The 114,862-nt window shown below is 44.8% G+C and overlaps 1 protein-coding gene and 1 pseudogene across 1 annotated transcript; one reads left to right on the top strand and one right to left on the bottom strand.

Annotated features, from left to right (window-relative positions):
* Positions 1-53,674: 53,674 nt before the first annotated feature.
* LOC124038158 lies at positions 53,675-86,439 on the bottom strand (annotated as a pseudogene).
* Positions 86,440-98,370: 11,931 nt separating this feature from the next.
* LOC124037190 (GTP cyclohydrolase 1-like) lies at positions 98,371-101,256 on the top strand. Its single transcript, XM_046351861.1, has 6 exons — positions 98,371-98,729; positions 99,284-99,393; positions 99,641-99,696; positions 99,845-99,876; positions 100,000-100,084; positions 100,365-101,256. Exons 1-6 carry the CDS (start codon positions 98,429-98,431, stop codon positions 100,492-100,494), a joined length of 714 nt encoding a protein of 237 aa, XP_046207817.1. The 5' UTR covers positions 98,371-98,428; the 3' UTR covers positions 100,495-101,256.
* The last annotated feature ends 13,606 nt before the right edge of the window (positions 101,257-114,862 follow it).

Genomic DNA, 114,862 nt, shown 5'->3' with positions numbered 1-114,862 from the left:
GACTGACCTGTGCTAGAGCTGACAGCGGTAATATCAGAACTACACTCCTGCTTACTCCCGACAACATCCGCGGGTGACTTTCCCAGGGCCATCTTCACCGGTGTGGTCTGTGATGCTACAGTCAGGACCGTGTCGCGGTAGGTGATTTTGCTATGGGACCGTTAAGGTACCCCCGTCGAGAGTGATAGGACAGGGCTGGTTATGTATCCTGCCCTTTTACTCTGAGATTAGTTTTATGTGATGCCGTTAGGCGTGTTTCGGGATCTTAGATAATATCAATCAGACTTAGAGTACCTCCTGCTTTAATTTCTCTTTCCCTTTGTATGCTCATATCTAGACTCACGCAAGCTATACCTTAGTTACAATTTACAGTCTATGTCCATCGACTAATACTACTTGAGTATTAATATAGAGGATACCTGTTACAATAAAATGATTATTCTGTCCAAACCATCATATTGTCTTTAGTGCAGAAACTAGACTTGTTCCCCTAGATTGGGAGTGTCAGAGGTGTTCTCTCCCCTAGAGTTTTGGGTCTAGCTTCTACTTTTTATTCAATGTTTGCAATTCACACAGTTGTATACGTTATTACATTTTCTTTTTGGTCCTTAATCAATCACATCAACAATCATCAAAACACTTACTACGATTAATGACTTATTAATCGTATTAATGAATTAAATTCATGACGTATTACAACAAGCAGTTAATCACCTTAGCGCAGGTTGACCTGGCTGGTCCCCAAGAGTATGTTCTTCCACTCACAATTTCTCCAGAGGCTTATCCAATCCCTCAGTATCTGTTTCTCCTACGAGAAGTTTGTACTATGATTCGCTGAATCTTGTTAAAAGGCTGTGTCGAGATCAAGACCCTTCGTATCTCCACTGATGCTGTGTATCTACTCCAGTTACGGGGTGGATTATGTAGGCAATCGGAGTGTACCGGGTTTTGGACTCTGTTCGTCTCTTTACAAGATCCAGAAATCAAAAGTTACAATTGTTCTAGAGTATGAAATTCAGATATGACCTTTTAGGTTGATGATAGTTGGAAGTATCTTCCTTATAAACACTCTCTCTTCAGGACCAAGTCAACCCATGCTCTGAGGCACATTCTGATCATGCAGGATAGCTATTCCTGTGAAGGGTCAGTGTGACATCACACTGGCACATCACACCTACACATTTTTAGATGCTGTCACTGTGAAAATGTCACTGTGAAATGCCACTGTGAAACTATCACCAGTGACAGTGTCTATGCATCCGAAATCTGGCATCAGGTGAACCCATTCACATTCTACTGTTGGTTTTCGTTTTTTCTTGTTTTGTCGATGACTCGCCTTCTTCCTCATTTGGGTGCGGTACTTGAACGTAAGGTATCTCATCGAACCAGTTATTTTTGCTCCCACTTAAGAGGCGGAGCCGGTGGTGACGGTGTGTGCGGGCCCAGCAAAGGAGGAGTCAGAGTCCTTTTTTTTGTGCTACCGCATCAAGCGCTTGGCATACATTGAGCTAGCTACCTTTTGCTTTTCCCACCGTGTCTAACTGTCATCACATGCCATTCCCACCCACCTCTACATTTACCTGGCTTTACTTAAGTATCTTTCCGGTCACGTAAGGTCACAGAAGGGCGACAGAATTTACTCAACATAGATGGAAAGGGGCTAAATGCTCACCGAATCACAAGAATTCGAGCAATAAGCTCGTCTATGGAATTGAAGCAAACCTTTCATGGAAAATGTCTATCCTGTATCTTCATTTATCATATTTATTCTCGATGTGAAATCCAACCACAGATAATAGAGGACTAATACCATAAGCATTAAGCTCGTCTATGGAATTGAAGCCATTGAAAACTGTTCATGGAAAATGTCTATCCTGTATCTTCATTTATCATTGCAGTTGTGCCTATGTCCACTAAGAGGTGACAACCTACAGCGTCTGTCCATGAGAGTGTGCTGGGGAGACTGCTCCTTAAAGAGTAGTCCCTCCCCAGCACACTCATGTCCTCTTTTGTCTTGATTTACAGTTTGTTTTAATCGCTTTGGAACTATTTTCACAAGTATGTGGTGAATTCTCGTACAAAGCTACAAACTGGTAACACTTGTAACACTCTTACATTCAAAACCATTCATTGTGCATTCATTTTGTTTGTAGACATCTTTCGTCACACCACCGTTGATCCAAAATATACGTTTACTGTGAAATTTAATGAGTACATTGATTTAATCACCAAAACTCAACATAATGATATCTTCTCAATTTAGTTATTTTAACAACCAGTTAATTTATTCGTTGCTGGTCTCTGGGGAGATAAATCGAGCTTGCTAAATCGGCCATTGGCTAGGCCATCAGAAGCTAGATCAGAAGCTAGATAAAGGCATCTGCCATTCAACTGAATTAAGGCAACAATTTGGAGTGACAGTGGAATCAACCAATCACATTTTTACTTCATGGGTGGGATAAAAAAAACATGAGCTGGCATACACTCAGAGAAAATTATTGTATGTAGAGATGCTGACTTAGGTGATTAAACTATAAACTATAAAAAATAAAAACTCACACACTCATATATATATATACAGTATATCACAAAAGTGAATACACCCCTCAAATTTTTGTAAATATTTGAGTATATTTTTTTTGTCCAGATGGGTTAGGGCAGTGTGCAGTGTGATTGAGATTGCATCGTCTGTGGACCTATTTGGGTGGTAAGCAAATTGGAGTGGGTCTAGTAGGGTGGAGGTGATATGGTCCTTGACTAGTCTCTCAAAGCACTTCATGATGATGGAAGTGAGTGCTACGGGGCGGTAGTCGTTTAACTCAGTTACCTTAGCTTTCTTGGGAACAGGAACAATGGTGGCCCTCATGAAGCATGTGGGAACAGCAGACTGGGATAGGGATTGATTGAATATGTCCGTAAACACACCAGCCAGCTGGTCTGCGCATGTTCTGAGGGCGCGGCTGGGGATGCCGACTGGGCCTGCAGCCTTCCGAGGGTTAACACGTTTAAATGTTTTACTCACCTCGGCTGCAGTGAAGGAGAGGCCGCATGTTTTGGTTGCATGCAGTGTCAGTGGCACTGTACTGTCCTCAAAGCGGGTAAAAAAGTTATTTAGTCTGCCTGGGAACAAGACATCCTGGTCCATGACGGGGCTGGTTTTCTTTTTGTAATCTGTGATTGACTGTAGACCCTGCCACATACCTCTTGTGTCTGAGCCGTTGAATTGAGATTCTACTTTGTCTCTATACTGACGCTTAGCTTGTTTGATTGCCTTGCAGAGGGAATAGTTACACTGTTTGTATTCGGTCATGTTTCCGGTCACCTTGCCCTGATTGAAAGCAGTGGTTCGCGCTTTCAGTTTCACGCGAATGCTGCCATCAATCCACGGTTTCTGGTTTGGGAATGTTTTACTCGTGGCTATGGGAACGACATCTTCAACGCACGTTCTAATGAACTCGCACACCGAATCAGCGTATTCGTCAATGTTGTTGTCTGACGCAATACGAAACATATCCCAGTTCACGTGATGGAAGCAGTCTTGGAGTGTGGAATCAGATTGGTCGGAACAGCGTGGCACCTCATGGCAAAGAACTCTCTGAGGATCTGAAAAAAAGAATTGTTGCTCTACATAAAGATGGCCTGGGCTATAAGAAGATTGCCAAGACCCTGAAACTGAGCTGCAGCACGGTGGCCAAGACCATACAGCGGTTTAACTGGACAGGTTCCACTCAGAACAGGCCTCGCCATGGTCAACCAAAGAAGTTGAGCGCACGTGCTCAGCGTCATATCCAGAGGTTGTCTTTGGGAAATAGACGTATGAGTGCTGCCAGCATTGCTGCAGAGGTTGAAGGGGTGAAGGATCAGCCTGCCAGTGTTCAGACCATACGGTGTACACTGCTTGAAATTGGTCTGCATAGCTGTCGTCCCAGAAGGAAGCCTCTTCTAAAGATGATGCACAAGAAAGCCTGCATACATTTTGCTGAAGACAAGCAGACTAAGGACATGGATTACTGGAACCATGTCCTGTGGTCTGATGAGACCAAGATAAACTTATTTGGTTCAGATGGTGTCAAGCATGTGTGGCGGCAAACAGGCGAGGAGTACAAAGACAAGTATGTCTTGCCGACAGTCAAGCATGGTGGTGGAGTGTCATGGTCTGGGGCTGCATGAGTGCTGCCGGCACTGGGGAGCTACAGTTCATTGAGGGAACCATGAATGCCAACATGTACTGTGACATACTGAAGCAGAGCATGATCCCCTCCCTTCGGAGACTGGGCTGCAGGGCAGTATTCCAACATGATAACCCCCAAACCCCAAACACACCCCCAAACCCCAAACACACCTCCAAGACGACCGCTGCCTTGCTAAATAAGCTGAGGATAAAGGTGATGGACTGGCCAAGCATGTCTCCAGACCTAAACCCTATTGAGCATCTGTGGGGCATCCTCAAACGGAAGGTGGAGGAGTGCAAGGTCTCTCACATCCACCAGCTCTGTGATGTCGTCATGGAGGAGTGGAAGATGACTCCAGTGGCAACCTGTGAAGCTCTGGTGAACTCCATGCCTAAGAGGGTTAAGGCAGTGCTGGAAAATGATGGTGGCCACACACAATATTGACACTTGGGCCTAATTTGGACAATTTGTACTCACTTTTGTTGCCAGCGGTTTGGACATTAATGGCTGTGTGTTGAGGGGACAGCAAATTTACACTGTTATACAAGCTGTACACTCACTACTTTACATTGTAGCAAAGTGTAATTTCTTCAGTGTTGTCACATGAAAAGATATACTCAAATATTTACAAAAATGTGAGGGGTGTACACACTTTTGTGATATACTGTATATATATATAGTGTGGCAAAAAAGTATTTAGTCAGCCACCAATTGTGATAGTTCTCCCACTTAAAAAGATGAGAGAGGCCTGTGATTTTCATCATATGGACACTTCAAGTATGATTGACAAAATGAGAAAATAAATCCAGAAAATCACATTGTAGGATTTTTAATGAATTTATTTGCAAATTATGGTGGAAAATAAGTATTTGGTCACCTACAAACAAGCAAGATTTCTGGCTCTCACAGACCCGTAACTTCTTCTTTAAGAGGCTCCTCTGTCCTCCACTCGTTACCTGTATTAATGGAACCTGTTGTTTGAACTTGTTATCAGTATAAAAGACACCTGTCCACAACCTCAAACAGTCACACTCCAAACTCCACTATGGCCAAGACCAAAGAGCTGTCAAAGGACACCAAAAACAAAATTGTAGACCTGCACCAGGCTGGGAAGACTGAATCTGCAATAGGTAAGCAGCTTGGTTTGAAGAAATCAACTGTGGGAGCAATTATTAGGAAATGGAAGACATACAAGACCACTGATAATCTCCCTCGATCTGGGGCTCCACGCAAGATCTCACCCCGTGGGTTCAAAATTATCACAAGAACGGTGAGTAAAAATCCCAGAACCACACGGGGGGACCTAGTGAATGACCTGCAGAGAGCTGGGACCAAAGTAACAAAGCCTACCATCAGTAACACACTACGCCGCCAGGGACTCAAATCCTGCAGTGCCAGACGTGTCCCCCTGCTTAAGCCAGTACATGTCCAGGCCCATCTGAAGTTTGCTAGAGAGCATTTGGATGATCCAGAAGAAGATTGGGAGAATGTCATATGGTCAGATGAAACCAAAATATAACTTTTTGGTAAAAACTCAACTCGTCGTGTTTGGGGGACAAAGAATGCTGAGTTGTATCCAAAGAACACAATACCTACTGTGAAGCATGGGGGTGGAAACATCATGCTTTGGGGCTGTTTTTCTGCAAAGGGGCCAGGACGACTGATCCGTGTAAAGGAAAGAATGAATGGGGCTATGTATCGTGAGATTTTGAGTGAAAACCTCCTTCCATCAGCAAGGACATTGAAGATGAAACGTGGCTGGGTCTTTCAGCATGACAATGATCCCAAACACACCGCCCGGGCAACGAAGGAGTGGGTTCGTAAGAAGCATTTCAAGATCCTGGAGTGGCCTAGCCAGTCTCCAGATCTCAACCCCATAGAAAATCTTTGGAGGGAGTTGGAAGTCCGTGTTGCCCGGCAACAGCCCCAAAACATCACTGCTCTAGAGGAGATCTGCATGGAGGAATGGGCCAAAATACCAGCAACAGTGTGTGAAAACCTTGTGAAGACTTACAGAAAACGTTTGACCTCTGTCATTGCCAAGAAAGGGTATATAACAAAGTATTGAGATTAACTTTTGTTATTGATCAAATACTTATTTTCCACCATCATTTGCAAATAAATTCATAAAAAATCCTACAATGTGATTTTCTGGATTTTCTTTCTTCTCATTTTGTCTGTCATAGTTGAAGTGTGCCTATGATGACAATTACAGGCCTCTCTCATCTTTTTAAGTGGGAGAACTTGCACAATTGGTGGCTGACTAAGTACTTATTTGCCCCACTGTATCTCCCATTCTGCCTTCTTCGGGGTAATTTCATGAATGCTTGAACCAGGTTATGTAGACAAACAGTACAATTAGTGCAACCAATGACAATAGCGAAGGGTGTTGTAACGGAGTTCTTCGTTTGTGGAACCGAAATGCAGCGTAGTGGTTACTCATGACTTTAATAGAAAAAAGTGACACATGAAATAACGATACAAAATACAAAACAACAAACGGAACGTGAAACCTAATTACAGCCTATCTGGTGAAACTACACGGAGACAGGAACAATCAACCACAAAATCCAAAGCGAAACCCAGGCTACCTAAATACGGTTCCCAATCAGAGACAACGAGAATCACCTGACTCTGATTGAGAACCGCCTCAGGCAGCCAAGCCTATACAACACCCCTACTCAGCCGTAATCCCAATAATACAAAAAACCCAATACGAAATACAACAACATAAACCCATGTCACACCCTGGCCTGATCAAATAATTAAAGAAAACACAAAATACTAAGACCAAGGCGTGACCGAAACCTCCCCCCTAAGGTGCGGACTCCCGGACGCACCTCAAAACCATAGGGAGGGTCCGGGTGGGCGTCTGTCCATGGTGGCGGTTCCGGCTCGGGACGTGGACCCCACTCCATTAATGTCCTAGTTCCTCCCCTTCGCGTCTTGGGATAATCCACCCTCGCCGCCGACCATGGCCTAATAGTCCTCACCCAGAACCCCACAGAACTGAGGAGCAGCTCGTGACTGAGGGGCATCTCGGGACTGAGGGACAGCTCGGGACTGAGGGGCAGCTCGGGATTGAGGGGCAGCTCGGGACTGAGGGGCAGCTCAGGACAGGGGCAGCTCGGGGCTGAGGGGCAGTTCGGGGCTGAGGGGCAGCTCGGGGCTGAGGGGCAGCTCGGGACTGAGGGGCAGCTCGGGACTGAGGGGCAGCCTGGAACTGAGGGGCAGCCCGAAACTGAGGGGTAGCCCGGAACTGAGGGGAAGCCCAGTACTGAGAGAAAGCCCAGTACTGAGAGGAAGCCCAGTACTGAGAGGAAGCCCATGTCACACCCTGGCCTGACCAAATACATGAAGAAAAACACAAAATCCTGGCTGACCAGGGCGTGACACTGGAAGATTCAAAGAGAGACAGCAGATCTGGAAGATCCTGGTTATTCCCATCAACTGTAAAACAGACTGGCAGATCAATGGGAAGAGCTATAAACAATAATGTTGATGCTAATAGTATGTACAATATTCAATAATGTTTCCATATGATAACAATAGCCTAATGTAATATATTCAATATGTCATAAACTTGTCACAGATCTGTTGTCTGGATGATCTAGAAGATCAATGCTGACTGGCGGATCTAGCTGCTCTATGCAGACTGAGCCTGGGTTTCGCTTTGGATTTTGTGGTTGATTGTTCCCTGTCTCTGTGTAGTTTCACCAGATAGGCAGCTCTGGCTGCTTCTTACAGACTGACAGCTCTGGCTGCTTCATGCAGATTGACAGCTCTGGCTGTTCATGCAGACTGACAGCTCTGACTTTTCCATGCCATGACAGCTTTGACTGCTCCATCCACAAAAAGGCTGACAGATTTTCTGGAATTTGCTCCATGCAGGCTGGCAGCATTTTGCAGACTAGCAGCTCCTTGCAGACTGGCAGCTCTGGCTGTTTTCATGCATTACTGACAGCCAGGCTGTGACAGGCAGGAGGCTTTTGCATTATTGGTAGAGAAGGAAGGCTCTGATAGGCTGAACAGGCGGGAGTGCGCAAACTCCTCCAACAGCGCAGGAGGGAAGGAAGGCTCTGATAGCGGAACAGACAGGCTCGGGAGACTCCAGTAGCGCAGGATTTTGTGGTTGAAGGCTCTGGCTGTGCTGAACAGGCGAGAGTTTCACGACAGTGCAGGATTTTGGATCGGAAGGCTCTGGCTATTAAAGCTGAACAGGCTGAGAGACTCCACAGCGCAGGAGGGAAGGAAGGCTCTCCTGTGCTGAACAGGCAGGCTCACAGAAGGCCTACAGGTGCAGTGGTGCTGGAACTGGTGCTAGCACAGGCATTGAGGACACGCACAGGAAGCCTGGCCTGCATGGAGCAGGAGCTGCTAGCCGGAGGACTGGAACAGTGTGGAGGTGGCTCTGGAAAGCAGCCGGACCGTGCAGGCGCACTGGAGCAGGCAATGAGCAGCCGAGCAGCAAAGGACCTGGCTGAATGCCCAGACTCCAGAATGGATATGGGAAGACTGTTCCAGATGGTGTTGCACTTGGGATGCAGATAATAAGGCAGACTGGAAACACCGTGCCCTCCATGGGAACACGGTGCCTGCCCGAATCTTCCTCTAGCCCACCGGAAGCACAGGAGCAGACAATGCGTCAGAACACGGTCTGCCTATCTGGCATAGGATAGCCCTTTAAGCCAGACCCCAAAATTTTTTGGGGTCTGCTTTTCCCGAGCTTCCTTGCCAATAGTGTTCCTCGTGCTATGGGTGTCGGCTCCTATCTCCGGCTGCCTCTGCCTCCTTAGTGCCTCCACCTGTTCCCATGGGAGGCGATCTCTTCCGGCCAATTATTATCTCCTCCCAAGTGTAACAACCTTTACCATCCAACACAGTCTTCCCATGTCCATTCTGATTCCAGAGCCATCCACATTCATCCTCCTTTTGCTGCTCCAGCTGTCAGATGCTTGTTGCCTGTTTATACCAGCGCTCTCCGCTCAATTTATTGGCGTGTCTTTTTTCCGCACCATTCGCACTAAATAGCACGAATTTGAAGGAGTCTTCGCACTGTTCCAGCGAATCCCAGGCGGGCTCCTGCAGTGTTGCCCTGCGCTGGGTCGGAGTCCGCCCACCAGTCGATTTCTTCCCACTGTCGGAGTACTCCATGCCTCTGCTATCCATAACCTTCCTTCCCTTCGCTGTTCAAGCTGTCTCCTGCCTGTTAACAGCTGCTCGGTCAGAAAGAGCCTGTGGTGGGTGATTCTGTAACGGCGTTCTTCGCTGTTGTGGAAAGAGAGTCGGACAGGAAATGCAGCGTAGTGGTTACTCATGACTTTAATAGAAAAAGGTGACACATGAAATAACGATGATACAAATACAGAGCGAGAGAGTGAGAGAGGGATGGGGGGAGAGAGAGGGGATGGCGGCAACGAAACAACAAGCGGAACGTGAAACCTAATTATAGCCTATCTGGTGAAACTACACAGAGACAGGAACAATCAACCACAAAATCTGCATGAAACCCAGGCTGTCCTAAAGCGGTTCCCAATCAGAGACAACAGAATCACCTGACTCTGATTGAGAACAGCCAGAGCAGCCAATCTGCTATGACAACACCCCTACTGTCAGCCGTAATCCCAATAATAGCAAAAACCCAGTCTGAAATACAACAACATAGAACCCAGTCACACCCTGATCTGACCAGATAATAAAGAAAACACAAATACTCCAGACCAAGGCGTGCCAGGTGTGTCAAAATCAATCCAGAAATGAGTCAAAAATGGCTCTTCCAGAAAATCACATTGCAGAATTTTTTATGAATTTATTTGCAAATTATGGTGGAAAATAAGTATTTGGATAATTATTAAGTTAATTAGAAGAATTGAGTGAAACTGTTAAGCACAAAGACAGGAGAAACAGATCCGGGTGTGACAAGTTTATGACATATTGAATATATTACATTAGGCTATTGTTATCATATGGAAACATTATTGAATATTGTACATACTATTAGCATCAACATTATTGTTTATAGCCCCTGACCCATTGATCGCTCTGTTTGGTACAGTTGATGGGAATAACCAGGAGGGGAAGGCTGTCTCTCTTTGTACTCTATTAGTGTCACGCCCTGGTCGAAGTATTTTGTGTTTTTCTTCATGTATTTGGTCAGGCCAGGGTGTGACATGGGTTTTTGTATGTGGTGTGTAGCTTAGTGGGGTTGTAGTCAGCCGGGATCTGCCAGAGCTGCCAGTCAACCAGGCTCTTCCTGATCTGCCAGTCAGCCAGACTGAGGTGAAGGACGCAAGGAGAGGGGACTAAGACATTAACTGAGTGGGGTCCACGTCCCGCGCCGGAGCCGCCACCATGGACAGACGCCCACCCGGACCCTCCCTATTGGGGGGGGGGGGGGGGGGGGGTTCTGTCACGCCCTGGTCGAAGTATTTTGTGTTTTTCTTCATGTATTTGGTCAGGCCAGGGTGTGACATGGGTTTTTGTATGTGGTGTGTAGCTTAGTGGGGTTGTAGCTTAGTGGGATGTTCTAGGAAAGTCTATGGCTGTCTGAAGTGGTTCTCAATCAGAGGTAGGTGTTTATCATTGTCTCTGATTGGGAACCATATTTAGGCAGCCATATTCTTTGGTTGTATTGTGGGTGATTGTCCTGAGTGTCTTGATGTCCTTGTTCGATGTTAGTTGACACATGTATAGGCTGTTTTCGGTTTTCGTTTCATTTATTGTTTTGTAGTGTTCGTGTTTTGTCGTGTTTACGTTTGTTTAAATAAACCTTGTTTAAATAAACCTGCCAATGGCTACACCACGAATTTGAAGGAAAAAAGTCTGACTTAAAGATGAAGTAGTTATTGGATAATACCAGTTCAGTAAGTTGTAAGATGGAATCATTGGATGGAACAAGGGCAGAGTCTCTCTGCTGAAGGAAGTGTTGCAGCTCCTGCAAGCATCCAGTGTGTGGGACGTTTGTGTATAAGCTCTCCACATCAGAAGTGGCCAGCAGGGTGCACTCTGGTATCCTTTCTAAGCCCTCTATCAATGAGATCATGTGACTGGTGTCTTTGGCATAAGATGGGAGATTCTCAACCATCGGTTTAATGTGGTGATCCAATCACATTTTGACTTAATGGTTGGGACCAAAATGTATGGAAACATCTGCCTTCTTGAAGGCCAACAGGTCACTGCGCAATAGCGAGCAGTAGTTTTCCCATGGTCTAGCTAGCTTTTGTTTTCAGCTAGTTTGCAAGGCTGCAGCAGATGTTATCCAAGAGGATGTTGTTGCTAATTTGTTATTACGTTATTACATTTCAAATGATCGTCATCTGGTGAGTGGAACTGTGTTTTTTATTGCAGTGTGCTTGCTGTTAGCTACCTCTGAAAATAACTTGTGTGTGAAACATTGTGGCATTTAAAGTGCAACTGAAAGCATTTAAGTCACATGAAATCTTATTCAAATCTGTTCATTTACACCCCCAGGAAGAACTTGACACTTGAAAAAAAAGTGATCACTTTAGATATGGTCATTTTCACATTTTCATAAATTCTTAGTATACGTAATTCTCAAACATTTGGGAAGATTCTATAGCAATATTGAGTCGGAAAGTGGCCGTGCGTTTGGGAAATTAATAGACACTGCAGTAAATAAAACATCTGTCTTGTCCAGGACCGGAGTCTACACAGACCAGTGTGCTATACAAACAAGCCATTTGCCACACAGGCCTGCCATCATTCACTTTGAACTGGACTGTGTGTTTACAGGCAGTTGCAACAGCGCAACTTTAGATCATTAGAATGCATTCGCCAAAAGCTACAAAATACACCTGAATGGATCTCTGCAAATATGAAAACACCACGGGAGTGTTGAGAACTTGACAGTCCTATTGATCAAATATCCATGAAAATGTAGGCTCGCTCTACCTCAGTTATGCGCATCAACAACAACAAGATCAACTACTAATGCTTGCCAGAGCAAGATGAGCTAAGATCTAACAAAGGAACATTAGATAAATCCCCTCAAACCTTTTCAGCGAGTTGGCTGTCAAAATTGCAATGATAAACGATGGAGAATTGTATGTAGCTCCTCGTCCTTCTACAGTTTGCCTGCCAATGCATGCCTGTCCCAACCAAGCACCCAAGCTAGCTAGCTAGGTACTTCCAGACACAAATGTGAGAACACCTCACTCTGACCATTTTACTCGCCATAGCAGAGCTGGTTGGGCTGTTTACATGTTATCTACCACTTTCTAACTATTACTTTTTTGAGAGTGCTCTGAAATCACAGAAGATAGCCAGAGTGAATTTGGGAACGCAATAAATATGCTAACTGGCAAACAGTCGTTCAAGTTCTTGCTAGCGAACCAAATGACACCTGCATCTCTAGCTGAGTATAGCCACCGAAAAACAATATGAGGGGAAAAAGTCAGTCACTCAACCACTCCTCCAATGGCATGACATTCTCCTAGCAGCTAGCTAGCTATCTAGCTAACATTAGGCTCTGTGTTTTAGCTTGCTACATTAATAGATATTCTAGCCTATTAGCCACGTTATGACTGACTTGTGATTATTGCCTTTGCTAGTTTGATTGCATTGAAATTTCCAGCCTTAGTTACATTTGTCTGTTTTTGTCCAGAATATTGAGTCATTGAAATAGAAATAGCACACCCTGAATGGAGGCTGTAAACAGTGTACCAGGCTAGCCATGAATAAAACCTGATAGCAATATTTGTTGGTCTACTGTGATGAAATGTTTATCATGTGAAGAGACAGCCTTGAAAATGTTCATCTTGTCTTAGTGTTATAAATAATCATTGGTTCCTGCCTGTGTCATGTTTTGTCATTTATTATCTTGTCTTGTCCCTGTGCTTCCCATTCTATTCGTTTCCCTCTGCTGGTCTTATTAGGTTCTTTCCCTCTTTCTATCCCTCTCTCTCCCCCTCCCTCTCTCACTCTCTCGCTCTCTCTTCTCTCTATCGTTCCGTTCCTGCTCCCAGCTGTTCCTATTCCCCTAATCATCATTTAGTCTTCCCACACCTGTTCCCGATCCTTTCCCCTGATTAGAGTCCCTATTTCTTCCTTTGTGTTCCGTTCCTGTCCTGTCGGTTCCTTGTCTAGAATTCACCGTGCTGTGTTTGTGTATCGCCCTGTCGTGTCGTGTTTTCCTCAGATGCTGCGTGGTGAGCAGGTGTCTGAGTCTGTCTGGTTCAAGTGCCTTCCCGAGGCAACCTGCTGTTCACCTGCTGTTCAAGATCGAGTCTCCAGTTTGTCCTCGTCATTTCGAGTGAAAGTTGTGTTTTTTGTTTGTATTTACTTTACTGGATTAAAGACTCTGTTTTCGCCAAGTCGCTTTTGGGTCCTCTTTCACCTGCATGACAGAAGGAACCGACCAAGGAATGGACCCAGCGACTTCAGACGCTCGTTACACTGCCGTCGAGATCCAAGGAGCCATGCTCGGCAGACACGAGCAGGAATTGTCTGCTGCTCGCCATGCCGTGGAGAACCTGGCCGCTCAGGTTTCCGACCTCTCTGGACAGTTCCAGAGTCTACGTCTCGTGCCACCTGTTACTTCCTGGCCTGCCGAGCCTCCAGAACCTAGGGTTAATAACCCACCTTGCTACTCCGGGCAGCCCACTGAGTGCCGCTCCTTTCTCACGCAGTGTGAGATTGTGTTCTCTCTCCAACCCAACACATACTCTAGAGAGAGAGCTCGGGTTGCTTACGTCATTTCACTCCTTACTGGCCGGGCTCGAGAATGGGGCACAGCTATCTGGGAGGCAAGGGCTGATTGCTCTAACAAGTTCCAGAACTTTAAAGAGGAGATGATTCGGGTTTTTGACCGTTCAGTTTTTGGTAGGGAGGCTTCTAGGGCCCTGGCTTCCTTATGCCAAGGTGAACGGTCCATAACGGATTATTCTATTGAGTTTCGCACTCTTGCTGCCTCTAGTGAGTGGAACGAGCCGGCGCTGCTCGCTCGTTTTCTGGAGGGACTCCACGCAGTGGTTAAGGATGAGATTCTCTCCCGGGAGGTTCCTTCAGATGTGGACTCTTTGATTGCTCTCGCCATCCGCATAGAACGACGGGTAGATCTTCGTCACCGGGCTCGTGGAAGAGAGCTCGCATCAACGGTGTTTCCCTGCTCCGCATCGCAACCATCTCCCTCCTCTGGCTCAGAGTCTGAGCCCATGCAGCTGGGAGGGATTCGCATCTCGACTAAGGAGAGGGAACGGAGGATCACCAACCGCCTGTGCCTCTATTGCGGAGTTGCTGGACATTTTGTTAATTCATGTCCAGTAAAAGCCAGAGCTCATCTGTAAGCGGAGGGCTACAGGTGAGCGCAACTACTCAAGTCTCTCCATCAAAATCCTGTACTACTTTGTCGGTCCATCTACGCTGGACCGGTTCGGGTGCTACATGTAGTGCCTTGATAGACTCTGGGGCTGAGGGTTGTTTCATGGACGAAGCATGGGTTCGGAAACATGACATTCCTTTCAGAGAGTTAGAGAAGCCTACGCCCATGTTCGCCTTAGATGGTAGTCATCTTCCCAGTATCAGATTTGAGACACTACCTTTAACCCTCACAGTATCTGGTAACCACAGTGAGACTATTTCTTTTTTGATTTTCCGTTCACCGTTTACACCTGTTGTTTTGGGTCATCCCTGGCTAGTATGTCATAATCCTTCTATTAATTGGTCTAGTAATTCTATCCTATCCTGGAACGTTTCTTGTCATGTGAAGTGTTTAATGTCTGCCATCCCTCCCGTTTCTTCTGTCCCTACTTCTCAGGAGGAACCTGGCGATTTGACAGGAGTGCCGGAGGAATATCATGATCTGCGCACGGTCTTCAGTCGGTCCCGAGCCAACTCCCTTCCTCCTCACCGGTCGTATGATTGTAGTATTGATCTCCTTCCGGGGACCACTCCTCCTCGGGGTAGACTATACTCTCTGTCGGCTCCCGAACGTAAGGCTCTCGAGGATTATTTGTCTGTGTCTCTTGACGCCGGTACCATAGTGCCTTCTTCCTCTCCGGCCGGGGCGGGGTTCTTTTTGTTAAGAAGAAGGACGGTACTCTGCGCCCCTGCGTGGATTATCGAGGGCTGAATGACATAACGGTTAAGAATCGTTATCCGCTTCCCCTTATGTCATCAGCCTTCGAGATTCTGCAGGGAGCCAGGTGCTTTACTAAGTTGGACCTTCGTAACGCTTACCATCTCGTGCGCATCAGAGAGGGGGACGAGTGGAAAACGGCGTTTAACACTCCGTTAGGGCATTTTGAGTACCGGGTTCTGCCGTTTGGTCTCGCCAATGCGCCAGCTGTTTTTCAGGCATTAGTTAATGATGTTCTGAGAGACATGCTGAACATCTTTGTTTTTGTCTATCTTGACGATATCCTGATTTTTTCTCCGTCACTCGAGATTCATGTTCAGCACGTTCGACGTGTTCTACAGCGCCTTTTAGAGAATTGTCTCTACGTAAAGTCTGAGAAGTGCTCTTTTCATGTCTCCTCCGTTACTTTTCTCGGTTCCGTTATTTCCGCTGAAGGCATTCAGATGGATTCCGCTAAGGTCCAAGCTGTCAGTGATTGGCCCGTTCCAAGGTCACGTGTCGAGTTGCAGCGCTTTTTAGGTTTCGCTAATTTCTATCGGCGTTTCATTCGTAATTTCGGTCAAGTTGCTGCCCCTCTCACAGCTCTTACTTCTGTCAAGACGTGTTTTAAGTGGTCCGGTTCCGCCCAGGGAGCTTTTGATCTTCTAAAAGAACGTTTTACGTCCGCTCCTATCCTCGTTACTCCTGACGTCACTAGACAATTCATTGTCGAGGTTGACGCTTCAGAGGTAGGCGTGGGAGCCATTCTATCCCAGCGCTTCCAGTCTGACGATAAGGTTCATCCTTGCGCTTATTTTTCTCATCGCCTGTCGCCATCTGAGCGCAACTATGATGTGGGTAACCGTGAACTGCTCGCCATCCGCTTAGCCCTAGGCGAATGGCGACAGTGGTTGGAGGGGGCGACCGTTCCTTTTGTCGTTTGGACAGACCATAAGAACCTTGAGTACATCCGTTCTGCCAAACGACTTAATGCCCGTCAAGCTCGTTGGGCGTTGTTTTTCGCTCGTTTCGAGTTTGTGATTTCTTACCGTCCGGGTAGCAAGAACACCAAGCCTGATGCCTTATCCCGTCTGTTTAGTTCTTCTGTGGCTTCTACTGATCCCGAGGGGATTCTTCCTTATGGGCGTGTTGTCGGGTTAACAGTCTGGGGAATTGAAAGACAGGTTAAGCAAGCACTCACGCACACTGCGTCGCCGCGCGCTTGTCCTAGTAACCTCCTTTTCGTTCCTGTTTCCACTCGTCTGGCTGTTCTTCAGTGGGCTCACTCTGCCAAGTTAGCTGGTCATCCCGGTGTTCGAGGCACTCTTGCGTCTATTCGCCAGCGCTTTTGGTGGCCGACTCAGGAGCGTGACACGCGCCGTTTCGTGGCTGCTTGTTCGGACTGCGCGCAGACTAAGTCGGGTAACTCTCCTCCTGCCGGTCGTCTCAGACCGCTCCCCATTCCTTCTCGACCATGGTCTCACATCGCCCTAGACTTCATTACCGGTCTGCCTTTGTCTGCGGGGAAGACTGTGATTCTTACGGTTGTCGATAGGTTCTCTAAGGCGGCACATTTCATTCCCTCGCTAAACTTCCTTCCGCTAAGGAGACGGCACAAATCATTATCGAGAATGTATTCAGAATTCATGGCCTCCCGTTAGACGCCGTTTCAGACAGAGGCCCGCAATTCACGTCACAGTTTTGGAGGGAGTTCTGTCGTTTGATTGGTGCGTCCGTCAGTCTCTCTTCCGGGTTTCATCCCCAGTCTAACGGTCAAGCAGAGAGGGCCAATCAGACGATTGGTCGCATACTACGCAGCCTTTCTTTCAGAAACCCTGCGTCTTGGGCAGAACAGCTCCCCTGGGCAGAATACGCTCACAATTCGCTTCCTTCGTCTGCTACCGGGTTATCTCCGTTTCAGAGTAGTCTGGGTTACCAGCCTCCTCTGTTCTCATCCCAGCTTGCCGAGTCCAGCGTTCCCTCCGCTCAAGCGTTTGTCCAACGTTGTGAGCGCACCTGGAGGAGGGTGAGGTCTGCACTTTGCCGTTACAGGGCACAGACTGTGAGAGCCGCCAATAAACGCAGGATTAAGAGTCCAAGGTATTGTTGCGGCCAGAGAGTGTGGCTTTCCACTCGCAACCTTCCTCTTACGACAGCTTCTCGTAAGTTGACTCCGCGGTTCATTGGTCCGTTCCGTGTCTCCCAGGTCGTCAATCCTGTCGCTGTGCGACTGCTTCTTCCGCGACATCTTCGTCGCGTCCATCCTGTCTTCCATGTCTCCTGTGTCAAGCCCTTTCTTCGCACCCCCGTTCGTCTTCCCTCCCCCTCCCGTCCTTGTCGAGAGCGCACCTATTTACAAGGTACATAAGATCATGGACATGCGTTCTCGGGGACGGGGTCACCAATACTTAGTGGATTGGGAGGGTTACGGTCCTGAGGAGAGGAGTTGGGTTCCGTCTCGGGACGTGCTGGACCGTTCACTCATTGATGATTTCCTCCGTTGCCGCCAGGATTCCTCCTCGAGTGCGCCAGGAGGCGCTCGGTGAGTGGGGGGTACTGTCATGTTTTGTCATTTATTATCTTGTCTTGTCCCTGTGCTTCCCATTCTATTCGTTTCCCTCTGCTGGTCTTATTAGGTTCTTTCCCTCTTTCTATCCCTCTCTCTCCCCCTCCCTCTCTCACTCTCTCGCTCTCTCTTCTCTCTATCGTTCCGTTCCTGCTCCCAGCTGTTCCTATTCCCCTAATCATCATTTAGTCTTCCCACACCTGTTCCCGATCCTTTCCCCTGATTAGAGTCCCTATTTCTTCCTTTGTGTTCCGTTCCTGTCCTGTCGGTTCCTTGTCTAGAATTCACCGTGCTGTGTTTGTGTATCGCCCTGTCGTGTCGTGTTTTCCTCAGATGCTGCGTGGTGAGCAGGTGTCTGAGTCTGTCTGGTTCAAGTGCCTTCCCGAGGCAACCTGCTGTTCACCTGCTGTTCAAGATCGAGTCTCCAGTTTGTCCTCGTCATTTCGAGTGAAAGTTGTGTTTTTTGTTTGTATTTACTTTACTGGATTAAAGACTCTGTTTTCGCCAAGTCGCTTTTGGGTCCTCTTTCACCTGCATGACAGCCTGTGCTTGGTAAAGATATGAGGGGGGTAACATGACCTCCAATTTAGGACCATCTGGCAGAATGCCCAGAATATGTTCTATAAGTTAAGATAGGAGACGGTGCCAGACGCATTCCGGAACCAACCCTATGAACTATACCTATGAAACGTGTCTGTAACTGGTATATAAGGATCTAACAGGACTGCCCCAGAGGGAGCTTCTGATCGACGTGTACTTGGTGCATTGAGTTAGTTGGAACCTCTCCAGCGTGCTGATAATGAAGAATGATTCATTTAAGATTCACTTTGAATGTCCCAGTGTAGAATTTCAACGACAATTTGCCATCAATGAACAGGATGATTGATTCTGCCTGTGGAGCTTTCCAGTGGGGGTCTGCAAGGAAAACCCAGTGGCACATTTTATGAAGCATGAGGAAAATGCCCATCTGACCAAAAGAGGCCCACCCAGACTAGACCCATACTGTGAGTTGCCTAGGAGGATACTCATCTGCGATCAATTGAGGGAAATGGCAACTGATTTCAGTGAGTCAAATTAAATTCATTTATATACAAATAATAGTAATAATATAACCACCACTCGGGAGAGACGAAGGTTGAAAGTCATGCGTCCTCCGATACACAACCCAACCAAGCAACACTGCTTCTAAACACAGCGTGCATCCAACCCGGAAGCCAGCCTGGCAACCTTGGTTAGCGTGCCCTGCGCCCGGCCCGCCACAGGAGTCGCTGGTGCGCGATGAGACAAGGATATCCCTACCGGCCAAGCCCTCCCTAACCCGGACAACGCTAGGCCAATTGTGCGTCGCCCCACGGACCTCCCAGTCGCGGCCGGTTGCGACAGAGCCTGGGTGCAAACCTAGGCGCTGCAGAACAGCGCCCCGCGCTACCTCAAATTGTGTGCACTTCTTTTTTTTTTACATCCCTGTTAGTGAGCATTTCTCCTTTGCCAAGATAATCCATCCATCATGATTAAACAGCATGCTCATTACACAGGTGCACCTTGTGGGGGGGGACAATAAAATGCCACTCTAAAATGTGCAGTTTCATCACACAACAGTACCACAGATGTCTCAAATTGAGGCACTGTGCAATTGGCATGCTGACTGCAGGAATGCCTATCAGAGCTGTTGGCAGAATTTGGCAGTTCGTTCAACCAACCTCACAACCGCAGACCACGTGTAACCACACCAGCCCAGGACCTCCACATCTGGCTTTTTCACCTGCAGGAACATCTGAGACCAGCCACCTGGACAGCTGATGAAACTGTGGGTTTGCACAACCAAAGAATTTCTGCACGCTGTCAGAAACCGTCTCAGGAAAGATCCTCTGTGTTCTCGTCGTCCTTACCAGGGTCTTGATCTGGCTGTAGTTCATAACCAAAGCACTCACAGGCGGCCAAGTACTCGCGCAGCAATCCCTCCCAGCTGCAGCCAGAGCAGGAGATGCTCACCCCTCCTCGTCCAGACTGCAAATGAATCACGCATGCTGGAAGCCGCAGCTGGCTGATCCCGCCCTGATTTACATTATTTTTTTTCCTAATCCTGAATTAGGGCCAGACTAGGTACCATAATTTTCTCACATTGCTATTGACAGTTTTTTTCTATAGTCTCTTTTTGGTCCATTTAGATTGTTAATGTAGATTGTATACAAAAAAATGGACCATAAGGTTAAAAACCAAATTAAATCTAAAATAAATTCTAAAACTAAGTAACTCCGCCAGAGTGTATCTTTTGGGTCACTTTTCCCGGTCCCAAGCCCGGATAAAGGAGGAGGGTTGGAATTGTGACATAAAAAAAACAAGAATCGACAGAAGAAAGTTCATTTGTAATTCTAAACATATTTAGGGTGTTTTTTACTCACTTCTTTGTCTCTCCCACGACGTTATTCCTCTCTCCTACAGCGTCCATCACAATGACATGCACATGGCAAATTAGGCGATGATGTCATTTAGCAATTTTTAGGACAGCCAATAGCTACTTTCCTTACTGAGGAGTTGGCAACACTGATTCCACAGGCCACAATCCACAGCCTGATCTACAGTTTGCGAAGGTGATGTGTCACGCTGCACAAGACAAATGGTGGTCACACCAGATACTGACTGGTTTTCTGATCCTTTTTCTAAAAGGTATCTGTGACCAACAGATGCAAATCTGTATTCCCAGTCATGTGAAATCCATCCTAATTAATTTATTTCAAATGAACTAAAATCTTTAAATTGTTTGCATGTTGCGTGTATATTTCTGTTCAGTGCATGTTTCCAAATGCATACTGCCTCCAGCTCATTGCTGTAATGGCGTTCGTCTGTTGAAGGAAGAGAGTCGGACCGAAATGCAGCGTGTTTGTTACTCATGATCTTTAATGAACGAAAAACGTGACACATGAAATAACTATACAATACAAAACAACAAACGGAACGTGAAAATCTAATTACAGCCTATCTGGTGAACACTACACAGAGACAGGAACAATCACCCACGAAATCCAAAGCGAAACTATGGCTCCCTAAATACGGTTCCCAATCAGAGACAACGAGAATCACCTGACTCTGATTGAGAATCGCCTCAGGCAGCCAAGCCTATACAACACCCCTAATCAGCCGCGATCCCAAATAATACAAACCCCAATACGAAAACAACATATAAACCCATGTCACACCCTGGCCTACCCAAACATATAACAAAAACACAAAATACAATGACCAAGGCGTGACAATTGCAAAGTGTTGTGTGACGGGCTGCTGAAGCCTGCCTTCCGTTGCCTATGCATTTGAATAATAGCGAATGGGAAGTGTGCTTAAATTACCAGATAATAAATGAAACTAGTAGCTCTTTTTCATCTTTAATCAAAAACAGACGATTGTATTCAGAATTGTTACATAATGATTGGGCTTATAAAAACGCTGTCTGACAGATTTTCCGCTCAAAGGCTGTATATGTTGTGAGGGTCTGTGTTATACACTAGAGCCCTTACCATATCATATGTGATGGAATATTATTTGCTGTTGGCTTGTGTGGGTATATGTGTTATGCAACAAAGCTGACTTGAGACATTGTTAACAGTTTCAGGGCCATGGGCCTTTCTCGTGATGGAAAAATACAGAGTAACATGAAGACAGGTACTGTGCAATGAGTTGGGGGGCACATTCAGAACGTAGTGTTGCGAGAACAAACAGTCTTTTGTTAGATAACAGGAGCCAGGTGTGAGATAACTGTATTGAGTGTGTGAGTGCATAGATATTCTACACAACCGCAATGACTGACCGCTGAAGCGCTTAGGGGGTTGGGACCATCTCAGGCGCCAACAATCAACGATAGGCTGAGTGAGTTTAAACCACGCCCAGTCTCTACCCTGACAGGCCGGCTGGGAAGCAGGAACTACTTCTGTCAAGAGTATATTATAATATCTTTGTCAGGAACAAGTCAGTTCTCTGTTTTGCCCTGCGAGGTGTGACAGAGAGCCCGTATATACGAAATTGCATTTACCACTTATTGGTACATAGCATACAATCGTTGACTCGGTGTCATACTTATGCTGATACCAGATTCGATTGACGCAACACTAACAATGTATGATGTTCAGTTGTGATTAATAAGATACATAACGAAATGCAAATGAACCCATTGACCGATTAGCATGACCGGTCAAATGTATTTATATCAACTGGTATTTCCATTAATGAATAAGGTAAAAAGCATTTTTACGCAATGGGATTTTTCTTCTCCTGGACATTTGGCCAATGTCAATTTTATTTATGGCTTTTCAATTTTTGTAATGGCTAAAAGGCTATCTGAACGCTTTCCCGCCTGCTGTCAGTCCATCCATCCATCTGTCTGTCTATATAGCATTAAGAATAGTATAGCGGCAGTGGATGGAAAGTTTCTCAGAATTGGCATGATGACTGGGAGTCCTTCACCTAACCAGGCTGGGTGATGTAGAGTCCCCAGAGAGACAAACATGCCAAAGCGCTGCTGGATCTATCTGGACTCCTACAGCTAGAGAAGGACTCAGTGGATAAAGTAAACACGCTGTAGGTAACATAAAAGAGGGAGAATTCGAGAGGGGAGAGACTGGTGGAGATTGTTATTTTACATACAGTATGTTTTTCCCATGTTGGGCATGGATTTTAATCACGTTCCGGCACTTCCACTGTTGGGCAAAGGAGCAAAACCATTAGTGAATAGAAAAGTAGGTGTGTGGTGTCTTTCTGTCTGAAACAAATATCGTCAAAACAAATTTTATGGGTAAGTACTAGTATTATTGTAACTCTGTTTTCTGTCTTTGCGATGCCTATTTAACGTCTGAGAGGTAGTTGTGCTAAATAGTCACAACATTGACTATGGACCCAGATACCACTGGGACGATAGCTCTGGGCCAAACCCTACCTGCTGGAGTGAAACACACGTACAAAAAAATTGGCATACAAAATGGAGCTCGACATTAAATTACTTCACCAGTGGATAGAGCAGTGGGCCAGCAATGTACATGCATTGGACAGACAAGTGTAGTGTAGGGTGTGACATGTTACTGAAATGAGGAGAACGCTGCGCATGAGGCGCGAGGCATCGTATGACATGCTTTATCTGAATTAGTCCCACAGAATTCTACCTACGGAAGAACGGCTTCTATGCAGGAACTTTTGAATGTCTTTGAACTTCAGAGAGTTGGCTTAACTAATGTTGGACCGGAGCTATCCCTTTACCATGACTCTGTTCCATTACATTACACAAATTTGCCACCTACAGTTTGAGAGCTAGACTGGAGCTAGCTAACAAGCTTATGTGTGCAGAGCAGCACCAAATGTAAAAATAAATCACGTTTTACCTTTTTGTAGTTAATATATCCCGTGTGAAACGTGATAACTATAGTATCCTTAACTACCATTGAAAAAGTTAATCCACTGTTTTCTAATGAAAAATCTCTCCCTAATACTGTATTACGCCTGTAACATCAGTAGTTACAGTAAACTGCACGCTTTAGACGGAGGGAGAGGGGCAGGTAGCATAGCACATGCTGACAGTGTCACACCCTGACCTTAGTATTCTTTGTTTTCCTTATTATTTTGGTTAGGTCAGGGTGTGACATGGGTGATGTATGTGTTTACTTGTCTCTGGGTTTTGTATGTTTATGGGGCCGTCGCCTTTCTAGGTATATTGTATGTCTATGGTTGTCTAGATTGGTTCTCAATTAGAGGCAGCTGTCTATCGTTGTCTCTGATCGTGAACCATATTTAGGCAGCCATATTCTGTGGGTACATTGTGGGTGTTTGTTTCACCACACGGTACTGTTTCGTTTTTTCACGGTTCGGTTATTGTTTTGTACTGTTTTGGTTTTTCATTCAAATCTACTATGGACACTTACCACGCTGCATTTTGGTCCTATCCCTGCTACACCGTGAAATCAGCCATGACAGACAGACAGGCAGGCACTGGAATACATTTCTGAGTGACAGTGAGGGCTTTACTTTGCATAGGTGCTTTGTTGCATTTTTTTGTGGGACTGGAAGAAAATGCCCAGCACGTAAAATAACGTTATCCCATACTTTTAATTAAAATAATGGTTCTGTTCCTGATCAGTACAGATCACTTTCATTCTCAGTTCTAGTTCGGTTCCTCCAAAAAAAAAGAATCTTTCCAGTTTTTGGTTCTGTTCCCTGAACCTGTTCCAACCCTTGTTCAATCTAGAAGAAAAATAAATGCACAGCTAATAAGGCGAGGTGCTGGCTAGCAGAGTAGAAAACTTGAAAATAAAGGAGAGCCGCACACTCTAGGTCAGATGCAAAAATTGAATTACCAACGTTTCGACAGCCAAGCTGTCTTCATCAGGGTATAATCACAAACACTGTTGGATGACTCGTTTTTATAGTGTCAAAAGACACACAGGTGTCTGTAATCATGGCCAAGTATGGCCTGATATCATTGGTTAATTCTCAAATATTAAAATGGCATACAACAGCATACAAAAAACAAATGGATAGCATACGATCATAGATTCATTTTAGACTACACAAGCTTACAAACAATTACAATAGCAAAGTCACAATAATCACAAGAATGGCTTCAGATCAAAGTCTACGTTGAGACCGAAGGGAGCAAGGGCCTTTAAATTAAAGATCCAGGCAGCCTCTCGTCTCCTACGGAGAAGGGGTGGTAAATCAGAGTGTACCAATTGGTCTCCCAGATTTCTACCCCGCGAGAAAACGACCAAGGGAAGGTCCAAAAACATATCACTGAGATTTTAGAATGTGCCAATGTTTGTGAATGATTCCCTTAATTTGTTCAGAGCACTTTGAATATCGGGTAGTTAGAACGCAATAATGCGTCTTTTTGCGAGACTGACCTTGAAAAAGGTCATGTCTCGTTTTGTTTTGAATTTTCTCAATGGCAATATTAATCTGATCATTTTTGTACCCCCGCTCCTTGAATTTTCTTTGGGTCTCAGCCATATTTGTCGAAATCTGATTGTTTTTTGCAAATTCTTTTGATTCGACAGAATTGGCTGTGGGGCAAACTATTTTTCAAGGGAAGTGGGTCCAACCTCTGTTCAACCAGTTTGCGCCCAGTGGGTTGGTTCTGCTATTAGATGAAGCAGTGATACTAGCACAATGATACTGTTGTATAAATAAACAAAATATCTGACATTGTATTCCCATTTGAACTTTGCTATGTTTTTAAATAGTTGAAAGCGCAGTGATAGACATTTGGATGACAACTAAACCAAAAATCAGATATTGTTTTTCCATTGGAATTTGGTTGTGCTTTTAGATGGTTGAAAGCATAGTCATCATAAAACATTGGAAATTCAACATTAACTCTTTATTTGACACCTAGTGTCATAACACTGTAATGGGAATTTTAATGTTTGGGCTCCCGAGTGGTGCAGCGGTCTAAGGCACTGCATCTCAGTGCAAGAGGCACCACTACAGTCCCTGGTTTGAATCCAGGCTGAATCACATCTGGCCATGATTAGGAGTCCCATAGGGCAGTGCACAATTGGCCCAGCATTGTCCGGGTTTAAGAATTTGTTCTTAACCGACTTGCTTAGTTAAATAAAATAAATATGTTTGTGCTTTTCTTATAACTAATTTCTGTGTTCTATTCATGAGCTGTTCTAATAACCAATTTCTGTGTTCATGCAAGTGACTGATTTAATGAATCCTCACTTATCAGTTGCTGCAAATTGGCAGTACGCCCAGACCTTTTTTGAGAATGAAAGATATCTGTTTCAAGGTCTCAGCTTAGAGAGAAGAACTCTCTTGAGGTATTGGTATGTCACATGTTATGAACTAGTAGTGGTAGGTCACATGAATGAAACGAAACGGCAATGATTAATTAATTATGCTAAATCATGCAAATATAACTTGTCTGTGTATAGTCGTATATAAGACGACTGCTAGGTCTGCCCAAGGAGAGATGCTGATTGACATGTTTACTATGGTGCATTGAGTTGGTTGCAACCTCTCCAGCGCGCTGACAAACAAAGATTCATATTAAGATTGACTTCTAGTGTCTCGTGTGTAAGAATTTCCACAGGAACACGTTATGACATGGTCATAACCATATCATAATATGTCATAACAGCTGACATAACTTGCCTGGCGGGTAGGAGTGCTGGGCCAGTAGCTGGAAGGTTGCTGGATGGAATCCCTGAACCTACAAGGTACAAATCTGTCGTTCTGCCCTTGAGCAAGGCATTTAACACCCAATAAAAACAGTTCCGAGGGTGTCGATGACGTGGATGTCGATTAAGGCAGCCCCGCGCACATCTTTGATTCAGAGGAGTTGGGTTAAATCCATTCAGTTGTGGCAAGTGGTTAGGTATCCCCTTTCATAACTGGTCATAACACTGCCATGACACATATTTTAAGACCTATTGTGACATATATTGCATTATTTAATGGCTAGTTATGGCACCTGCATAAGAGTGTCAAAACCCACAAAACCTACCAGACTAGGATGACTGCAGGAGCAGATTTCAGAAGCAAGACAAGACACCCTCTTTGTAACTGATGAGTGATGACTGACATATGGGCATAATAAACAGAATAGGCCTATCTGGCTTATATGATTATGATGATCACAAGGCTTCTTAAGGTGGTCATAATGCTTCTTATGATGGTCATAATGTATTTTCTTAGTCCAAGTAAAGCAACATAATGGTCATGGTGCTACATGAATGTCAAAGTGTATTTTTTTCAACTGTATTCAAAATAGGATGTTAAGAATGAATCACAACCACAACAAAGTATTTCACTTGAAATAGTATTATTTATTCAAATGTATTTTTTTCCCCTGGCAATAACTTTCCTCTCGTTTGAAAGTTTGTTTCTGCAGTTCTCCCTCAATATCATCACCTCCACGCTTGGATGCAGCAGTCAGCAGCTGCTTTACTTTCTCGGTGTCACGACTTCCACCCAAGTCGGCTCCTCTCGTTGTTCGGGCGGCGTTCGGCGGTCGACGTCACCGGCTTTCTAGCCATCGCCGCTCCATTTTTCATATATTCATTTGTTTTGTCCCACACACACCTGGTTTTCATTCCATAATCATACTACATGTATTTAGCCCTCTGTTTCCCATCATGTCTTTGTGTGTAATTGTTTGTTTTGGTATTGTGGATTATTGTCGGGCATTTTACTTTTGTCATGTTCTGTGTTTTTGGCACGTAATTGTTTTTATGTGCTGTATATTTTGGAACGGAATTAAAGTGCGCCTGTTCACACCATTGACACTCGGAAAAATATAAGTAAACAACAGAAATCAGAATAGATTTGCTACATTTTTGCAGATAAATTCATAAAAAATCATACAATGTGATTTTCTGGATTTTTTTTCTCATTTTGTCTGTCATAGTTGAAGTGCACCTATGATGAACATTACAGGCCTCTCTCATCTTTTTAAGTGGGAGAACTTGCACAATTGGTGGCTGACTAAATACTTTTTTTGCCCCACTGTATATCTGGAGTATTTCTCATGTCTTATCTGGTGTCTGCGTGAATTTAAGTATACTCCCTCTAATTCTCTTTCTGCTGTCCCCAGTGCACCTGGCCATGCTGCTGCTCCAGTTTGAACTGTTCTGCCTGCGGCTATGGAACCCTGACATGTTCACTGGACGTGCTACCTTGTCCCGGACCTGCTGTTTTGGACTCTCTCTCTACCGCACCTGCTGTTTCTAACTCTGAATGATCGGATATGAAAATCCAACTGACATTTACTCCTGAGGTGCTGACCTGTTGCACCCTCTACAACCACTGTGATTATTATTATCTGGTTCCGGTTGGAGCGAGTGGTCGCATCTGCACGTCGCTCCAACGGGTAGTATAACTTTTTCATTATATTTCATTATATCACAACGGTTTGATTTGTCTTATCCTAGCAATTTCTTCTCAGCTAGCTACATAGCCGTCTTTGTATCAAAGATAATTGCGTAATTATCGTATTTCGCCGTCCTAACGTAGTCTTCACTAGCCAGCTAGCTAACGTCCACTGATTAGCTGCACTGGGAAAACTATTACACTCAACTGAACGACTTGATTAGTTTAGTGTTAGCTAGCTACATAGCTGTCTTTGCTGTCTTCGTATCATCGTATCCAAGATAATTGTGTTGTTTAGGTTTAGAGTGTGTAGTCTTAGAGTGATTATCTTAATTTACCGAGGTTAGCTAGCCAGCTATTTGTCGTCCTTAACGTAGGTGACTCTGCTAGCTAGCCAACAGCTAGCCAACGCTAGCCAACGTCTTCTGTATAGAACTCAACTACCCGGTCGCATTCACAGGTTGTATCACATTTTCACTTCATTTCATTACAGTACAACGGTTTGATTTGTTTGATCGTAGCTAGCTACTTAGCTAGCTACATAGCCGTCTTTGTATCAAAGATAATTGTGTAGTCTAGAGCGATTTTCTAGGTTCGCTAGCCATCTATTGTCGTTCTTTTAACGCAACGTAACGTAAACAACACTGCTAGCTAGCCTGCTAGCCCCCGAATAGCAACACTGCAGAAACTATTACACTCAACGGAACGACTTGATTAGTGTAGTGTCAACAACGCACCCACTGCCAGCTGGCCTACTTCAGCAGTACTGTATCATTTTAATCATTTTAGTCAATAAGATTCTTGCTACGTAGCTTAACTTTCTGAACATTCGAGACGTGTAGTCCACTTGTCATTCCAATCTCCTTTGCATTAGCGTAGCCTCTTCTGTAGCCTGTCAACTATGTGTCTGTTTATCCCTGTTCTCTCCTCTCTGCACAGACCATACAAACGCTCCTCACCGCGTGGCCGCGGCCACCCTACTCTGGTGGTCCCAGCGCGCACGACCCACGTGGAGTTCCAGGTCTCCGGTAGCCTCTGGAACTGCCAATCTGCGGTCAACAAGGCAGAGTTCATCTCAGCCTATGCCTCCCTCCAGTCCCTCGACTTCTTGGCACTGACGGAAACATGGATCACCACAGACAACACTGCTACTCCTACTGCTCTCTCTTCGTCCGCCCACGTGTTCTCGCACACCCCGAGAGCGTCTGGTCAGCGGGGTGGTGGCACCGGGATCCTCATCTCTCCCAAGTGGTCATTCTCTCTTTCTCCCCTTACCCATCTGTCTATCGCCTCCTTTGAATTCCATGCTGTCACAGTTACTAGCCCTTTCAAGCTTAACATCCTTATCATTTATCGCCCTCCAGGTTCCCTCGGAGAGTTCATCAATGAGCTTGATGCCTTGATAAGCTCCTTTCCTGAGGACGGCTCACCTCTCACAGTTCTGGGTGACTTTAACCTCCCCACGTCTACCTTTGACTCTTTCCTCTCTGCCTCCTTCTTTCCACTCCTCTCCTCTTTTGACCTCACCCTCTCACCTTCCCCCCCTACTCACAAGGCAGGCAATACGCTCGACCTCATCTTTACTAGATGCTGTTCTTCCACTAACCTCATTGCAACTCCCCTCCAAGTCTCCGACCACTGCCTTGTATCCTTTTCCCTCTCGCTCTCATCCAACACCTCCCACACTGCCCCTACTCGGATGGTATCGCGCCGTCCCAACCTTCGCTCTCTCTCCCCCGCTACTCTCTCCTCTTCCATCCTATCATCTCTTCCCTCCGCTCAAACCTTCTCCCACCTATCTCCTGATTCTGCCTCCTCAACCCTCCTCTCCTCCCTCTCTGCATCCCTTGACTCTCTATGTCCCCTATCCTCCAGGCCGGCTCGGTCCTCCCCCCGCTCCGTGGCTCGATGACTCATTGCGAGCTCACAGAACAGGGCTCCGGGCAGCCGAGCGGAAATGGAGGAAAACTCGCCTCCCTCCCTGCGGACCTGGCATCCTTTCACTCCCTCCTCTCTACATTTTCCTCCTCTGTCTCTGCTGCTAAAGCCACTTTCTACCACGCTAAATTCCAAGCATCTGCCTCTAACCCTAGGAAGCTCTTTGCCACCTTCTCCTCCCTCCTGAATCCTCCGCCCCCTCCCCCCTCCTCCCTCTCTGCAGATGACTTCGTCAACCATTTTGAAAAGAAGGTCGACGACATCCGATCCTCGTTTGCTAAGTCAAACGACACCGCTGGTTCTGCTCACACTGCCCTACCCTGTGCTCTGACCTCTTTCTCCCCTCTCTCTCCAGATGAAATCTCGCGTCTTGTGACGGCCGGCCGCCCAACAACCTGCCCGCTTGACCCTATCCCCTCCTCTCTTCTCCAGACCATTTCCGGAGACCTTCTCCCTTACCTCACCTCGCTCATCAACTCATCCCTGACCGTTGGCTACGTCCCTTCCGTCTTCAAGAGAGCGAGAGTTGCACCCCTTCTGAAAAAACCTACACTCGATCCCTCCGATGTCAACAATTACAGACCAGTATCCCTTCTTTCTTTTCTCTCCAAAACTCTTGAACGTGCCGTCCTTGGCCAGCTCTCCCGCTATCTCTCTCTGAATGACCTTCTTGATCCAAATCAGTCAGGTTTCAAGACTAGTCATTCAACTGAGACTGCTCTCCTCTGTATCACGGAGGCGCTCCGCACTGCTAAAGCTAACTCTCTCACCTCTGCTCTCATCCTTCTAGATCTATCGGCTGCCTTCGATACTGTGAACCATCAGATCCTCCTCTCCACCCTCTCCGAGTTGGGCATCTCCGGCGCGGCCCACGCTTGGATTGCGTCCTACCTGACAGGTCGCTCCTACCAGGTGGCGTGGCGAGAATCTGTCTCCTCACCACGCGCTCTCACCACTGGTGTCCCCCAGGGCTCTGTTCTTGGCCCTCTCCTATTCTCGCTATACACCAAGTCACTTGGCTCTGTCATAACCTCACATGGTCTCTCTTATCATTGCTATGCAGACGACACACAATTAATCTTCTCCTTTCCCCCTTCTGATGACCAGGTGGCGAATCGCATCTCTGCATGTCTGGCAGACATATCAGTGTGGATGACGGATCACCACCTCAAGCTGAATCTCGGCAAGACGGAGCTGCTCTTCCTCCCGGGGAAGGACTGCCCGTTCCATGATCTCGCCATCACGGTTGACAACTCCATTGTGTCCTCCTCCCAGAGCGCCAAGAACCTTGGCGTGATCCTGGACAACACCCTGTCGTTCTCAACTAACATCAAGGCGGTGGCCCGTTCCTGTAGGTTCATGCTCTACAACATCCGCAGAGTACGACCCTGCCTCACACAGGAAGCGGCGCAGGTCCTAATCCAGGCACTTGTCATCTCCCGTCTGGATTACTGCAACTCGCTGTTGGCTGGGCTCCCTGCCTGTGCCATTAAACCCCTTCAACTCATCCAGAACACCGCAGCCCGTCTGGTGTTCAACCTTCCCAAGTTCTCTCACGTCACCCCGCTCCTCCGTTCTCTCCACTGGCTTCCAGTTGAAGCTCGCATCCGCTACAAGACCATGGTGCTTGCCTACGGAGCTGTGAGGGGAACGGCACCTCAGTACCTCCAGGCTCTGATCAGGCCCTACACCCAAACAAGGGCACTGCGTTCATCCACCTCTGGCCTGCTCGCCTCCCTACCACTGAGGAAGTACAGCTCCCGCTCAGCCCAGTCAAAACTGTTCGCTGCCCTGGCCCCCCCAATGGTGGAACAAACTCCCTCACGACGCCAGGACAGCGGAGTCAATCACCACCTTCCGGAGACACCTGAAACCCCACCTCTTTAAGGAATACCTAGGATAGGTTAAGTAATCCCTCTCACCCCACCCCCCCCCTAAGTTTTAGATGCACTATTGTTAAGTGACTGTCCCACTGGATGTCATAAGGTGAATGCACCAATTTGTAAGTCGCTCTGGATAAGAGCGTCTGCTAAATGACTTAAATGTAAATGTAAATGATCTGACCCTGCTGGTGATCTATGAACATTTGAACATCTTTGCCATGTACTGTTATCTCCAACCGGTACAGCCACAAGAGGACTAGCCACCCTTCAGAGCCTGGTTCCTCTCTAGGTTTCTTCGTAGGTTCCTGCCTTTCTAGGGTGTTTTCCCTAGCCACTGTGCTTCTACATCTGCATTGCTTGCTTTTTGTGGTTTTAGGCTGGGTTTCTGTACAGCAATTTGTGACATCGGCTGATGTGAAAAGGGCTTTATAAATACATTTGATTGATTGATAATAAAATTACCAATTTTAGGAAATGTTATATAACATACTATTTACAAGTATAATGGAATGGTTTGCCTTGGTCGGATTTATGGGCTTTGACCCTCTTATGTAGGTGTCGTAACCAGCCATAAAATACTGCAATATGTCACAACACGTCTAAATATGTCATGACAATGTTATGACAGGTTATGCCAGCTGTAAAGACATTTATGACATGCAAATGACCGTGCCATATCATGTTATGACGCTAGGTGTCAGTGCTACCAATTCAACTAACAGGGCTGTCTGAGTGGGTGAATATAGGTTGTAATCTCATTGATCAACATCTCAACCAAATATTACTCAATTATCCATTTTGCAAATACGTAATGTGCCCAGTGGGATAGGCCTACACATGCTGGTGCACATGCTGAAACAAATATACACTGGTACAGTTGTTCAAACAACAGACACACACACATGCATATGTTTACACAACCAGGCTGTTCTGTGGTTGCAGTTCTGTTCAGTATGGACTCACATTGGAAATTCTTCCCTCCCAGTTTCCCTGGACTGAACTGGGAGTGACCTGGCAGGCAGAATTGCAGCCCCGATGGAAGGAATGTGACCCAACTCCCCCCTATCCTGCCTGTATGTGTATGTGTGTGTGTGTATGTGTCTCTGTGTGTGTGTTTATGAGGAAGAAGAGCTAGGAAGTAAGGAAGAGAGAGAACACTCCACTACAGTGTTATGCAAATGCATGTTAACAGTCACTCATGTGCTGTTTTGAACATTCATTCAATAGTTTATAAAGCCCTCTATCTTTTCTCTCCCATGGTGTCAATGGGGACTCAACGTCTACTGGGGCTCTCTGGTGGGTCACAGGTCACATAGTCACTTTGTTGAGGGGACATTCTTAACCCAGATCCCCAGGGGTGGTTTACTTTACACAAATTAGGCCTAACCAGCAGACACCATGGTTATGAACTCCAACAAATAGTGCTCTTTCTGCCAAGTTTGCATGAACATTTGATATACTGTGTGGCTGTGTGATACGCATTGCCCAGTGAAAATGACCCCCCCCCAGTGCAGAACATATTGCTATTAATGGGCTGTCTGGTGTACAAGTGTATTACTCCCACATAACTTTCATTTGGGGGCAGTCGGGGGCCATGTGGACAGACAGGTAGACATGCAGGCAGGCAGACATGCAGACCTACACTATGGCCTGGTCCAGAAAGATCCCATGTCCCCTACCGCCTAGGCACTTAAATGATTGGTATATGCAATATGGAAACAATTCCAACTAGCCTATCAAAAGCCAGGTAAGGTGAACCTACCACCACATTGCTTTTCATACCCAATCCTTCCAGATCTACGCAAGTGCGTAAGGGTGTAGGGGCTAAGGGTTGTTTCTGGCTGGGGCCGGTGTCTCCCTCAGTGAGGGGTATCAGAGTGCTTTCAGTGACTTGGAGGAACGCAGGTGGCCCTGGGAGCCAATAAACCGGGATGCAGGAAAGAGGACACCGCCAGGGGAGTCTGGACATGAGAGACATCCAGACAACAGCCCTGTAACCCTGTCCTGCTAACAGCTGAGCCTCAAAACCCCAGCACCGCCACACGCCACTCTCGCCTTTCATTTTCGTCCCTTTTTAAAATTTGCCCCTTTTTTCTCATTTCACCCCATGTTTCACTATTATTATCCATCTTGTTCTCATTGTGTGAAGAGAGGACATTTCGGGGAAGAGAAAATAACATGGAAAGAGTTTCTAAGTATTCTGAACAAAACTATAAACGCAACAACTTCAAAGATTTTACTGAGTTATATAAGGAAATCAGTCAATTGAAATAAATTCATTAGGCCCTGATCTATGGATTTGAACTGTGCCGGGCAGATGGCAGACGGCGTGTATGGCGTCGTGTGGGCGAGCGGTTTGCTGATGTCAACGTTGTGAACAGAGTGCCCCATGGTGGCAGTGGGGTTATTGGTATGGGCAGGCAGAAGCTACGGACAACGAACACAATTACATTTTATTGATGGCAATTTGAATTTACAGAGATACCATGACATCCTGAGGACCATATTCGTGCCATTCATACGCCGTCATCAGACTTTTTTTCTCACCATGTCGGCTTGGGGATTCGAACCAACAATCTTTTGGTTACTGGCCCAATGCTCCAGCCCCATCACCTCATGTTTCAGCATGGTAATGCATGGCCCATGTTGCAAGGATCTGTATACAATTCCTGGAAGCTGAAAATGTCCCAGTTCTTCCATGGCCTGCATACTCATCAGACATGTCACCCATTGAGCACGTTTGGGATGCTCTGGACCAGCATGTTCCAGTTGCCACCAATATCCAGCAACTTTGCACAGCCTTTGAAGAGGAGTGGGACAGCATTCCACAGGCCACAATCAACAGCCTGATCAACTCTATGCGAAGGAGATGTGTCATGCTGAATGAGGCAAATGGTGGTCACACCAAATACTGACTGGTTTTCTGATCCATGCCCCTACTTTGTTAAAGGTATCTGTGACAAACAGATGCATATCTGTATTCCCAGTCATGTGAAATCCATAGATTATGGCCTAATTAATGTATTTCAATTGACTGATTTCCTCCTAAACTTTAACTCAGTAAAATCTTTGACTTTGTTGCATGTTGTGTTTATATTTTTATTCAGTGTATATGAGAGAGGGAGTGATTCAGGAAATAGATTTTGGTTTGGGAAACTCAGCAAGAGAGAGCTTTACCATATGCTAAATGAAAACAGGATTAGAAAAAAAAGCACATAGAAAAGGTTCTTGTGGGGAATCGTTTTCTATTTTTAAAGAGCAGTGGCAGGGTAACCATTGGTCAACGGGGAGAGTATCACTATTTCCTTCCTCTTTTTTTTGTTGAATTTCTCCATTCCCCCTTCATCAACCACCCTTCATCTCCTTCTCTCCCTCTCCTATGAGAGCAGTTGGCTGGCATGCTCACAGCTCTTTCCTCATTTTTTTTAATGGGATCTTCCCAATCAAGTTTTTATTGCAGGACATTTTAGCACACCACATTGCGTGAGCCGGAGGAGCGCGCCATTCTTAGCTCCATGCTGTCAAGTGCCAGGGTGCCTCCGCTTGCCAGGAGAGAAGGGGGTGGAGGAGGAGAGGAGGCAGTGGTGTCAGATTGGTGCCAACATTACAGTACTGGAGGATTTTTCTTTCTTTCTCAACAATACTGATGTCAGAGAGAACGCTTGCTGAACCATTGAGCTAAACAAAACAAACATTGCCAGTCACAATAACACAGATGGAAGACGGATAGCATTTTCTTTGTTAGATCCTTGGTAATCTCTCGTGGACAGACACATGTAACATAACTGGTATCAAATACTGGGATGCCGTGACTAAACAAGGAACTTGTTCCTGTGTGCAAATTTTTCGTCCCACCCAGACCTTAATCGAGCATCTGACGCAATTACATGAGATTTTAGTTCTGGGTTAGCTGACAACGACACAAAATCTATTTGCACGCTTCAATGGGGCAGAATTCTCTGTTTTGTTGTGATTCTGGCTGGCCAGACAGCTAGCAACAATGACAAGAAGCTACCTCGTATCTTGTTATCTCTGCTCTTTTCACCAACCTTCCAGACAGGCTTATCTCTGAAATAAGGTCTGTGGTTTGATTGCAATAATTTGCTGTACTCGCAACCTCCCCAGTACTGTTTCAGCGGTAACCCAAACGAACCCGACTTAAGATGAAAGTCAGCGAGTGAAGTCGGGGGAGGTGCATCTGCAACAGTCGAAAGTCGGACACCGTTTCAGGGAACCCCAATTACATTCAGCCGTGGACCTATTTTTCCTTGAACGGATGGTCATGGGGGCTGCCCGGAACATAGTTATAAATCATTTGTACACTGCAAATTGACCTCATGAATCCCAAACAGATATTGTATTTGACAAAAATAATAATTTCAAACCTTGATAACGTTGGGATATGATCACGTGCCTCGCTCTTTATGAATTGGAATACTTGGAACAGATTTCCTAAATAAAAATGTAACTGATTTTCTGGTGATTTTAGTCTTATGGCAACAAAAACTACATTTAAAAAAACAAAAACTTAAAAATCACCGGCCCGCAGGCTGCCTATTTCCAATAGCATGGCTCAGATCAACATAGCTGCTATTGTTTATAGATGTCTTTCTTTAAAAATGTCCAAATAAACTTTCCTATACCACATATTACTCACTCACAAACTGAAAACAATGGGTTAGAGAAAGTTCTCAAATATCACTTTCATTTATATCCCCGTAGCTATAAAATCAGCGCAAAGTTGTTTCCTGTTTCAGTCACGTCTTTGGCCAGAGTCTCATGGGTAAAAATAAAAACACAATGCAGGTGATGGCTGCTTGGTGCAGTTGGTGAGAAGCAAATGCAAGTGACTTGAAGGCAACTATCAAAAACTGCATGACCTTTGATCACATGATTTTTGTCAAATTCATGTAGTCGCAAGTCGGATGATTTTTATAACCATAATGCAACATACTGAAAGGCGGTGACCATCAACTTCACAAAAGTGAACCGCTTGAGCGCGCCCCTATTCTCCCTTAACAACAAGCATTATTTTTTAGCTTCTGCGCAGACTTCTGTCATTTCCTGTTGGCGGTTCAGACCCTGCACACTTGGTTCTGCCCACAAGTATCACAAAGCCTCTGAGCTGAGGCTTTGACGCTAATACCATTCTTGAAACCAAACATTACATTTACATTTAAGTCATTTAGCAGACGCTCTTATCCAGAGCGACTTACAAATTGGTGCATTCACCTTATGACATCCAGTGGAACAGCCACTTTACAATAGTGCATCTACATATTTTAAGGGGGTGTCCAAACATGTCCTCTGGGCCCGGAGAATATCATCTTTGATCCTTCACTACCAAAAAAAATCATATTTTCACCAGGAAAATACCAGCAAGACACCACCTATCCATTCCATTCGCAATGATCCTGCATCGGTTCACCTGGTGTAGTAGCCATGTTTGACTTGAGTGAGAAGAAGCACAAGGAATGTGTCTCTTCTTTCTGTCTCTTCCAATTTTCTATCTCTTCTTTCACAGTTCCAGGAACAGAGAGATCTGTACAGACAGAGCATGCATCAGAGGTCTAGAGTGACAAAGAAAGTCTGGGGGGGGGCAGTAATTCCTCAACTTCTGGCTCTACTCCTAGAATTCCATTTCCCTCAGCACGGCTGCATGTAAAGCATATAAGCCCGACTCCCTGTGTGATAAATGATTGGGCAACATGAACATTGCAGTCCTAAATAACAACATCACAGCACATTTATTAGCGCTTTATAACAGCTTATTTAGTACTTCTCAAAAAAAAGCATAGAGCTTAATAAGATTATGTCGACAAGCCACATTGACATGAGGCATGAGTCATGACGTCCTTGTGGATGTTTACGTGGTTAGGGTTAGGGCGTGTTCTGCTTTGCTTATGTGTTTACGTCCTTATTTACTGGTGGACCCCTTCAGGGGTTACATATCATACTCAAACCAACACATTTGACAGAAGTAACCTTCAACTCCCATGAAAACTGTTGAAATAGTGGCCAGTCCTGTAGTGACAGCAGTGTAAGTCACATGACTCCCCTGGGAGGTTGGTCGGGGAGAGAAGGAGAGATGCTGTGGTCAGGCCCTGACCCCCCTCACTGTTCTGGGCTAGAGAACAGAGGATGGAAAGGCTCATGGCCACTCTGTGGTTTCCCTCTCTGATTCATCCTTCAGGCAGTGGGAAAGGAAACCACAGGGAAACTTTCTCTCCTTAGTCTCATTCAGACACTACCTGCCATCCCTGTCTGCCTGTAGTGAATGCAGGAAACCACCACTCCTGGCTTCATCTTGTGGTTCCCATTAATATTTTGAGTTTGTAGACTGACGTTTGTGTTGTTTAAGTGTTCACACAGTCAATCATCCACAAATCTGGGCATCTCCACCACAGGGCTCTCACTACTCCACCACATAGACCACGTGGTAGCTCCAGCTCAGGGCCTACACTACTTCATCGCAGAGCCCTTGCTTTCTCTGGAAAGAGAGACTCAATAGAGTGCTGGCATGTTAAGTCTACAGCATAAGAGAGCGAGTGAGGAGGAAGGAATTTGTCAGAAGTCCATAAGCACACGAACGAGATCCTGATTATAAGCATTATAAGTGAGTAGAACTTCCTGGAGCCTTCAAGACACAGGGAAGCTGGGGGTGAGAGGAAGCAGAGCTCCTGGGCTTGGAGTTTACAGGAAGGCCAGCCAAGCAACAATGACACAGTAGGCTACACTTGGAGAGAGGCAGAGAAAGAGTGAGAGGACAAACAATTCAAAAGAGAGCACGACAGACAGATGGATAAATAAAGTTTGTAGTGGGATAATTTGTTCGCATTTTATATGCATATCATACACTGCTCAAGAAAATAAAGGGAACACTTAAACAACACAATGTAACTCCAAGTCAATCACACTTCTGTGAAATCAAACTGTCCACTTAGGAAGCAACACTGATTGACAATACATTTCACATGCTTTTGTGCAGATGGAATAGACAACAGGTGGAAATTATAGGCAATTAGCAAGACACCTCCAATAAAGGAGTGGTTCTGCAGGTGTTGACCACAGACCACATCTCAATTCCTATGCTTCCTGGCTGATGTTTTGATCACTTTTGAATGCTGGCAGTGCTTTCACTCTAGTGGTAGCATGAGACGGAGTCGACAACCCACACAAGTGGCTCAGGTAGTGCAGAACATCCAGGATGGCACATCAATGCGAGCTGTGGCAAGAAGGTTTGCTGTGTCTGTCAGCGTAGTGTCCAGAGCATGGAGGCGCTACCAGGAGACAGGCCAGTACATCAGGAGACGTGGAGGAGGCCGTAGGAGGGCAACAACCCAGCAGCAGGACCGCTACCTCCGCCTTTGTGCAAGGAGGAGCAGGAGGAGCACTGCCAGAGCCCTGCCAAATGACCTCCAGCAGGCCACAAATGTGCATGTGTCTGCTCAAACGGTCAGAAACAGACTCCATGAGTGTGGTATGAGGGTCCGACGTCCACAGGTGGGGGTTGTGCTTACAAGCCCAACACCGTGCAGGACGTTTGGCATTTGCCAGAGAACACCAAGATTGGCAAATTTGCCACTGGCGCCCTGTGCTCTTCACAGATGAAAGCAGGTTCACACTGAGCACATGTGACAGTCTGGAGACGCCATGGAGAACGTTCTGCTGCCTGCAACATCCCCCATGTCCGGTTTGGCGGTGGGTCAGTCATGTTGTGGGGTGGCATTTCTTTGGGGGGCCCGCACAGCCCTCCATGTGCTCGCCAGAGGTAGCCTGACTGCCATTCGGTACCGAGATGAGATCCTCAGACCCCTTGTGAGACCATATGCTGGTGCGGTTGGCCCTGGGTTCCTCCTAATGCAAGACAATGCTAGACCTTATGTGGCTGGAGTGTGTCAGCAGTTCCTGCAAGAGGAAGGCATTGATGCTATGGACTGGCCCGCCCGTTCCCCAGACCTGAATCCAATTGAGCACATCTGGGACATCATGTCATGCTCCATCCATCAATACCACGTTGCACCACAGACTGTCCAGGAGTTGGCGGATGCTTTAGTCCAGGTCTGGGAGGAGATCCCTCAGGAGACCATCCTCCACCTTATCAGGAGCATGCCCAGGCGTTGTAGGGAGGTCATACAGGCACGTGGAGGCCACACACACTACTGAGCCTCATTTTGACTTGTTTTAAGGACATTACATCAAAGTTGGATCAGCCTGTAGTGTGGTTTTCCTCTTTCATTTTGAGTGTGACTCCAAATCCAGACCTCCATGGGTTGATAAATTTGATTTCTATTGATAATTTTTGTGTGATTTTGTTGTCAACACATTCAACTATGTAAAGAAAAAAGTATTTAATAAGAATATTTCATTCATTCAGATCTAGGATGTGTTATTTTAGTGTTCCCTTTATTTTTTTGAGCAGTGTATATACTATGTATGTGACAGTGGGTTAGTGGGTAGCAATCACTTAAGGAAATATATGGAGGTACAGTAGAGAGAGAGAGAGGAATAGTGGAAGGACATGCCGGAGAACATTTTCCAGTGTATCTGTCAGGGGGGGAAAAAAGAGGTCAGTCCAGATGCTCACTGTTAACGTGTGTTCCGGCTTTTCTTCAGAGGACAGGGGGAAGTTGAGGGGTGGGGTGTTGATGATGAAGATAGAACGGGGAGATATGAGAGAGAGAGGTGAGGAAGGAGCTAGCTGGGTTCACCCGCGTTGACTTGGGCATGGTGAGTGAGGGGGAGAAAATCAGATGTTGGTTCCCAAATGTTGGACAGATGGGAAGTTTTTAATGGGGTGGGTGTGGGGAGGTTGGGGGATCACTAAGCCGCACTACATGACCAAAAGCGCGTGGACACCTGCTTGTCGAACATCTCATTCCAAAATGATGGGCATTAATATGGAGTTGGTCCCCCTATTGCTGCTATAACAGCCTCCCCTCCTCTGGGAAGGCTTTCCACTAGATGTTGGAACATTGCTATGGGGACTTGCTTCCATTAAGCCACAAGAGCATTAGTGAGGTCAGACATTGATGTTGGGCGACTAGGCCTGGCTCGCAGTCGGCATTCCAATTCATCCCAAAGGTGTTTGATGGGGTTGAGGTCAGGGCTCTCTTCATGCCAGTCAAGTTCTTCCACACCAATCTCGACAAACCATTTCTGTGTGGACCTCGCTTTGTGCATGGGAGCATTGTCATGCTGAAACAGGAAAGGTCCTTCCCAAAACTGTTGCCACAAAGTTAAAAGCACATAATCGTCTAGAATGTCATTGTATGCTGCAGTGTTAAGATTTCCCTTCACTGGAACTAAGGGGCCCGAACCATGAAAAACAGCCCCAGGCCATTATTCCTCCTCCACCAAACGTTACAGTTGGCACTACTCATTGGCGCAGGTAGTGTTCTCCTGGCATCTGCCAAACCCAGATTTGTCCGTTTGACTGCCAGATGGTGAAACGTGATTCATCACTCCAGAGAATGCATTTTCACTGAACCAGAGTCCAATAGCGGCGAGCTTTACACTACTCCAGGCAATGCTTGGCATGGCAAATGGTGATCTTAGTCTTGCGTGCAGCTGCTGGGCCATGGAAACCTACAAGTCGGAAGTTTAAATACACTTAGGTTGGAGTCATTAAAACTCATTTTTCAACCACTCACAAATGTCTTGTTACCAAACTATAGTTTCGGCAAGTTTCTTTAGGACATCTTCTTTGTGCATGACAAGTAATTTTTCCAACAATTGTTTACAGACTTCACTGTATCACAGACTTTGATACAGGCTGTATCACAGACAGAAGTTTACATACACTAAGTTGACTGTGCCTTTAAACAGATTGGAAAATTCCAGAAAATGGTGTCATGGATTTAGAAGCTTCTGATAGGCTAATTGACATCATTTGAGTCAATTAGAGGTATACCTGTGGATGTATTTCAAGGCCTACCTTCAAACTCAGTGCCTCTTTGCTTGGCATCATGGGAAAATCAAAAGAAAGCCAAGACCTCAGAAAAAAAGTTGTAGACCTCCACAAGTCAAGTTCATCCTTGGGAGAAATTTCCAAACGCCTGAAGGTACCACGTTCATCTATACAAACAACAGTACGCAAGTATGAACACCATGGGACTACACAGCCGTCATACTGTTTAGGAAGGCGACGCGCTCTGTCTCCTAGAGATGAACATACTTTGGTGCGAAAAGTGTAAATCATTCCCAGAACAACAGCAAAGGGCCTTGTGAAGATGCTGGAGGAAACGGGTACAAAAGTGTCTATATCCACAGTAAAACAAGTCCTATACAGAGATATCCTGAAAGGCCACTCAGCAAGGAAGAAGCCACTGCTCCAAAACCGCCATAAAAAAGCCAGACTACGGTTTGCAACTGCCCATGGGGACAAAGATCATAGTTTTTGGAGAAATGTCCTCTGGTCTGATGAAACAAAAATATAACTGTTTGGCCATAATGACCATCGTTATGTTTGGAGGAAAAAGGCGGAGGCTTACAAGTTGAAGAAGTGCTTTTCTGCAGGAAGGACTGGTGCACTTCACAAAATAGATGGCTTCATGAGGCAGGAAAAGTGTGTGGATATATTGAAGCAACATCTCAAGACATCAGTCAGGAAGTTAAAGCTTGGTCGCAAATGTGTCTTCCAAATGGACAATGACCCCAAGCATACATGCAAAGTTGTGGTGAAATGGCTTAAGGACAACAAAGTCAAGGTATTGGAGTGGCCATTACGAAGCCCTGACCTCAATCCTATAGAACATTTGTGGGCAGAACTGAAAAAGCGTGTGCGAGCAAGGAGGCCTACAAACTTGACTCAGTTACACCAGCTCTGTCAGGAGGAATGGGACAAAACTCACCCAACTTATTATAGGAAGCCAGTGGAAGGCTACCTGAAACGTTTGACCCAAGTTAAATCATTTAAAGGCAATGCTACCAAATACTAATTGATTGTATGTAAACTTCTGACCCACTGAGAATGTGATGAAGGAAATAAAAGATCAAATAAATCATTCTCTCTACATTTATTCTGACATTTCACATTCTTAAAATAAAGTGGTGATCCTAACTGACCTAAGACAGGCAATTTTTTTACTAGGATTAAATGTCAGGAATTGTGGAAAAACTGAGTTTAAATGTATTTGGCTAAGGTGTATGTAAACTTCCGACTTCAACTGTATTTCATGAAGCTCCCGACACACGATTCTTGTGCTGACTGCTTCCAGAGGCAGTTTGGAACTCGGTAGTGAGTGTTTCAACCGAGGACAGACCATTTTTACACGCTTCAGCACTCTACGGTACCGTTCTGTGAGCTTGGGTAGCTTACCACTTCCCGGCTGAGTTGTTGCTCCTAGACTTTTCCTCTTCACAATAACAGCACTTACAGTTGACCAGGTTGCTCTAGCAGGGCAGAAATTTGACAAACTGACTTATTGGAAAGGTGGCATCTTATGACAATGAAAGTCACTGAGCTCTTCATTAAGGCTATTGTACTGCCAAAAGTTTTGTCTTTAAAGATTGCATTGCTGTGTGCTCGATTTTATACACCTGTCAGCAAAGGGTGTGGCTGAAATAGCTGAAACCGCTAATTTGAAGGGGTGTCCACATACTTTTGTATATATAGTGTAAGTTATTAAATACAGTAACTTGACTTACTAAATCATGGTTAAAAAAATTAAGAGCATTAGGATTCAATTAGCGGAAAATCAAGACACTAGTCTAGGACCCAAAGAAAGACAAAGTTGTTGAATAACTTTTGCCACGAACAGTTTTTGAAATTAAATTTGGATGGACAGGCTACATTCCCTGTAGTCCCTGCACTGTCTTCTTTCTCGAGATGACAGTGTGATTCGATAGGCCAGTTGTTCTTGGCTCAGGCCGGGGCTTCAGTTTGGCTTAGAGAGGAGAGGCACAGCTTCTGGGCCGGCCCTCTCAGCACAGCCACTGGGAGGAGGTGATCTCTGGAGCGGGTGTAAAATGTTGTCTGCGGAGATACAGTATTTCTGGTATGAAATGGATGGCAGCGTGTGTGTGTGTGTGTGTGTGTGTGTGTGTGTGTGTGTGTGTGTGTGTGTGTGTGTGTGTGTGTGTGTGTGTGTGTGTGTGTGTGTGTGTGTGTGTGTGTGTGTGTGTGTGTGTGTGTGTGTGTGTGCCTGCCTGGATGAGGTGAGCGGGAGGTCAGCTCACTTCGCCGCCACAGACTTGGCAGCAGTCCAATGCTGGAGATGCAGCAGCAGCTCTCTCCTTTCTCCCTACCGTTCTCTCCTTCCTAGTACTGTCAGTCCTGGTTGCATGCAGATGACATGTGAGAGCCGTTTGGTGTGTATCTGTGTTGAGCGCTGGACTTAGCACTCTGGCAGGGAGAAACGTTTAGCTTTGAGCTTGAGAAGGGAAGGAAATTGAAAACGTAAGTGGTTCGGGAGCGAGTGAGGAGTCGGAGCAACATAAGGGTGATTCATCATTAAGGTTAATTGGCATTAATGGAAGCATAAGTTCATCTTTCAGAAGCAGAGACCTCAGCTCCATTCTATAAAGTTGATAGGAATGTGTTCTCAAAGACGCTAGACTGGCTAGAGTACCAAAAATATATGATAGAGATAGTCACACCAGGGCACATCGTTTTTAGGTCACAAAAGACCCGGGAGAGCAATTTAGAGACATACAGCTAGTCATATTAGCCTGGGCACCAGTCTGTTTAACTAGCCTGGGTACCAGTCTGTTTAGGTATCTAATCGAGCTACACAATTGTTGGGCAATGTCAAAGAGTATAAGGAGTCAAATGTTAGGTAAACATACTGGCACCTAGGCTATAGTCATATAAACTGAGTATACCTTTACAGATGAGTCCTCTATCCATCCCTATGGAACTGCCTCAACTCCTATCTGACTACAGTCTCCATCACTGTCCATGTTATTATCATTATTATCAGTACGGCCCAGTGTATCACCGGGGCCAAGCTTCCTGCCATCCAGGACCTCTATACCAGACGGTGTCAGAGGAAGGCCCTACAAATTGTCAAAGACTCCAGCCACCCTAGTCATAGAGTGTTCTCTCTGCCTCCGCACGGCAAGCGGTACCGGAGCGCCTAAGTCTAGGTCCAAGAGGCTTCTTCTAAACAGCTTCTACGCCCAAGCCATAAGACTCCTGAACAGCCAATCAAATGGCTACCCAGACTATTTGCATTGCCCCCCTCCCCTGCTACTCTCTGTTATTATCTATGCATAGTCACTTTAATAACTCTACCTACATTTACATATTACCTCAATTAGCTTGACACCGGTGCCCCCGCAGATTGACTCTGTACCGGTACCCCTGTTATATAGCCCCTATTGTTATTAACTGCTGGTCTTTAATGATTTGTTATTCTTCCCTCACTTTTTTTTAAAGGTATTTTCTTAAAACTGCATTGTTGGTTAAGGGCTTGTAAGTAAACATTTCACTGTAAGGTTTACACCTATTGTATTCAGCTAATGTGACAAATCAAATTTGATTTGATTTGATTTAACTTCTCCTATAATGCATAATGAGGTTGGAGAACACATGGCAAGGGAACCGAGACCATTCCTCCACACAGAATCTCTCCAGATCCTTCAGACTCCGAGGTCCATGCTTGTGGACTCTCCTCTTCAGCTCATCCCACAGGTTTTCTATGGGGTTCAGGTCAGGGGACTTGGATGGCCATGGCAAAAAACTGGATTCTGTGGTCAGTGAATCATTTTTGTGTTGATTTTGAGGTGTGCTTTGGATCATTGTCCTGCTGGAAGATCCAACCACGGCCCAGTTTAAGCTTCCTAGCAGAGGCATTCAGGTTTTGACTCAATATCTGCTGGTAATTGATGGAGTCCATGATACCATGTATCCTAACAAGTTGTCCAGGGCCTTTGGAAGACAAAAAGCACCACGGCATCAAAGATCCACCGCCATACTTCACAAAGGGGATGAGGTACTTTTCTGCATGGCTACAAAAGCTATATGTTGGTCTCATCTGACCATTGAACCCGGTCCCATTGAAAGTTCCAGTAACATTTTGGCAAACTGTAGGTGCTTGAGTTAGTTGTTTAATGACACCAAAGGCTTATGGTAACCCTCCCAAACAACTTGTGGTTGTGTGATCGTAGTTTTGAAGACTTTCTGACCCCAAGTCCCAACTAACGTCTGCAATTCTCCAGCTGTGATCCTTGGAGATTTTGTGGTCACAAACCATCCTCCTCACTGTGCGTGGGGTCAATATAGACACACGTCCTCTTCCAGGCCGATTGTTAACATCTTAGTGGAGGGCACTGTATATCCAGGTCGCAGTTGTAAATGACAACTTGTTGACAACTTGTTCTCAACTAGCCTACCTGGTTAAATAAAGGTGAAATAAAATACAAATAAAATATGCATCTAAGTAGTAGAAAATAAGCACCAAATAATGTCAGTGTACATACATTTTGTTTCACAATTGGGTTACCAAAGTCATGAAGTGCGTTACCTTCTGTATTTGTACAAATGATGAGCAGCTGACAGGTGAAGGTTGCTGGCTGGATACTTGCCAACATGTGGCTACTGTTCCATTCATAGAAACGCTCACAGATAGGGTGTCTGCACGGTGCTGATGAGGGCCCCCTTGCTGGTCTTCTCCTATGCTGCATGTTCGGCTGCTAACTGGACAGCTCTCGAACAACTGCAGCAGGCAATCTTGAGGTGGTACTGAATGGGAGGGTCTGTGACAGGGTGATATAATAAGACAGCCAAGTGGTAAATTGCATTTTGTTCTAAAGAAAGGAGAAAGCTTTTCGCTATTGCACTTCACAACCAAATTTACCACTAGTTGTATCTGCTTGGCTGGGGAATTAGCCTACTAGTTTATCAAGCCGGAGAGTTCGGAATACAACTTTTCAGATAACGCACATTACCTGTTGTTGTTGATGAAGCCGTCTGTGTCATCAGGGCTGTAACTCGAGTCACTATCAGAGGCCTCACGATGGCGAGTCCTTTTCACAGAAGTCTGGCAACAACAGAGGTGTCACTAGGGTACTTAAGTCACATGGCACACCTTTATTCGGAGCTCCTGCCTGACAAGTTGTGAAAATAGCAAGTGAACAGTGAACGAAATGATTTTTGGAGATCCCTAAACCTAACCTAAACTTAACCCTAAAGTTAACGAATTCTAGGTAGGTGGCTAACATCTAAGTTTAGCAAATTTGTAAACATATAACACAAATTGTAATTCGTAACATATCATACCAAATGGGTGATGGACATCTACAAGTTAATACATACCATATGTAACATATACTACATGGAGTGTCTCGGACTTACATACAGAATAATACGCAATTCTCAGAGACCAGGTTGGGTGACACCGTTACACTATTCAACCAACTGACATGTTTTGCTATGGCTTGGGTTTGTTGCTGCTAGTTAGCACACTGGTGTCGTCAGACATGAGATAGCTAATGCCAGCATGCAATATTTATTTGTGCCCTGAACCAGTACCTGGGCTTAAGGATGCCCTCTGATGCCAAGGATCCTTCAATTCAAAGTACTCGTCAAAATATGGAGTTTCGGGCCTCCCGGGTGGCGCAGTGGTCTAGGGCGCTGTGCCACCAGAGACTCTGGGTTCGAGCCCAGGCTCTGTCGCAGCCGGCCGCGACAGGGAGGTCCGTGGGGAGACGCACAATTGGCCTAGCGTCGTCCGGGTTAGGGAGGGTTTGGCCGGTGGGGAAATCCTTGTCTCATCCCGCACTTGCAACTCCTGTGGCAGGCCGGGCGCAGTGCACGCTAACCAGGTCGCCAGGTGCACAGTGTTTCCTCTGACACATTGGTGCTTCCGGGTTGGATGGGCACTGTGTTAAGAAGCAGTGCGGCTTGGTTGGGTTGTTTCGGAGGATGCATGGCTTTCAACATTCGTCTCTCCCGAGCCCGTACAAGAGTTGTAGCGATGAGACAAGATAGTAACTACTAACAATTGGATACCACAGAATGGGGTAAAATAAAAATACAATTTTAAAAAATTGAGTTTTGCAGTAACTATTGTCATTACTGCCGTTACGCACTACCTCATTCCAGTAGTCCTGGTCCAGCTCAGGATTCCACAACTTATTGGTAATTCCCAGTGCGCCTTGGGGTATTTGTGGCTGAAGACTGAAGCTTTTAAGGGCCTGAGGCAGGTTTACTAGTGAACTTGATGTTGGCATTGTTATAAAAGCAGAGCTTGAGTTTCAGCAGCACATTTGATGGGGACCTGCCTGCAGCAATGTGCTGCTCAGAATCACTGATCTAGAATTCACCTTACATGCGAAACAACCACTCATTACGTGATCAAGATAAGCAAATCTGTGCAGCACCTCGCACAGGGCAATAACATCAAACGTGGTTGGAGAAGGATTTGTGGGAGCTTTGTGCACGTTCAGGTATTATGTAGAGGTCTGTTGAAGGAGGTATTATGTAGAGGTCTGCAACAAGTTCAAGCTTTTAAGTCACACCCTGCAAGCCTACAGAATGCTTCCCATACTTGCTTGCTCACCCGCTCTCCCTCTGGGCGAGCTTCAATTATTTATAGGTCGGGTAGATAACTGGAAACCGATAACCCACATGCTATTTATACTTTATTTCAAGGAACAAATACTTAACGTTCGGGCCGTGCTTGCGTCTCCAGCCAGCTACTGGTAGGCCCTGGTGGGTAGGCTCAGGCTAGCCCTGGGTGGGTCGGACCAGAAAAGAGCAGCAGCTAGTCCCGGGGAAGGAAGAGGTGGGAGCAGGGATTGAATATAGAGAAGGGGGCGGTACATGCAGTGCTCTCCGGCTAAACAGAGTAGGCTGGCTCCAATAGACTCCGCAAACCAAATCTTGCATTACCTTGAAACTTAAATGAGGTTATGTTCAATTAGTTGTCTAATTGTGAATTATCCCTTTTAAGGTAGATCGAATGGTGAGAGGTAAGAAAATGCAGCACAGTGAGAACGAGATAAAAAGAACAAGAGACCAAAGCCCAATGTGGATTACACTTAACAGTTTAATTTGGAATATTAAGACAATGAAGCATAAGCCAAGCACCAAGAGTGACAGCTACAAGTGTCGCATCATATGGTTCTTTAAAAATGAACAGGTTATACTGGAAATAAACAACTGTCTGAATGGTGAAGCAGATACACAGAACAACAAAGACTGAAATGTGAACATGATTACGTAATATACACTCTCAATCCTTCCTGACAGCTGTTAAAAATAATAAAATTATAAAGAGAGAAAAAGAAAAAAGAGAAAATGGAACGGCGATATTCGTCTGACCCAAGTTTGGTAAGCCTGTGGTTGTAGCCCCAGATTTCAGAGGACTCTTGTGATTGGTCAGAATGAATAAGGCCGTCTGAGAACACAATGGTGCTTTAGAATGACAACCATTAGTCACCATCGCCATGGCACCCACATCCACACAGCAACCAATGTGCACATACAGCATTAAAGTGACAGAGGATTGCAACCATTGTTACAGTACACTACATTGCATAATAGGATGAAAAAGAATAAACTTTAGTCATACATCTTTTTTGTTTTACCATTTGCATATAGCATTTTTACCCAGCGTTCCTAAAAAAAATAGGGGGTAAGATGAGACTAAAACTGCATTTTTCCTCGAAGAGCTGAAAGGTTGAGCCGTACCAGGGACATCCAGTACTAGATCCAAGCCAGGGGTCATGACGTGGTCAAACAGGGACAGCTGGTGATATGACCTGCCTGTCTCAGATTTATAACAAGACCCAGTGGTTTCTTTCCACAAACATTTTATAGTGCAGCTAATAGTGTCTTTCTACCACTGATATAGTTTTTCAAAATAGTAAATTCACGGCATCTTTTTTGAATGATATATATATATTTATTCTTTTACATACAGAATATACATGTAAACACCTTTCTTTGTTTTCCCATTTCTGGGGCCACAGACAGGTGGTGCTGGCAAAACATGGTCCTTCTTTAGACATCCCTGGTATTAGGCAAGTGTGTATTTCAGTGTGTGTGTGTGTACACATGAAAATTAGTGCATGTGTTCCAGACATTTTATGCACCACAGGTTAAAAAAAAAATATCTTCAATTTATTCTTAATTATCCAAGGGTTTTTCTTCTACAGGCCATATGGCAAACGCGCTAGTAGTGTAACGGTCACAGATATTTCCCATGGGGAAAACGGGGGTGGAGAATAGATCCTGGAACTAGCCTGACAGCGGGCCTGCCTGAGAATAAGTGGGGAAAGAACCATTGTTCATAGGTGTTCACCCCTCACAGCAGACTCCATCGGAACCCTCTATGTGGCTCTGTCCCCACACACCTGTGAGTCTGCAGGTCAACAGAACAGAAATCTGCATGTCCTCCAACATTGCTTATAATGTACGAACACAAATGAAATACTCCAGGACCACCATCTTCTCCCGGCACACCCACATTCACACAACCTCACCACGAACGAATAAACACAAAACGCACACACAATTAAAGTGCCATTACTTCAACAAATCCGTAAACCCCCCCCCACCCCATTAGCACAGCAGGAAACTGGGCATTCAAATGGTAGGTTGTGTGACTGAGGCGCTACTCTTTTAATGGCAACTTTAGCCTGGCTCCCAAACAGGGCTGGGAGTAGCATGTGAAAGGGAAGCAGACTGCAACAGGCCCCAAGTCCACTCCACATTATCCCAGCAGCATTAGCAGGGTGATGTTGAGGATGTGGTCTCAGAAAGAGAGGCGGGGGGGAGAAAACTGTCTCCCTGACGAAGAGTCACACAGCACCCATTAGGAAACAATGGCCATTTTAGCACCCAGGACATTTAGATCCCGGCAAGATAAATTTAACACCCACGGGTGCCAGTAGGCCGTAGCATGGTAGGTGGTAAAGAGTAGGTGTGTGCGAGCGCATGTGGGCAGGACAGTGAGTTAACAGATAGCCCATACAATACATCAGGGTTATCGAGAGACGATGTGGACATGGAACATAAAAGTGCACATGCAAGTGACTTATATGCCAACGTGTTTCTTTCAAACAGTCCCCCACAGCCCATAAGTAATGGTCATAGATCTTACAAATGGACCATAATAACATGCAATCTTCAAGCTTTCTGAAAAAGTGCTGGGGGGAAATGTTGCTGACTCACTGCAGTAACTTGTCAGATTTGTTTTAGGAAACCAGGTTTAGGAGACGAGAGCGGGTAGGGATATACTCTGTTCAAAAAAATAAAGGGAACACTTAAACAACACAATGTAACTCCGTCAATCACACTTCTGTGAAATCAAACTGTCCACTTAGGAAGCAACACTGATTGACAATACAATTCACATGCTGTTGTGCAAATGGAATAGATAACAGGTGGAAATTATAGGCAATTAGCAAGACACCCCCAATAAAGGAGTGGTTCTGCAGGTGGTGACCACAGACCACTTCTCAGTTCCTATGCTTCCTGGCTGATGTTTTGGTCACTTTTGAATGCGGGCAGTGCTTTCACTCTAGTGTTAGCATGAGACAGAGTCTACAACCCACACAAGTGGCTCAGGTAGTGCAGCTCATCCAGGATGGCACATCAATGCGAGCTGTGGCAAGAAGGTTTGCTGTGTCTGTCAGCGTAGTGTCCAGAGCATGGAGGCGCTACCAGGAGACAGGCCAGTACATCAGGAGACGTGGAGGAGGCCGTAGGAGGGCAACAACCCAGCAGCAGGACCGCTACCTCCGCCTTTGTGCAAGGAGGAGCACTGCCAGAGCACTGCAAAATGACCTCCAGCAGGCCACAAATGTGCATGTGTCTGCTCAAACGGTCAGGTACAGACTCCATGAGGGTGGCATGAGGGCCCGACGTCCACAGGTGGGGGTTGTGCTTACAGCCCAACACCATGCAGGACAGGTTTGGCAGAGAACACTAAGATTGGCAAATTGGCAAATTCGCCACTGGCACTCTGTGCTCTTACATTTACATTTAAGTCATTTAGCAGACGCTCTTATCCAGAGCGACTTACAAATTCACAGATGAAAGCAGGTTCACACTGAGAACATGTGACAGACGTGACAGAGTCTGATGCCGTGGAGAACGTTCTGCTGCCTGCAACATCCTCCAGCATGACCGGTTTGGCAGAGGGTAAGTCATGGTGTGGGGTGGCATTTCTTTGGGGGGCCGCACAGCCCTCCATGTTCTCACCAGAGGTAGCCTGACTGCCATTAGGTACCGAGATGAGATCCTGAGACACCTTGTGAGACCATATGCTGGTGCGGTTGGCCCTGGGTTCCTCCTAATGCAAGACAATGCTAGACCTCATGTGGCTGCTGTGTCAGCAGTTCCTGCAAGAGGAAGGCATTGATGCTTTGGACTGGCCCCTGTTCCCCAGACCTGAAACCAATTGAGCACATCTGGGACATCATGTCTCGCTCCGTCCACCAACGGACTGTCCAGGAGTTGGCGGATGCTTTATTCCAGGTCTGGGAGGAGATCCCTCAGGAGACCATCCGCCACCTCATCAGGAGCATGCCCAGGCGTTGTAGGGAGGTCATACAGGCACGTGGAGGCCACACACACTACTGAGCCTCATTTTGACTTGTTTTAAGGACATTACATGAAAGTTGGATCAGCCTGTAGTGTGGTTTTCCACTTTAAATTTGAGTGCGACTCAAAATCCAGACCTCCATGGGTTGATAAATTTGTTTTCCATTGATAATGTGTGATTTTGTTGTCAGCACATTCAACTATAAAGAAAAAAGTATTCATTCAGATCTAGGATGTGTTTCTTTAGTGATCCCTTTATTTTTTTGAGCAATATATAAATAACACACACACAGTGGGGCAAAACAGTATTTAGTCAGCCACCAATTGTGCAAGTTCTCCCGCTTAAAAAGATGAGGCCTGTAATTTTCATCATAGTTACACATCAACTATGAATGACAAAGTGAGAAGAAAAAAAATCCAGAATATCACTTTGTAGGATTTTTAATGAATTTGTTTGCAAATTATGGTGGAAAATAAGTATTTGGTCACCTACAAACTAGCAAGATTTCTGGCTCTCACAGACCTTATTTAAGAGGCTCCTCTGTCCTCCACTTGTTACCTGTATTAATGGCACCTGTTTGAACTTGTTATCAGTATAAAAGACACCAGTCACACTCCAAACTCCACAATGGCCAAGACCAAAGAGCTGTCAAAGGACACCAGAAACAAAATTGTAGACCTGCACCAGGCTGGGAAGACTGAATCTGCAATAGGTAAGCAGCTTGGTTTGAAGAAATCAACTGTGGGAGCAATTATTAGGAAATGGAAGACATAAAAGACCACTGATAATCTCCCTCGATCTGGGGCTCCACGCAAGATCTCACCCCGTGGGTTCAAAATTATCACAAGAACGGTGAGCAAAATTCCCAGAACCACACCTAGTGAATGACCTGCAGAGTGCTGGGACCAAAGTAACAAAGCCTACCATCAGTAACACACTACGCCGCCAAGGACTCAAATCCTGCAGTGCCAGACGTGTCCCCCTGCTTAAGCCAGTACATGTCCAGGCCCGTCTGAAGTTTGCTAGAGAGCATTTGGATGATCCAGAAGAAGATTGGGAGAATGTCATATGGTCAGATGAAACCAACTCGTCGTGTTTGGAGGACAAAGAATGCTGAGTTGCATCCAAAGAACACCATACCTACTGTGAAGCATGGGGGTGGAAACATCATAAAGGAAAGAATGAATGGGACCATGTATCGTGAGATTTTGAGTGAAAACCTCCTTCCATCAGCAAGGGCATTGAAGATGAAACGTGGCTGGGTCTTTCAGCATGACAATGATCCCAAACACACCGCCCGGGCAACGAAGGAGTGGCTTCGTAAGAAGCATTTCAAGGTCCTGGAGTGGCCTAGCCAGTCTCCAGATCTCAACCCCATAGAAAATCTTTGGAGGGAGTTGAAAGTCAGTGTTGCCCAGCAACAGCCCCAAAACTTCACTGCTCTAAAGGAGATCTGCACGGAGGAATGGGCCAAAATACCAGCAAGTGTGTGAAAACCTTGTGAAAACTTACAGAAAACGTTTGACCTCTGTCATTGCCAACAAAAGGGTACATAACAAAGTATTGAGAAACTTGTTATTGACCAAATACTTATTTTCCACCATAATTTGCAAATAAATAAATTAAAAATCCTACAATGTGATTTTCTGGATTTTTTCCCTAATTTTGTCTGTCATAGTTGAAGTGTACCTATGATGAAAATTACAGGCCTCTCATCTTTTTAAGTGGGAGAACCTGCACAATTGGTGGCTGACTAAATACTTTTTTGCCCCACTGTATATACTGTATATATATTTTTAAAAACATTGTTGATTTGATCATTATACTAATCGACCCTTAACAATTAAACACTTTCCTGCCCTTCTGCCTCCAAACCATAACACACAACACATTACCTTTCATTAGTACACTGTTATTATAGAACAATGAGTTAGTCATTAAAAGCAGTTCCAAGACTGAGGTGTGAGGCGTTGGGGGCTCGTCTCTGTTTCTACCTGGTAACAGCGCATGTCCTGTAGACTTCAGCCAATCAGGCATTATCGGGATATGGGCAATTCCACGGTAACTGAATTATGCTGAGACTCACTTTAAAATGTATGCCAAACAAAAACCATTGATTTAACAAACCATACAACTCTATGCACAATGACTACTTTGAAGAATTGAACATAAGAAAAAAACGCTATATATATATATATATTTACTGGAAAAACTGCAGATAAAGTTAGGTAACATAGTTATGGTATTATCTTCCTCAGTTTTTATTCCGTTACCAAACTTTGCATCTGCGCAGTTCTTCCTACAAAACATTTTCTGTGGAAATTGTTAAAAGTAGTCCTTGTGCAGAGAGATATATGGTTTACTAAACTTTGAAATCAAAGTTTTTGTTTCATATAGATTTTAATAGTGGAAAATATTGAGTCTCATCTTAATTCTGTTACCATGGAATTGCTGTATCCATCCCAAGCTTTGATTGGCTGCCATTGAAACGTTAAGTTTTGAAATACAAGTCTGTATTGTCATTTTAAAAAGAGCCCTAGACAACAATACAGGTTGTGTGCATCACCGTTGAATAACAGCGCTTTGGTCACAGACACAGATGCTCATGAATAAGCTAATCCTACGCATTCATTCCACATTTAATCATTCAGTCCTTCCTCTCTGATAACCCTCCACACACACCTGATTAGTGTCGGGTAGTTAAAACAAACATCTTCCCTGCAAATCAGAGAGAAGGGATTTGAGAGTTGCCTTTCTGACCAGGATAAAAAGGATCACTGATATCGCAACGATAATTCGTTAAGAGCTATATTAGTATACAATGTCAGATAATATTTCCATAAACATGTAAGCTGTAGGCTTCCTAATTTTCTTAGATTTGATAGACCCGTGGCTATGTGCGCCTCTATAGGTGAACAGTTCTAAAGCTTGTTCAGTGTCCAAGTCCTCCGGGACCTGACGCTGCCTTGCCCCACACATCTTGTCACACCTATTAAACCCAATGAGTTTTATAAGTGAAGCCCGCTAATTATTCTAACGGATTGACAAAATGTTCTTCATTAAGTTCAATTGAAAAATATATATATATTTTTTAAAATCAAAATGTGCACCAATGAACATTAGAGAGCAAGCTCAGAGCTCACGCGTCATCCCGTTCTTCACCATTCGTTTTCCTCCTCGTCCCCATTTAAAGGGCAACATGAATGGGAAGTGCTGCTGGAGTATTCCATGCGCCAGGCTCAAGAGTTCAAAGTAGATTAAAAAAAGACCCTAAAAAGTATGGATTCAAACAGGAGGCTCTAATGAAAGGCACATAGGTTACGCTTTGTTGTATTTCTCCTCCTGATGCAAGCTCTCACAATATGCTGGTTATTATAGGACATGGCTAGTAGTGACAATGCGAAGCAGGCCCTTTCCTGGCCATTATGCCGCCCTAGATGAGACCAAAAAAAAATGCCGCCCTCCCTTACAATGTTGGCCCGCAACGGAATTTTATGAATGTCCATCCATGTGGTTGGCCTACCGTTTGTAAAACAGGCAGTTGCATTGGCACTATTAGTCCTGATTCCTGTGACTAATCATTTGGGCCATTTAAGCTCTGAATAAGCTACCCCAACATCATCAGGAGTTATCCTCAGCCTATTTACAAGGAGAATCCATGTGTTCACACAGCTGGAAATGCAGAAGTCTTTATTTTCCCGCTATGATGCAGCTCGTGGCAGAAAAAAATGGGACGAATACAAACTTGAAAATCGCTGATTATCATGTCATTTTAGCCTAAGGGGTGAAACTCCCTGAACATTAGCTGTGAGTAGCTTGATTTTCCTTTCCAGATATTGTCCATTTGACTTTGACTCGTCCCGTTTTTGTAAATGTTGTTTGTTAACATGTCATACGTCGACGAGCGTTCTTCATGCGATTGTGCGCAATTTAGGTTTGGCTATTTGATCGGAGAAACCTGCATAAAGTAAAGTGTCCCGTCTCACGACATTGACATACATTTTATCTCCAGCATGGAGGCTACGGCAAACGCCACTTTCTACGGTAGGCTACATGATTTATGTTGGATAATCTTTTGACTGAACATTGGTGGAGTACTGCACCGGTGAAGCGCGCTGGGCAAGGACAATATTTTGCGCCCCTTGCCTTTGATAAACTGGGTAGGCCTACTGCCTATCACTGGGTGGCATCAGCGCATACCTACATAGCCCATACGCCACTGGGTGAGAGAAATTGTCATTGTTTTTGGGTAGAATTATGTAAGAGTATGTTGTTTGAGTAACGTCTTGGTCAGTTTAGTTAGGTCAATCTGGCTGTACACTACACGATTTTGGCCACAATTTAGCTGTCCCAAACAGGTTTTTGAGACTGAAGATAAAATCCCCATGCCGTTGCCTACTTGGGCCGCACGGCGACATGTAGTAACCAAATCTAAATACATTTTATACTTTTCACCCGTTGCCTTGATAACATATTTACACACTCTTGGCATTCACTCTACCATTGGGCTCAATCGTTGACCTAACAATGGGCCTGAATTATAACAAGTTAACCCTGAGGATGGCACAGTGTGACACCATGAAGGCAGAACGCAGGACCAGAAACAAACCAGACCAAGTTAAAGTGCCTGCTCTGTTGCCAGTTTGAGCCACTGACAGACGTGAGAAAACAACCAGGACAAATATCGTTAGTATTGTTCCATTATAAGAGCCGCACTTCTGTGGCAACACAGTAGCAGTGGGAGACGATGATTCATGCTTAGAGAAATCACAGTGAGGATATCAAAAAGCCCAGGAGTCGCTGTAACCACACACCCACTCCTGTGTATGCCCTGCTCACTATAGGTGTACGGAGGCAGGATGTAGCAGCAGCACCTTTGGACGTGGCCACGTTCCGCGCTGACCTTGGGTGAAGACCTACAGGACAGAACCTCTAAACAGCACCTTCTAATTTTTTTTTTTTTTTTTTTTTTTACACATAGACCTACTCATTGATGCATGATGTCGGGGTGCCTTTCTGTAGGACAACCCCCCCCCCTCCCAGGAGAGCGATGATTAACATTACACCTGAGGCCTAACAATGCCCGCCAGGCTGTATAGTCACTTGATCAAGAAAATGGAAAAGGAAAGATAGAAAGCACAAGTGAACTGTACAACATAGCTAGCTAACCATGTGGGCCTAGATAGAGGGGGGGGGGGGGGGTGAGAGAGCATGCAGGCAGCTCATGCTGTGGGATCAGGCAGACACTTGACAGAATGAAAGAGGTGAGAGGGACACAAAGCATGAGGGCTTGTGCTCTCCCTTTCAGAACCTGTTCAACATTTAAAACCATGTGTGGTTGCCAGACAGCATTGTACTGAATATAATGATACATATGTATCCCAAGTGATATAAATGATAACTAAAACAATAACAAGATTAGAATGAATGTTGGATAGCTCACTTCACCTAACTCCTTGTTTCTCCTGTTACCCCTCCTTGCCTGACTGAGTAGTGCTTTGTTCCTTCAGTATGGCCTCTCCTGATTGGCAGGGATTTTTCTGTTTCAACTCCGTCCGCGGCGCACAGGCCGCCAGATACCGCTCCCCTATTTGACCTTGAGTGGCGGCTCCCTCTCCAGCCAGCGCACACGCACTTTCTGTTTGTAGTGATACTCCTTGAGGAAGTCCTGCAGGGCCGGGGGCAGCGGCAGGGCGCCAATGCCGTCGTATGTGGTCCGGCGGCAGATGGCGGCGCGGGCCAGGTGCTGCAAGCCGGAGGGGAAGGTCCGGTGGAGAGGCGCCGTGAGCAGCGGCTCAAAGAACATGCAGGCGCTGGGGTCCTTGTAGTGCTCCAGTAGGCCCGTGACGGTGGACGAGTGGAACACGCAGGGGTCGTGGGCGTCGAAGCTGAAGTTGTGGTTCCACTGCTCGATGCGGGCGTGCAGCGATCGGTTGTAGCGACGGAAGCTGACCGAGAACAGGTAGTCCTCCTGGGCCGAGTCGCGTAACAGGAAGGTGCCCTCAGGCCGGCCATCCAGCAGAGCCTCTGCCTCATAGCGGTCCATCACGCCCCAGTAGCAGGGCAGCGCAGTGATCTGAAGCAGGTCCGGCACCAGGCAGTGGATGTAGTCTATCTGGGTGTGCACCTTCCAGGGCCCAGACTGGTTCCGACTCAGATGGCCATCCCCGGACGTGTGGCGTAGCTTAGGCCTCAGGGCCTGCAGGCAAAGGGTGGTGGAGTCCTCCCCGAGTCGCAGTCAGCCAGCTGGGCTGTAGCCCCTCCGAGCACATGTAACGACGAGCCCGACGACCCAGCCGGCACCTCCTGAGCAGCTGGCCATGGTGCCCTCCCCAGAGGCCTCTGCAATGCCAGGGGCCATCTTTGGTCCCAGTTTGTACAGAGAGGAGCACTGCGCCAAGGCCTCCAGGGTGTGAATCTGGGCGTTGGGTGGGGGGGTCCACTCCCTCTTCAATGCTGAGCCTGCGGCGTTCGCGCAGACGCTCCTCCTCGTCCTCGGGGGAGGGGTGGGCCGGGTCAAAGGCGTCTAGCAGAGCCGTGGAGGAATGCGGGCTGACAGGCGCTGTGTGCTGCTTGATCAGGTGCCACTTGTTGGCCAGGTCCGAGCCCTGTGGGAAGGGACAGGTCTCCAGCATCAGCTCTGTCAGGTGGATCTTGCGCTTGGAGATGGTGGGGGTTTGGGGGGAGGAGGAGAGGGAGCGGCGGCGGGGCGGAAGGGGGAGACACAGGCCCACTGTGTCGCTAAGCCGCTGGCGCAGGGAGCGGGTGCTCAGACTACGCCCCCCGTCTCCAGAGTCATCCATCTCCTGGATGGAGTTGACCCCGTAGCGACGCTCCCTTCGCCCAGCGGCACTGCGCGCGCGTCCAGACCGCCTGTCTGTATCCATGGAGGTCTGGGTCTTAGTGGAACATGAGTGTTTTTTCTTGCCCCCCCAAGGTGCATGGCGCGAGTACGAGTCTCTCCTGCCCATAGGGACTCCCCAAGGAGCCCCCCCTTGCTTCTTCATTGTCTTTTCTGTCTGTGGTTCTCTCTACCATCTGGGGGATGTCCGACACACAGTTGTGACGTCGCCCTCCAGTAACCCCGGGAAGCGGCAAGAGGCTTCGGGAAAGGATGGAGGCCCGAAATGCCTGGGCCTCTCCTGAAGTTTCTCCCCGTCCCAGGTCTGCCACACAGTGCATACCATCCTCTTCCACCACGCTGTTCTCTGTACTGGGTCCCGCACCGTCGCTGTGGAAGAGGGTCTGGCATCGGTTCCTCAGGTTGCTCCACATCTTGCCCACTTTTTCCATGGATAGTGACCAAGCCCTGCCAGACATGAACACATATCAGATTAGACAAATCGTAGGGTACAGGAATATCACACAATACATGACCTACATTACTAAACAATGCATGACCTACATTACATGACCTACATCACTAAACAATACATGACCTACATTAACAATTGCATGAAACCCCTTAATTTTGTTAGGCCTAGACAATGTAGCAATTCTGCAAATTCAAAATGGTAGTGATCCTATTGATCATTGTGCATACCCCTGCAATGCCGTCTGGGGTATGCCAAATAAAAATGTTTTCAAACAGTCCATTTATATTTAAAAACAGGGGTATACATTTGGGTGAGGTTTGTTTCTTGCCTGAGTAGGTTAAACCATCTAGTGTTCAGCGAAATAACAACACAATGTCAAATACAGGTAGCCTAGTCAAATAATTAACATCCAATCACATTAACCGTTACTCTCTCGCGGGAATTCCACTAACGGTCCGTATGTAGCCAAACGTAGCTGCTGCTCATGTTGGCATCTGTACCGATGGTGCAAAAACTATGACAGGGAGACATAGTGGAGTGGTAACGTGTGCAAGCAGTTGCTCCCGACAACACTTGGGTACACTACAGCATCCACAGAGAGGCTCTTGCTGCCGAGGGAATGCATGACAGCTCGAAATACATTTTGGACACTACCTAGAAAATTGTTAACTTTGTTAAAGCAAAGCCCCTGTAACCTTGTGTATTTTGTGGACTATGCAATGATATGTAACGCTTTTATAACATACTGGTTATCAAGGGACAAAGTATAAAATATACATATATATATATATATTGAGAGACGAGCTTAAAGTTATCTTTACGGACCATACATTTCACTTGTCTGACAGCTTGCATGATGATGAGTTTCTCACACGACTGGCCTATCTGGGTGATGTTTTTTCTCTCCTGAATGATCTAAATCTAGGATTACAGGGACTCAACTATATTCAATGTGCAGGACAAAATTGAGGCTATGATTAAGAAGTTGGAGTTCTTCTCTGTCTGCATTAACAAGGACAACACACAGGTCTTTTCATCATTGTATGATTTTGTGTGTGCGCAAATGAACTCAAGCTTACGGACAATGTCAAATGTGATATAGCGAAGCACCTGAAACGGATGACACAAACAACTGGATTCGTTATCCCCTCAATGCCTTGCGTTATCCCCTCAATGCCTTGCCTCCAGTCAACAAGAGAGCTTCATCAAAATTGCAACAAGCGGTTCTGTGAAAATTGCATTTAAAATCAAAGCCACTGCCAGATTTCTGGATTGGGCTGCGCTCAGAGTATCCTGCCTTGACAAATCGCGTTGTTAAGAAGTTGATGCCTTTGCAACCAAGTACCTATGTGAGAGTGGATTCTCAGCCCTCACTTGCATGAAAACTAAATACAGGCAAACACTGTGTGTGGAAAATGATTTGTTGTTTGCATCCTTTCAAGCACACCCTTCTCATTTACCTGTGATGAGTTATTCACAATTTTCAATTAACAAATAAGGTTTTATATATAAGATGGTTAAATAATGAGCAAAATGATTTATTATTTGTGCCCTGGTCCTATAAGAGCTCTGTCACTTCCCAGGAGCTGGGTTGTGACAAAACCCCACTCATTCTTATGTTTAATACATGTATTGTATCGTGTGTGGCAGGCTTACAATGATGGTAAAAAAAAAAAACATTTGAGAGTGAGCTGACCCTGATGCTAGAGGGGATACATTGAATGTTTGAAGGGGTACGGGAATATAAAAAGTTTGGGAACCACTGCTATAGACAAAAGCTGGGTGTGGGGGGGGTTGGGTGATTCTTGTGTGAGTGAGAGCGAGTGAGTGATTTGGGGGGGGGGTGTAATTGGAGTGTTACGGTGAGTGAGGAGTTGCCAGGCAGACATACAGAGACAAGGCCATGGCTATAAATGAACCCAGGGATCTGCCTTCTCCCAGCTGATCTGCTGGTATGTACTGTATTACAGAGCCAGTCTGGACCTGACCAAGAACTTTCCCTGTCACAACAGTGTAGACAGCAGACAGAGAGCCAGCCCACATTTGCAGAATGATTAATTGGTTTGTGTGGGAGTTATACTAGGTTCTTGAGAGCAGTGACCCTAAACTGCCTTCAAAATAGTTTGCTTCTCCAAGATCATGTTAAGGCTAATAGACTCAACTTGTGGCAGGCAGCTCTCTCCCCTCCTTACCAAAGGTAATGGATCTGTTTAACACTGCATTTCCTTCCAACTGAACCCATTGATTGACTTCAAACCTCTAGTAGTGTGAGATCTCATTTGCTCTCCAAACTGCCATGTTGTACTCCCTGGCTCCCTCCCGCCCGCATTGGCACAGATAACATAGTTGCCCCAGTTACATAACATAGTTGGCCCAGTTAAATGAGCCAAGCAGAGCAGGCTCTACAGTCTGTACTAGCATCAATAACTAGGCATTGCTGGATACAACAGTGATATACATAGGCAGAGTGGAACCTGTTTCAATAGACAAACAGGGATTTTGCACAGTCAGCTGCAACTGAGTTAAAGGGCAACTATACCACTTTTCAACCTTGTTTTCATTTCATCTCAAGCACAATGCCATTGTCTACATACAGTGGGGAGAACAAGTATTTGATAACCTGCAAAATTGGCAGTGTTTCCTACTTACAAAGTATGTAGAGGTCCGTAATTTTTATCATAGGTACACTTCAACTGTATGAGACGGAATCTAAAACAAAAATCCAGAAAATCATCCTGTATGATTTTTAAGTTATTAATTTGCATTTTATTGCATGACATAAGTATTTGATACATCAGAAAGCAGAACTTAATATTTGGTACAGAAACCTTTGTTTGCAATTACAGTGATCATACGTTTCCTGCAGTTCTTGACCAGGTTTGCACACACCGCAGCAGGGATTTTGGCCCACTCCTCCATACAGACCTCCAGATCCTTCAGGTTTTGGGGCTGTCGCTGGGCAATACGGACTTTCAGCTCCCTCCAAAGACTTTCTATTGGGTTCAGGTCTGGAGACTGGCTAGGCCACTCCAGGACCTTGAGATGCTTCTTACGGAGCCACTCCTTAGTTGCCCTGGCTGTGCGTTTTGGGTCATTGTCATGCTGGAAAACCCAGCCACGACCCATCTTCAATGCTCTTACTGAGGGAAGGAGGTTGTTGGCCAAGATCTCGCGATACATGGCCCCATCCATCCTCCCCTCAATACGGTGCAGTCGTCCTGTCCCCTTGGCAGAAAAGCATCCCCAAAGAATGAGGTTTCCACCTCCATGCTTCACGGTTGGGATGGTGTTCTTGGGGTTCAACTCATCCTTCCTCCAAACATAGAGAGTGGAGTTTAGACCAAAAAGCTCTATTTTTGTCTCATCAGACCACATGACCGTCTCCCTTTCCTCCTCTGGATCATCCAGATGGTCATTGGCAAACTTCTGACGGGCCTGGGCATGCACTGGCTTGAGCAGGGGGACCTTGCGTGCGCTGCAGGATTTTAATCTATGACGCCGTAGTGTGTTACTAATGGTTTTCTTTGAGAATGTGGTCCCTAACCTTCCTCATGATCATTGATCTCACAAGGTGAGATCTTGCATGGAGCCCCAGACCGAGGGTGATTGACCGTCATCTTGAACTTCTTCCATTTTCTAATAATTGCGCCAACAGTTGTTGCCTATTGTCCTGTAGCCCATCCCAGCCTTTTGCAGGTCTACAATTCTATCCCTGATGTCCATACACAGTTCTCTGGTCTTGGCCATTGTGGAGAGGTTGGAGTCTGATTGATTGAGTGTGTGGACAGGTGTCTTTTATACAGGTAACGAGTTCATACAGGTGCAGTTCATACAGGCAATGAGTGGCGAACAGGCAATGAGTGGCGAACAGGCAATGAGTGGCGAACAGGCAATGAGTGGCGAACAGGTTTTTCTTCAAGAAAAACTAACAGGTCTGTGAGAGCCGGAATTCTTAAATGGCTGGTAGGTAATCAAATACTTATGCAATAAAATACAAATTAATTACTTTTAAAAAAATCATACAATGATTTTCTGGATTTTTGTTTTAGATTCAGTCTCTCACAGTTGAAGTGTACCTGTGATAAAAATTACAGACATCTACATGCTTTGTAAGTAGGAAAACCTGCAAAATCGGCAGTGTATCAAATACTTGTTCTCCCCACTGTATGTGAAAACAGCGCATTCCTATATTTTGTAGAAAGAAAAAACATTAAAATGGTTCTACCCAATGAAATACATTTTAAAACCTGTTTTTAATCCCTGTTTTTCTTTCTTTTAATCCTACCTTGTGATGTCAGAATAATTTTTAGGCCCCCATCTTTTTAACCTTAAAAACAAAACATTAGGAACACTTGCTCTTTCTATGATCCCTTGATGTCACCTGTTAAATCCACTTCAAATCAGTGTAGATGAAGGGGAGACAGGTTGAGACATCGATTGCGTGTGTGCGCCATTCAGAGGGTGTAAAGGCAAGACAAAATATTTAGGTGCCTTTGAACGGGGTATGGTAGTAGGTGCCAGATACACCAATTTGAGTGCGTCAAGAACTGCAACGCTGCTGGGTTTTTCACGCTCAAGTTTCCCTGTGTGTATCAAGAAAGGTCCACCACCCAAAAGACATCCAGCCAACTTGACACAACTGTGGGAAACATTAGTCAACGTGGGCCAGCATCCCTGTGGAAAGCTTGACACCTTGTAGAGTCCATCGGCCAATGAACTGACGCTGTTCTGATGGAAAAAGGGGGGTGCACCTCAATATTAGGAAGAAGTTCCTAATGTTTTGTACACTCAGTGTATGTAGCCACTTGTATTCTGCTGGAGATAATGAATATTAAGATGCCCGACGAATCAGAGCCAGACTCCTCAGCAAATGACTGATTACTATGATTAACCAAGGCCCATTCACCCCTGGCCTAGAGCAGCCAATGACTGACTAACACAACTCATGACATTCAGACCAAGCCAGAATCAGAGGAATTCTCTTATCATTTTGTTTAATTTTTTTTTACCAAGGACTTTCTTTAAAATTGTACCTTTATTTAACCAGGCTAGACATTGAGAACACATTCTCTCTTACAATAACCAACTGACCAAGATGGAACACAACAAGCACCCAAGTCACGTGGGCATGACAAAATGACTGCATACCGTCACTATTCTAAAGACAGAGGCACAAGACATGACTAATATGTCACGTTTGGTAGAAAATGTAGTGAACATCACTCTCGTGATCTATGCACGTGATAGAAGTGGTGGGCACAATTACCGGTATCCTTAATACATTATTAGGACGTTGATCGCTATATCCCTCTTAACCTCTTACTCCTACCTGGCACGCAGGCGTCCCAACTAGAGGTCTGGAAATGCAAATGCGCTTCGCTAAATGCTAATAGTATTAGTTAAAACTCAAACGTTCATTAAAATACACATGCAGGGTATTGAATTAAAGCTACACTCGTTGTGAATCCAGGCAACAAGTCAGATTTTTAAAATGCTTTTCGGCGAAAGCATGAGAAGCTATTATCTGATAGCATGTAACACCCCAAAAGACCCGCAGGGGACGTAAACAAAATAATTAGCATATTCGGCGCTACACAAACCGCACAATAAAATATAAAACATTCATTACCTTTGACCATCTTCTTTGTTGGCACTCCTAGATGTCCCATAATCACCATTGGGTCTTTTTTTCGATTAAATCGGTCCATATATAGCCTAGATATCAATCTATGAAGACTGAGATAAATGGAAAAAAATAGCGTTTCATAACGTAACGTCATTTTTTAAAATTCAAAAAGTCGACGATAAACTTTCACAAAACACTTCGAAATACTTTTGTAATGCAACTTTAGGTATTAGTACACGTTAATAAGCGCTAAAATTCATCAGGAGGCGATGTAAATTCTATAGGTGTCCGTCTCTAAAAAATGTCTGGAGAGAGCTCGACCAAAACATCCGGTCGGAGACCGGAGGGAATCGGTTCCCTTGATTCAGTTTGAGCAAGAATCAAAGCCGAATCAAATGACAAGACTCTAGACATCGTGTGGAAGCTGTAGGCACTGCAACCTCGGCCTCATGTAATTCGGTTCACTTTGAACAATTCCTGGAAGTAGCGCAAGGATATTTATTTTCATTTTCAGTGATCAGATTTTCCTGCACTTTTCGATGAAACGCACGTTCTGTTATAGTCACAGCCGTGATTTAACCAGTTTTATAAACGTCTAAGTGTTTTCTATCCACACATACTAATCATATGCATATACTATATTCCTGGCCTGAGTAGCAGGGCGCTGAAATGTTGCGCGATTTAACAGAATGTTCAAAAAAGTAGAGGGTCGACTTAAGAGGTTAATGCCAAAATAATTGTTGCATTCAACAAAACAAAAACATTCAACACACCCACATCCGAGTGGGGAGAGAGCCAACAGTGGACAGTGTGTAATGAGCATAGGCCTAATTTTGCATTTAGACGAGGGACGCAAACACCGTCATACCAGTTGGCATGGCGGGCCAAGAAAGAAAGAAAGAAAGATGGCAACCGTAACGACAAAAGCACGACGTATGCGTTGCTATGGTGATTTCAGTAAACAAACAGTGCAAATCGAAATCCGGTTGAACTTCAAAGCTACGGCAGGCGGCAAAAGTTGAAATACTTTAGGTTGACTGCATTCACCGCCAGCCTCAACAGCATTTACCGTCGTGTGCTCATTGTAAACAATGACACCCGGTTTGCTGTCTAACTCGTACCATCCAAACCAGTGGTTCCCAAACTGTAGGTCGCGGGACGACATTGCCAAAAACGTAAACAAACCAAATTGAATGCATTTAGAAAAGATAGACCTACTACACATTTTTCAATATTTTTGAATTTTAAATCAACAAAATAAAAGCTAGAAAATCAGGCCACATTGATTGTTATAAAAATTGAGCATAAAAACACGGCATTAGCCATATCAAAATGCGTAGAAATACAGGAAATTTGCTTAAAAACGCACAATTGTTTTTCAGCTCCCTGGTAGGAAGTGTGGAATTGCAGGAGATTAGCTTTGAAAACGGAAAAAAAAAATCTCTCCGCTGTCAAGATACTTTTTTACTTATTCTTTGGTCTATGTTTTTTCACCGCTCAACCCTTATGCTGGTCACGACTCAGACACCTCAACTGGTGGGTCACGAAGCTAAAAAGTTTGGGAACCCCTGATCTAAACTTAGCATAACTTATAAGGTTGCTCATGGTAGGCTAAAGGCGTCAGCATGCTTCAGTTCGGCTAGCCTAAGCGATCGAGTGTGCTCGCATGCTCCCTGCTTGTCGAACATCTCACTCCAAAATCATGGGCATTGAAAAGGGAGTTGGTCTCCCCTTTACTGCTGTAACAGCCTTCACACTTATGGGAAGGCTTTCCACTAGATGTTGGAACATCATTATTATAAATGTCTTCATATCTCAATCTTTGTCATATGGTTAATCAAAATGCTAGCCAAATCTAAATGAAGATAATACAAACCCAAAAAGTAACTTTATTGCCATTGCAAATATGTAAAAATACCCTAAAAATACAAACATTGTAGCCTGTAGGTAGAAAATATCCTGATAAAAATAAATATCCAATAAAATCACTGACTAAGCATCATGGCATGTCTGCAACGAACTTGAAACATTTTATCAACTATTAACTTTGGTCCAGCCAGAACCTTGAGCAAGCGAACTTGCAACATTGTATAAAATATTCTGGTTCCTCAAGAGTTTCCCACCCCAGTGAGCTCTGGACAGACACAGGCTATTTGTGCAAGGGATAAGAATCAGTGCTTGACTTGGGCAGGAGCTCACTGGACCAGAGTACAGACACCTCAAATTTTATAGCGCTTGTACTCCTGTTCCTCTTATAGAATACTAGCTCAAAAGCATTGTGGACCTATTGCACCTAAATATAAAAACAGTACCAGTACCTAAAATGAGCACCGAAACCTATTTCAATCCAAGTCAAGCACGGGTAAGAAGTAATCAGGTAGGCCTATTTTATGACATTTCCACTGGATCCGAGCATTACATTTTTCCCTTTCACGTTGAGTGGTTATCGAAAGGTAAGCTGTCGTCACTCAATTGATGTAAAATCAGACTGTTTGCTTACTGTTTGAGGTGAAGAAAACATTATTTTGAAAAGCTCCCACAGCTCATTAGTGTTGGTAAGTTAAGCCAATCAGAAATACTATCAGATCCCCAAAGGGGCAAATTTATATGCCTACATTTGCGTGCAGGCCAAGTAGCCTATAGGACTACTTCTAAGTGTAATCAGGTGTGCGGCCTTACTCAACATTGACAGGAGCACTCCAAACAAAACACAATGACTAAATTGAATTGACAGAACTAAATAGAATTAAATGAACCAAAACTTGTTTCTCACAAGTGTTGCATAGGTTATGTGCCATACAAACAATGTGTCCAGTCTGAAAATGAAAACAGTAAAAGAAAAAAAAAAAAAACATTGAATTCATTAACAGAAATAACCGTAACCAAAAAAAAATAGACCAGAAATGAAAGGAATTAACAGTAAAATGTTCTACTGGTGATAAACAGTGCCTTCGGAAAATATTCAGACCCCTGGACCTTTTCCACGTTTTATTAGTCTTAATCTAAAAACATGCTAAATAAAAACATTTCAGCAGGCAATCTACACACAATACCCATAATGACAAAGTGAAATCCAAATTTCTTTAAATGTATATAATAATACAATTTTAAAAAAATCAAATGCCTAAACTAAGTATTCAGACCCTTTGCTCTAAATTGAGTTCAGGTGCATTCTATTTCCATTGATCATCTTTGAAAAGTTTCTACAACTTCATTGTAGTCCACCTGTCGTAAATTCAATTGATTGGACATGATTTGGAAAGGCACACCTGTTTATATAAGGTTCTACAGTTGACAGTGCATGTCAGAGCAAAAACTTAGCCATGAGGTGGAAGGAATTGTCCGTAGAGCTCTGAGACAGGATTGTGTCAAGGCACAGATCCAGGTAAGGGTACCAAAACATTTCTGCAGCATTGAAGGTCCCCAAGAACAAAGTTGCTTCCTTGCTTCAATCATTCTTAAATGGAATGGAACCACCAAGACCCTTCCTACAGATGTCCGCCCGGCCAAACTGAGCAATCGGGGGAGAAAAGAGCCCGATGGTCGCTCTGTCTGAGCTCCCGAGTTCCTCTGTGGAGATGGGATAACCTTCCAGAAGGACAACCATCACCATCAAACCAGGCCTTTATGGTAGAGGGGCCAGACAGAAGCTACTCCTCAGTAAAATGCTCACGACAGCCCGCTTGGAGTTTAGCAAAAAAGGTACCTAAAAAGACTCCTCAGACAATGAGGAAACCAAGATTAAAACTCTTTGGCCTGAATGCCAAGCGTCATATCGGGAGGAAACCTGGCAACATCCATAGGGTTAAGCATGGTGGTGGCAGCATCATGCTGTGGGGATGTTTTACAGCAGCAGGGACTGGGAAACTACTCAGGATCGAAGCAAAAATGAACGGAGCAAAGTAGAGAGATCCTTAATGAAAGGTTGCTCCCGAGTGCTCAGGACCTCAGACTGGGTGAAGGTTCACCTACCAACAAGACCGCAACCCTAAGCACACAGCCAAAACAGCGCAGGAGTGACTTTGGGACAAGTCTCAATGTCCTTGAGTGGCCCAGCCAGAGCACGAACTTGAACCCGATCAAACATCTCTGGAGACTTGAAAAGAGCTGTGCATCAATATTCCCCATCCAACCTGACAGAGCTTGAGAGGATCTGCAGAGAAGAATGGGTGAATCTCCCAGAATACAGGTGTGCCAAGCTTGTAGCTTCATAACAAAGACAACTCAAGGCTGTAATCACTAACAGAGGTGCTTCAATAAAGTACCAAGTAAAAGGTTAATACTTTTTTTTTGGCAAACATTTTAATACCCATTTTTGCATTGTCATTATGGGGTATTGTGTGTGTAGATTGATGAGGGATTTTATTTATTTATATATTATATATATATATATATATGTATTAATAAATCTGAATAAGGCTGTAACCTAACGAAATGTGGAAAAGGTCAAGGGGTCTGGATACTTTCCGAAGGCAATGTATGTAATGGGGAATTGATATACACTAAAATCAAACGCATACACTGAAGTTATGAAAAAATGAATGTGCACAAACTGGCGGGAGAGAGAACATTCTGGAGAGAGAAGTGCATTGTGCATCTGGGCACTGCATGGGCATTCCGACGTCTGCATTGGCCATGCAGCATTTATTTACGGAGATACGGCCTCTGCAGAAGTCAGGGCATTCACACTTCTTGCATTTTGTGGAGAACAGTACAGAGCTGTTGTGAAGGAAGTTTTCAAGAAAGTGAGTTTGTGATTATACAGAATGTTTCGCCCCGACGTGCCCTCACCAAGCATGTCAATGCGGAGCTCTAGAGCCCTCCGGATCGTTACATTTGGGAGGGGCATGGCGATGCGGTACAGAGCCCGATTTGGCTTTTAGCCTATGCTTCGGCAATGGATTAGTTCACTCAGATGGGCAAAAATATATACAGTATATATTTTTGCCACTGCACAACTAAAAAAAAATCTCATGCTGATAAGTATTTCTGTCTGTAATAAAGCCCTTTTGTTGGGGAAAACTCATTCTGATTGGCTGGGCCTGGCTCCCCAGTGGGTGTGCCTATTCCGTCCAAGGCCCACTCATAGAAGCATCCCTGCAGACGATGTTATCCATAGATTAGGGCCTAGCGAATTGATTTCCATTGATCGATTTCCTTATATGAACTGTAACTCAGTAAAACCTTAGAAATTCTTGCAAATGGCTTTTAAAATTTTGTACAGTATATATCTGAAACCCATTACCTCTCATTCACAGGTGTCCATCTCAATAAACCTGGGCGTACCTGGAACTAACACTACTCTCATTGTCCGAGAGTCAGAGAATGCATTCGGCTTCAAGGATAAGGATTCTAGGACACAAATACTCAGTTCTTCGTATGCACGGTGAACCAGTAGTTTTAACCTTGATAAAAATGAAACCTGATTCTGGGACTTCTCAGCGTGCAGTAATTTAGATTAGATTGAGCTACACCACAAGTAGAAGAAACTCTGTGGCACAGAGCACTTCTGTACTTTGTCAGCTTCAAATAGAATGCGTTGAAACACCTTGTATTGAGAATAAATGCCAACAGAGCTTTTTCAGCACGCAAACCTTTATTCTTGCTTCTGAAAGTAAAACGCAACACGAAATTGTTTGCCGAGAACAGACACGTAATGCAGTGTATGGAATAAAATAGAAGTGTTACAAATATTTTGACAAACTGTACAACATTGTCTGCTATGAACAGGCATCTAAAAATAAAATAAAAGAGGGGGGAAAAAAAAGGTCAAATATCATGTGTAGATACATATTTATAAGCGATGTAAATACACTACAGGACCAATAGTCGAAAAGTGCTCGTCGAAAATCTCATTCCAAAATCATGGGCATTAATATGGAGGTGGTCCCCCTTTGCTACTATAACAGCCCCCACTCTTCTGGGAAGGCTTTCCACTAGGATGTTGGAACATTGCTGCGGGGACTTGCTTCCATTCAGCCACGAGAATTAGTTTGGTCAGGCACTGATGTTGGGCGATTAGGTCTGGCTCACAATCGGCATTCCAAGTCATCCCAAATGTGTTCGATGGGGTTGAGGTCAGGGCTCTGTGCAGGCCAGTCAAGTTCTTCCACACCGATCTTGACAAACCACTTCTTTATGGACCTTGCTTTGAGCACGGGAGCATTATCATGCTGAAACAGGAAAGGGCCTTCCCCAAACTGTTGCCACAAAGTTGGAGGCACAGAATCACTGAGAATGTCATTGTGTGCTGTAGCGTTAAGATTTCCCTTCACTGGAAATAAGGGGCCTAATCGGAACCATGAAAAACAGCCCCAGACCATTACTCCTCCACCAAACTTTATAGTTGGCACTATGCATTGGGGCAGGTAGCTTTCTCCTGGCATTCACCAAACCCAGATTTGTCTGTGGGACTGTCAGATGTTGAAGCGCGATTCATCACTCCAGACAACACGTTTCAAGTGCTCCAGAGTCCAATGGCGGCAAGCTTTACACCACTCCAGCCAATGTGCATGGTGATCTTACTCTTGTGTGCGGGGGCTCAGCCATGGAAACCCATTAAATAAAGTTCCCGATGAACAATTCTTGTGCTGACTGCTTCCAGAGGCAGTTTGGAACACGGTGGTGAGTGTTGCAACCAAGGACAGACAATTTCTACGCGCTATGCGCTTCAGCGGTACCATTATATGAGCTTCTGTGGCCTACCACTTTGTGGCTGAGCAGTTGCTGCTCCTAGACGTTTCCACTTCACAATAACAGCACATTGTTTATTTATTTAACTAGGCAAGTCAGGTAAGAACAAACTCATATTCACAATGACGGCCTAGCCCGGCCAAACTAACAACGCTGGGCCAATTGTGTGCCGCTCTGTGTGACTCCCAATCACGGCCGGTTGTGATACAGCCTGGAATCAAACCAAGGTCTGTAGTGACGCCTCTAGCACTGAGATGCAGTGCCTTAGACCGCTGCAAAACTTGGGAGCCCAGTTGACCAGTACAACTTTAGTAGAGCAGAAATTTGATGGAACTGACTTGTTGGAAAGGTGACATCCTATGACAGTGCCAAGTTGAAAGTAGCTGAGCTCTTCATTAAGGACATTCTACTGCCAATGTTTGTCTAGAGGTTGTGTGCCTGATTTTATACACCTGTCAGCAATGGGTGTGACTGAAATAGCTGAATCCACTAATTTGCAGGGGTGTCCACATACATACAAAAGTATGTATTTATATTGGAACAATAGTCAAAAATAAAAATAAAAGAAAGTGTCTTATGAACAGACATGTAAATAACAAAAGTGTCAATGGAATAAAATGAAAGGGTTTAGTGTCTGACTCCTGAGATGTCTGAACAACAGAACAGGTTGTTAATTTCATTGTGTTCCCAGTCGTTCGGTACATGTCCTCTTCTTGAAGTCATGCATTGACTCATGTAGCCGGTGATCAAATCCATCCCGGAGTTTTGACAGGAGTTCATCGATGAAATCAACTATAGGTGCCAGGACCCTGTGGAGAGGATGAGAAGAGAAGGGAAATCAGGAGTGTCTGGAGATACGCGTGTGTGTGTGTGTGTGTGTGTGGTGCGGAGATGAGGAAACAGCGGAAAGGGGATCAGAGTAAAGTCTGAAATGATTTGTTTACCTCTGGGAGAAGCTGGTGGCTCGGTGCATGACGTTCTCCAAATCTTGAAATATGTCTTCAAACATTTACAATGCCTTTGAGAGTGATGTGTCAAGGACTGCAGCTCTTTTTTCCCTTCTCACACCCCTGCTGCTCTGTGGCATCAGTGAGGAGCAAGCCAGTGGAGTAGGTCTTTGAGGTGGGCTCAGGATAGAGCTTTGCAGGTCCAGCATGGACATTGTTTCTAATTCTGCACAGCAAGTCATTGCAGGAGATGAGTTAAGGGCCGATCACCAGTCAGTACTGGGGGCAGAGGTAGTGCTTGGGGCCGGTGAACATGCAGTGCTGGGGCGCAGAGAACAAAACCAGATGCTGTTTTCATTCAATGGTGTTTGCGTCTTGAAAATAAAGTAGAGGGCTATTTAGTACATATATCCAAAACATTAATAAACATCCAATATCATTAAATCGAGACTACAATAGACTATAATGTTGCAAACATTTGAGTAGAGAAAGCCTGGCCTAGCTACTCAACTAGCTGGACCTTGCTACCAAACCTTGTGTTACCAGTGTGGGAAGCTTATGAATTTCTTTCTTTCTATGACAAAATTGTTTGCTCAAAAGTAGTAAAGATCTTAAGTTAGGTTGGTTGGCTTGTTTTCCCTGCACGATTATGCTGCAAGTAGCCTAAGCCAACTAGTTAGCTATTGTTAGCAAAACATGGCTGCACTTTTCAATGGCGACAATAGAAAATACAATAGTCCCCATCCTTTGGTGTAGATGCCATGCTGCTTTCAGTCTTCCCATGCCGAACAAGACACCGACATTTCCACTGTGGTCCTTGTTTATTTTCTTTGCCTTGACAAACTTGTCCTGAACCCTAACCCACTTTATCGAACAAGGGTTCGGGTCGGATCCCAGTGTCTCTCTGCAATCTCCCTCCATGAATTGTCATTTACATGCTGGTCTTTATATAATGTATGGCTAGAATTGTACTGGTGTAGGTACTTTTGTAGCTCCTCGGTCAATCGATGCTCAAAGTTGTCGTTCACCATGTTGAAATCCACACCAAGTTTCGTCTCGAATCGACAAGAAGCAGAAACTCACTTCACTCCTACAGTTGACCAATCATCGATGAAGGGGCGTAGACTTTGGCTCCCAAACATCGGCTAGAACCCTTAACATTTTTTAAATAATTTAAGTGTACGCCCGAAACGCTGACAAAACCCTAAAGGATCTCCAAAATGTCACAAATTGACAATATATCCACAAACTTTGCCAAACTGTTTCGGTTGAGAATGTAAATAGTCAAGAACAGATATTAGCTAGCTAGAGCAAACCTAATAGCTAGCTGAAGCATCAGAATGCTTACCTGTTCCACTAGCCCCTCTTCTTCTTGTGTCGTAGTGACCTCACATGATCCACCGCTGTTTGATGACATTTGTTTGCTAGATACTTCTCTCCTCAGACAGCTGTCACTCACTCACCGTGCTGTATGCACCTCTCACACCGGGGAGGAGCTACACGTCTGACTACACTTCACAGTCATTCAAATACATCAATGAAAACAAAGTGTAAATTATACAACAAGTACATTTTATTTAACTTCGCCATCAGTTGGCAGCGTATTTTTAGATTTGGAATCGTATGCATTCTATTTGAAATTCCACAGATTTTCGGTGGAATTCGGCAAGCGCATATTCCGTGCGGGTCTGGTTATAAGGCATTTTCAATTGCATTAACCTATCCATCACAGTTGTCATGAGCCTCATGGGAAGAAAAAAAATATCCCATAAAATGTGTACAGTTAATATAAGGATTTAGGCCAATCCAATTCAAACAGCAAGGTCATTCACATATACACTAGGTTCTGATATGCACGGAAATTCCCCCAAAATAATTTCAGACTTGGGGTGGCCTTGATTACTTCCAATATAACAGCCCAACGCACAGCGACCAACCAAGGCAAGCTTCATCCCACTCACAGCAAGACTAACTATGAACATACTGTACACGCATGGGTAACCTTTCGTGTGAGCTAATCTATGCAGAGTACTCTGCTTGCACGTATAGTTCAATTCTATACACAGAGACTGACTGGGAACAGTTTTCTGAATTAGGCTTCTTTCACACACACACACACACACACACACACACACACACACACACACAGTGAAATAAAGAACTTGAGTCCACTGGACAATGCAGCTTTCAGCAAACGCACTTATTAGGAGAAAAGTGCATGAGAACTAGCATAAAGCTGTTTGCTATTCATTTGTTCACACATTTCCCTCCCGATGGACTGGTTGGTAATATGAAGCAATATCAAAACCATCTTAAAGGGGGCCATGTTTTTCCATGTGGGTTGGCGGAATTTATCCTGACGAAAGCTAATCACGTCCACGAAAACAAACAAAGAAAAGTTAGTTTACAAGACAAGAAGCATTGGAGGATTTACTTTCCAAAACCATCTTTAAAATTGTGCCCAAGAATAGCTAAACCATGTGTTGTTTTACACAGAAATAAATATTGTCATTGTGCAACATTAACAGTGGTTATGTTAGGGCGGTGACGAATCTGAATTTTGGCGAGTGCCCGCACGCAATGCCTGGCACATAGCCTTTAATTCTCAATCAAATATAGGCTGTTTTCCAAAACATCAGAAGGACAATAGCCCATCCACTCATGCAACATAGAGGTGTAACATGTAATGTTTCAGTTTTTCAGAATGATAAGGCGGTGGTGGACACTAAAATATGTGATGTAAGCATAGGCTAAATGCACTGCCACAATACTGTAATGTGGTCGAATAGTTTTCCAGGTCTAAGAGTAGGGAGGCCCTCATCTACTTACGGCTCCTACACAAGGTAGCCTATAAGATACTGTGGTTAGGCTGTCCATCCTGTGTCCACATTAGCATGGCGGCATTCTGATTAGGCATCAAAAAGACTTGAGTGAGCGTTCCAAACGCAGCACCCAAAATAATAATGCAGATGTGAGACTGGTATAAAAAGATCACTAGCAGACAAGTAGTAGGCCTACAGTGCATTCGGAAAGTATTCAGACCCCTCCACTTTTTGTTACAGCCTTATTCTAAATTGGATTAAATTATTTTCCTCTCGATCTACACACAAAATACCCAATGACAAAGCAAAAACAGGATTATAGAAGAAAAATGCATCAATAATACTAATAATAAGATAAGAAATATCACATTTACATAAGTAATCAGACCATTTACTCAGTACTTTGCTGAAGCATCTTTGGCAGCGATTACAGCTTTGAGTCGTCTTGGGTATGAAGATACACACATGGCACACCTATGTTTGGAGAGATACACCCATTCTTCACTGCAGATCCTCAAAAGCTCTGTCAGGATGGATGGGGAGCGTCAGTGCACAACTATTTTCAAGTCTCTCCAGAGATGTTCAATCAGGTTCAAAGTCCTGCCTCTGGCTGGGCCACTCAAGGACATTGAGACTTGTCCCGAAGCCATTCCTGCGTCGTCTTGGCTGTGTGCTTATAGTCGTTCTCCTGTTGGAAGGTGAACATTCGCCCTAAATCCTGAGCAATCTGGAGCAGGTTTTCATCAAGGATCTCTGTACTTTGCTCCATCCATTTGTCCCCTCGATCCTGACTAGTCTCCCCGTCCCTGCCGCTGAAAAACATCCCGACAGCATGATGCAACCAACACGCTTCACCATAGGGATGGCACCAAGTTCTCTCCAGAAGTGATGCTTGGCATTCAGGCCAAAGAGTTCAATCTTGGTTTCATCAGAGCAGAGCATCTTGCTTGATCACATTCTGAGAATCTTTAGCTGCCTTTTGGCAAACTCCAAGCAGGCTGTCATGTGCCTTTTACTGAGGTGTGGCTTCCGTCTGGCCACTCTACCATAAAGATCTGATTGGTGGAGTGCTGCAGAGATGGTTGTCCTTCTGGAAGGTTTGGCCATCTCCAGAGGAGCTCTGGAGCTCTGTCAGAGTGACCACCCTGACCAAGGCCCTTCTCCCCCGATTGCTCCGTTTGGCCAGCTCTAGGAAGAAACTTTGTGGATCCAAACGTTTTCCCATTTAAGAATGATGGAGGCCACTGTGTTCTTGGGCCTTCAATGCAGCAGGAATGTTTTGGTACCCTTCCCAACTCTGTGCCTCGACACAATCCTGTCCCGGAGCGCTACGGACAATCACGGCTTGGTTATGCGCTGACATGGACTGTCAACTGTGGGACCTTACATAGAAAGGTGTGCCTTTCCAAATCATGTCCAATCAATTGAATTTACCACAGGTGGACTCCAGTCAAGTTGTAGAAGGACCTAAAAGGATGATCAATGGAAGCAGGATGCACCTGATGTCAATTAAGTCTCATTGCAAAGGGTGTGAATACTTATGTAAATAAGTTTATATTTTAAAAAATATATCATTTTCAAAAAAATCTAAAAAACCTGTTTTCACTGTAATTATGGGGTATTGTGTGTAGATTGATGAGGGGGAAAAAGTTATTGAATCTATTTCAGAATATGGCTGTAACGTAACAAAATGTGGAAAAAGTCAAGGAGTCTGAATACTGTTTAATGCACTATATGCAAACTGTTCAGCATCTCAGTGCATTCAATGCAAAACTAATACGACGTAGGCCGCCTAGCCTATAAAAGGGAGAGGGGGTTGCAGAGATCAACCTATTGAGGCGACGACAAACTGACAACACAACAAACACCCTCTTACCACAACTAAAACTGCAGCCATCTTAAATTCCTGCTTTGCCAAATGACACTGAGCAACCCAATATCACATAAGACACACAAACAGCCCATATAAGACCATTATGGATGGAACGTATTACTTCAGATATAAACTCAAAGATTAAAAAAAATAATAATAATAAAAATAAAATAAAAATCAGATCATTGTAAAGGGTTTAAACTGTTTCCCATGCTTGTTCAATGAACCATAATCCATGACCATGCACCTGTGGAACGGTAGTTAAGACACTAACAGAAGGTAGGCAATTAAGGTCACAGTCATGAAAACTTAGGACACACACAAAAAAAAGAGGCCTTTTTACAGACTGAAAAACACCAAAAGAAAGATGCCCAGGGTCCCTGCTCATCTGTATGAACATGACTTAGGCATGCTGCAAGGAGGCATGAGGACTGCAGATGTGGCAAGGGCAATACATTGCAATGTCCGTACTGTGAGATGCCTAAGACAGCGCTACAGGGAGACAGGACGGACAGCTGATCATCCTTGCAGTGGCAGACCACATGTAACAACACCTGCAAAGGATTGGAACATCACACCTGCAGAACAGGTACAGGATGGCAACAACAACAACTGCCCGAGTTACACCAGGAACGCACAATCACTCCATCAATTCTCAAACTGTCCGCAATAGGCTGGACTGAGGGCTTGTAGGCCGTTGTAAAGGCAGGTCCTCACCAGACAAATCACCGGCAACAACGTCACCTATGGGCACAAACCCACCGTCGCAAAAGTGCTTTTCACTGAAGAGTCGCGGTTGTGTGTGGTACCCTCCCTGCAGGCTCATCCTGACATGACCCTCCAGCATGACAATGCCACCAGCCATACCGTTCATTCTGTGCGTGATTTCCTGCAAGACAGGAATTTCAGTGTTCTGCCATGGCCAGCAAAGAGCCCAGATCTCAATCCCATTGAGCACGTCTGGGATCTGTTAGATCAGAGGGTGAGGGCTTGGGCCATTCCCCCCAGAAATGTCCGGGAACTAGCAGGTGCCTTGGTGGAAGAGTGGAGTAACAGCTCACAGGAAGAACTGGCAAATCTGGTGCAGTCCATGAGGAAGAGATGCACTGCAGTACGCAATGCTTAAAAGCTTTTGATTTTGACCCCCACTTTGTTCAGGGACACATTTAATTTCTGTTAGTCACATCTGTGGAACTTGTTCAGTTTATGTCTCAGTTCTTGAAACTTATTATGTTCATGTAAATATTTACACATTAAGTATGCTGAAAATAAACGCAGTTTACAGCGAGGACGAGGACGTTTCTTTTTTTCTTAGTATAGCAGTAAACAGGCATAAAAAACTACAAATACCTAGGTGTCTGGCTAAACTATAAACTCTCCTTCCAGACTCATATTAAACAGCTCCAATCCAAAATTAAATCTAGAATCGTCTTCCTATTTCGCAACAAAGCTTCCTTAACACGTCGCCAAACATACCATCCTACCGATCCTTGACTTTGGCCATGTCATTTACAAAATAGCCTCCAACACTCTAATCAGCAAACTGGATGCAGTCTATCACAGTGTCATCCGTTTTGTCACCAAAGTCGCATACACTACCCACCATTCACCTTCACTAGGGGGCACTATTTTCACCTCCGGGTGAAAAGCGTGCCCAAGGTAAACTGCCTGCTATTCCGGCCAAGAAGCTAGGATATGCATATAATTGGATAGAAAACTCTAAAGTTTCCAAAACTTTTAAATAATGTCTGTGTGTATATAACAGAACTGATTTGGCAGGCAAAAACCTGAGAAAAAATCCATTCAGGAAGTGGGATTTTTTTTAATGTTTGTAGTTTTCTATTGAATGCCATTACAGTATCCATTGACTTAGGACTCAAATTCCACTTCCTATGGCTTCCACCAGATTTCAACAGTCTTTAGAAATTGTTTCAGGCTTGTATTCTGAAAAATGAGAGTGTAAGACCACTCTGAATAAGTTGACCCTACAGTGTCCCAGAGGTTTTTCATGCGCACGACCGAGAATACGCTTTTCTTGTTTACCTTTTATATTGACAACGTTCTTGTCCGGTTGAAATATTAGCGATTATTTAGGCTAAAAACAACCTGAGGATTGATTATAAACATCGTTTGACATGTTTCTACAAACTTTACGGATACTATTTGGATTTTTCGTCTGCCTGTTGTGACTGCGTTTGAGCCTGTGGATTACTGAACAAAATGGAGGTTTTGGATATAAAGAGGGACTTTATCGAACAAAACTAATATTTATTGAGTAAATTAAGGTCTTCTGAGTGCAACCATATGAAGATCATCAAAGGTAAGTGACTGACTTGTGTAACTCCTCTACTTGTCTGGTTACTGTTTGTAATGATTTGTCTGCTGGGTTTGGTTCTCAGATAGTCGCATGGTATGCTTTCGCCGTGAAGCCTTTTTGAAATCTGACACCGTGGTTGGATTAACAAGAAGTTCATCTTTGAACCGATGTATAACACTTGTGTTTTATTAAGTTTTATAATGAGTACTTTGTTTTTGAATTTGGCGCTCTGCAATTTCACTGGATGTTGGCCAGGTGGGACACTAGCGTACCCTAATGAGGTTGAACATCAGCTACCTGAGCAGCTAACCGATCGCTGCAGCTGTACACAGCCCATCTGTAAATAGCCCATCCAATCTACCTACCTCATCCCCATATTGTTTTTAATTTACTTTTTTTGCACACCAGTATTTCTACTTGCACATCACTCGTGTTAATTTGCTCATTTCAAATTTACGCTGCTACCATGGCCTATTTATTGCCTTACCTCTTCACGCCATTTGCACACACTGATATATATACACACACACTTTTTTCCCATTTGTGTTATTGACTGTATGTTTGTTTTTTCCATGTGTAACTCTGTGTTGTTTGTGTCGCACTGCTTTGCTTTATCTTGACCATGTCGCAGTTGTAAATGAGAACTTGTTCTCAACTAGCCTACCTGGTTAAACAATGGTGAAATACATTTTTATGAATAATGTGCCAATCACGTGGCTTTTAGTGAAGTCTGACTCATCTAGACCTGTGCTACAATTAGTGTATGTGGGCTATAGAGTGAACATTAATACCAGTCAAAGTGTGTATAGCGTCTATTAGGCCCCACTTGCTACAGAAGCACAGTGCTGATCTAGTTACTATATGTATCATCAACTAGCCTAGACAGACAATAAGTGCAACTCTAGCCCAAAGAAAACTCTGGCTGCGTTAACACAGGACTGGGCTACTTCTGCTTCTCAACAGCCTAACACACCCATTCTATGGGGATCCTAGTGATCTAAGAGAGAGTTGGAGAGCAGACAAAATTAAGGGAGGAAGCCTTCACTCTACTCAGACCAGAGTAAATTAGATATTTGAAGTTGCGTAGCAAAAAGAAAGGTGTTTTGGATGGCCGAGAGCCATGGAGGGTCTGTTCTGTTCAATACACTCTCATTAAGAACTTTTGATTCTCCATCATTTCTATCTAGCCAGACAACAGGCTAATAACAAAAGGCTAGGTAGCCCTACTTGTTTCGCCAGAGTTATGAGAAAGGCTTAATATAAGATGCATCTGTAGTGGGCAGTTCAAGTGCTTGATCATGATGCAGTAGGCCTAGGCCATATGGACAAAATATATTTGACAAATTTGGATTTTTTAACAATTAAAATGTCCCAAATATGCTTCCTGAGTAGTTCATGCCCCCAGGGTGGCAACAAGTGATTTCAATGGGGCTTTCTCCATTTATACCGTTCAATCCAACAACATCAAAATAATTCAGCATTTTCATAAATTTTTGTATTTCCTGCACTTTTATTATAATTTCCACATTGTGCCACGTAGGATGTCCCCAAAAAAATCTAGGCCTAGTTAATTGGCGAACTGTTGGAATCATGGAAATAATGATTATTCTAATCCTATAGTTGGAATATAATGGGCAGCACCTTTAATACATTGTTGTTTGACATAACAATGAATGAATAAGCCAGTGATGAATCATTGACAGGCTAGGAACCAAAGTGTTGGTCAGTGTTTCCAGGTGACCCAAATTAGATATTACATTACATGTTGTTTTCTTACTTCATGTAGCTAGCCAGCCAACATATTCATGCTCTGCCTATTACTCTCTGATAAAGACAGCGTTGCACAAACATGCTCATCGAGGTCTACATTAGCAATGGTACTAGGCAGTATTAGCTACCTAGCTACGTATGCTCTGACTCTTACTAGCGATTAGCATTAGCGGCTAAATAAAATTATTTTGCAAAACCTTGTGAAGAAGAGACAAACAGTTAGTAACATACGCATGTCACCAACATTGTTGCATCCATCTTACCATGCGGAGTGAATGGCAAGAAAGTGCTCATGACTCCGTGGTTGAACTGCTCTTTCCATGAGTGAGAGGGCTTGGTGTGGATAGTGGCATGCAGAAGCAGGAGAGGAGAGAGATGACTCAAGTAGCAAACGGAGTAAACTATAAAAATGTATATTGTACACGCCCGAGTTGCATATCACATTTAACAGACCAAACATTGAAATACGGTTATATAAGGTAAAATAAAAACCAACCGGTCCATGCATCAATAGAACACCTAGACCTAAATCAGCCTTAATTGGTCAACCCTACTCCAGGGTCCTGGAGAGCTACCTGGTACGCAGGCTTTTGCACCGGGACAGCTGAAATAGCCTAGCCAACACCTAATTATGCTAGCCAGCTACTCATCAGGACCCTCATTTGCTGAATTGGTTGTATTATAAACTCAGCACAAAAAGAAATGTCCCGTCTTTCAAAGATATTTAGATTTTTACGAATTAACGTCACAGATCTTCAATGTAAAGTGTTTAAACATGGTTTCCCATGCTTGTTCAATGAACCATAAACAACTAATAAACATGCGCCTGTGGAACGGTCATTAAGACACTAACAGAAGGTAGGCAATTAAGGTCACAGTTATGAAAACTTAGGACACTAAAATAAGCCTTTCATCTGACTCTTAAAAACACCAAAAAAAAGATGCTCAAGGTCACTGGTCATCTGAGTGAACATGCCTTAGGCATGAGGACTGCAGATGTGGCCAGGGCAATAAATTGCAATGTCCATACTGTGAGACACCTACGACAGCGCAACAGGGAGACAGGACGGAGAGCTGATCGTCCTCGCAGTGGCGGAACACATGTAACAACACCTGCACAGGATCGGTACATCCGAACATCACACCTGCGGGACAGGTACAGGATGGCAACAACAACTGCCCAAGTTACACCAGGAACCTACAATCCCGCCATCAATGCTTAGACTGTCCGCAATAGGCTGAGAGAGGCTGGACTGAGGACTTGTAGGCCTATTGTAAGGCAGGTCCTCACCAGACAAATCACCGGCAACAACGTCACCTATGGGTACAAACCCACCGTCGCTGGACCAGACAGGACTTGCCAAAAGTGATCTTCACTGACGAGTCGCGGTTTTGCCTCATCATGGGTGATGGTCGGATTCGCGTTTATAGTCAAAGCAATGGGCGTTACGCTGAGGCCTGTCCTCTGGAACGGGATCGATTTGGAGGTGGAGGGTCTGTCATGGTCTGGGGCGGTGTGTCACAGCATCATCGGTCTGAGCTTGTTGTCATTGCAGGCAATCAATGTTGTGCGTTACAGGGAAGACATCCTCCTCCCTCATGTGGTACCCTTCCTGCAGGCTCATCCTATAATATAATAATAATAATAATATAATAATATATGCCATTTAGCAGACGCTTTTATCCAAAGCATACATTCTACGTATGGGTGGTCCCGGGGGATCGAACCCACTACCCTGGCGTTACAAGCGCCATGCTCTACCAACTGAGCTACAGAAGGACCACAATCCTGACATGACCCTCCAGCATGACAATGCCACTAGCCATACTGCTCGTTCTGTGCGTGATTTCCTGCAAGACAGGAATGTCAGTGTTCTGCCATGGCCAGCAAAGAGCCCGGATCTCAATCCCATTGAGCACGTCTGAGACCAGTTGGAACGGAGGGTGAGGGCTAGGGCTATTCCAACCAGAAATGTCCAGGAACTTGCAAGTGCCTTGGTGGAAGAGTGGGGTAACATCTCACAGCAAGAACTGGCAAATCTGGTGCAGTCCATGAGGAGATGCACTGCAGTACTTAATGCAGCTGGTGGCCACACCAGATACTGACTGACTGTTACTACCTCCCCCTTTTTTTTCATGGACACATTATTCCATTTCTGTTAGTCACGTGTCTGTGGAACTTGTTCAGTTTATGTCTCAGTTGTTGACTCTTATGTTCATACAAATATTTACACACGTTAAGTTTGCTGAAAATAAACAGTTGACAGTGAGAGGATGTTTATTTTTTTCCTGAGTATAGTAGGGTTGGAGAAAAGCCTGCACACCCAGTAACTCTCCAGTCTGAGGAAGATTGGTCACCCCTGCATTACACTAATGCATAAGCCTATATGTTTCATACATTTTAATTATGAAAACAAATTAGCGTTGACTAAGCCAACACACCAAAATCTTATTCATGAACTTCTCCACAGCCTTTAATATAGTGCAACCACACTTTCTACTTAAACAACTTTGTGACCTAAATGTCAACTCGGGCCTGGTGCTGTGGGTCCAAAAGTTCCTGAGGGATCAACCCCAGAGGGTCACTGTTTAAGGCACCTTAGTCCAGGGCTATTCAGTGCAACCATTTTACTTGCATTTGCACCTAAAAATAGATGTGTGCAAACTGAAGAAGAAAAATAAAGTATGAGCACATCTGCGAGTTGTGATTTTATTATCCCATTCTCAGCCAATTTAGTCCACTGGTCCCACTCTCACAGAACTACCCTACGCCTTCACCCCTTTCTCCAGATGAAATTCTGAAACTAGTGATGTCTGGCCACTCGACCCCACCCCCTACTCCAGACCATCTCTGGAGATCTCCCATTCTAACTTCCCTATCAACTCATCCCTGACCACTGGCCGTGTCCCGCTTGACAATTTTAATTAAAATAAAAAAATTATGACCAGAGTGGCAAATATGTGGACGATATGGCACTGGTTGCTTGTCCAGCTCAAGCTACTCCCAGTTTCTTGACTGTCTTGTGACATGGATTGACAATAGCTTCATTGACCTTAATGTCACCAAGACTAAATAATTTTGCCTTGGTGGTAAGCTGGGGAGTATGATGTGGAACAGGTAACATATTTTAAATACTTGGGAAAAATTTTAGACCACGAACAACCTCCAGGAAAACAATTACCTAATTTATTTTTAAAAACGCAGTGTCTTCCTATTTAGGCAGCTAAAACGTTAAAGAAAGCAAAACACACACTGACTATGGTTTACAGATCCCTGATCGAGTGTGTTCTCACTTTCAACATCTCCTCCTGCTGGTATGGGAACTTCTCAGTCAGGAAGAGGAGTAAACTTGCACAAGTCGTCAATCAGGTCAGTAAAACAGTCGGCAGGAAACAGCCACAATTCCAATAAGTGTACACACAGAACATCGCCAGGAAAGCACTCCAGGTGCTTAACACCACCACCCACCTACTGCAGGCATCCTTCGCAATGCTGCTGTCAGGTCGGAGACTAAAAAGGTGCCACTCGCAAGGAATAAAGTATTTTATCCCCTCTGCAGTGACAATCCTATACAAGACTGATTTACTGACATGTAAATGTTTAATGTTCGTTTTATCGTTTTACTGTAGGCCTGAGAGGCAAAGACATTCCCATTCTGTGCAAACTTAATGGACAATAAAGTTAACTTATCTTAAATAATATGCCAGTATAGCCTTGGGATAGGCTAGCCCTACAATAAATCACGTTTAAGGGTGCTGCATGACAATGGTGGAAGACATACCTGGGACACGTAAGGAAACAATTAGCAAAGCCGTTATTCTTGGATTGATTCCATTCATTGTTATTATATAAGGACGAAGTGAAATACTTCATAATAGCATTAGAGTATGGTGCATGCACAGAACGACATCAGCTATAACGTTACTATAAATTGGAACATCCATTGGTGAGGTAACGTAGCTAGCTAGGCTATAACCTAGCTAACTAACCAACATAACTGATGAATATTTTCAAGACAATATTCATTAGTTTAATTGTGCGATTAGCATTGGACCAGCTAATATTTAGGCAATCAAACGAATATTTTAGCATTGCATGCGAGAGAGCCATTTAAAATGGTGTAGTAGTGCCAAATCAAGGCCTATTCTCGGGTCAGACAGCACTGGCTAGCTAGCTAACTAAACTAGCTAGTTACTGTAGCTAGCCATCTACTACCACCACTGGACATTGACAATAGTTATCCTTAACGTTACATCATGACATGTAAGGAGCTGTCTAACACGAATTGGTTTTAGACAGGTGGGAGTTGTGATAATATACATCGCTAGATCAATTGTAACGTTACTATACAAAAATAAACTTCACAGAGGACCCCCCCCCCAAAAAAAAAAAGAAAATGCTGGATTTCCCAAATAACGGTGGCTAGCTATTTAGCTAGCATGATGCTAACATGAGCTTCAACATCGAGTTGGTCTGCTAGCTAGCGAACGTTAGTTAAATAGTTAGCTTGCATGAACGAATCTGACAAGAAATTACACAGACAGACGTACTGTTATCATGCGATAGAAACTAGCTAAATAGCTAACACGTATTCCGTAATTCGTCGTGGTTATAAGTATTCTCAACTTACCCTTTTGTCTTTTATAACCAGTACTCAGTAGCACTCTTTGTCTGCAAAAAATGGCTATAAGTCAGGCACATATCCCCCTTGAGCTCCACGGTGTCGATGAAACACAAAAATGTATGCGGCCGGTTTTCAATTTCATTCCGAATGGTCTCCCTAATCAAATAATCTAAGACAATGTACATGTTAAAAATGATAAAATGTCTCTTGGCCGACACTTTTCGGCCGTGGTATTCATTCCTGTTAAAGCCGAGCAAAGAAGAGGCGTTCAGTAGATTGCAGACGGGTAGAGAATGGCAACATGGAACTCCAATGAGTAAAGCAGAACCGTGAGCTTCAAGATAGTGGATACGGATAGGGAATGTCCATGCCGGTGGCCCAGCATGACAGACACTACCTATCGCCAATGATAGCAGAGTAGACGATCAAGTGGCCTGGCAACTACTTGGAAACGTGGAGACTGAAAAAGGCTGCTGTGGGCCCTGGGTGCTTCGGTTGATTCGTGTCAATTAGCTCGATTTTGTATAATCATTTAAATAGAAAAAACTATTTCAAGTGTCGGATCCGGCGTCGTTTTGTGGATCTGTTCATAAACAATGTGTCATGGAATCGCTACATCGAAATTCTCTTCCCAACTATTTTGCAATCAAATTAAACCATTATTCATTGGTGACACGGGAAATTGTTCTGATGAGTAGATTTCAGTGGTAATTTAGTTTTATGATTTGAACCCACCGTAACATGCATTGTTGCGCATAAATGCTCATTCCAGTACACTGTAAGCATCTGTCATAATGAGTGGTGCACATTCCTTTGATGGTGGGAATTTGTGGTTTCATTATTGAACGTCAATTTGTTTGACGGTTTTCATACCAATTCATCATGATGAATTAGACGTCATAGCACAACAAACCGCTTAATACTGTTTCAGAAATATAATTTTCTTTCTTCAAACTTGCCTACAATATTGTGCAAAAGTATCATAAAGTCTACAAATGTTAAATTACACACAATCCTCTAAAAACAGTCACCTAACAATTTTAAGTATAACTTCCAAAAACATAACTCTCTATCAGCACAACACAGATAAATCAAGTGTTTTTACTCAAACGGATGTGTCTGACTACTACTTTGTTTTATGTCTTTACTTAAACTAACAATGAAATCAAGTACAACTTATTTCAGAAATGTTAGATTGACTTAAAAATATGAAATAATCATAGCTTGTAAAAACTCAACAACTTTAGATTAGCAGAACACAGATAAATAAAGTAAAATTTACTCAATAACCCAATACTTGTTTACAGTACTCAAAAACATTAAATGATAAGAACATTAATTGACATCTGAGTGAGTACTACTTACAGCGCCTTTGGAAAGTATTCAGACCCCTTGACTTTACAGCCTTATTTAAAATGGATTAAATACCATAAAATCCTCAGCAATCTACACACAATATCCCATAATAATGACAAGTTGAAAACAGGTTTGTAGAAATGTTCGAAAATGTATTACAAATAAAAGACTGAAATACCTTATTTACGTATGTATTCAGGCCCTTTGCTATGAGACTCGAAATTGAGCTCAGGTGCAGAGAGAGGATTATATCACGGTCACAGATCTGATGAAGGGTACCAAAAAATGTCTGCAGCATTGAAGGTCCCGAAGAACACAGTGGCCTCCATCATTCTTAAATGGAAGGAACCACCAAGACTCTTCCTGGAGCTGGCCGCCCAGCCAAACTGAACAATCGGGGGAGATGGGCCTTGGTCAGCGAGGTGACCAAGAACCCGATGGTCACTCTGACAGAGCTCTAGAGTTCCCCTGTGGAGATATGATAACCTTCCAGAAGGACAACCATCTCTGCATTACTCCACCAATCAGATCTTTATGGTAGAGTGGCCAGACGGAAGCCACTCCTCAGTAAAAGGCACATGACAGCCTGCTTGGATATTGCCAAAAGGCACCTAAAGACGCTCAGACCATGAGAAACAAGATTCTCTGGTCTGATAAAACCAAGATTGAACCTGAATGCCAAGCGTCACGTCTGGAGGAATCCTGCGACCATCCCTACAGTATAGCATGGTGGTGGCAGCATCATGCTGTGGGGATGTTTTTCATCGGCAGGGACAGAGACTAATCAGGATCGAGGGAAAGATGAACGGAGCAAAGTATAGAGAGATCCTTGATGAAAACCTGCTCCAGAGCGCTCAGGACCTCAGACTGGGGCAAAGGTTCACCTTCCAACAGGACAACGACCCAAAGCACACAGCCAAGACAAGCAGGAGTGGCTTCGGAACAAGTTTCAATGTCCTTGAGTGGCCCAGCCAGAGCCAGGACTTGAACCCGTTCTCTGGAGAGACCTGAAAATAGCTGTGTATCAACGCTCCCCATCCAACCTGGCAGAGCTTGAGAGGATCTGCAAAGAAGAATGGGAGTAAGTCCCCAAATACAGGTGTGCCAACCTTGTAGTGTCATACCCAAGAAGACTCGATGCTGTAATCTCTGCCAAAGGTGCTTCAAAAAAGTACTGAGTAAGAGGTCTCCCTCTGTGCCATCAGAGACTCTGGGTTCGCGCCCAGGCTCTGTCGTAACCGGCCGCGACCGGGAGGTCCATGGGGCGACGCACAATTGGCCTAGCGTCGTCCGGGTTAGGGAGGGCTTGGCCGGGAAAGGAATGTCCTTGTCTCATCGCGCAACCAAGGTTGCCAGGTGCACGGTGTTTCGTCTGACACATTGGTGCGGCTGGCTTCCGGGTTGGATGCGCGCTGTGTTAAGAAGCAGTGCAGCTTGGTTGGGTTGTGTATCGGAGGACGCATGACTTTCAACCTTCGTCTCACCCGAGCCCGTACGGGAGAGACGAAGATAGTAGCTACTAAAACAATTGGATACCATGAAAAAGGGGTAAAATTAAAAATAAAAATAAAATAAAAAGTATTGAGTAAAGGGTCTGAATACTTATGTAAATGTGATATTTCCCTTTTATTTTTTCTAAATTAGCAAAAATGTCTAAAAACCTGTTTTTTCTTAGTCATTATGGAATATTGTGTGTAGATTGATAAGGATCAATTTTAGAATGAAGATGTAACGTAACAAAATTTGAAAAAGTAAAGGGGTTTCCGAAGACACTGTATATAATTTGAGTAACCACTACTCAATTGTTATAATGAGTAAGGCTAGAGATAAGCAACTTTGATGGGGGCCACAGATTTAGAGTTAATTTTGTGCAATTCTACACATTTTGCAATCGGGTAGTGAGAAAATGTTTAATTTTTACAGCAAGTTTTCTGCAATCTACACATTTTGCCATGAGACGGAGAAAAGAGTTTGCAATTGTAAAGCTAATTTCATGCAATTCTAATCATTTTTGCTATGGGTTGGAGAGGAAAATGTGCTGTTTTACAGCTAATTTCCTGCAATTCTACATGTTTTGCCATAGGGAGGAGAGAAATGTTTGCAGTTTTTAATATGATATCTGAGTCAGACTGACTAACAAAATTAATGGGGTCCCCCGGCAGGTAATTCGACCATGAAAACAAGTTCAAATAAAATAATTTAGCAATCTAAAAATGGTTCGTTGATATGGGCAAAATGACTGACTATCAGTGACTGACTTAACAGGAGAAACTGCTGATGCACAACCAAATTTCGAAATTGCACCCTGTGTGTTCTACTATTCTAACTCGCAACAGTAAATTGAGACCCTCAACCAACTGCGTTCCTACAAAAAAAAATATCTGAGGACCTTCAAAAGGAGGGCATTGCGAGTTGCCCTACCCAGAGTAAAGGCAATTACTTTTTAGTGTATCAGTAAAATCATTATAACTAATTGGTAGGTATACCATTATTTGTTACTTCTGTGAACTCCCTCATGTTACTTCACTATCCTCCCTCATGATATATGGGTTTTTGCTAACGGAATTAAAAGGCAATATTTATTAAACTTACAGAAGGTAATCATTTTCTCCAAAACTAAATATTAAGTGTTTTTATTACTTGGCAGGTGATACCTTTTAAGACTTTTTCTGGTAGATGTTTTCCAAGACCCCTTTCCCATCTGCATATCCAGAAATCAAAACCATTAATTATGCCTCATTTTAAATATGGAAAATGGTTGAAAATGTATCTATGCCTAATTCCCCCAAAATATAGACTCTTGCTTTCATTTGACACCCAATTTCATATGCTCCTATGAACTTCACATGTTGGTGCTCATTATTCACAATTCATTCATGATTATCAGTAATCGTTGTGGCATCCAGATTAATGTAGAAGTGTTCAGAAACATATTCTATTCTTATTTACAATAAACAGACTCCAAAATGACACAATACATTATTTACCATTCATTTCTATTGGGCACAACATAATCCAAAACCAAAACGAAGTGCAAATATATCCAACAATTTTTTTGTCACAAGCTTGATGTCGTCATTGCATACTATATATGGGCCAAATGGTAAACTTTTGACACAATGTAATACACTACAAGTGAATTTGTCCACATACGTATGACACCTTCTAATATGTCATAAGATACATCATGTGCATTTATTTCTAAATGATAAAACGGATAACAATACCCTCAAATAAAAGGTGACATTCTCTACTGTCACCTCATATAAAACATTTTAGTTCAAATCCACATTGCTGAAGTATTGAGCCAAATAAATGTCCAAATAAATACATAGGGGAGTGTATGTGAAATGGCACGATTCTGTGTTTTGTAGTCAAAAAGATAGAGGACGATAAGTGTATCCAAATGACATCTGGTATGTATCATGTGATTTGAACCATGTCTGCTCATAAATTGTTAAAATCACATTATACACACAATACACACGAGATAATACAAACATGAGACATGTGGGCCGTTCCATGAATAGTGCCTCTATCTTTTATTTGTTTATTCGTAACCACCATTATACATTTTGGCATAAGCTTCCAGATGATCTGTGAAGCATTTATACTATATAAAGCCTTTATAAGTTATAGTTTGTTTAAAGTGGGACCACATTATTTCCCTTTGCCACTGGATGGCAGGCACACCAAGTACATGTGAATCAGCTTTGGAACTCACTTATGCAAAAACAGTTGTGCATGTGAAGATAAGTTGTGTATGTGAAAATGTGTTGTACATCAGGCTAGCATGTGACATAGACGATCCTCCTGCAAGTCATTCATATGGTCACACGTAAACAAAGTTAAAGAAAGGGTTGAAGATGAGATTGTTTTGTGGATTTAATCTCTAATAGTACTTATTTCACTTTGCGATATATACACTTTTTACAGATACTGTGCCTGCTTGCCGGTCAAATAGACTAGAGCAACCTGATTATAGGCTGTTCGTAGGTCTGAGAACCAATGTAGACACAGCAAGAAGTACTGTCCATCCTTGAATAGTTAATCATGTATGTTTTTAGGGAAGGTTTCTTGGGATTGTCCTCATCAAACAGCATACCACTGTTGTTCTGCATGGATCATGAGATGTTGCGAATAGTAGATGAGATAAAAATTCATTCTCTACATTTCTTAATGCCTCCGTGCAGTCTTGGTCATTTTATTTTGAAATCATCACTCTATGTCTGTGTCTTTATGACATTTTATATTTATTTATTCAACATTTACTTTATCAGGGATTCCTACTGAGACCATGGTTTCGTTTACAGATAAGCCCCGAATTACATAAATTACACACATACATATACAAAATGAAAATAACTAAATACATTTGTAATCATTTATTTGCCTGAGCCTCCTTTGGCCCTCAGTCTGATTGTGTGGGCCTTCAGGAAACACATTTTAAGATATTTACATACAGAGCCTTGGTTGACTGATAGGTCCGTCTAGAGCCCACCGCCTCACCCAGATGAACAGTCATTGGTCTACTCTGTTATAATCAGATCACATTGTGACTTCATGATGTTGACCAAAAGTTCCTCCCAACTGAACAGGCTGAAATTCAAGATTCGTTTTTCAAACAGCTCTTACACAAAAAAGGCCATTATCGTAATTTTCACAATTTCAGTGTTATTTCAACCTCATAGTGTAGAAATATCTTTTTTTTTTACTTCACATTATGCTCTCCAAGGCTATTAAGTTAACTAAGTTAAATTAATGTATTTGGCCACTACTTTTTGTCCCTATTATTTATTCATTATTCATGAATAAATATGTTACGTCACTATGTCACATCACTTCACTATATTCTTTCTCTTTTTGTGTGAGTCTCACATTGCGTCCAGTGACTTAACTGACTATGGACAACACTTTGCAGACTGCTCATGTAACGGCTGTGAAACGGCTAGCTAGTTAGCGGTGGTGCGCGCTAAATAGCGTTTCAATCGGTGACGTCACTTGCTCTGAGACCTTGAAGTAGTGTTTTTTGTGGAGCGATGGGTAACGGTGCTTCGTGGGTGACTGTTGTTGATGGGTGCAGAGGGTCCCTGGTTCGCGCCTGGGTATGGGCGATTGGATGGTCTAAAGTTATACTGTTACACTCACTGAGCATCATTTTGTTTGCCACAATACTCATCACACAATGGCTATCACAGTGAAGTAGTGAGAAGAAAAGCTTTCTAAAACTTCATCATAAGTAAATAATGATATTTTAAAAAACAGGAAAGATGCAGTAGCATATCATTTGACCTAGCTGGCACAGTGTGCATGTTCCTCTATTGGACACTGGTGAGACATGTGAGACAGACAGCAAATGGGGTGGGGTGGATCACTGCCTATACTATCAACTTCTGACACTCATGTGACTCACTCAGCGTAGATAAAGCTTTTCATTTGCTACCCCCCCACCACCACCCTCCACCCCCACAGAGAGGAGACGCCTTTTGAGGAGGGATTTATTAACCTCTGACTCTTAACTCTGAGAATTTGTAAGGAAAAAAGCAAACAGTGATTTGAACCAAGGACTCACATTCAAGTGTGCTGTCTTACCTTTAACAACGTAAAAGTGTACACTTTACATTTAGCAGATGTTCTTATACAGATCGACTTACAGGGCCAATTACTGTTTAAGTGTCTTGCTCAAGTGCACATCAACAGATTTTCTACAGAGCCAACTCTTCGATTTGAACCAGCAACCTTTCAGTTACTCGCCCCATGCTCTAAATCACTAGGCTACCTGCCTGTAAGAGTGATTTGGGCAGACAAAGTGGAGAATTCAAAATTCTGTTGAAATAATTAGTCCATACCATTTCAGAACCTTAGACCTATGGAATATTTGGTCTCGTGCATAACTCCTGAACATTGTAGTTCTTTTGGTGTTCCATATTCATTATCAAAGTGCGAGGCGAGACATTCTGATGAAGATCAGTGGTATCAGACCTGACCCGCGTGGCCATTCACTTCCCCTTAGACACGGGACAGTCAGTCAGTCTGATGGTAGTCAAACCTTGTTACCAAACACATGACACGCCAAATTCTACACAACAGCGTTCAAGTCAATCGCACTATAGTTCAACTCCCGATTCAGTGATGTTCCCGTCATTTACCCAGAAGATAGTGTGTTTTAAACGGTCATTATGATTGTATCATTATTCCTGACTAGTATAATTTTGCCCTTTGTGGAAGGATATTGGTTTCACTAGGTTTACCATCACGACATACTGCACTGTATGTCCAATCTGGGTTGTGGATCAAAATAAATCAGAATCGTTTAAATTCAACGTTGACAGATAAACTGGTAAATTAGAACAGAAAAGTCTGCATGAGGCAGATATGAGGGTAATTCTTTTAAAGCAATTTGCTTGAAAGGATTGATTTAATCTAGTGGTTGTTAAAGCTGTGCCAAATGGATCATGTGTGTATGGTTTCTTTGAATTGTCTTTATTTGAGTTCAATGAATGAACAGAGGCCAAACAACGACGATGAACCTAAAACCATGTTAGGTAACAGCAGATCCGGTCTTAAAGGGGCATTCTGGGATTCAAAAAAACAACAAACAAAATGACCACCTTGCCAATGTTTTGGTAAACAGACACTGTATAGCTTCAAAGCATGGTTAAAGCTATCATTTTGATCTCACGGATAGTCAGCCTTGAGATCAAAATGTTAGCTTCAAATGCATATGGTTAAAGCTATGTTTGTATGTTTACAATTACATTGTATACTAACAATGGAGTCAAATAAGTTTATTTTGAGGGTGTAAAACAGTGAAACTAAGCTTATGAGGCATTTATAAGCTCTTCAAGAATCAATAGCTTTATCATTGATTTAAAAGTCCCAAAATAGAAGTAACAATCCAAGATTGCCCCTTTAATCCGATGGATGAATATAAACCAAGAACTAATCTCTTCTGGACAGATTCAAGAGACAACTTTCATGAGAATTTTATTTCTGGGTAACCAAGATTGCGTGAGAACTGATTACATCAGATACAGTGACAATATTTTTCTTGGTTTTGCAGCTGTACATATTTTAGTGGTATGAGTATGGAGTTATACTCACATTTATCCTACCTCCTCTGAGGAGCCCCCACCAGTTCCTGGTGGGTTTCCACCATGGCTCGCTCCACTGGGGCCCTGCCAGCCTCCTCCCCAGCCTACCCCTGCCTCCCAGGCCCTAACAGACTTTGTTTGATAATCCCTAATGGGTCCTCAATCACAACCCTTCACATTACAGTAGTAGGATGTTCTAGGAACTGTGGCACCCAGGACCGGCTCTTTCCTCTTTGGGGCCACCTTGCAAGATTTGGTTGGGGGCCCCCCACCCCATGGCAAAACTTTTTAGTGGCCTCCCTCTTGATGGTGGAGAAAAATCAACATTTGAAAGTTAATTTACGATAAACCTGCAAGTTGATTTCCTGTCTCTCCCCCCATGGCAAAATGTGTAGAATTGCAGAAAACTTGCTTTAAAATGGCAAAAAGCTAATATCCTGCGAATCTACACATTTTGCAATAACTTATGCCAGGGTTAATATACGAGTGAGAATGACTAACAAAATCAATGGGGGCCCCCGGGAGGTTAGGTTTAGATAACTGAATAGACTAATCGTTACAGAATCGTGGGTTGCTCCCTTTCAAAAACTACCGATCTAAAAAGTATTAGTTGACATAACTAATTTAGTGACTGTCAGTGACTGACATACACAACCAAATTTCAAAATTGCACCTGACTTGTATTGTACTATTCTTACTCTCAATAGTAAGTTGAAATCTCGACTGAGTTCCTAAAAAAGCATCCGGGGACCCTAAGTGGCGGCTTATGTCGCATATACCTGGAACCACATCTCCTGGCCTTGTTTTTGAGACCCTTTCTGATCAAAGGGTGCCAGACATCGCACTCTGTCTGGATCCTGGACTTACTGATGGGCCACCCCCAGACGGTGAAGTTAGGCAACAACACATCTGCCACACTGACCATCAACACGGGCGCCCCTCAGGGGTGTGTCCTTTGTCGCCACCTGTACTCCCTGTTCAACCAAGACTGCGTTGCCGCACACAACTCCAGCATCATTAATTTTCCCGATGGCACGACGGTGGTAGGACTGTCCACCGGCGACGATGAGGCAGCCTAGAGGGAGAAGGTCAGAGACTTGGCAGTCTGGTGGCAGGACAACAACCTTCCCCTTAACGTCAGCAAGACAAAGGAGCTGATCGTGGTCTAAATTAAATGGAGGGGCGATCACACCCCCATCCACATCGATGGGGCTGTAGTGGAGTGGGTTGAGAGCTTCGAGTTCCTCGGTGTCCACATCACTAAGGAATTAACATGGTCCACACACACCCACACAGTTGTGAGAGGGCACGAACGTGCTTCATCCCCCTCAGGAGGCTGAAAATACTTGCCCTCAGGTCCTCCAAAAGTTATATAGATGCACCATTGAGAGCATTTTGACAGGCTGCATTACCTCTTGGTATGGCAGCTGTTGAGTACGGCCCAGTACATCAGAGCTCCCTGCCATCCAGGACCTTTATACCAGGCGTGTCAGCAGAAGACACAACATTTTTTCAAAGTCTCCAGCCACCCAAGCCATAGACAGTTGTCTCTGCTACCGCATGGCAAGTGGTACCAGTGCACCAAGTCTGGGACCAAGAGTACCCTGAACAGCTTCTACACACAAGCCATAAGACTGATAAACAAGACTGCTATATAACTAATCAAATGTCTACCTGCATTGACCCTTCTTTGCATTAACTCTATGCACACACACTGGACTATACCCGAACACTTACACATGCATACTGACGCCGTGCACACACTCAGCACATACTCTTCCGCTACTGTCTATTATCTGTCCTGTTGCCTAGTCATTTTACCCCTATATGTACATACAGTAGCTACCTCAATTACCTCATACCCCTGCACATTGACTCGGCACTGGTACTCCCTGTATATCAGTGGGGGCTGCTGAGGGGAGGACGGCTCACAAGAATTGCTGGAACAGAGTGAATGGAATGGCATCAAATCATGTGTTTGATGTATTTGATACCATTCCACTAACTCCACTCCAGCCATTACCACGAGCCCATCCTCCCCAATTAAGGTGCCATCAACCTCCTGTGCTGTATACTTCCTGTATCTAGCCATGTTATTTTTACTCATTATTGTTATTTGTTATTCACTGTGTATTTATTCCTTGCGTCACTATTTCTATTCTTTATCTTTAACTCTGCATTGTTGGAAAAGGACCCCTAAGTAAGCATTTCACTGTTAGTCTACACCTTTTGTTCACGAAGCATTGATTTGATTTGATTGTCCGTCCCGACAGACCTAGTTCAAATAGTATTTGACGTATGTATTTGGCCCAGGTCTGGTCCTAACTACCTTTCCCTTGCCAGTCACTGTCCGTTATCATTTACACCTGTCTGTCTTTCCTGTTTTACATAATAAACTAGGCAAAAAAAGAAACGTCAACTGTGTTTATTTTCAGCAAACTTAACACTTGCAAGTTCCTGGACATTTCTGGGGGGAATAGCCCTAGCCTTCACCCTCTGTTCCAACTGGTCCCAGACGTGCTCAATGGGATTGAGATCCGGGCTCTTTGCTGGCCATGGCAGAACACTCACATTCCTGTCTTGCAGGAAATCATGCACAAAACTAACTGTATAGCTGTTGGCATTGTCATGCTGGAGGGTCGTGTCAGGATGAGCCTGCAGGAAGGGTACCACATGAGGGAGAAGGATGTCTTCCCTGTAATGCACAGCATTGAGATTGCCTGCAATGAGAACAAGCTCAGTCCGATGATGCTGTGACACACCGCCCCAGACCATGACAGACCCTCCACCTCCAAATCGATCCCGCTCCAGAGTACAGGCCTCGGTGTAACGCTCATTGCTTTGACTATAAACTCGAATCCGACCATCACCCCTGGTGAGACAAAACCACGACTCGTCAGTGAAGAGCACTTTTTGCCAGTCCTGTCTGGTCCAGCGACGGTGGGTTTGTGCCCATAGGTGACTTTATTGCCGGTGATTTGTCTGGTGAGGGCCTGTTTTACAACAGGCCTACAAGTCCTCAGTCCAGCCTCTCTCAGCCTATTGTGTACAGTCTGAGCATTGATGGAGGGACTGGTCATTCCTGGTTTAATGCCGGGCAGTTGTTGTTGCCATCCTGTACCTGTCCCGCAGGTGTGATGTTCGGACGTACCGATCCTCTGGAGGTGTTGTTACATGTGGTCTGCCACTGCGAGGACGATCAACTGTCCGTCCTGTCTCCCTGTAGCGCTGTCTTAGGCATCTCACAGTCAGTAGAAAGGCCTCTTTAGTGTCCTAAGTTTTCATAATTGTGACCTTAATTGCCTACCATCTGTAAGCTGTTAGTGTCTTAACAACCGTTCCACAGGTGCATGTTCATTAATTGTTTATGGTTCTTTAAACAAGCTTGGAAAACAGTGTTTAAACTCTTTACAATGAAGATCTGTGAGGTTATTTGGATTTTTATGAATTATCTTTCAAAGAAAGGGTCCTGAAAAAGGGACATTTCTTTTTTTGCTGAGTTTATATTTATTCTGTCCTTTCATAACCATATAGGCCTACAGTGAGTGTATACATTGTACCTTACTAGTCATACAGTGACACGTTGCAGTATCCCACATTTCAGAGAGTAACGCCTGACTACTTGGGACTTCCACTCACGCGGTCTCACACTTTTCCAACACTTGTGCTGGGTTACAGTTAGTTATAAAACGGTTTATTGTTCTCATGATTTCCACAAAAATCGATTTTTAGCGTAGGTGATAAGATGCCTTCCTCAATTAGTGCAGCGTTATGATCGTGTCTGGTGGTTGCAGACCAAAAAGTCACACTTTCTCCTGAGAAGCCATGTGCCTACTCCGTAACGAATGTTGGAACGGGCATGACAGTTAGAGGCGCACCCATAAATAGGGCCTGCAGTCACCACCCAAGCCACGAGCAATAGTCTAGTGTCACCTCTTACCACAACTTAGTCAACAAGCGGTGACTTTATACACAGGGCATTGAATCAAGTTATTTCAGTTTTATTAGAATGGAGTACCAAAACGCCTCAGAGATTAACGGCGTCTGCAATGGAAAAATTGTTACAGAATATCTCAACGGGTTCAGTGAAAAATCCATAGAGGCAAAGAAAGCTGAATTGATGGGCAAGGAGGAGAAGTCCCACAAGGAGTCAGAGGATGTGTGCAAGATATCTGCCATTGAAAGAGCCTACGGCATCGTACTTCGAGAACTGGGAGAAGACGTGGAACGTGAGGGTCTACTGCGTACACCATTACGGGCAGCCAAAGCAATGCAGTTCCTCACCAAAGGTTATCACGAGACAGTAAAGGGTGAGAGCATTGACCGTCCTGCATAAATAGTTGTCAATGTGTTTCATTAAATCTAAAATATATGATAGATTATGAGGTAGATTGGGAACAATCTGTTCTTTACAGTTTAATATGCATTTAATGTATAATAAAGCCTATTTAAAACTGATTTAGCGTTGCTCATTCCTCAGGCTGCATAGTCTTGATAAACTGTCCACACAGCTACAGTGCAAGTTGATATGTGTGCACGATTCATTTAGCTTTGGAGATATTAGACCTCCATTGTTATTTTAAACATCACTGGAAACAGCCATAGACACATACATCATTGGAAGCAACAAAGTGTAATTCCGATTTTGACCAGCTGTTCATTTTGAGTTTTCATTGTGTTCATCGGGTCATATTCGATTTGCTGCAAAGAGCGTGGTTCATTACTTTACACTCTCCTCATTGGCACCCAGTGTCTCTGCAAATTGAGATCGCAAGTAGGGAAAACTGATTATGCGTACAAAGCTGCAATCTGGAGTTGGGTAAAACAATTGTTCCACTTGTCTCTCTTACCTCTTCTTCCCCAGACATCCTGAACAATGCCATCTTCGACGAGAACCACAACGAGATGGTGATCGTGAAGGACATTGAAATGTTCTCTCTCTGTGAGCACCATCTCGTGCCCTTCTTTGGCAAGGTGAAAACCCATGATGTATAATGAAGCCATGAAGCAATACGTGCGTATCATTTGAACTTACACAGCAGCAGTTGGGATCATTTGATACGCATAACGCATTCTGACACTCAGGAACATCCCTTGTTTCCTTTGTTGTCGCTGAAATCCTGCTAATGTCAATGGTACATGGTTAACAAATCTAATGGTTCAGACGTTCTCTGAGTTTATCATTGAATTTGCGACTATGTGCTTTGTTTCGACACCAAAGGTTCACATTGGATATCTTCCGAACAATAAAGTGGTTGGTCTGAGCAAGCTGGCAAGGTCAGTGATCATATTCAGTTGCTATCATCTTCCCAAAGATATGCATGCAGGCACGCACGTGCACACACACAAGTGGACACATGAACACACACACACACACACACGTTCTGCACTAACTTCCCCCTTTTTGTTGCTTCATCCATTACAGGATTGTTGAAATCTTCAGCAGGAGGCTTCAAGGCGAGTATCCGTTGGTCATTTTGGGCATCACTATCACCGAGCAGCTTGCTGAGGGAAGCCTGTAGGTTTGAGTGCGTCTAGAGTGTTAACCTCTGCCCTTTATGTCTGTTGTTCCCTCTACAGTGCAGGAACGCCTGACCAAGCAGATCGCTACAGCAATCTCAGAGGCATTAGAGCCTGCAGGCGTAGCAGTTGTCATTGAGGCAGCGTGAGTGTCTTTTTACGATGTACTCTATATGTCTTGTATTACATGTGAATTACATTGTAGTGCTCCATGTATTTCGACACCCGAATGAATTGCAAACCTATGCTACACAAACTGTGCCAGGTATTATGTCGTGGCTGACAGGAAGTTGTTAAGCCCGCCTAGGTTTTATGTGTTTTGGATCAATTCATTCAGTGAATCAAAGAGTTGTTCTCAAGAGTGCACCGGTTGATCTGTTTTCATTATAACAACTGAGTTTGGACCATTGTATTGTGTGTTTCAGTCATATGTGCATGGTGATGAGGGGTGTGCAGAAGATGAACAGCAAGACCGTGACAAGCGCCATGCTGGGACTCTTCCAAGAGGATCCCAAGACGCGGGAGGAGTTCTTGGCTCTGATCAAAAACAACTGACCCACTTGGGCCGTTGTTACCTCACCCGTTCTTCCCAAGCCAAAAACAGCCATCTCTCCAGCTATCACCAAACAATGCAAGATTGTTTTCTTCTTTCTTTTCTCTTTCATTGATCTTAGCTAAGTATGTTCTGTCAGGTAGGGGGGTTGGGGTTGAAATACTATTTTGAAATCTTTCAAATATTTTGAGCGCTTTTCTCTAGTGCACCTGGAGTAAAGATCCGGGGTTTGCAGTTTGGGAACAATCGCTAAGACTGATATATCAGGGAGTCATGATCAGGGATTAAAAACTATAAGGAACTTGATATGCATTTTATAAGTTATGTGTAGTTATGTGTAGTCCTTGGATCGTTTCATATTAAGTGCTGCTGCCAAAGGCCCCTCTGTACCCACCTTCAGAGGAAGCGCCTTACCGTTACTGTATCGCAAGTGCTTACATTGTTTAGATTTTTTTTCTTAGTATTTTGGCTGTATATTATGGACATGGTATTCCTAGAAACTTGAAGCTGAAATATGACCCTCATAACATTGACATTTGTTCTGTTTGGACATAACTCTTGTGCTAGTAAGGGGTGTCAATATCTAGTTGTGCAATGGCTCAAGGTAATGATGATATAGGAGCATAACAATAACAATGGAAATGTTCTGTAAATGCCTCTAACCCAAATGTTGTATCACATGAGTATGACGATGCTAGTTAATGTTAAAAATGTTGATTTGTCAATCTTATGAGTTTGAACATTACATTTAGAAATAAATAAATATTTAACCTGCTTTAAAGTTGCTTTCTTGGTTTTGTAATTAAGATATTTGCTTTAGGAAAAGAGTTGCCTCGATTTCCCGGATTCTATAAGCTGAATTAGTGTGGAGTGTGTTCATAGTCATTAAATGCACATTTATATGTATTAAATACTATCCTGGATGAACAGGTATTTTTTGTTGAATAAGATACAGGTAACTGTCAAAATAAAGGAAATCCTTGAGAAAATAAGGGATACAAAGTACTGCACACTGAAGGAAGGCACTTCCATACAGGTGTGATTCCTTAGTTAATTAAGCATCCCATCATGCTTTGTAAAATAAGGAGGTTAAAATTATGTCACACAAGCAATTAACCAAAGTTGTGTGGAGATGTATGCTCAATGCAAAAGTGTAACCCATTCATTGCAACTCTGTCACAAAAAAATGGAAGAGGCTATTACACAAAAGAGAAAGGAATGAATTGGTTTGTCTGCCACCAATGAAAAACCAAGCATGCCTTAATGGGATGACTAGTAAAAATAGTATAAGATATCACTTTCACTTAAATTTTTAAGGGTTGTGTAACGGCGTTCGTCTGTTGAAAGAAGAGAGTCGGACCGAAATGCAGCGTGTTGGTTACTCATGACTTTAATGAATGAAAATGCGGTACATGAAATAACTGAAAGACGAAAACAACAAACGGAACGTGAACCTATTACAGCCTATCTGGTGAAACTACACAAAGACAGGAACAATCACCCACGAAATACAAAGCGAAACTATGGCTCCCTAAATACGGTTCCCAATCAGAGACAACGATAAGCACCTGACTCTGATTGAGAATCGCCTCAGGCAGCCAAGCCTAACAACACCCCTAATCAGCCGCGATCCCAAATAATACAAACCCCAATACGAAAACAACATATAAACCCATATCACACCCTGGCCTACCCAAACATATAACAAAAACACAAAATACAATGACCAAGGCGTGACAGAACCCCCCCCCCCCTAAGGTGCGGACTCCCGGACGCACTTCAAAAGCATAGGGAGGGTCCGGGTGGGCGTCTGTCCATGGTGGCGGTTCCGGCTCGGGACGTGGACCCCACTCCATTAATGTCCTTGTTCCTCCCCTTCGCGTCCTGGGATAATCCACCCTCTCCGCCGACCATGGCCTAATAGTCCTCACCCAGATCCCCACATAACTGAGGAGCAGCTCGTGACTGAGGGGCAGCTCGGGACAGAGGGGCAGCTCGGGACAGAGGGGCAGCTCGGGACAGAGGGGCAGCTCGGGACAGAGGGGCAGCTCGGGACAGAGGGGCAGCTCGGGACAGAGGGGCAGCTCGGGACAGAGGGGCAGCTCGGGACAGAAGCAGCCCGGGACTGAGGGGAAGCAGCCCGGGACTGAGAGGAAGCCCAGTACTGAGAGGAAGCCCAGTACTGAGAGGAAGCCCAGTACTGAGAGGAAGCCCAGTACTGAGAGGAAGCCCAGTACTGAGATGAAGCTCAGGCAGGTAGTAGGCTCCGGTAAATCCTGGCTGGCTGGCGGAACTGGAAGATTCAGGTTGACAAGCAGATCTGGAAGATTCTGGTTGTCTGGCAGATCTGGAAGAGACTGGTTGTCTGGCAGATCTGGAAGAGACTGGTTGTCTGGCAGATCTGGAAGAGGCTGGTTTTCTGGCAGATCTGGAAGAGACTGGTTGTCTGGCAGATCTGGAAGAGACTGGTTGTCTGGCAGATCTGGAAGAGACTGGTTGTCTGGCGGCGCTGGGCTGACTGGCGGCACTGGCGGCGCTGGGCAGACTGGGAGCACTGGCGGCGCTGGGCAGACCGGGAGCACTGGCGGCCCTGGGCAGACTGGGAGCACTGGCAGCGCTGGGTAGACTGGGAGCACTGATGGCGCTGGGCAGACTGGGAGCACTGGCGGCGCTGGGCAGACTGGGAACACTGGCGGCGCTGGGCAGACTGGGAGCACTGGCGGAGCTGGGCAGACTGGCGGCACTGGCGGCGCTGGGCAGACGGGAGACTCCGGCAGCGCAGGAGAGGAGAAAGGCTCTGGCTGCGCTAAACAGGCGGGAGACTCTGACAGCGCAGGATGGAAGGAAGGCTCTGATAGCGCTGAACAGACAGGAGACTCCAGTAGTGCAGGAGAGGAGACAGGCTCTGGCTGCGCTAAACAGGCGGGAGACTCCGACAGCGCAGGAGGGAAGGAAGGCTCTGATAGCGCTGAACGGACAGGAGACTCCAGTAGCGCAGGAGAGGAGACAGGCTCTGGCTGCGCTAAACAGGCGGGAGACTCCGACAGCGCAGGAGAGGAGAAAAGCGCTGGCTGCGCTGAACAGGCGAGGCGCACTGGAGGCCTGGTGCGTGGTGCTGGAACTGGTGGTACTGGATCGAGGACACGCACAGGAAGCCTGGTGCGGGGAGCTGCTACCGGAGGACTGGTGTGTGGAGGTGGCTCTGGATAGACCGGACTGTGCAGGCGCACTGGAGCTCTTGAGCACCGAGCCTGCCCAAGCTTGCCTGGCTCGATGCCCACTCTAGCCCGGCCAATAGGAAGGGCTGGTATGTGCCGCACCGGGCTATGCTCCCGCACTGAAAACACCGTGCGCTCCATAGCATAACACGGTGCCTGCCCGGTCTTTCTAGCCCAACGGTGAGCACAGGGAATTTGCGCAGGTCTCCTACCTGGCATAAACATACTCCCTTCTAGCCCCCCCTCAATAATTTTTGGGGGCTGCTTTTCGGGTTTCCTTGCCAACCGTGTTCCCTCGTATCGTCGGCTCCTAACTCCGGCTGCCTCTGCTCTCCTTAGTGCCTCCACCTGTTCCCATGGAAGGCGATCTCTTCCGGCCAATATCTCCTCCCAAGTGTAACAACCTTTACCATCCAACACGTCTTCCCATGTCCATTCTCCGAATAATTCATCCTCCTTTTGCTGCTCCAGCTGTCGCTGCCTGTTTATACCAGAGCCTCTCCGTTTTAGACGGCGTGTCTTTTTCTTTGACTCCATTCGCCTGTAGACCTCTTCGCACTGCTGTAGCGAATCCCAGGCGGGCGCCTGCACTCTCTCTGGGTCGGCCGCCCACCTGTCGATTTCTTCCCACGTCGTATACTCCATGCCTCTACCGTCCATAACGTCCTCCTTTCGCTGCTGAAGCTGTCTACGTCGTTGCCAGTTTACACGCTGCTCGGTCCGTGAGTGGTGGGTGATTCTGTAACGGCGTTCGTCTGTTGAAAGAAGAGAGTCGGATCTAAATGCAGCGTGTTGGTTACTCATGACTTTAATGAATGAAAACGCGGTACATGAAATAACTGAAAGACGAAAACAACAAACGGAACGTGAACCTATTACAGCCTATCTGGTGAAACTACACAAAGACAGGAACAATCACCCACGAAATACAAAGCGAAACTATGGCTCCCTAAATACGGTTCCCAATCAGAGACAACGATAAGTACCTGACTCTGATTGAGAATCGCCTCAGGCAGCCAAGCCTAACAACACCCCTAATCAGCCGCGATCCCAAATAATACAAACACCAATACGAAAACAACATATAAACCCATGTCACACCCTGGCCTACCCAAACATATAACAAAAACACAAAATACAATGACCAAGGCGTGACAGGTTGACAACTGTGCCGTATAAAATTCAAGATAGTTGGGAACAGATTTGACCATGGCATCAGGTTTATGAACCGATATTCAAAACAACAATTGAGACAACAATCTGTTCTTTTCAATTTAAACTATTATATAGAATTCTATCCACAAAATGAATGCTCATATATAGTGCAGATTCTGTCACTCGGAAACAACAAAATCATCTCTTTTGGTAATGTCCTTGAGTGGCTGGCTCTTTCGGAGTCAGGTCCAGGAATGGTTGGTAACCCCCTAAGGTCGATGTCTACACCCCTCGCGGAAATTAAATGTGCATAATACAAACATCCCCATAAAAATCTGTCAGTTTAAGCTAGATGTCTGTTTCTTTTTGCTTTGGATGTGTCTAGGACTGTGGTGGTCATGGCATTTTGTCAGCCAGTGATTGTCCAGTTTATAACTACCGATCTCCCAGCAATTGACTATTAATAAACATACATTTAGCATCTCCTGGCTTCCACACATAGCCTACAAGCCACTGATGCAGACCTTTGGAACATCTACATTTTTAAAAGTTGAATAAATATTTCAGAAGAACAGAATAGCATACTCTGAGTTAGTTGTCCTTATGTTAGACCCTGATCCGGCTATGCCATATGGCTGTGGGCTACTCTAGTTCATTTAGCAAACAAGATTTGCTTAGAATTCCGGGGCATTATTTTATATCATTTTATAACATGAAGAACACAATTGAGCATAGCTGAATAAAAGTGTGCACTATTCTGTGTTGAGCGGTTAACAAACACATAGGTACTCCTATATGATTCATTTAGACTTATTAATGTAACTTTGGTTGTTCTACACTTCATCCTTCTCTCATTCACAGTTTGACAAGCACTTGATAATGCCTCACATTTTCTAGCAGCATCCCCTTTGTGTGGCTGTAATTAACCCTAACAAAATCCATGCCATTTGCAGCCAGTGGCTGTTGTGACCTAAATATAATAATTATAATTTCCTTCTCTGTGCTCCTAAGCACCTCTCACTCACATGGCTCACCATCACAAGATCTGGTCTTTCTCACAGGCTACAAGTGAAGACAGACACATCGGAGACACAAATGCGTGTGTCCTTATCCAATTCCGAGGCGCATATTGAAGATATTGGAAAAACTGTCTCAGGTGTGTCTTATTATTTCATTATTGTGTCCCTGTTTTCTGTGGTCCTTTGCAGAAGATTGAATTGTTTACCGTGTGCGTTCGTTTCCTGAGTGAGTTTGAGACTTAGTGTTTTTTTTTCTCCACTATAATTTGGTCTTTTGACCAATCACATCAGATCTTTTCTAATCAGTTATTATCCAAACAGGTCTGGACAGGGTTGATCGTCACATATATTGTCTTAATATTATTGCAATATCGTATTGTAAATAACCTTTAGTATACCACTACCACTACCAAAGGGGGAAAAAGTGACATGCTGGTAGAACAACCATGGTTTAGTTTCCTCCAAATGATTAATCAGTCATAACGGAACCTGATCACCCATAGCAAGACGCGTGGTCAAATTATGAAAATGTAGAAAAGCGGCAATCGATTTTTTAAAAAGTGCTGTCATGTTTTGTCTTATATTGTCTTGTCATTTTGCTTTTCCTTCTGTTCGTTTTCCCCCTGCTGGTCTTTTTAGGTTCGTTCCCTTTTTTCTCTCTTCCTCCCTCTCTCTCTTCTCTCTATCGTTCCGTTCCTGCTCCCAGCTGTTCCTATTCCCCTAATCAATCATTTAATCTTTCCACACCTGTTCCCTATCTTTTCCCCTGATTAGAGTCCCTATTTCTCCCCTTGTTTTCCGTTTCTGTCCTGTCGGATCCTTGTATATGGTTCACCGTGCTGTGTCTTTGTATCGCCCTGTCGTGTCGTGTTTCCCTCAGATGCTGCGTGGTGAGCAGGTGTCTGAGTCTGCTACGGTCAAGTGCCTTCCCGAGGCAACCTACAGTTTATGATCGAGTCTCCAGTCTGTTCTCGTCATTACGAGTGGAATTGTTTTTTATGCTTTATTTACCGCTCCGATTTGTCTAGGAGTATTGCATATTTCCTTTACTGGATTAAAGACTCTGTTTTCGCCAAGTCGCTTTTGGGTCCTCATTCACCTGCATAACAGAAGGATCCGACCAAAGAATGGACCCAGCGACTACAGACGCTCGTAACACTGCCGTCGAGATCCAAGGAGCCATGCTCGGCAGACACGAGCAGGAATTGTCTGCTGCTCGTCATGCCGTGGAGAACCTGGCCGCTCAGGTTTCCGACCTCTCTGGACAGTTCCAGAGTCTTCGTCTCGTGCCACCTGTTACTTCCTGGTCTGCCGAGCCTCCGGAACCTAGGGTTAATAACCCACCTTGTTACTCCGGGCAGCCCACGGAGTGCCGCTCCTTTCTCACCCAGTGTGATATTGTGTTCTCTCTCCAACCCAACACATACTCTAGAGAGAGAGCTCGGGTTGCTTACGTCATATCACTCCTTACTGGCCGGGCTCGAGAGTGGGGCACAGCTATCTGGGAGGCAAGGGCTGATTGTTCTAACAATTACCAGAACTTTAAAGAGGAGATGATTTGGGTTTTTGACCGTTCAGTTTTTGGTAGGGAGGCTTCTAGGGCCCTGGCTTCCCTATGCCAAGGTGATCGATCCATAACGGATTACTCTATAGAGTTTCGCACTCTTGCTGCCTCTAGTGACTGGAACGAGCCGGCGCTGCTCGCTCGTTTTCTGGAGGGACTCCATGCAGTGGTTAAAGATGAGATTCTCTCCCGGGAGGTTCCTTCCAGTGTGGACTCTTTGATTGCTCTCGCCATCCGCATAGAACGACGGGTAGATCTTCGTCACCAAGCTCGTGGAAGAGAGCTCGCGTCAACGGTGTTTCCCTGCTCCGCATCGCAACCATCTCCCTCCTCTGGCTCAGAGACTGAGCCCATGCAGCTGGGAGGTATTCGCATCTCGACTAAGGAGAGGGAACGGAGGATCACCAACCGCCCGTGCCTCTATTGCGGACTTGCTGGACATTTTGTCAATTCATGTCCAGTAAAAGCCAGAGCTCATCAGTAAGCGGAGGGCTACTGGTGAGCGCTACTACTCAGGTCTCTCCATCTAGATCCTGTACTACTATGTCGGTCCATCTACGCTGGACCGGTTCGGGTGCTACATGCAGTGCCTTGATAGACTCTGGGGCTGAGGGTTGTTTCATGGACGAAGCATGGGCTCGGAAACATGACATTCCTTTCAGACAGTTAGACAAGCCTACGCCCATGTTCGCCTTAGATGGTAGTCATCTTCCCAGTATCAGATTTGAGACACTACCTTTAACCCTCACAGTATCTGGTAACCACAGTGAGACTATTTCTTTTTTGATTTTTCGTTCACCTTTTACACCTGTTGTTTTGGGTCATCCCTGGCTAGTATGTCATAATCCTTCTATTAATTGGTCTAGTAATTCTATCCTATCCTGGAACGTTTCTTGTCATGTGAAGTGTTTAATGTCTGCCATCCCTCCCGTTTCTTCCGTCCCCACTTCTCAGGAGGAACCTGGCAATTTGACAGGAGTGCCGGAGGAATATCATGATCTGCGCACGGTCTTCAGTCGGTCCCGAGCCAACTCCCTTCCTCCTCACCGGTCGTATGATTGTAGTATTGATCTCCTTCCGGGGACCACTCCTCCTCGGGGTAGACTATACTCTCTGTCGGCTCCCGAACGTAAGGCTCTCGAGGATTATTTGTCTGTGTCTCTTGACGCCGGTACCATAGTGCCTTCTTCCTCTCCGGCCGGGGCGGGGTTTTTTTTTGTTAAGAAAAAGGACGGTACTCTGCGCCCCTGCGTGGATATCGAGGGCTGAATGACATAACGGTTAAGAATCGTTACCCGCTTCCCCTTATGTCATCAGCCTTCGAGATTCTGCAGGGAGCCAGGTGCTTTACTAAGTTGGACCTTCGTAACGCTTACCATCTTGTGCGCATCAGAGAGGGGGACGAGTGGAAAACGGCGTTTAACACTCCGTTAGGGCATTTTGAGTACCGGGTTCTGCCGTTTGGTCTCGCCAATGCGCCAGCTGTTTTTCAGGCATTAGTTAATGATGTTCTGAGAGACATGCTGAACATCTTTGTTTTTGTCTACCTTGACGATATCCTGATTTTTTCACCGTCACTCGAGATTCATGTTCAGCACGTTCGACGTGTTCTCCAGCGCCTTTTAGAGAATTGTCTCTACGTGAAGGCTGAGAAGTGCTCTTTTCATGTCTCCTCCGTTACTTTTCTCGGTTCCGTTATTTCCGCTGAAGGCATTCAGATGGATTCCGCTAAGGTCCAAGCTGTCAGTGAGTGGCCCGTTCCAAGGTCACGTGTCGAGTTGCAGCGCTTTCTAGGTTTCGCTAATTTCTATCGGCGTTTCATTCGTAATTTCGGTCAAGTTGCTGCCCCTCTCACAGCTCTTACTTCTGTCAAGACGTGTTTTAAGTGGTCCGGTTCCGCCCAGGGAGCTTTTGATCTTCTAAAAGAACGTTTTACGTCCGCTCCTATCCTCGTTACTCCTGACGTCACTAGACAATTCATTGTCGAGGTTGACGCTTCAGAGGTAGGCGTGGGAGCCATTCTATCCCAGCGCTTCCAGTCTGACGATAAGGTTCATCCTTGCGCTTATTTTTCTCATCGCCTGTCGCCATCTGAACGCAACTATGATGTGGGTAACCGCGAACTGCTCGCCATCCGCTTAGCCCTAGGCGAATGGCGACAGTGGTTGGAGGGGGCGACCGTTCCTTTGTCGTTTGGACAGACCATAAGAACCTTGAGTACATCCGTTCTGCCAAACGACTTAATGCTCGTCAAGCTCGTTGGGCGTTGTTTTTCGCTCGTTTCGAGTTTGTGATTTCTTACCGTCCGGGTAGCAAGAACACCAAGCCTGATGCCTTATCCCGTCTTTTTAGTTCTTCTGTGGCTTCTACTGATCCCGAGGGGATTCTTCCTTATGGGCGTGTTGTCGGGTTGACAGTCTGGGGAATTGAAAGACAGGTTAAGCAAGCACTCACGCACACTGCGTCGCCGCGCGCTTGTCCTAGTAACCTTCTTTTCGTTCCTGTTTCTACTCGTCTGGCTGTTCTTCAGTGGGCTCACTCTGCCAAGTTAGCTGGTCATCCCGGCGTTCGAGGCACTCTTGCTTCTATTCGCCAGCGCTTTTGGTGGCCGACTCAGGAGCGTGACACGCGCCGTTTCGTGGCTGCTTGTTTGGACTGCGCGCAGACTAAGTCAGGTAACTCTCCTCCTGCCGGTCGTCTCAGACCGCTTCCCATTCCTTCTCGACCATGGTCTCACATCGCCCTAGACTTCATTACCGGTCTGCCTTTGTCTGCGGGGAAGACTGTGATTCTTACGGTTGTCGATAGGTTCTCTAAGGCGGCACATTTCATTCCCCTCGCTAAACTTCCTTCCGCTAAGGAGACGGCACAAATCATCATCGAGAATGTGTTCAGAATTCATGGCCTCCCATTAGACGCCGTTTCAGACAGAGGCCCGCAATTCACGTCACAGTTTTGGAGGGAGTTCTGTCGTTTGATTGGTGCGTCCGTCAGTCTCTCTTCCGGGTTTCATCCCCAGTCTAACGGTCAAGCAGAGAGGGCCAATCAGACGATTGGTCGCATACTACGCAGCCTTTCTTTCAGAAACCCTGCGTCTTGGGCAGAACAGCTCCCCTGGGCAGAATACGCTCACAACTCGCTTCCTTCGTCTGCTACCGGGTTATCTCCGTTTCAGAGTAGTCTGGGTTACCAGCCTCCTCTGTTCTCATCCCAGCTTGCCGAGTCCAGCGTTCCCTCCGCTCAAGCGTTTGTCCAACGTTGTGAGCGCACCTGTAACTTTGCCGTTACAGGGCACAGACTGTGAGAGCCGCCAATAAACGAAGGATTAAGAGTCCAAGGTATTGTTGCGGCCAGAGAGTGTGGCTTTCCACTCGCAACCTTCCTCTTACAACAGCTTCTCGTAAGTTGACTCCGCGGTTCATTGGTCCGTTCCGTGTCTCCCAGGTCGTCAATCCTGTCGCTGTGCGACTGCTTCTTCCGCGACATCTTCGTCGCGTCCATCCTGTCTTCCATGTCTCCTGTGTCAAGCCCTTTCTTCGCACCCCCGTTCATCTTCCCTCCCCCCCTCCCGTCCTTGTCGAGAGCGCACCTATTTACAAGGTACGTAGGATCATGGACATGCGTTCTCGGGGACGGAGTCACCAATACTTAGTGGATTGGGAGGGTTACGGTCCTGAGGAGAGGAGTTGGGTTCCGTCTCGGGACGTGCTGGACCGTTCACTGATTGATGATTTCCTCCGTTGCCGCCAGGATTCCTCCTCGAGTGCACCAGGAGGCGCTCGGTGAGTGGGGGGGTACTGTCATGTTTTGTCTTATATTGTCTTGTCATTTTGCTTTTCCTTCTGTTCGTTTTCCCCCTGCTGGTCTTTTTAGGTTCGTTCCCTTTTTTCTCTCTTCCTCCCTCTCTCTCTTCTCTCTATCGTTCCGTTCCTGCTCCCAGCTGTTCCTATTCCCCTAATCAATCATTTAATCTTTCCACACCTGTTCCCTATCTTTTCCCCTGATTAGAGTCCCTATTTCTCCCCTTGTTTTCCGTTTCTGTCCTGTCGGATCCTTGTATATGGTTCACCGTGCTGTGTCTTTGTATCGCCCTGTCGTGTCGTGTTTCCCTCAGATGCTGCGTGGTGAGCAGGTGTCTGAGTCTGCTACGGTCAAGTGCCTTCCCGAGGCAACCTACAGTTTATGATCGAGTCTCCAGTCTGTTCTCGTCATTACGAGTGGAATTGTTTTTTATGCTTTATTTACCGCTCCGATTTGTCTAGGAGTATTGCATATTTCCTTTACTGGATTAAAGACTCTGTTTTCGCCAAGTCGCTTTTGGGTCCTCATTCACCTGCATAACAAGTGCAAAGGATCACACATGTTAAGCAAATACTATGGCTTTGTAAAGAAATAAAGTGTCAATCAAAAAGTAGCCTAAAGATGGCTTCGTATTGTAGCCTACATTATATTGTACAGTGGCCTTGCTCATGCTTACAGAAGCTATGTGCCTTTCTGCATCAGTTTGGACATCTTCTGCACTTTGATGAGTGGAAAATTATTGAAGATTCACAGAACATGATACAATTTAAAAAGACTGCATTATAATACCACTGTATTCTTTTTTATATCTGATACAGCAACTGAAATCGACAATTCACCCACTGCCCACCGTTCATTCTGGCTAGATCTGAAAAGGAACAGGGGGAACATTAGGCCGACACATTATACCTTGCCATACACTTGTCATGCACCGCAGCCTTATACTGCGACTCAATCATTGTCTGTCCCATGTATCCCCAATACATTTGTAGTTCAGTTAAAATCCTGCTATTACAGTCTGTGGCCTTTCTGTAGCCTACAATGTTATGATTTTGCGCTGGCATTTGACAGGAGAATCCTTTGTCCTCATTCTAGATGATAACTCTTCATAAATATCTTTATTTCTATTTGCCCATTTTATTCAGAGCTGGACGCGGTATTGGACTGTGTCATCCGACTACAGTGCCAATAGGCACTTGGTTTCTAATGAAGAACCATGGTCTTAATTCTGAAATAATTGTAGAAGTATTGTTGTCTATAATTACTTACTACCTCAATTGGTCAGTGTGATTTGTTTTTGAGAGTCCAGGACAAGCATAATGTCGGCCAAATGTATATGCTTTTGTTGTCAGTGTTCGTACGAGATGCACCTTTAACTACCTCCAGAGGTGGTCAGCAAGCTCTAATCACAATTAGTATTGATTGTCTACATATGTGGGCAAAATCTGAATGTGGACAAGAACACAACTAAGTATAAACGGGGCAAAAAAACGCCTGTGAAATGGTAAGTCACCAGCAGTGAATTCATAGAAATAAACACTTCAACACTTCACTGTTTTAAATGGAAGTGAGGAAGTGAAAGGAGAAAAGTAAATGAGAAAACAGATATAGGATAGGAAATAAGAAAAAGGGAGTTGGATAGGAAAAGAAAATATGAAATGAAATTAAGCGAGAAAAGACAGTCAAAGATGAAAGGGATAGATGGATAGATAGATATTCTCTGGCTGGTGACCGGCAGGTGACGGTGGGTGACTGGCAGGTGACGGTGGGTGACTGGCAGGTGACGGTGGGTAACCTGCAGGTGACGGTGGGTGACTGACAGGTGACGTGGGTAACCTGCAGGTGACGGTGGGTGACTGGCAGGTGACGGTGGGTAACCTGCAGGTGACGGTGGGTGACTAGCAGGTGACGGTGGGTAACCTGCAGGTAACGGTGGGTAACCTGCAGGTAACGGTGGGTAACCTGCAGGTGACGGTGGGTGACTGGCAGGTGACGTTGGGTAACCTGCAGGTGACGGTGGGTGACTGGCAGATGACGGTGGGTGACTGGCAGGTGACGTGGGTAACCTGCAGGTGACGGTGGGTGACTGGCAGGTGACGGTGGGTGACTGGCAGGTGACGGTGGGTAACCTGCAGGTGACGGTGGGTGACTGGCAGGTGACGGTGTGTAACCTGCAGGTAACGGTGTGTAACCTGCAGGTAACGGTGGGTGACCGGCAGGTGACGGTGGGTGACTGGCAGGTGACGGTGGGTAACCTGCAGGTGACGGTGGGTGACTAGCAGGTGACGGTGGGTAACCTGCAGGTAACGGTGGGTAACCTGCAGGTAACGGTGGGTAACCTGCAGGTGACGGTGGGTGACTGGCAGGTGACGGTGGGTAACCTGCAGGTGACGGTGGGTGACTGGCAGATGACGGTGGGTGACTGGCAGGTGACGTGGGTAACCTGCAGGTGACGGTGGGTGACTGGCAGGTGACGGTGGGTGACTGGCAGGTGACGGTGGGTAACCTGCAGGTGACGGTGGGTGACTGGCAGGTGACGGTGTGTAACCTGCAGGTAACGGTGTGTAACCTGCAGGTAACGGTGGGTGACCGGCAGGTGACGGTGGGTGACTGGCAGGTGACGGTGGGTAACCTGCAGGTGACGGTGGGTGACTGGCAGGTAACGGTGTGTAACCTGCAGGTAACGGTGGGTTACCTGCAGGTAACGGTGGGTGACCGGCAGGTGACGGTGGGTAACCTGCAGGTAACGGTGGGTGACTGGCAGGTAACGGTGGGTAACCTGCAGGTAACGGTGGGTAACCTGCAGGTGACGGTGGGTGACCGGCAGGTGACGGTGGGTGACCGGCAGGTGACGGTGGGTGACTGGCAAATGCGGCATGTGACCGACCGGCAACACCAATACCATAAGGAGATCAGGATGCCTTTCCCCTATGGGGACAAACTGAAGAACCCTATATGGTTATACATACACTCTTACAAGAAAAGTGTATGCTGAACAAAAATATAAAAGCTCAACAATTTCAAAGACTTTACTGAGTTACAGTTCATAAGGAAATCAGTCAATTTAAATAAATAAATTAGGCCTTAATCTATTGATTTCACATGACATGGAAATATAGATATGCATCCGATGGTCACAGATACCTTAAATAAAAGGCAGGGGAAGTGGATCAGAAAACCCGTCTGTATCTGGTGTGATCACCATTTGCCTCATGCAGCGCAACACATCTCCTTCACATAGAGTTATCAGGCTGTTGATTGTGGCCTGTGGAATGTTGTCCCACTCCTCTTCAATGGCTGTGCGACGTTGCTGGATATTGAAACACGCTGTCGTACACGTCGATCCATGATATCCCAAACAAGCTCAATGAGGAACATGTCTGGTAAGTATGCAGGCCATAGAAGAACTGGGACATTTTCAGCTTCCAAGAATTGTTGCACAGATCTTTGCGACATGCTGAGATCGTGCTGAAACATGAGGTGCTGGCAGCAGATGAATGGCACAACAATGGGCCTCAGGATCTCGTCACTATATCTCTGTGCATTCAAATTGGCATCGAAAAAAATGCAATTGTGTTCGTTGTCCATAGCTTATGCCTGCCCATACTATAAC

The sequence above is a fragment of the Oncorhynchus gorbuscha genome, linkage group LG06 (assembly GCF_021184085.1).
Source record: "Oncorhynchus gorbuscha isolate QuinsamMale2020 ecotype Even-year linkage group LG06, OgorEven_v1.0, whole genome shotgun sequence".
Lineage (NCBI taxonomy): Eukaryota > Metazoa > Chordata > Actinopteri > Salmoniformes > Salmonidae > Oncorhynchus > Oncorhynchus gorbuscha.
Note: the sequence above shows the minus strand (reverse complement) of the source record. Positions and strands in the feature narration are given on the sequence as shown.

Coding starts and splice junctions, on each gene's coding strand:
- LOC124037190 (XM_046351861.1), top strand. CDS start 98,429: ATGGAGTACCAAAACGCCTCAGAGATTAACGGCGTCTGCAATGGAAAA. Junction 98,730..99,283: donor TTATCACGAGACAGTAAAGG/GTGAGAGCATTG, acceptor CTTCTTCCCCAG/ACATCCTGAACAATGCCATC. Junction 99,877..99,999: donor CTTCAGCAGGAGGCTTCAAG/GCGAGTATCCGT, acceptor TTCCCTCTACAG/TGCAGGAACGCCTGACCAAG.